We start from the raw sequence: 142,369 nt of genomic DNA, 5'->3' as shown, positions 1-142,369 counted from the left end.
TTAAAAAGCCTCCAAAAATGCCCCAAAGAAATTGAATGCCTAATGCTTTTGTTCTCACTAGTAGCCTTATCTGAGTACCCACAGCCTTTGGGATTCTGTGATCAACTGGTGGGAAGCACTTGTGGGCTGAGCGCTGCTATTCTTTTTGGATAGACGTGAATGTTATATAGGAAGAGCAGTGTTGATTATGTGAGCATCAGTGAAGCATTTAGTCCTGTAGTAGCTTGAATGAGCAAATAGTCCATTTATTCCACATGAAAGGCAACTCATCTTTAACTCTGCTTCCTGCTTGAAGGGCAATGTGTACAGGATTCCATGGCTGAAAGTACTGTCAGGCAACTGGTACAGGAAGGTTTTCATGTCCCTGGGTTTTGCATACTCTTCCCTGGTAATGGCATGTTTCTCAATGGGAAGGTTTAAGTCTTGTTAACTTTGGGCTCTGTTTTACTTTTCTGCAGAGGTCATAAGGACACGGCTGCGAGAAGAAGGCACTAAATACAAGACTTTGATTCAGACAGCACGTCTGGTAGCACGTGAAGAAGGCTATCTCGCCTTCTATAGAGGACTCTTTGCCCAACTCATCCGGCAGATACCAAACACAGCCATTGTGTTGTCTACCTATGAGTTAATTGTGTATCTGTTAGAAGACCGTGCAAAGTAGCAGAGCCGAGACTCCTGTTACAGACTGTAGACCAATTTCTTCGTTGAACAAATAGTCCTTTAAGAGACTGATGCAGGTGGCAGCGCTGGTGGAAAAACTACAAGTCTGTGACCACCTGCTGGATATTTCCTTTTGGATTCATGCTTTCTGAAAGGTCTCAAGTCATTAACGTTAATAGTTAATTACAACTTGTTTTTTAACTTAATGATAATTAAACTGCTACTAAATTAATTTACACTATTTAATTTAAGTATATGTTTGTCCTTTTCCTTAAGCACAGCCATATGTGGTCAAGGAATGTACCTCATACTATCAAGTGATCTCTTGGACTCATGTTCATTAAAACTGTATTCAAACAGAAGAACTGGTTTGGAAATTTGAAACTCTGTCTTCTTACCGCTGGAGTCTTGTCACCTTTTAGTACTGTAATAGCCTAATGCCCAAATAACTTTGAGAGATCTTCTGGTTTCTTCAAGGTGCATCATTCATTGCTGTGTGAACATCCTGGAGTGCTCAAGTAGGACAATCTTGTAGTAGATTTGTCTGTTCTGATGGTATGAAACATGCACACCAGTATCTCTTAGAAAAGCCACTTACACTGGCAATATTGCTGGAGTATGCTTGTAGGAGGCTTTCAGTAACAAAATAATTACAATACTTTGTGTACGTGTGCATTTGGGATACATACTTATGCTAGTGTGTGTAACCAGTTCTGTTATGACTTGGCTTTTAGACCTTGCTTTTGTGAAGGACTGAGAGCATAAAGACAGTTGGTGATTGTGGCCTGGCTGCCCTGTGGAAATTCCAGGAGGTGCAGTAACTTGGTCATGTGTTCTGGCCTCAGCCTTTTACTACTATGGGGCTTGTTTTTGTTACATTTTCCTTATATTTCAAAGCTAGGGGTCTGGAGAGTGGAAGAGAGGGTAAGATAGGGTCCAAACACTATAGACTATAAATTCAGTTCTGGATTCTGCTTTATAGTATGATACTCAGGAATATGTCTCTCTTGATTTGATGTTCTTGTAGAGCAGTGCTTCTGATGGAAATGAGATACTATGTTGTCTCATGGACACATCACTGGAGTTAACACCAAAAAAATCCACAGCCTATGTAAATAGGGTTTTTTATGTCATTACTTGATTTCTTACTGAAGGAAATAGGGATTCGCCAGCTTAGTGCAGCCTGTCGAACGGGCTCATGTTTCATGTAGGTATCTGCCTTCCCTGTCAAAGACAAAATATCAAAGGGGTATTCTCCAACAGTAGTCATGATACAGTTCTTACCATTCAGTTAAAAAACAAATATCCTGCATACTTGAGATTAATCCTTTCATAAATATTAGAACATAATTTTAGTAGTCTCTTTACCACTTGTATTAGAGGAGTACCTTGAGATTAAAGTACTGTAAATGAATAATTACTGATAGTGCAGGATAAAACATTTTAGAACTCAAATGAGTAGATTTGTGTTTTGCTTTGGCCATACTGTGTTCTCCTATTCATTAGTGTCATTTGCTTTGGCAGCTGAGACAAACACTACAGCATTTGAGCCAAGCTTCAGTCTTCCCTACTGTTGAGCTGAACAATGAGCTTCTCATGATTTGAGCAGGTGTCGAGTTCTTGAGCGTAACAAGTGTTTGCGGACATCTTTGACTTCAAGGACCATATACTGCTGAGGTGGCGTTTGGACTTAGAAGGATGATGTAAAGCATTAAAAATCAGCCTAGTAGTGAGTAGGGCTGTCTTTTATAAGATAAAGTTTTCAGGCTAGTATTTTGTTGCAGAAATATAACGGGTCAATAACTGGATTCAAACCTTCATGTTTGTTCTCATTAGAACCTAGCCGATGAGTGGTACTTGAGGTTATGTTTGACATCAGTGTGATGGAGGAGCATAGTGCAAAGAGAGTAGAATGTGTATATACCTCATTATGAGGCAAAACTGCAAAAATAACTGATTTCTATTACAGTATACTGAAAATAATATATCATGTTACCTCTAAGCTAAAATAGGAAACAGTTGAGTAACTGAAAACTGGCATGTTTTTTTTTGTGGAGACGATGAGCAGCAAAAGCTTTAGTCTTACAGGAGTCAAAACTGTCATACAGTGCTGTTTCTATTTTTGAGAACTAGGACACTTGTGCTGCTACTTTGAAAGATTTCCTGAGATTTGCTTTCTTAAATTAGTATTCCTCTGTACTAACAGTATACTGGCTCACTTCTAAAAAGTTAGTCAAATGTGTAGACTGCTGGTATCTTGAGAATGAGGGGAGGGAACTCAAACCCATTTGAGGAGTTTGGGACTTGGTAAGAGAGAAAGCAAGAGAAAGTGAACAAATTTTTATTCTGCCTAAATCTGATGGAAAATTGGAAATTCTGCTGGATTTCTGGTTTTGTTCTTTAAGTTTTGCAAACAACCCTCACAGAATTAATTAGTCATAATTTGATAGAGAGTTAATAAGCTATATTGGGAGCTAACAGAATTTCTGAATTAGTATAATTTACTCCTTTTTCCTTCCTCTCTCCTAGAATTTTAAAATTCACTAACCCTTGATTCCTTAACCCTGTAAAGAATTGACATTTTTAGGTGATGCTCTGTGAGCAATCCCATTGATGTCACTTAGTATGGAATAAGCCTATTACCAGAGGGAAGAATTTGAAGTAGTTTTTTTGCAAAGGGATGTCTGAATTTAAAAATAACCAACCTTGCTCTGGTTGTGAAAGAAAAACTAAAAGCATTTTTCACGGTTCATTCCACTTCCACAGTCATTTTCGTGGAAGGTAGGTAAATGTTACTGGTTATAATTTCCTGGGCAGTTTCCCTCCAGGTTTAGGCTTCATTACTAGACCCTTTGTGGCTTAATTATCAGGAGGGTGATGAAACTATGGTCGTATCTGACGTGACCAGAAAGTTTCCTTTAACTTTACCAAGACCAAGTCTGTTCCCATTCTTAAATTAACAGTTAAATTGAAACTATAAACACACTGTGTGTGTTATTTGCTACAACAGCATGAGCTACTCATGTTGGTTAAGTTAGCTTTGAAGCATTCCTTAGGTATATGTAGATGCCTCAAGTCCTTATGCTATAAGACTTACTGCCTCCCTTTAGGTATCCGTGGTTGCCTTGGTATCCCTCAAAATTATCTGTGTTTACTGATGGTTGTGATACCTGCTTTACTGTGATTGTGTCCCTCACTGTGATTTATAGTCGTTTTGCACAAGTTCCTCATGAGCTCCTGTCAGGAGGAAACTTGGTAAACAATGCATCTGTGGTTGGACTGATACTACAGATACAGTTGATAAGAAGGAATGGACTTAGGTATAAAAATAGACAAGCTCTCAAGAACAGAAGTCCTGGAGGACTTGCAGAAGGGCTCAATGTGCCAAGACTGGGTTTTTCTTCCTCCTTTCCCTATCATTTTGGTCTCATAAAACAAACCCTAAGTAATTGCACTAAACAAGGGAGATGAAAAAATCATGCCCCCCTCATTTATCAAGAGGAACAGGTCACTTATTCCATAGAATGGATTTCCATGGTTAAATCTGTGAATATTGAATCAGAATAGTTAAGACCCCAACCACAGTTAAGCTTCAAAGTACAGCTTACTTCCAGTACAAATATTTGCCTATGAAAACCTTTTCCATTTGTGACTTTCAAAAAACATGATGTTGACACAACTTGGTTCTCTTGAATTTTAAGCAGTTCTGTCATTGTGCTGAGAGGTTTTTTTGCTTTAACCAGGAGCACAGGTATGCAATTTGAGGCAGGGTTGGTCTCGTATTTTGGAGAGGTCTTGCCTCTTACCTACATGTAAAAGCAGGGCATGACTGACAAACCACCAGCTGCTTCCCATTCTGTATCAACAGTACATCCCACCCGTGTGTCCTGAGAGGGGCAGAGTGTAAACGGGTGTTACTTTGCTTTCTAGGGTTTCTGATCAAGTCTGACCCAGGAACTGCTCCCATCGGAGTACCTGAGGGCTGTCTGCAAAATTGTGTTGTTTATCAATCTATCCAGAGGGAGGGAAAGTCTAGAGCAGCAGCCTTCAGCTTCTGGCTCACAGGTAACAAACTGCTCACAGAGCTCTGTATGTACTTTAATACCTGCTCCCCTTGCCAAACTATCCCTTGAGTGAAGTGAGGTGTAAGCAGCACCTGGCTTACTGGGTAAAGTCGATCAGGGACTGCAAAAGGGGGATAACCTGTGCTCTAAAGTCACTGGGGAGGAGGGTATGGTAGTGTAATTGGAGGGGTCTTCCATTTTGCTCAGGCAACTAGGTGGTTTGATAGGAAAGTGCATCCTGAGAGAAAGTCTATTCTCTGGGAACTGTCTCTTCTTCCTCTGCCCCTGTCTCATTTATGTAATTCTACAAACAGCTCTCCCTTTTCCTCAAAAATGCACATTAAATTTAACTGCATGTTCTCTGCCCAGTGGTAGACCCTGCTGTTCCCAGTTCCAGTTGTGCCAGCGGGCCTGGGGGAGATGTTTTTAAAAGCCTTTTCCTCAGGCTTGGGCCTGCTACAGTCACCCTTCACCGGGGACGGAGCTGCTTTTGTAATGAAGTCCCGCGTCTAAATTTAGGGGGGCGGGGGGGGGGGGGAATAAAAAATCTGGTTGAACAGGGCGGCAGGCCAGGCAGGCCGGGCCTCCCTCCCTCCCCCCGCTCCCCGTAAGGGCAGGGAGCCCGGCGGGCCGCCCCCGCGGCCACGATCTCGGCCTTTGCGGCGCTGACTCACGGCCCCGCCGCACGACTCCGGCCTTTCACGCCGCGCTCCCCGCGCCGTGACTCAACGGCGGCCGCCCCCGCCGCGGCTGAGGGGCGGAGCGGTGGGGGGGGGAGGGGCGGTGCCCGCGCGGCGTACAAAGCGCCGCCGCCGCCGATTACCCGCCAACGGCCCCGCTCTGGGGGAACGGTATGGAGGGAGCCGGCGCGCTGCTGGCCCGCTGCCCCGCCGGCGGGCTGGGAGTCACCGTCTGCGCCGCCGCCGTCGGGCTGCTGCTCTACCGCATGGCGCGGAGGTAGGGGCCGGGCGGGGCCGGGCTGGGCCGGGGCGGCGGGTAATGGCCGGGCGGGCGCGGGCCGCGGCGGCGGGAAGGCTCCGCTCGGGGATCGCCCTCCTGGCGCCACCTTCGGCGGGGTGTGGGGGATCCCGGGCAGGGCCGCGGGCAAGCGTGGGGCTCCCGAAGCTCGGGTTTGTCTCTGCGGCGGTGAGGCGGGCGTTGGGGAAAGGGTGTTTCCCCCCCCTCCCCCCCGAATTGTCAGCGGCGGCAAACACGCGTCGGTTAAAACGGCTGGTTGCGTTTTCTCCGCTTCGCCTGGAATTGCTTCGTGTCTTTGTGTGGCAGCGCTGCGCAGCCAGGGCTCGTTTGCTGTGGGAGCTGCGCTTGGGGAAGGTAAAACCTTCCCCTTCCTCCGGTCCGTAGTCGAGAGGCTGCGGTTGTTGCTAGCGGTACTGCAGAGGCTGCTGGAGACTCGGGGATTTTCTCTTTTGTTTACTGGCCTGGTAGAGGCCGGGAAAGACAGTGTTTTGCTGTTTGTGTTGGTTTGGAGGTGAAAGCATGATTGCAGGGGGAATAGGGAGAGTGCCGCAGAGATAACAGCCCTGTTAGGGCCGTGCTGAAACTTGGGACATAGAAGTCCAAGTTACTAGTGATCGAAATTCATTGATCGAAATTCATTGGTCATTTGTTTCTTAATTGCACGAAATGTCTCTGACCTTAGGACAAATTTAAACAGACCAATTGAAAACAAGGTTTGAAAAGCGTCAGGAGCAAAGTCAGGATACAGATTTCATAAAAAGAGTAGAGCTTAATTTGACCAATTTTAATCTAGCGCAGCTTGAAATGAATGCAGGAATATATGCAATAAAAGGCACTCTTGACTATGATGGAACAGACTTGAGCAGCCTGCTCATCTATTGACTGCTGCTCTTGGAGGGAAAGGCGGTCCCAAGGGCTCATTGTGTTGCAGTTCACTTCAGGTTTGCACTTTGAAATAGAAGCGTATTTCTACATCCATAATAAACTACTTAAGGTTTGCTCTGAAGTATTTTCCGTTTACATCACCCTACAAATGGTAGGTGCTATATTAACCTGTATACAAAGAGTAGGCATTTCTGTGGCATATTTAGGGCAGCTAAGGAATACTAGTGGCCTGAAGCAATCCCCAGTGAAGAAGGCAGCATTTCTTTGACCCAGTTGAGGCTAACATATCTTTTCAGTGAAGAGATTGGATTTGTTCTGCTTAAGTTCATCAGAAGTTCTCTGGAATGGAAAGCATTTCTTCCCAAGTCATTGAAAACTGCTGGTGAGCTGTAAGTATTTTCAGGAGGTGACCTCAATGATTCTTTGGGGCTACGTATTTGCGTTTCTCAATAGTATTTTGTTACTACCTAATTTCTTACTTTGCCTTAGTTAAATGAACCTTCCAAAGTTATCAAGGAGGACAGCTTTATAAGTGACTGATCCTGACACAGACGTGATGCTGCCTTTGCCTTTGGTGTTAATGTTACGATACAGCCCTGTTTTGCTTCATTTCCAGCATGAGTGCACTTACATATCTAGCAAGATGCCTTTACCACCCACTGTAAAAAGGGAAATAAAATCCATCAGAACAACCTATTGGAAAGTAGTTCTGGAATAACTGTCAGTATATGGAGTTGCACTACTGGAACTGTGCCTTTTGTATTGGAGAGAAAAAAGATTTGATGTCCAGATATGCACAGGAACTCCTTAAACCTTATGAGTTTGGGACGGATAGGAAAGCTCTGATATGTTTTGTGGTCCTGCTTTGAGATCACAGTAATGCAACTCCATATACTGACATAGTAATGGCTACTTGTTTGTTTCATATTGTTGGAAGTCGGGTTGCTGAGTTCCGACCAACAGCTGTAGCCACATTTCCTTCATCTGTACCCCTCCTGATTGTTGGCTACTGACTTTTTGTCAGTAATGATATAGGGTACCCCATGAGGATCTCTGTTTTTTGGGGACTCTCTGGGTCGATGATGGCATAGGCTGCTCCTTCTACAAGTCAAGATAATCTGTCACTCACTCCAAAAGACACCAGTAGCAACTCAGGAACTGCTGTGCAGCTAGTGCATTTAGTTGAGAAGCCTGTTATAGATACTGAGATGGCAAAAAGAGGCGCCTTTTCTGAAGGATCCTGTCCTGATGGCAGGTATTCTCCAGAGCACTAAAAGTTGGTGAAGCTGCAGTTTCATGGGGGACAGCACAGGAGGTGGTTATGGTTGTGCATCTGTGTCCCTGCCTATCCGCTGGACACCTTTTTCTTTGTTAAGGGGACACTATGTCTGGCTCTTGGGAAAGGATAGACTGAATTGTAACCTGTGACACTGTACTAGAAAACTGGTCTTGTTGCTAAATCTTCAGCCCTGTCTATAACTGCTAGTACCGAGCAAATGAATCTATGATGTAGTTTGCCTGCTGGACTCTAGACAGCTGTGATGTGTTTTTCTCACCTTAGAAAATGGGGTTTAGCATTGGGTCTGCACTGGCAGATCCCTTTCTTGACTGGTGATGGATGTGGTCGCAATTTGGAATTACAGCAGCTCAGTGAGCTGCCACCCAGGAGCTTCACTGACTGAGCGCTGAACATGCTCTCGGGTTCAATGAGCTCCTGAGCTCCTCTTCACTCGGCCATGCTGACAATACTGTGCCACGGGCTTGGTCTATACCTTGGAGCTTTGGCAGCTTGGCTATGTCAAGCTGCCATCAGATGTTCTGATCAAAACTGATCTGTGCAAAAGAGCTCCTCTTTCTAGTGTGTTTTTTCCTTCAGATCTGCTGACATAGTCGTTTGTATAATTGCTTTGTAATCCAGTTGTGCCAGAATGAAGTGTTGCTTTAAACACTTTTAGTGGAGAATTGTTTTTTTTTCCTTTTAATCCTTGGCAGAGGATGAGGGTAACCCAGTGAAGAGCTGCACATCCATCTGTGGCCTGTCTTAAGAATATGGACAATCAGACATCTTAATGTCCTAACTTAGTAGTAAAGGAGGAGGGAATAGATGTAAATAAAAATAGTTACAAATCCAGTTTATTATTATCAGGTAACTGATTTGACTCGTGCTTATCAGGGAGACTGTTATTCTGGCAATCCATTCAAAGTGGGGGCTTAAAGCATGACCTTAAGTCTTTGTGTATATGAGGAATAGTGGATAGTGGTGGGAGTTTGAAAGAATGCAACTTCCTTCTTACATGACATGAGAGAGACAAACTCACTGCTAAACAGTGTTTGTCAATGGGTATACCCACAGTCTGATTTTTGTTAGCAAAATAAGGGAGTCTGATAGCCTCTCAAAAAAGAACATTTTGTCATATTGTCTGAGTGGTATCAGACATTTAGGTGTTGATCTCATAACTGAGTTTGTTCCAGGTATGTCCCCCCAGTGTTATGTTAAGTGAAGATCTTCTATTTGCAAAACAATTTGTCCAAACCTGGGAATTTTTTCTAGCTTGTTTGGGTGTGCAGGCTACATATTGAGTTAGCTCAGCAAATCAGCTGTTAATGGAGTCTCTTGATGCAGTAATTCAATCACTTCTTGTTGCTCAGGTTTTATTTTGCAAGGTGTTCAGTGAAGCCAGTTCAAGTTAATCCAGTGTTAGATTATAAACTCCTTAGGAGTGATTTGCTTAGTGTTTTGCAAGGGATTGAACACAGGGTAAATGCTTCGTTTTGCATTGTCTGTCTCCTCATAACAGAATGTCTGACTTCAGAAGCAATGTGTGCTCTAGTTTATTACTTTCACCTGCTGCCTGAATTCAATCAAGATATATATAGTTCCAAAGCCATTAAATCCCTATTTGAGAGTCTTTCCAAATGCAGTACTTGTTTTTTGGTTTTAAAGTCCTGGCCAATTACTAGAAAATTAGCACCCTACCTACATGTTCTTGCCTGAAATGACCTTTTTTCTTTTCCTTCTTTTTGCATCCGGCAGGTTGGGAACATCTGATATTTTTGCACCTATTTCTATGGCAACAGATTATAGGTTCACAAAAGGAAGGATTATTGCTTTTTAGCCTAAATAATTCAGAATTTAACAATTTCTGTTGCATACATTGTGAGAATGAAGGGCTGCTATTCAACCCTTGGTAGCACTTCCTCAGCCTGAAGAGTGAGCAATGGAATCCTGTTTGTAAAAGGTCTCAAGTATACTCAGGATTTGGTCTCTGATAGCAAGGTCTCAAATACGGCTTGGCATTGGTTCTTTTTTTGCTTTATAGCATGTGTACTTTACTAATTTTTTGGCCTGTGCTTGTGTTATTCTTGAAATTAGTGCTTCTACCTACTCTGTCATGTCATGGAAGTTGGAGGCTGGTGGTAGGTAGAGCCTGAAGTGTGGCACATTTTATTTCTGTGGGTGCCAGAGGATGGTGCCACAGCAGCACGAAGGTGGGATTATAGCACTTTCTACAGTCCCAGGGACCTGTGCAATAGCCTACATCAGAGCATGGAGTTTAAGTCGTGCTTGCTATCAAAGTCTATGCTCAAGGTGCAGTAGGATTTGTATTTTGGTGGCTAACATGCTGAAGCCTATGGGTTATATTTTCATAGCTTTTACACCTATGACGATGAGATGAAACTAGTACCAGCAAGTGTTTCTATCCTTCCTGTGGCTGTTTTGATGTGTGGTTTGCTTGGCTTTTGGACAGTGGTAGCTCATGGATAACTTGGACTAGATTTCTGTCTGGTTTAAGCTTTTTTTTGCCTGTCGGTTTCAATGGTGGTATTTTTAACTCGGATCGCTTACTGTATTGAGCCCCTTTGGCAGTGAAGAAAGTTGAGCAGTGAATATTCATATTAGGAGGGGTGTGGGTGTATTCATCTATTTTGAGATGAGAATCTGTCACCCTAGTAGCTCCAGCCATGTTCTTTCAGCGTCTGGCAGGGAATCCTTTGTGCACTCTGGCTTTTTAGGCTGCTTTCTGGTGCTTCATTTCAGGCTTATCTTTGTCATTAGTACTTAAACAGGATGCCCAAGCACCACTTGAGGGTTTGATATTTTATGAGCCCAGTTCCAAGACATGATCTATGGAAATGGGAGTGGGGAAGAATCTTAATTGTAGGCATCCTGTTACAAAGGTGATGGCTGAGAAGGAAACCAGCTTAAGTAAACTAGAGGGAGAGCCACCTGCCTGTTTGGTTGCAGGGTGCCAGACATTTCTGCAGCATTCAGATGATGTTTTGCTACAGAATACTGTAGCAGCAGAGAACATCTAGAATGGGAAGAAGAGAAGTTGCTTTCAACTGGTGAGCGCTTTGGCTCCCGTTACTTGCTTTCCAGCCCTTCTGTGAGCCTCTCTGCTCAGTTGCCTTCACTGCTGCCGCAGAAGCTGCCCCGGGGGAGGCATGCTGACTCCTTGGTGGAGTCCAGCAGCAAACAGGGTTGATGCAGCTGGGTCCATCTGCCTGCATAGCTGCCATAGCAAGTCCCTGCCTGGGCTTTGCCTGAAGTGCTGCCCTCCCTTGGACTTGTGACTGGGACAGGTCACGGTAAACCCAGACAGCTGGGCTGTGTTCCCTTGACCTGCCAGGACGCTTCTTCTTGGGTATTGCACTGAGTTGCAAGACAAATGCAGACCTTCTTTAGTAGGCAGGCTCAAAGGCCAGGCTGCTGAAGTTCTTTGCTCAAACATCTGTTGAAATGGGCCTGTGTCACAGCTGTTTCTCTTGTAGTGACTGTTGTTTTAACAGGACTGTTTTAAAAAACAAGGGGCTCATGGATCCAGGTCATTAGTCTGTCTCTTCAGTCCCAGTGCACAAAAACGGGGCAAGACGTGATGATTCCTCAGTTCCTTCTGTATCTAAAGCTGTGAAGGAACAGCTATTTAGAGTGCCTGAATCTTGGGGTAATTTGATGTGCCCTTGTCCTTGAAAAATTTTCTAATGAGCAGAGCAGATAAAACCCTAACCACGAGCCCATTTCCTCGGTTTCCGAGTACCGACACATGCAGTTCTTGCGGATTGTAACTTCTGTTTCCCAGAATCTTGTGTATTAAGTAGTGACTTTACTGCACCCTTTGCATATATGAACACTGCTGATTATGCAGAGTACTTGCACCCCCCAAATGTGCCTCTGAAAAACAATGAAGTGGGTTATTCACAAGGTTGTTACTAAAGTTCTGGTGTGTCCTTGATACTAGCACAAAGAGATAGGAGCATCAGGCAGAATTTATTTCTATTTTAATAGTCCACCTTTTCATTGTGAAAATGACCACTCTGAGTCATATCATTGAACATACCAAGTGAGAAGATTGATTGTAATTCCAGCCTCTCTTGCATTTCCTTGAGAGCCATTGCTTTCCTCTACATCAGCTGAATTCCGTGCTCTTGCCTGACACGTTACCTTTCTTAACAGGAAGAAGCCCACACACGTGACAGTGAACTGCTGGTTCTGCAATCAGGACACGGTAGTGCCATATGGGAATCGCAACTGCTGGGACTGCCCCAACTGTGAGCAGTACAATGGGTTCCAAGAGGTACTGTGACAAATTGCTTGACGGGTGGCTGGGAAGGTACGTGCCCTGGGGAACAGTGCTTGCGGGAAAACCCTGCTCCTCATTTGAGATGATACAGGCCCAGTGCAGGTGAATATCCAGCAGTTTGACAGCTGGCAGCTCTGTGCTGAGCACTTACAAAGACAAATTTACACCAGTATCTCTTAAGAATCTTTTTAAAAATATATGGAAGAATTCTTCTCTGGTTTTGTATTTTGGAACAGCTGAATTGCTGTATTTAGGGCATTTAAGTAACAAAGCCTGGCTTAAGCCAAAATCCACCACCACCAGCTGCTTGCAATAGGTTAACAGAACAGTGGAGGGGATTTGAAGCATTTCATCTTTTTTTTTTAACTTATTTCTTTTGTTACATAGGTGAATGCATGGAGTGTAGAGCTCCTGACAGAGCTTAGGGAATCTTGTTATCAACCAGAGGTACCTAGCTTTGATTTTATAATCTCATGTTTGCTTTCCCTCCTGCCTCCCTTTTTTGCTTCTTGTCAGAACGGAGACTACAATAAGCCTATCCCTGCGCAGTACATGGAACACCTGAACCATGTCGTGTCGGGTGGTACGACTTTTTGTGATCCTACCAAACCACAACAGTGGGTGAACAGCCAAATTCTGCTTTGCAAGAAATGCAACAACCATCAAACTACAAAGATCAAACAGCTGGCTTCATTCTCACCAAGGGAGGAGGTAAGTGTTTGTTAGGGACTGGCATCACAAGAGAATGACCAAGGCATTCCCATGCATGTATCTGCTATTCCTGCTCTGTTTAGTTCCATGCTGCAGCCTAGTAAGAAGGAGAGAGGATTTTTTCAGTGTGCTATGGAGCGATGTTCCAATAGTCTTCAGAAACAGTGTGGCACTCCAGTGCAAAGAAGGTTACTGATTAGTGTTGCAAATTTAGCTAATCCTACTCCAAGGCCAGAATGTAATGACCAGTTCTAGATGGACACTGATAGTTGAAGCTTGAGCCCAAAACCAGACATGCACATTGCTGAGATCAGGTTACAACTCCAGTACTTACCATTGACCCAGGTGAGGTTACAGGATCTGGTAGATATAACAGACCACTAGTTACCTTGAAGCCTTAACAGATTTTGTTTTTCCTGAGGCCTTGGCTGTCTTGCTCTGCTTTTACTAGTGGAGTGGGAGAGAAATCTTGAGCAGCCACGTCATCTCCCTGGTTAGGTGTTTGTGCCTAGGAAGACAAAGGGATTTTACAGTTACAGCAGCAGAATTTCCTGCTGAGCAGCTTCTTGGCCTTCCCATTACTTAATATCCATGGAGGGTAGGATACAGAGTTTCTCCTTCACAGTTATATGGCTCCCCAAAGTTTCATGTGGAGAATTTAGTCCCTGGTCAAGCCTTGGGGTTTTAAGACTGCGCTGTAGTGGGATACATTCATCCTCTGTGTTGCCTAATCCAGTCCGTTTTGTGTAATTTTAATGAGTTAAATCTGGAAGATTCCTAGGGAACGGGTTTAAATTTGATCATGCTTAATGAGAACATCTTCGGCTGATTCCCTTTTCTCAGCTTTATTTCTAGTCCCTGCCTCTTGCCAGACCTATCCACTTGCTCAAGTCACACCAGCCTTTGGCCCCTTTTTAGGCATTCAGTGAACTGCAGCGTTGGTGCCAGTTGAGAAACATGGGACTCTGTTATCTCACATAGTTAGATATGTGTGTTAGTGACCGCAGTGGCCTCTCTCAGCATTGCTGACCTGCCCAGTGAGGTATGAGCCTGCTGCTGCTGGTCTCTCCCATGTCATTCCTTCTCGATTCCGGCAGATGGAGCCTATGGAACTGCGGCAGCAAGCCCTCAGACAGCTACAGTACATCTTCCTACTTCCCTCTCCCAAAGAAGCTGCGTGCTTTCAGCTGTATGCTTTGGTACGAGAATCCTGATAGAGGCAGGGAGTGGAGATGGAAGGGCCCTAGAAGCCTCTGTGATAAGTGATGTCCCCACTGTAGTGGCGTTGAAAAACATGCCTTTGGCCGTACCCCACTGTCTATTTTTACAAGTGCTGATTTATGGAGCTCATCTCACCAGGCCCTTCAAACAGTGACAGCCTTCGAGGCTGGGGCTGAGTTTTGGGAGAAGTTTGTCTCTTTCTCCAGCATAGTTGTATTGAAGGGACAACAGGTCTTTTGTGTCCCTTCATTTGAGGAGGGGAAGAGCAATTCTAGTTTTTGTGTCTCATCATCTGTGTTGAGTTCATAAGGTCTCGACCAAAACAGAAAAATTGGGCCACAGAAATTCAGCATTCTGAAACTGGGCCACAGCAGCCTTCTCCAAGGGCTGTTTTGTCACTTCTGGGATGTGGAGGCTGGGTCAGCTGTATGTGTGGTTGGTTGTATGGCTGACCTCCAGCTTGGTCACTATTCAGGCCTGGTTTCAGGGGGCTGATCCATGGAGACTGGGAGCATGCCTTGCTCGCATGTCCATAGCAAGCATGATAACTGGCGAGGGACCTGCAGTTCTCACCTGCTTTTCCTCTCCTTTTCTCTCACCAGGGCAAATATGATGAGGAGATTGAGGTGTATAAGCACCATCTGGAGCAGACCTACAAGCTGTGCCGTCCGTGCCAGGCTGCGGTGGAGTATTACATAAAACATCAGAATCGGCAGCTCCGGGCGCTGCTGCTCAGCCACCATTTCAAACGCCGTGAGACAGACAAGACCTATTCTCAGGTACATGGGGGCAGAGATGAGGGAATTTAGGGGGAAGCGCAGTGAACTAGGTACCTCTACACCTGGGTTTGCTGCTGGGAAGAGGGGAGGCAGTGGCTTTGGGGGTCTCTAATCCTGGGAGCTTGGGCGCATGGCAGAAGTTTAGAATAGCATAGGATAGTTGCCACAGGTGCTTCTGATGTTAGTTTGAGATTTTCCTCTTGCTGGTGTCACTCAATGCAATTGCCAGAAGTCTAATGTAATAATAAGAACAGAGTGGAAGGAAAGTAGTGGGACAGGCAGAAAAGGGGAGGTAGGAAAGCCAGTTTATGAGTACAGTACAGGAAACTACAGAGTACAGGGGGAAAAAAGAAGTAAGAACAATGGGAAGTGAATTATGACCTTCTCCTTGCCTCACTGCATTGCCTGGCCTTGGCTTTGGCTCATAGCTCTGCTTCTGCTCTTTGCTAGTCTACAACATCCCACGTGGTGTCAGCCCAATACAGAAACTTTCAGGAACTTAAGCAAAGCTGTCCAGTAAACTGTACGGTCTGGAAGTGTTTCATAAAGCACCATTTCAAAACCTTACTACAGTTTGTTCAGCTTCTGACAAGGTGCTTTTCCCTTCCTCTGCAGAATTTATGTTCAACTTCCTCTTCTGCTTCCATAACCGCACCAGCTCAGGTGATACTTCTGCGGTTCTTGGCCTTCCTCAGCTGTGTGTTCCTGGTTCTCATGGCCTTGTATGGGTCAGGCAACCCCTTCTCACTCAGTGCAGCAGTCCCTGCTCCTGTCTCCTCTGGTCCAGCATCCATTTGGAACAGGACTGGCACAAGCTCACACACAGACTTGGAAAATGACACTTCTGTGACGGTGGCGGGCTGGCGGGAGCTGCTCCGCCTGCTCCCGGAGCAGATGGTGGAGAACCTGCGTGCTGCATGGGCTTACGGGAAGAATCACCAGATGGCAGTTGCTGTCCTTGGGCTGTTCACCTGCCTGTTGGCCATGTTCTTAGCTGGGCGGATCAGGTGGGTATGCTCTTTTCTTCTGTTTCACTTGAAGGAAAACTGCATTATGTTGGAGGTCTTTTGCCCTGTCTTAACTCAGTGAGCCGGGGGTAAACATTTGCTGGCATGGCACAGGTAGTACTGGGTGGCACAGTTCTTGTTGTTCTTTGCGTTGCAAGCTGGCTGGCTGGAGACAGCAGAGCTTACTCCATCTGAGCCTCGGTTGGATCTGTGCCTTGGTTCATTCAATTTAAGCTTGAGTTACTGTGAATGAAAAGCTCCCTGTGCAGTTCTGTAATGTGGTAGAAAATGGAACTGATCTATTCAGGTACTTACCGCAGCAGTGGGAAGAGCTGCAGATGATATAACTGTAGTAAGAGATAGTACATAACTTGCTCAGTCTTTGTATCCTCTCCACCTTCCCTCTTCTTCCTCAGGTCCATTGGCATTTAAAATCTTACCTTGTGTCTTTCTTGGTTTCTTTCTGGCATTGCAGGCTCCGGAGAATTGATGCGTTTGCTTCAGTCTTGTGGTTCATAGTGATGAGTCTGCATTTAGCTGAGACGTACCTGAAGACAGAAACACCCAACTGGCTGGACACAACCAAATTTGGCACCACGTCCTTGTGCTGCTTGGTGTGCTTCACCGCAGCAGTGGCCACGCGGAAATCAATGGGCCATCGGAGATTCCGGCCCCGAAGGTCAGAGCCAGAGCAGTGACGCTGGGGGAAGGAGGAAAAAAAAAACCTTGTGAACTCTTTGTGACTGGTGCTTCTCTCCTCTCTTTTTATTTTACCTTTCTCTGTTCCTTCTTTTTTTTTTTTTTTTTTTTTTTTTAATTTTAAATTAGACAAGCAGTGAAGATCTTTTCTTCTTTTATATATATATACACACATATATATACACACATATATATATATATATATAAATAAATTATTTTTTCCCATCCTTGCTTTCCACTGCTAGCTGCTTGGAGCATTTCCACTGCTGGTGCTGGCCATGGAAGCTACTCCTGCTGCCTCCATTCTTCCTTCCTCCTGAATCCTGCGTCAGCAGTGCAAATACCCAACTTCCCCAAAGTCAATTCTTCCAGCAGCTGCTTCACAAACTGCTCCATAAATGCAGCCTCCTCCCCATTCTGCTCCTCCAGCCAAAGAGATTCTGGCTTCTTCTGTCCTGGTTCTTCTCGCTGCCTGTCCATCCTTAGCCAGTCACAGAGGAATCCTCTGCCTTGATCCTCCATGGGACCCAGGCCACCTTCAGTTTTCTAATGGTGCTGTTCATTTTAATTTTGAACTGATGGGAACTTGCCTCTGGATTCTGAGCTCTTGTAACGCGTGCTGTAGTAACACTGCATGGTGTACAGGCATGCAAGGAGGGGACTATGCGTAGTCCATAACCTGGTTCTTGCCTTCCACTGTGTAACATCACTTAACTGCGTGCTCTCTCACTCTGCCATTCTCCTGAATCCTCTTTAAACGGAGAGGCGTCCTTAAGTGCTTTTGACTGAAACTTCAGTAGTTTATTTAAAAGGGTGCTTTAAAAGCTTATGTAGCTCAGGGTGTCTTGATTGAATATCTCAAGATTTTAGGCTAAATTCTCAAATCTACCAGAGGCTGTTGTTTTCAGTGCTGGTTTTCCATGGGTTTTTTACCCACCCACACCTACCACCCCCTGAGGAGCATCTGTGTAAAAGTACATCTGGATAAAAATGTGTGTGTTCCTCCACTCCTGTAGCCTTAGGAGGAGAAGGAATATGGGACTAACAACTTCGTGCTGTGGTATATGGTCAGCTTTAATTGTACATCACTACTTACTCAGTCAATGTTTTGTTAAAAACACAGATTAGGAGAAGGTGCTGTCGGAAGGAGTGGGAGCTTCTGCTGTGGGACTGCACAGCAACAGAGATGGATTTTTCTTGTTACTTGGATGGGTTCTTTTTTGAGGTCTGGCATTGGTGCTAATGCTACTGAAGAAAGGGGTCTGGAAATTGTGACTTCGAATTGAGTGCCTGGCAGTCCTCTGCTGAAAGCTGGGATGACTGGATGTTACTGTGTGGGGATGAAGGAGCTTTCAGCTGCTGGGGTTTTTCTAGGGTTAACTTGTTGGGGCCTCTTAGGATAAGCAGTATGATTACCCTCCAGTGTTTTTTGCAAGGCACTCCACTGAGTTTCTCATCCAGATTTGGGTCTTTCAAGAGGAAATAGCATTGTTACAGAAGATCTACTATTTTCTTCTGTTCAGAATAGCACAGTGGAATTTGCCACACTAACAGTCTGATATAAGTTAATCAAGTGTCTTGATCTTCCTATGTATAAACTGTAAAATAACCAGAATGGAGCTCTCACTATCAAGTATCTGCATCATCTGCTGAAAGATTCAGACACTACTGGATGCTGCAGATGCCGTTGAAATTATAGAAGCTTTTTTAAAGGAATCAAAAGGTATTTCATAGCTTTTCATAGTTACTGTTCTTCAAACCAATATTCATTGTGAAAGCAGAAAGGTAGCACTAACAAGAGCCCTGTAGGGATTTGTCAACAATGAGCCCAGTTGAATGTGTCATGGGAAGGTCCAGCTCCTGGCTGAAGGACCGTGTGGCTGTCACTTACCTGGTGTGGGAAGGGACACACAAACCTGCTTTCCATATGTGTCCTCCTTTGGAAAGTTTTTCCGTTGCCTTCAGATAAACTCAATATCCACCTCCAAGCAAACTCAACACCTTTCTCCGTTCTGGTGCTTGTGAATGATGCTGCTTTTAGGGTTATTTACTTATTTGTCCATGGAAGGAATCCAGCATCTGCAAAGTCTGGTTCCACTCTTCCATGTTCCAATTGTTTATCAGTTCTGACCCAAAAAGTTTGTCTTCCAGCTCACAGTCCCAGACCGTTTCTGGTTCCAGTCTCGGACTCTCAGAATGCTAAATAATAACCATTATGTCTCATTTTCCACTAGGACACTGTATTGAATTTAGAGAATTGTTTCAAAGTAAATACTACAATAAGCCATGTGACTTCATCAAAACAGGAAAAAAAGCCAGCAGAAGTGTGCCGGGTCCTCAGTGCTGGGTTAGACTTTCACAATCACTCTGGTGCCTCTTTCCTACTCTCCATTAGGAGATTTAGTAGGAAACATTCCTTAAAGATCCAGTCTTCTTTCTGTACCTGTCAGCCTGTTGGAGCAGGGAGCGGTGTTAGGGCAGAGCGGAGTGAGCTGGTGAAAGGAGAGGAAGTGGCAGGGGAAAAAAAAAAAAGAGGGGCAATTTTTTCTATGGAGATGCTGTCACTGTCACTCAGCTTTCCTTTCAGTGCAGGGACCACTATAATGTTTTCACCCCTGGAGAACTCCCAACTTCAGCGGCCCATCCAAAACCATTTTTCTGCAGCCCATCTGCTGTTAAAAGTGAGGTGGACAAAGCTGCCTGATGAAATGGATGCTGGAACCAAATCCAGTGTCAGCTCTGCCATTCTCTAAACAAGCTGCACAGAAGACCCAGAAAGCCTTAAGCTATTACATCCATTAAGTGAAATAAGATGTCTAGACTTCTTTTTTTTTCCCTTCCTACCTTCTTTCTACTTCAGTACTTTCAAGTTTTCCCCATAAATCCTAGAATCATAGAATACCAGGTTGGAAGGGATCTCAAGGATCATCTGGTGCATCCTTTCTTGGCAAAAGCATGGTCTAGACAAGATGGCCCAGCACCCTGTCCAGCTGAATCTTAAAAGTGTCCAAAGTTGTTAATAAGTTAAATGTAGAAAAACATTAAATGTAGGAAAAAAATTGATGTTTCTATTTAGCTGTGATTGTCTTCAGCACTTACCTATAGAAGTTGGATTGAAAATTCCTCCTAGCTTTCTAGCACATGAACTTGCAACCTCCTGGTGTGGCAGAGGTGGGCAGTTCCTCATGCTGCTCTGCTGTCAGGTATGTCCAACTCATGGGAGGAATCTCATCTTTAGAAGGATATATTGAGATTGCTACAAGGAGGAGGGGTGTGAGCAGCTGATAAACTGTTAAACTGTGTGGGGATGGTCACGGTAATGTCATGCCTGGTTTCTAATGGCAATATCCTTTCTTTTTGTAATAAGACTGAAATTAACCTGTCCAAATTTTCTTGCCCAGTAGCAAGGAAGCTCTCAGTGGTAGCCTCTAAAGGTGCTTGTCAGCCTCTTCAGATGTTTTGCTTTCAGGAGCTGAAAGTCAAGGCTGTATTAAGTTTTACTTTGTCCTATGCCATGTGGCCTCTTAACTCTTCTGAGCAGCTGTTTTCCTCCTTTCTTTTTAGCTACACTTTTATTTTTTCCTTTCAATTTAAACATGCCCCATTTTAGAGCTCCCTTGCATCTGGCGCCTTTTACAATGCTTTGCTGATAAATGTTATGTTGTTTTCCTGTGCCTGATCTTTTCTTTTGTTCTTTAATCTTTTTTCCTGTGCAGTACTGTGATGGGACGGGGAGGGTACACACTAGATATAAGGAACAGGCAGTTGGTAGAACTGTGGGAAGGAGTGGGGTTTACACTGTGAAGCCTGAATAACACTGTTAGGAAATATTTTAGCTCTGTTTGCATGTCAAGTGCAAATCTATACAAAAGAGTTTAAAAATCTTTCCATCTGGGAGATGCAATTGCCAATTGCAATTGACTTGCAAGCAAGAAATGCATTTGTCTTCATTTTATGCAGATTAATACAAACTAAGTCTATTTACAAGTTGCACTACTGTAATATCAGGAAGCTACTTCATTTTATGACCAAGCTGTACAACTGAAGTGTTGGTCTCTCTGATGCTTTGTCCACAACTTATAATTGAAGAACTTTTGGACTCATCATTGGAAAAATTCCAAAGGCAAAACAAAATAATGAATCATATATTGAAAGGTGGTTCAATTTTAATGCCAAAGAAGCTTTTGTCTTTGCTCAGGTATCAGCTTATTTTCCTACTTCTTGGTGCCTCAGCATGTCTGTGATTCTGCTTCTAGAAACAACAAAAACACCTCAGAGCCTCAAAACCAAACTTGCAGCAGTTGAATTTTTTGTCCTTTAGAGACTCTGATGCTGAGTCTCCTCTCTTTCTGCTGTTCGTACATGCTTTTGCTGATGGTAGAAGATGATTGATCTTTTGGAGAAGAGGGAAGAAAGGAGGAGAAAGGTGTTTTTTTCCAGAGGTGTTCTGATTTATAAACTGCTAGCATTCAGTCTGTACCAGTTGTGTCTTCTCACACGATTAGTCCTGAAGAAGATCAGTTATCAGTATTTTACTGTTGATTGTTCATGGAAAAAAGAAACAGATAAACCACCACTGCCTTTACTGTCACTGTTCCTGCAATAGCCAGTTTTGGTGCCAAATAGACTATTCTAAACACTATGCCATGCTGTAGGCTTGGTATGGAAGGTGCTTTGCTAACTTTGCATTTTTCACTTGAGGTTCATAACTGAACTGAAATAGCTTATCAGTTAGATATGCCATCTAACTCTGCTTCCCCCACAGTGAAGCCAGCAGAAGGGAAAGTATGCTTCCAGCTCAGGTATTTTGGTACAGGTCCAACACCTGAGCACAGTGCCACCATCCTTGTGAAGCTGAGGTGATATTTTGTATGACACATGGGTACAGATTTCCTTCTGCTGAGGGGAACGATAGCTAACAAAGGGCTGGGAACTTATTAACATGGCTGACAAAAATAATCCAGAACCACTTGATCAGTGCTTTGGGCTTCTTGTTCTTACTTAGCTGGACTCTTATTTCAGGCCACAGAGGAACACGTGGTAATCTGTGGTTACCAGATGCAGCTTTGTTGCCTGAGGATTCTCCCAGCCATGCAGGCCAGATCATGCAAACATTTTAATTTAACAGTATTAGAGGATTTTAGCCCAAAAGCCTCTAATTTCAGGTGCTGCTTTGTTACACTGGCCACATGCTGGTGTGTGGACCAGAGGATGGTACTACAGGATGGAGCTGAGGTGGTGAGGGACTGTTAGTGGGTTTGTGTGTCACTCAAAAGCAAGTCTGCTCCAGCCCAAAGTGGCTGACTCTGGCTCTCACAGTGGCCACAACTGACCTGCCAACTCAAAAGCATCCCGTACCTGGCCCAGCAGAGTTGGGTGTGTAAAGGGGCCGATGTGGGTTCATTAAGTGCCTTTCCCTGGACAAGATTTTTGACAACACTATGTTGCTCTGCTCCAGCGGAACAGACGCAGCTGGGACTTGGGACAGCAGTGCCTGTATGTCTGCCAGGCCAGTGCTTTTGTCCTTCATTTGCTACCAGTGAGTGTGGCTGGGCATAAGAAGATACTTGGGCTACACTTAAATTTCTGAGCAACTCTGCAGACTATAGGGAGGTTGAGGGAGAACCCAGAGCTAGCAAGCAAGCATCTCTGCTGCTTCTGGTCTTCCTGAAGCCCTCACTGACATCAGTGCATGCAAACTGACGCCTCTGTGGCCCTTTACAATCCTAAATATGCTGTATTTATATCCCATTATTTCCTTCCTATTAACTCCTCCTTTCCTACATCTATGCTTTGCATGCCCTAGTGACCTGAGCTTGGGTGTGTCCAAAGGTGAGGACATGAGGGGAATATAATAAATGGTGTAGTGGTGTTTTATTTTACTTTTATGAGTATTTTTCAAGTACGCTGAAATTATGTGAAGCTAATAATCATACTTAGATACTATAGAAAGTATGTATTGATGTATTGTGGACAAATTATTTACAGTCTTATAAAAATTAATATAATTAATAGCCAGATGATCGCTCCAGACTAACTCCACTCATGAAAGCAAGGAGCTGTGATACATGGCTTTGCTTTGGTTTTTGAAGAGATGCTGTTGAAACTGTGTGCTGTCACATAGAACCTGCCAGCTGATTCCATGTGTGCCGTCCCCTGCAAGTACCTGTGGGGCCTCTCAGAGCCACGACCCACACTCTCATGTGAAAGGGGCAGTACTCAGTCCTGACGTGTCCTTGAGTCATCCCCTGGAAAGCCTCGTGTGGGACCAAAGCTGTCCAGTACGCAGGCAGGGAAGAGGTCCTCTGAACATTTTTGTCATGCCAGTGAGTCTGAATTTTTTTAGGTATGAGGTGTGTGTATACACCCCCCCCACACACACCTTAGTGCCACCAGCTAGGAGGGGAGGCAAGGCTGATGCCAAACATCTGTCTGTACTCTAGAAGGTATTAGTGCAGGACCTGGCAGCTGGAGCACTTCGTGCTCTAACTTAACCCTTCTTTTTCATCCAAAGCAGGGCAACATGTAGGAGAAAACACAGTCTTGGCAGCTAAAGTTTCTAGCTCTCTAAGTCACATATCAATCTGTCTGAGACCTGTGCCCTTTTTAAGTATTATTCTCCCCTCTCCCCATGCCTGGTTTTTATTCACTGTACTGCTTGTTACTCCTGATTCTGTCAACTTGACTGGAGGCACAGATTCTGGCACTGACTGAGGTGGTGCAGCAGATCAGACAAGTGACTGCGTGTCAGCTCACAGAGACTCACCTCGCAGCCAGCAGTAAGGCAATGGTGAGCTCATTCTGCAGTCTTGGGCAGCAGCACCCATGCTGCCAGGAGAAAATAGTGCAGTTTTGCATGGATAACTCATAGCTGAATTATGATGGGACCTTAAGTCCAGAGGAAACATTTTACCCCATGACATGTGGTTCCCTGGCTGCCTCCAGGCAGATGAACCTGGGCACGTACAGCAAGCTGCCTATGACTGCATCTTACCTTCTTCCTGCAGGTACTGAATTATCTGATAGTAGGAGTGGGCCCATCTGCAGCCCTGTAGTCTGACCTGAGCCATGCTCTTCCATGTCTCCCTCTATCCCTGGGGTGATGTAGCATCTCTGGTTAAAATGTGAATTAAAAAGGCACCTACATACTGTGTTGTCTTTGGATAAAGAGGGAGGTGTTGGGATAGAGGAGGGGAAGCTCTGCTGGCAGGAGATGTTTCTTCAGGACAGTGTACAGTCTCATACCATGTAATACTCTTCTTTAAGCTTCTATTTATTTATTTTTAAAGTACCTTTGTAGCAGAGTTGTGCCAAACTGTCTAGTAATGCTGTGATCATTGTAAACACTAAGATACCCAGTTTTTGATGTTCACAATACCAGGTTCTGAAATAAACGGCTTCTGGGCCCTGACTGTTTCCACAAACTGACTCCAGAGCCTTTTTTTTTTTCCCCCCTCTTTATTTTTTTTTTTCCCCTCCTCCTTCCTTTTTTAGTTACTTTTTTCACTGTTACCAGACCCACTGTTATCACGTGCACAAATGGCTTGGAGCAGTGCAGTAGTCTTGAGAGCAAAGGCACAGCTGCACTGCTCCATTCCAAGGCTGTGATGTGGTTGCTTCCCGCCTTATGATCCTCTTGATCTCCACCTTTTTTGTGATCTGCTTCTAAAAGAAGTTGTAGTTCAACTGACCGTTCTCAGACTTAAAGCGCATTCCCATGGCACCACCCCTGCTTTTTAGCAGCAGGTAGCCCTCTTGTCATGATAGTGGCAAACACTGCAGAGAAGAGCGCATAGAAAAGAAGCAGGATTTTGCACATGTTTCAGGAATTTACTTTGTTCAGAGCAAATCAATATATAAGCTGTTCTTTGGTCAGCACTCATTCCTAAGGCATTGATAGGCTGTGCTTAAAACTCTTCAGCTCTTTTTTGCTACCCAGAAGAATTCCCTTTCTGCGTAGTGCAAGACAAATGGTTCATCAGCTGCCCAGGAGACCTGACTGCACTAATTTGCTGAGGTTGAGAAGTAGGGTTGTTGAGCAGCAGAGCCCATGGAAGTCCGATCCAAAAAAGTTACAATCTCAGGAAGGAGAGTGTGGTTATGAGTGATAAATGGTTGTGATATCTTCCAGCCCTCTGAGTGAAAAACTGCCAAAAGCCAGTAAGCCCAGATAAGCTGTTCTCTGCTGCGTCAAGGAGCTGTGTAAAGTTGGATCCTTTAACCCAAAGACAGAGAAGGTGCAAAGTTAGGAAAAAAGCTGTGTTGTTCACAGGTGATGCCCTGATTTGGCCCTTCACAGACATGGCACAGTGAGTGGTAGGTATCACTCTTTCTGATATGATTCATATCGTAGTCCTGAGCTGCACTTCTAATTTCCTTTCCCGTTCATTTTCTCTTACAAAGCTGAGATGGACATGTACATCTGTATGTGTGGTGGGGCAAATGTGTGTGTGTATGTGCACTAAAGGACTCTGCACGTTTGCGAAGCATGACACCCTTCCCAGGTCCTCTGGAACCTGAAGAGGTTGGGCAGTTTCTGCTGCAAGACTGACGAGTTCCTTGCCGCTGTTAAAGGCATGTCCTGCTTGCAAGCACCAGGAAGCTGGTTGGCTCAGATGTTGTTCAGCCTGATTGAGCTGGTCGGGATTGTTGATGTCTGCCTCGTACTAGCAGATAAGTAGTTTTATAAGATATTTTAAATTGTAATCTTAACTCTAGACTGCTTCTTCTGGACATGCTAGCACTGCATAATATTGCTGCGTCACCTCTTTAATCTCCAAGAGAGAATGGCACGTGCATAAATCACCTCACAAAATTGAGATACGTATATTCCTTCATGCTCTGATTTACTCCTGGCTTTCCTCTGACAGAAGAAAAGCCGTGTTGCTGCTCTCATCTGTCTGTTTTCATCAGAAGTGAGATTAAACCTCCAAATGTTGCAGCTTGGTTATACGCTGCCAAGTCTGATATCTTCATTTTAAAATATATGTACTCAATACTTGGTACTTCATTATGACTTATTTAACAAGAGTATTACCTGTTTCTAATGAAACAAAAATCTTACAGGAGATCCTTGAGAGATCTTGTACATATTGTAGACTTTCTTTCATGTATTTTATTTAAGTGTTAAAAAGAATACAAAACTCCTATACTTTCAACTTTGCAACCCTCTTAGGATGCTCATTTTGATGGTACGAGGATGCAAGTGAGACTCCAAAGCTAACTCCTCATTTCTGATGCAATGCAGTCAATTAAACTGTACACATAGACTAAGATCAGTATGTGATTGCAAGGAGGAATAGAAAGAAGGTAAAAATAGGAGTAAATTTTTGACAGATTGTTCAGCTTCGGTTGGTTTTTAAATTTTAAATGACTGCAAAATTAGGTGATAAAATGGGGGTATCAGAAATTAATTGCATAGTTTATTTGCATGTAATAATTGAATGTGAAATACTGTGGCAGTGCTAGCTGCAAAAACTGCTTAAAATACAAAGTTCTCTTATACAGTTAATTTACTACTGGAATAGAAGTTAGTTTACATCTGTCGTACTTAAAAATCAAGCTAACTGGTTCAGGTACCCTTAGTATGTTTTGTCAGTTACCTCTCATCTTGTGTTCTCAAGCTGGACACACTGTTCTCAACTCCCCTCTTTCACTTGGAAAAGAACCCACTGAAAACAACTTGCAGGCCTAGAAATACAATTGCCATTTTTATTGCCAATTTAAATTTTTTCCAGGCACTGTAATAGAGATTGTTTTTTATGCACTAGAAGCAAGACACTTCCTGGAGTCTGTGCTACAGGAGCACAGTTCCCTCTGAATAACTATGCTAGTACATATTTGTGGCTAATGATGATATGCAGAAAAAGGAAAATGTAATGGTTTTGGCCTCAAATTAGGATTGGAAAACCCAGGTTTGTGTCTTTGTTCTATCATAGGATTTTTACGTGGCCCTCGACAAGTCACTAAGTTTCTTTTTGTTTCTCTTTCCCATCTGTAAAATGAGAGTAGTGAGTCTTCATTACCTCACAGAAGTATAATAACGGCAAATGTCTTAAAGAGATTGGAATGTTAGTTTTAAAACAGAGCTCGTGTGCCTAAATATTTATCAAGGTACCCATAAAAATACTTTTCTCTATATTGGCGTTAGAGGTGAGATGTTGATTCTGGTTTCCGAAGGCAAAAAGACTCGTAGATAACTACTTGCTTCCCACAGTCATGACATTTCTAAGCATGTTGTTTGCATGTGCACATAATGAACGTAAATTGTACTGTACTGTTGACCCTATGTGTATCTGAACTTTGTAAAGCATCTGGTGGTCTCTTGGTAATTTTCTCATCCAGGGAGAGAACTGAGGCACTATGCCTATTTGCACCTAAGTTCCTAAGCTGTTCCACCATTTTTTCCGCACCGTATTGTGGGACAGGTTGGTGCACAGTAATTTAAATATGGTTGAGCAGTTCTTCCTCCCCCAGTTTCAAAGTTGTAGGAGCATTCTTGTAAACTCTTACTCATTCTGCATCTTGCACTCCTGAACTGAAAAATTAGTATAAACCTGATAGCAAAGAAAATAGAGTTACTGGAATGTACTCATTGCTAAATGTCTGCGTGTCATTTGCAGGTACCTTTCTGGGGATTTGATTACTCTCTTTCCCAGTGGCACTGGGACCGGCTTCCCTTCCTCTGCTACATCTCTCTTTGTCCCGACACCACCCAGTATTCTCCAGCTGACAAACCAACAGCTCTTCAGATCCCCACGCAGAACTTCTTCTTCCTCTCTTCCTGGTCGTCTCAACAGGGCACTCTCACTGGGTACCATCCCCTCCTTGGCCAGAGCAGGTAAGTGCGCAAGAAACTTTCTGCCCCAGTGGCAATGACAATGGAACGTTACAGTGCTGCAGAAGGGGATGGGCTGTGAGTTATCCATGTGTTACAGTTGTCTTTAGGGACTGCTGCTCTTGTGGCACAGAGGAGTATCCAGCATTAGTCAGTTGTTTTTTGGCATTAAGAAAGTACACAGCATACCATTGCCATCTTGGTGAAACAGATAGTCTCACCAAGTGCTTGCCTGCTATGGATTTACTGAAATCCAGAGGCTTCTCCAGGCATTTGTGGCAGTATGGCACAAGCTACCAGGCTGTGTGTGGGAGAGAGACAGAAGGAGCAGTGAGACATGGGAATGGAGAAGAGCAGCTTTTGGAAGTGATTGGAAACATGAGGATAACTGATCTGGGAAGAGCGATCACTCCCTTCCTTCTAGCTGCTTTTTGTACTTTGTTTTTCTCACTACAGCTGAAGGGAGCAGAGCTGAAGGCAAGCTCTTCCCTAAGTCTGGATTTGATCTGCATTAGCACAGTTGGTTAAGTTGCTGTAAAGACCCCGTGTCCTCTTGTTTTTAAGGGCTCTGTGTGATCTAGGGAAGATTTATAGGGCTAAAGAAAGACTCTCCCAGTAACTCAATAAGCCCTCAGTTTTCCTGTGCTTGAATCTAACAGATGGGAAATAGCATTCAAATGCTATTTTCCATCCAAAGAAAGCTAAGCTTTCCGTATCACTAACTGATGACCAGAAGGTCAGAGGCCAAAATGTGGCAGTTCCTAGGATAACATCCCAGCAGAGAGAGCAGTCTTGCAGGGATTTTTCAGTTTATTCAACACTTTTCTAGCTCACGCTGCAGCAGTTTTGCCAGCTCCCCGAAGAGCAAAGGAAAGACCAACCATGCAAACCTTCCAGCAGCATGGCAGCTTTTGGCACAGCCTTCACCTTTCTGGTTACCAGACTGCCACTGGAAGGGCAAGGGCAGAGGCAGCTGGCGGCTGGGATTGCCCCGGCATGCTAAACCACCCTTGTGAGGTCTGTGCTTTGTTTCAGTAAGGTGCAAAGCTAGACAGACTGGAGAGAGCATGCTGTCAGGGCTGAATGTTTTTTGCCATCAGGAAGGTTTTCAGCTTTCAAAGCTGTTTGCCTGTAATTATGTAAATCAAGTGCCTAAGAAAAAGAATTGATTTAAACTCTGAGGTTTCATTTCTAGCACTTCTTTTTTCTGACTTCAGTACTTTTCATTGATTTTTTTTTTAATTGCTTTTTTTCCCCTGCTGCATTATTATGGCTACCATGCCTGACAGCTAGATAGCAATTCATCTTGCCCTATTATCTACCCTTAAGGCTATTTTCATGAGAAAATGATACAACCATACCTTCACTTTCTTCCTCTTAAAGTAGAGGCAAGCCAGTCTGTGATGCTGTCACAAGGTAGATAATTTGAACTTGATGCTGTATTTAGAAATTGTCTTGCAGCTTTGCTGGGAGCAGGTGAAGAAGTTACCACCTTTGGAAGCTGCTCCATCCTTCTGTTGCTACCTTCACAGCAACTAAGTCACGTCATACTCATCATCTACTCTCGTGCATCATTAGATAAATTAATATAATCCAGTTCTACAGTGACAGAGTCCACTGGCACAGAGGCATAAGGCAGTGCTAGATATACAGTAGCCAGCCTGGCTATGGCCTCCAGGTCTTGGTTTCTGCTGGCAGTTAGACAATTTGCAAATCTCCTGCTTGTAAACATTTGTCTTTTAGCCTGGCACTGGAGAGGAGCAGTTGCACACATTAGTGAACCAGCAGGGTAGTTTTGTGTGCACTTGTTTTAAAAGCTAGAGGTAATCTGCTATTATTTGAAATCAGAGGAAAGGGTTTCTTAAGAATAGGTGTGGTTTTGAAGCTGAAGTCTCCCAGAGTGGTGCCCAGTGAACACAACTGTGTCTGCACTATTGGACAGAATAATTTCAAGTGTCAGTTGACCTGTAAGTCTTCCTGCAAGCTTAGTTCTTTTTTTTTCCTTTTGCTTTTTCATAGCTTCTCCTTAAGTCTTTATTGGAACAGCAGCTTTCACTGTCCTTTGAAGGCAAAGAGCAGCTCAGAGCAGGATGAAGGTCCTGGTGGGCTGTGTCAGATATCCTGAGCTCCTAAGGCTTAACAGCAGATCAGAGCAGCAGTGGTGTTCTGAACCTGCAGAGCCTTCTGGACCCAGATAGAGTAGGGAAAGAAAGGGCCACTAAAGAAATTCAGACTTTGTTTCAGATATTTTGGGAGAGGGTTTCTTACTCTGTTTTTGAAGCCTGCTGGACAGATCTATTCTGATGCATCTGGGAAAAGTGGATTTTTTTTATGCTGGCCTATAGCCTGTCCAGGAAAACAGGGACATTTTTCCTGCTGCATTTACCACCTGTCCCCTTCTGAGATTGATTACTGGATGATGCAGTTACATTTCTGAAGGATAGACCTCCAGTAGCTGAGCCAGCTGGGTTCAAACTGTTTGATTTTTGCTTTTTAGATTCTGGCTACTTGTTCAGTGGAAGTCGACCAGCCTCGCAGTCATCTCAGTCCAAGGAATCTCCTACATCAGGTAATGCACCAGGTCTTCCGGAGCAACTGTCTGCAGGATTTGCAGTGAGTGGGTTGAAACACATGATCCAAGTTTAATTCTTTCTTCCCTGCTCACATCTCAGTGAAAATGTCAGTTTTGCTGTTAGAAATGCTGCAGAGAGAGTTCCAGTGAAGAGTGGGATTGCATTAAAATAACATGCTGTATGCGTTGGGTGTCCTTTTCCTAGGGAGAGCTCACAGTGAAATCGGTGAGACAAAGCAAGGAGCCCTTCCCTGCTCTTACAGCTGAGTTGAGATTGCTTTGATAGGAGATTTTAAACTGTTCCTCGGGCAGCTCTTTTGTTTCACTTTCCCAGCCCAAGGAGCTGCTGATTTGGCTACCCTGTCTGCTCTGCCCTTTTGCTCCCGTGTCCTTCAGTGACCTGTCTGTTGCCATCCTGACCCCAAATGGATGATTTGGCTGTTTGTGCTGTGTAAGTGTTTGCTGCTGGAAATGCAGTCACAGCCTGGGCTGGTGCCATTGTGCAAACCTCCTTACATCCCCATACACTTCCCCAACAGCCTTTAAAGCACATGCCAGAACAGTTAATTTACCTGCAGAATCGCATGTGTAACACAGGCTGTCCTGAATGGACACAACTGAGCAGAGAGAAAGCTCACCCAGCTCCTGATAAACCCATCTCTAGTCCAAGTCCTTCTTGAGTGTACCAAAGTGCATGTGGAATTTCTGCACGTTTTGCAGTGTGGGAACTGGAATGAATAAAGAATTGTAGTATGAGATATGTTGGACGTTTGCAACTCCCATTCCCTTTTCTTGTAGAATTGTTAAAGTAAACCGTGCCTGTTGTTTTGGGATTATAATCTCATTATTTTCTCTTTGGGCATGTTTCCATTTCAGAGCACTTCTCCCTGCTGTCAGGCAGCTGTGCTCCCTCCCGCATCCCCTCTCCAGCACCATCGGTGGCTGGCTCTGTGACTTCCAGCTCCAGTTCCTTGCGGTACCGCCGGCCACTCATCAGCCCTGCCCGTCTGAACCTGAAAGGACAGAAGCTGCTGCTTTTCCCATCGCAGAATGAGGCTCTGCTCACCCCGACTAGCTCAGAGGAGCACACCCACTCAGACAGCAACATCTTTGCCACCGAGTTGTCCTTGCCAAAAAAGAACCTCAGCGAGCGGGGAGTGCATGGTATGCTGGCAGCCTGCTGCACTCGGAAGTGCCTTTGTAGGAAAGTTGGCTTGCAAGCAAAGCCATGCATCATCTAGGCCACGCAATAGATGGGAAACCTTCAGGAAAAGCCCAGATGGTGATTACTGGTGGGCTACCAAAGCTCCCTTAAGAATCCACTGGCCTGGAGAGCTTCTTGCCAGCCAAAACAATGTCTTTTTTGCACTTACTGGTGTTCTGGGGATACTACTGCCACTGCCTTCACCCTTGTTTGGGTAACTCCTTTAACCATGGATGTGGTGACGCTGATAACGGACAGTGTATGAGACAAACATGCAGGCAACTTCTTCTGCACAGCAGTGAAATTTGCCTTTTGTTTCCAGCTCCTGTCCTCAATCCTTTCATGATTTACCAGGCAACCATGCATTGCTCATGTCTAGCTTTAGTCTGGTAACTTCTACTTCTGGCTTGTACTACTGGTGCCTTCTGAATTTTCATGTCTTTTTCTCCTTGCAGATAGGAGATCTGCTATGGAAGGAGGGAGTCTTTGCAGTAGTAATTCCATCAAAAAGGAGAATCACTCATCACATTCATCTACCTGTGTGGTAGACACAACTACCAAAGGGGAGGATTTGGCAGGCTGGAGAGGTAAGTGCAAGTCATGTGAATGCTTTGTATGTATATGTGAGCATTTCTGTGAGGGTAACTGAGATCTTTCCTGTGCTGTAGTAGTGATCTGGACTTGAGATAAATAAATAAGTAGTAGCAAAATGGATCTTCTCCTTGCTATTCTAAGCCCTTAATAAGGTCATTCCCATTCATTGGGCTGTCTGAGGAACACTGGACAGTATGCTAAACTGAGACAGAAGGAAAGGGGTGGGGATGTGAGCGTTAAGAAGGGCAATGAGGTGAAAATGGAACCAAAGAGGGCAGTGGAATCTTTCCTGAGAGGAGAAGTGCTTCAGCAATTTCTGCTCCTGGTGAAAACGTTGGGCAAAGAGAGAGAAAGAGAGCACAACATATGTTCACTGTTTTTTATCTCATCAATTCTTTAATATCTCTTACTACTATTCCCTTTTTTTCCTTTGTGTTGTCCTCTTCTACTAAGGTCATTTTGGTAACTCCGTTCTCCGAGGCCTGCTAGCTGTGAGTCTGACTCTCAATGCTATCTTCACATCAGCCTATGTCTACCGGAGCCTGCGTTGATTTGTGCCAACACTCCTTTCTTTCTGGTTCCACCTGCATCTGAGGAGATAAGAAGAATTCAACCATGGCTTCGTGTCTAATGGCCGTGCCACTGGTGCATGCTGTTTTCTAAAAAACTACCATATGCTCAACTGTCATGACAAGGAACCCAGGTAGCTGCTGCCATCACTTCCAGGTAGAACATATTGCAGGATTGTCACTGGAGGTGGCAGGCAGAATTCCTGGAAAGCTCCAGTTTGAAGCAAGAGGGCAGTCAAATGTCCCACGCACTTTCTTTCAAAGGAACTGACCTGAGACACAAGCCTGAAGATGTGTAAGCTACGTTTTTGGGAACCTATCCCCAGCTCTTCTTTCTGACATACTAACCTCATGCTGATGGTGCTGATAAAATGAGGAGAATTAGAACAAAAGAGCAGGGAAGAGGGATGGCTTAGTAGCTGGTGCTGGGCTTTGGCTACTGTAACAGCATTCCCAGCCTCTTTGCCCTGTGATTCCTCTTCTCTCTTCCCTTTGGCACCCTCCTCTAAATTATCAGTGAATTTTCTTTAGTTGCCTTAAGCTTGCCTAAGCACTTGGGTGACCTTGGCTGCTCTGTCATTCTTACATCTTTTATGTCCACATGCTTCCACCTGGGATGTGCCCTGAGGCCACTTTCACCAGTTGTCATTCTGGTCTTGCTGGTTCCCAGAAACTGTCTGTACTTACCTCCAACCAGCACTGTTGCTGTAGGTATGCACAAACCCCAGACAGACTTGCTTTTGTGATTTGCATTAGAAAGAGGAAGCCTGCACTTTGCTTTACCCAGGAGGCATTAATTCTGTTACAATTAATTCTGCAACAAGAAAGGATCCCTATGTCTTTTGAACCATAGTCAAAAGACTTCAGCTCACAACTCTGACTGCTGGTGTTTTCACTGAGTTCTTGCTGCAAATCGCACAAATCTGTTCTATTAGGAGATGTGTGAGGAGCTGTCTTGATTGTATACATTTCTTCAGAAACCTGATGCCTCAGTGTGATATCAGGATTTACTAAGTAACCATTTAAGGTATTTCTTAGTTAAATGCCAAGGTGTTAGCGGTCACAATCAAGAATAGAACTTATCTACACAAAGCAGATAAGCAGGCACTTCTTTATTCCAGCGCTGGGGAACACGGGGGATAACTCCGCCAAAGACATGTTCGTCGATAGGTACAAAGCACAACATATTTATACACTTTTTCAACAGAGTCATAGTTACATAAGATCAATAATTCCATAACGTTTAAGCTGACCTTTATAATGATTGGCTTTTAGTTACCTCTCCCTACCTATATTCCTATTCTGCAGAAATCATTGGTCATCCTCACTAATTGATTTAAATAGAATGGGGGGAGGGCAATGATTAGCATATTCATGTTATTTCTTGGAGATTATTATCATATGCAAATGTCTCCAACGCATGCATGGTTATGCTGGATGGGGGTCTCTGTTGGTCGTTGATAGTCTTCATCACTGTGTCTGCTGATTGAACTCCATCCTTGCGCATGCTCATTCCACCTTTGGTTAATGTTCACCTCTCCCTTGCCCAATCTTTCCAACCAAACCAGTTTTCCTCAGGTACCTATTGTTTCAAGTCAAGATCCATAACCAGTACCCATTACGTTAATTCAGAGTCCATGACGATTCTTATAATGTTCAAAGTACACAGCATACTAGTTGCTTAATCCTAAGGGCCTTAGTGTACTTTATGTTCTCAGAGCTACTGTAGCTTCATGTTAAAACAAAATCATATTTTTAAACTAAAATCAAAATAATATTCTAGGATTCAAACTATTTTATTAAGGTAACTGCAACAAAGGTATTCTCAGTGAGAAATGCCAAACCTGCTTCTGGACAATTCAGCCTTTTGGATAGATTTTTCTTTTCTAACCCAATGGAAGTAGCCCTGGGTTTTCAAAAGCAGTAGATAATTTGGGTACTTCTGCTTTTGGGTGTGTCTTCAGCATTACTTAGAATTCAGGTGCCAGTTAAGAGTCTTGTACTGAATACTCAATATCATTTAGTACATCTTAGGGGAAAAAAAAAATCCTTGGTCTTTATATTTTGATTCTTAAATCCCAAGTGCAGAGACAAGATTTACCAATATGTCAAGGATACCTGCTGAAAAGAGAGCCAACTGACATTAGCTGTGTATTTCCTGAAGCAGGACTGACTCTGTTCGAGTTTTCCTATTGTTTCTTTCTTTGGACTCCATTACCTCAAACTTAATTTCTCTTTCCTCTTCCCTCACCCCATTGTCTTGTGTTTGCATCTTGAATTAGTGTTACGCTTACTGTGTCTTTTCCTCCCTTTCAGTTCTGCTGATGTTCCCTCTACTGTACTCTTGCATGTGCACCGAAACGAAGTGTGTCTCCTCTGATAATTCCCTGCTTTGAACCTAAAATTCCCACCTCGGAGTGACCATCACCCTTCCTTTTTTTTTTTTTCGTTGCATGTTTTAATTGAGTTCCACTCACAGCCTCATCATGTGAGGAATAGTCAGACTCTAATCAGAATGCTATCTGACAGATTAAATGGGGCTTTATTGCAGGTGATGTAAGCATGGGAAATTAAGTCTCCCTTTGCATCTTCCATTTCTTCCTGCGTTGTTTTAGCAGCCCGCTCCCAGCCGCTGCTCCCCATCCTCCCTTGTAGTGAGGCCTGCTCATTGCCTACTCTGCATCTTACCGGCAGGGGACAGAGCTCTGCCCACATGTGCTGATGTGAAAGGCTGTGGAGATGTCACTCCTGAGGCTGCATCTTTGTCTCAGCCTTTCTAGAGCATTGGCAAGGCACCTCCTGTACAAAGGCCTAGGTCCGGGATAGAGACCTGCAGCAGAAAGATGGGCTGCAGGTTGAGGATTAATTCTTTTGTAACTTGCACGAATTGTTACTTGCAGCTGAATCGGACCCATAACCTTGCTGTTAAGAGATTTTTGTCCCTTTTATAGATTTCTTCAGGCTCACTTAAGCATGTGCGTAGGCGAGATGTTAGTAGACCAACTTGCAAGCTTCTATTTAGACCTCTGCTGTTTGAATTTGACGATGTCCTGGTACAGTGTGTGACATCCCATTTGTGGATCCTTGTCCTGACTTCCAGCATACCCAGGAGCCTCCTATGCAGAGACAAGCCTGCCAGAGAATACTGGGGGTTTGCTTGTCTTTATTATGCCAACAGATGTGCACTGTGACTTCACGTATGCAAACTTTCCACTTTCACCTCCCAGTCTGCACTGAGTTTTACCATCACACTCACCTGGAGTCCAAGTTGGTCTCTGTCTCTACCAGATTGCAATACAAGTTTCCTCCTCCTTTCCAGCAACCAAGGAGCTGCAGCCTCTCAACACACTTCTTCTTGCCCGTATTCCAGAACAGGAACACTTTAACATGTCACTGCACTTCTGAATCTACTCCCTGAAACTGTTCTTGGAAGGGTGTTTGGTGACCTTGTCCAAAGCAATTTAAAGACTCTGGATTTTATTGCTGAAGAGGGAAGACAACCAACTTTTTCATTCTGGTGCTAGAACACTCTCCAGTGGTGCTGTCATGGTTGTGAAGCCTTCGCTTGAATAGTACACACGAGTACACGGGGGTGTGGATGTGGGTGTGCATGCATATATATAAAAACATTTGGAGGGTTTCTTCATTTTAAAAGATCTGAGCCCATGTTTGTCTTTATATTGTTGGCCTTAATCTAGCTCTTAGATACTGTGTCTATCTTGCTGACGTTTTCTATATGAGGCTGGTTTGGAGGAAACAAAAGAGTATCTGGTCCCCCTGTGAAAATCTTTGTGACTGATGATGTTGATCTTCATACAGTGTTATTCAGGGGTGAAATTTTATTTTTTTAATGTTTTTCCTACTGTAAAAACTGTTGGAGTGTATGGAATGGAAAAGATCATTACAAAATGGTCTGATAAAGACTTGAGCATTACCTAATAATACCAACAATTAATGATCAGATGGGATATAAATGAACTTAATTTCCAGACCTTTTCCATTACCTACCTTCCCTTGAAATGCCCAGGTACTTTTTCTTCAGATATGGGCTTGTTAAGCATATTCTGAGACCTTGTAGAGACTTTTGATTATTTTGCTGTTCCGAATTAGGAAGAATTTGGATTCTAGAGTCTGGTTCCAGTTCTGCAGTCTGGGTAGTGTGGCAGAGGTGACAAAGATTATGTACATATCTGTTTGATGGGATAGAGAGAATTGGTAGAACGAATTGCTGATTTCAGAAGGTCGTATCTTTTTACATAAAATTTTAAGACATGAAATTGGTCACTGTGTCAATGTGAAAAAAACCTCATTGCTGGCATATGTAGGCCAGATTCACTGAATTTTAGGCTGTCTGCTCAAGCAAAAAATTTGGCCTGTGAATGTTTTATTCCCACTCCTTTTTGGGTGATGGGAACATCTGTAGAACACTGATGAACTGACTGGGTTCCTTAAAATGGAGCAGCTGGAATCAACGGCTTGCACTGCCTGTGGATGCTGCTATATTTTCTCTTCCATGCACCATTCCTGGAAATAACTATGGTCTTAACCTCCCTGAGAGACATTTGTTAGAAGACTAGAAAGGGCCAATTTGGCCAATACTTTTTTTTTTTTTCTATTAAATACATGTTGCATCCAGAAATGATCATCACTGTGTCCTGTGGTGGGAGTAAGGGACAGAGTACTTTTGGATGAAGTGGGTATCTGGAGAGGGTGAGGAGGGCAATTTTGAGTCCTAAACCTTATTTCCTGTGAAATACTGTATGTCATATATGTATACTTGTCTGGGGAGCTCTAACACTGTACAGTTTGGTTAAATGTTCTCCAAGGGAGGAGAAGTTGTTCTTCAGAGGTTTTTAGTTCATGCTTTGTGTTTAAAGAAGAATATTTTTCTTTAAAAAAATTAAAACGGCTAAGTTTTCACCCTAGTGTGATTCTGTTTCTTGGGGAACTGAGTATTTTGGGGGGAAAGGGAGACAGTATTTGTGCTCGTGTGTGTGTCTGGTCAGATTTGATCTCTTCACTCTTTTAAAGCTAACAAGAATGAAGAGAAAGCACAAAGTTCTTTGAGCTTCCCCAAAGCAAGGAGAAGCTGATGACCATGATCTGGAGATAGAGGTGGAAGCGGAAAAGTACACTGTTAATGCTTTGAAGGCTTTCCATCAGTTAAAAGGGAAGTCACCTCCTGCCATTAACTGATGTTCTGAACTTCTCCCTGGGTGCCGCCGCACCCCTGTGGGGACCCTGCTGTCTTCAGCTCCTGTAGGATAGGGACTGTCATTTAAGTACCTGTTTCCTCAGAACCCTGACCTCAGCTGACACCGTAGGGTCACATGGTAATGCCCACACTATTTTGTTTTGTCTGGATTTTCAGTACTTTGGTAGGCGAGGAGGAGGGGTGTAAGGGAGGTACTGAATGCAGGTGCTTTGGTCCTGATCCAGTCATCTTCCAGACGTGCATCTGTCAGCTGGAAAGCCAGGAGGATGATTTATGTGGGTAAGGATGGGCCACATGTAAGGGGATTTTCAGTGAAGCCCCAGAATTCGTCCCAAAATACGCCCAGTCACAGAGCGTCAGCGCCGTTCAGTTGTATGCGCACCTTAAAATTTGTGCTCATTTCACACTTAAGGGATTTTTTTCGTCTGAGATGGGTGCCGAGAGTCTTCCCAAGATTTTGCTTTTATGTATTATAGTCTTTATGTTTTTATTTTGTAGTGTAAATGAAGAGACAAGTAGCATAAGCTTTTAGACATAGGCTTTATGAGCACAAGCTTCAGAGGCTGAAGTTTTCCTCCATTTATACTTTCATGACTCGTGTTTCGTTAAAATGTGCTGCTAATTTTTTTAAGACCTGGCAATGTATTCTGTCTTGCCTTGTATTGCTGTGAAGGAGGGGATGCACTTCTCAGACACCCTTCCTCTCTCTTCTTTTTCTTTCACTGTTTGGTTCTGCAGTCTGTTTTTATTTTCAGCAGTGGTGTTATGTTTACTTTCTTTTCCATTACACAGGGCTAGCAGAAAAAGAACTAACCTGTGGTCATACAGGTGAGTCTTCCTGTGCCCCATCAAAGAACTTCTTTCTCTGCTGTTGGCAGATTTGTTATAACCAGTAGGGATGTTTCATTCTCAATAATTTAAATATTTCCATCTGGCGCTGTGAAAGTTTTCTAGTCAAAGACCTGTACGGCATTTTTCAAATACGAGACACGACAGAACTGTTTGACCCACCACTATTAAGCTACTTTTGGTAGTTTTTGTGAAGTGAGAACAACAGCCTGATAGTCATCAATGTTTTCCTTCTGTTTCTTAGCTCTATACAACTTTTGGAAACGAGGAACTGATTCCTTCCAGACTAGTGAGTCATGATTTTTTTTAAATTAAGGATTGTTGGTGGGGTTTTTTTGTTTTGTTTTGTTTTTTAAATAATTAAGGGTGATCAAAGAAACACTTTTCAAAGAAGGACATGTGTTTCAATTAAATTACTGACATGATCCCACTATTAATTCTTTACAAACAGATGTATTTGGAAGCATTTAGTGGGTTGTAGTGCTTGCATGAATGCGATGGGGATAAAATGAAGCTTGCTGTGGCCCAGGGCTCTACTCCTCTGCCATTCCCACCCCTGGTACCTGCACAGTTGGGCTGAGCCCACGGCTGCCCTTGGCCCCTCAGGGCTGGGGCACCAGCTGGGACAGTGGAGAGGGGGTGCGGGGGTGGCTGTTTTTGCATCTCGAAGTGATAGATAGGCGCGCAGCTGAGCACCTCATCTCACCCAAATGGTAAGAGTCCGTCTATCCATCCATCCATCCATCCATCCATCCATCCATCCATCCATCCATCCATCCATCCATCCAGTTTTACTGCTGGTGCTGCCCCTCGCCGACAGCACCGAGCTTTGCCGGCGCTGGCCCCTCAGCTCCGCTCCCCCCAGCCCCCGCCACCCCCCGCTGGGCCGGGCGCCCCTTTGCTTTTGCCCTCGCTCCCCTCGGTGTATTTGGGTTGGCGAAGTCAAAGCGCCGTCCTGACCCGCCCGCGACCCCAAACCGCCCGACCCGGGGCGAGTGGGGGGGGAGAGGGTTTAGAGGGGCGGAGGGAGGGACAGGGCTTAGAGGGGCCGGGAGCGGAGCGGGGAGCGCGGGGCCATGGGGGAGCCGGACCCCGTCGAGCGCCCGGCGGGGGCGGCGGAGGGGGAGAGCCCGGGGGCGGCCGAGGCGCCGCAGAAGCCGCCTTACTCCTACGTGGCTCTGATCGCCATGGCCATCCGGGCCAGCCCGGAGCAGCGGCTGCCCCTGAGCGGCATCTACGCCTACATCGCGGGGCGCTTCCCCTACTACCGCGGCGGCCCCAAGGGTTGGCAGAACAGCATCCGCCACAACCTCAGCCTCAACCCCTGCTTCCGCCTGCTGCCCCGCCGCCCCGGCACCGCCGCCCCCCGCCGCGGCGGCGACTGGGCGCTGGATCCCGCCTTCCACGACATGTTCCCGGGGGGGGATTACCGACGACGACGACAACGACCTCGCCGCCCGCCGCCGCCGCCTCCTCCTCCTTCTCCTCCTCCTCCTCCTCCCGCCGCCGCCGCCCGGCCCTGGCCGCTGCCCCCGCCGCCGCTCCCCGCCGCCTGCCCGCACCGTCCCTGCGTGGCCCTGCCGCTGCCCCCGAACTGGACCCCCCCCGCTTTGCAGGGGTTGCCCCACTGGCCGTTTGCCGGGGCGAGGGGGGTTCTGTGCCCGGCCGGCTTGGATCTTGGGGGAACCTGCGAGCTGGGGACCCCGCTGTCCCCCACCTTTCAGGGAAGTCCCCGGCCATGAGATTGCGCTGCCGTGGGGCGGGCGCTTTTCTGCTGGGGGGTGGGGGGGGTGGAGGGCTTTTGCACCTGGACGGAATTGCTGAGAAAGCGACTTAAAAACGCGCGGCTGGTGGAAGATCGGTCTGAGAAGCTCCTGTTGCAGTGACTGAGGTTTGCCACCTTGTTCCCCTCCTGCGGTGAGGGGTGTTTCTGTTCTGCGCCCTCTGGATTTGGGGGGTTCGGGTTAGTTGTTTGAGCCTTCGGACAAGGCAGAGGGGTGGCTGCAGAACCTGAGCAAGAGGATGGGTATCTTCTGTTTTGAAAGTACACCACGAGTCCTGTAGATGCTAGTCCTTGGAAAAGCAAAATTTGGTTCGTGCAGGGGAATTACGTTTTCAAGTGTCCTTAAACTCATTTTGGAGCTTGTCTTTCAAGGTTTGTGAAAAAGCAATATATGTATTTTTTGGGTTGGGGGGGGATGGGGTGGAAAAGAACCTAAGCAACAACACAAACAACAGCAAAACACAGAATCCACAGATCTTTGGAGTAATGCTGGGAATCTTGTGGTTTTGTATTTAAAGTGAATCTATGGGATTTTTCATACAGTAGAGTTATTTTATGTTGTTTATTATATATGTTTACGTATGTTCACTGTTAACATGGTTTTTATAAACGTTTTTTATAATTACTATGTAAGGGTCTTTTCCTCTTGATTCCAGAGGGAGTAGTTTCTATGCTTTTCCCTGAAATTAAGGGTTCAGAGACAAAATATGCTTCTAGTAAGAACAGTGGTTTAAGTTGAAGGGAGAGAAGAGTTCAAATACTGTTAAGTCAAGAGCAGCACTTGTATGTTATATTTTATGACTTGTTTAATTAATAGTACTTCCTAAGAATTGAGGCTTCAGAAAGTAAAACTATCTTGACGCTTTCTTGATCTTTGAAAGAAGGTGCAACTTAGTAGTTGTTATTTTATACTTTCTCATACTCACAAAGTGATTCTGAATGTCATCTTTAAATTTTAGCAATATGGTATAAACAGTGCTGGAAATACGGTTACATTTAGCCAGGGTGACAACTTTATGGTTGTTTTTACAGGATGCCAACGTATTAGAAGATATAGTACGTTTTAGATTCTTCAGGTTGCTTGTTGCTTTCTTTTGGTCTCATTTTTCATATAACTCCTAGTAATGTTGAACACTAAACCACTTGCTATACTTTGAAAAACTGTATTTTAACTTCGGTTATAAAATCAGTGCCTGAAGTGGAATGCAAGTACATCAGAATTGTCGCATTTTGAAGCAGGTGGTAAGTCTGTATGTAATTGAAAAAAAAAACCACTGCTAGGGGTTTTATTTTAAATAATAGATGGTTCTGTTCTGTTTTGGCAAAGTTTTTATGCCCCTGCTGTGGTTTAGAGCACACGTGAACAATACATGTGTGTGAAACTACAGCTGCTGAATTTTGACCTCTGCACTGCCATTAATTCCACTGCACACAAAATTATTAAAATAGGAGGAGTTTCTGCAAGTCTGACTTTCTTTGTGATTCTCACAGGTTGTTTTATCAGCTCAGCACCATATGCACGTTATTGACCCTGATGATGTTTCAGCTGATAATTGTCTTTTCTGTAAAGCAGACCTTACTCTTTAGAGCTTAAAAGAGTAAAAACTGTTTTCTTCTAAAGTACTTCCGTTTTAATCTAGAACAATGAATGGAGGCATGCATACAAAGAACAAATCAATCTGTTTTCTTGGATAATCATTTTGGTTCTAATAAAATTGCCTTCAGGGCATGGTATACCTGGTGTTAATACAAATAAACCCAGTATTTCTTCTTTGTTATTTCTTCTTCCTATTCCATTGTAGGTAATGTGTAAAGAATGAAAATGTCCAGAGTCACATGTGAAATTTATTGTGCGCTCGTACATTATTAACTAATTGTTTGCTCAGGTATTAAATAATTGTTTACTCAGGTATTAAATAATTGTTTGCTCATGCATAAACTAACTTTGCCCTCATGCATGAACCTGTTGTGTGCTTATGCATGAACTTTTAGCTCATACATGGATTCATCATACCTTCACGCATAAACTAGTTGCTTGTGTGTAAACTAATTGTGCCATCCTGCTTTCAGAGCATGATGTAGCCAGCATTAGTAAGATGGACCTGGACCCTAATACTATCTTCTTTCTACTCTATTGCATACATAACTTGTGAAGGGTGAAAGTGTCTGCTTTCTTTTGTGTGTGTATGTGTGTGTGTGCATGCACTTTCATACACGGATCTTGTAATGGTTTGAGCTCTGAGGGCAACTGAGCACCATGCAGCTGCTCACTCCTCCCTTGCCCCTAAGCAGTGAGAAGGAGAAAATAAGTAAAGGCTTGGGATTCAAGATAGGACAGGGAGGAATGAATCATCCACTATGGTCACAGGCAAAAGACAGACTTGTTAGAGAAAGAAAAGAACATAAATTTAATATAGACACTAACAACAACAACAACACTTAACAGACAGAGTAGGACAGTGAGAAGCATTACCACATCTTGAAAACACCTTCCCCTCACCCCTCCCTCTTCCTGGGCTCAGCTTTGCTCCCAGTTTCTTCTACCTCCTCCACCCAGCAGCACAGGAGTAGAGAATGGAGGTGCAGTTAGTGCTGCTGCTTCTTCCATCTCGGGGAGGGGGAAACTTCTGGAATTTCTTTCCCCTGCTCCAGCATGGTCTCCCTCTCACAGGAAACAGTCCTCCACAGCTTTTTTCCAATTTGAGTCCCTTCCATGGGCAGCAGTGTTTCCCTAGCTGCTCCCGTATGGGCCCACCCCCACATGCTGCTGTCCTCCCAGCACCAAACTACAACAGTGGGGGCTGCTTTTTTTTTTTTACAGGGTCGTGGCCTCCTTTGAGTGTTGTCACCTGAGAAGGTGTGGGGGCTCCCATGGACTGTATGTCAGCATCTGCTCCACCGATGTCCTCTATGGGTGGTGGGGGAGGGCAGCCCTGCCATCTCACCACAGGATACGGGGGGGGTCTCTGCTCCAGCACACCTTCCGCCCCTTCTTTCTTTCTCCATTCTTCCACTGACCTTGGTGTTCACGTAGATGTTGCAGCTCTACCTGTTAGGTCCCCTTCTTAAATATGTTATCACAGAGGTGCAGTAAATTGGTTCGGCCTTGGTGCAGAGATGGGTCCCACTTGCAGCCAGGGAAGCTTTGAGAAGCTTCTCACAGGGGTCCACCGCTGTATCCCTCTCCCCTGCTACCAAAAACCCCATAGTCAAACCCAGGACAGATCTCCAGAACTAGCAGTAGAAAGAAAGAAAGTCTTGGAGAAGATTTGCTCAGGGTTTTCTCTGTGGCCTTAGCTGTAGTGCCACTGGGACAGGCACCCTCACTCTCTGGCTCCATCACACCCTGACCCCATGAAGAACGGAATTTTCAGATTTTCTCTTTCCCAGGTGAAGGTCCAGTGCATGGATCTCCTTAGAAATCCTGGGGTGGGCTGTGGCCCTGAGTGCTAGGTGGCCCTGTTGCAAGCAAAACAGTCTTGACTCGGGGAATTTTTGCATAATTGAATTTATTGCCAGTTTGTATAACTGGTCACTGATTCAGATACTGGGAAAAAAACCCCACGTAAATAAGCATACACTTAGGGGAATGCCTTTCCTCCCCCTTCCCCAGGCTCAGTTTAAATCAAACACCTATACTTCTTCCTAATCTCAATTTTCCTCGTTTTTGCCAAGAGTTGTGCTCAATCCATCCAAATTCATTTGGGGAGGTAACAAGTGGTGCAAGAGGTTGATGATGTGCATAAGGATTTCTGGTTGTTGCTCTTGGTGCTTTTTACTGTTTTTCTGTCACATGCGGGCTGCAGGCTCTCAGTGGGGTGTCTCCATCCCAGTCTGGGGGTCATCCTAATTGTGCCCTCCTGTGTGAATGCAGTAAAGGCTGCAATTTATGCCCAGTATAAACTGCAAAACTAGGGCCCATGAGGGGAATTTTTGAGGAGGTTTATCTTGCCTTTTTTTATGTGGAATACCTGCTCTTGGTGAGGAGAAAGTTTCTGAAGGGCCAGTTAATAATTTTCCCTAGGTAACCTCATGTTACCCAAAGGTCTGGGCTCAGCAGGGGGGTGCAGTGCCCTCCCCTCAGCACCTGGCAGCACATGCAGCTGCAGCTCGTCTGTGCTAATGAGACCCAGAAGCTTCTTTGCAGGCACTGCTGGGCCCCGGGAGGGGGCTGAGGGGGTGCCTGAGGGGCCGAGTTGGGGCCTGGGGGGCCCTCGCTGGGCTGAGGGCCCTCACTCGTCTGCACCCGTGGGTCCCTGCTAGCTCTTGGTTTCACCAAGGTGTCTGTGCAGTGGAAACCAGACCTGAACTGGGGGTTGCTTTTGGAGCACGTTGCCTGTGACCCCAGCAGTTTCCTGGCAGGGAGTAGATGCAGGTAAGTGGTGGCAACTTCTTACTTTCATAATGGCCTGCTTTACGACTTGGCTCTCTCACACAGGGTTGCGTGAGGGGAGTTTTCTGCCTTCCACGCTGTGGGTGCTGTCTTCTGTGTGCTCCCACCAAATGCACAGATAAAGTTATTTTTATGTGTCCTTTAGTAAAGATAATTTCTGCCCCTGTTGTTCTTCTTGAAAATAAGAGATTATGAGGAGCGTATTAAGCGTATTTTGTAGGCTGAACAAAACAGTCCAAGTGGTTTGCTAGGAGGTGTGCCCATGGCTCACAAGGCACTCAGCAGCATTGGCTCTACATGGGTATAGAGGAATTTGTTCCAATTTCTACTTAGTGTATGTTGTGGTGGCAGCCACTGGCTTCATTCCTCAGCCAGGAGCCAGCTGAGGTAGGCAGAAGAAAAAAATAGTTTCTATTTACAGCTATTTACAGCAGCTTACAACTAAGCAAGCATTTTACATCATGAGTTATCCAGCTTGTGTAATCCTGCATGTAGGAAGAAATGGATGTGTCATACTCAAAGTGGGCTTTGTTGTTTTTTTGTGGCTTTCTTTGGGTTGTTATTTCCTGTTTTAACTTTCAGACGACTCTGTAACTCTAGTGCGCAGGCAGCACAGGATTGGACCTGACAACCTCAGGTATCTAGCAATGGAGTGTCTGAGGTATCCCTTCTCACATGAGATGATGAGCACAGTAGAAATTACTAGTTACATCTGGTCCAAGGTTTTCAAAACTAATTAGTGGATTTGGGTCCTGGATACACGATACTCTCGAGGTGTTTGAATATCAAGCATTTAAAAGTGTTTCAATTGGTACAGTTGCACTTAAATTTGGGAACAGCTAACATTATTAATCCACTGACTTTGCTGATTTAGTAGCTGGAAGTTCTTCTGTATGTCTGAAATCCTTCAAAGACTGTTTTATCCTTTATGTGTGATTCAGTAAGTACATGATCTTCCCAATCAACTTTGGCTTTTAAAGGAGTTGGGGAAGGGAGGTGTTTGTGATATTTGGGGGTGGGGTATTTTGGTTGTAAAGGGTTTTTTTTTTTTTTTGTTAAGTTTTCAGAATTTTCTGAAGCAGCTCTAGTTTTTAACTCTTCTGGATGTGTTTAATTATAACTATAGTTTACCAGCAGACTTCTGTGTCATAGTCTTGACAGCTACAGTACTCAGATCATTGGTAATTTTATCCAAAAAATGTTTACTGTCTAGAAAGGGAAATTGTGGTTAGTATATTAGCCTGTGCTTTTTGTTATTACAAATATGTAGCAAGAGCTTTGTTTGTATGTTTGGTTTCTGAAGAACAGGAAATAGAGGTGGATGGGGCTAAATCCTGAAAGATCATACTGTGTATTAGAAACTGGATTTCTGAGTGCTAAGATAAATTTTCTTTCCTGATCTTTGAGCACCACTTCTGGTTGAAAAGACAGATTTCTCAGTATTAAGTGGCAAAGGTCTGAAGGGATAGTGGCAGTGGTGTAGTAAAGAAAAGACTATCCTTGTCTAATGCCTGGTGTATATATTTCCCCACCACTTGTGTGAATATACGTGGCTACATACATGTACTAGTAGTTCCTGCAACTTTGCAGAGAAACAAATGATGTTAGTTAAACTATCCCTTTCATCAGGGTAGAGCTACTATAAGCTTCACTGTATCTTGTGAGGTTCTGGTTGCACAGTACCTGTGGAATCATAAGGCAGACAAAACCAAATTCAGTGTTGTGCTAGTGCCTTTGAGCAATGGATGAAAAGTTGTGATGCATGAAATGCTGAATGTCTTCTAGGCAGTAGAGGCTGTGAAACAGAACAGTAATGCATCTGGAAAAGCATAAAAATGTAGCCTCAAGTTTCCAGTTATATCCTGGTTTAGGATGAACATTGTGAATAAATGGGCACAGGAATTCTGTGCATGAATAAATACTAATAATGTTGTAAAATTATTCAAGATAATTATAGATGCAGGAATTTTACATTGGTTCAGCTCTTGATTTTCATTTCTCTTAAAAAATATACAGGTCTCAAGCTTTTGAGGTCACATGGGAGGGTAAAGAGCTTTGTCTTCTCTCTCTCCAGTGGGTTCATGTGTCATGTTGGTCCTTCATTACTTTGAGCACCCTGTTTAAATTGGTGAGTGGTTTATTTGCCAGCACTTCACTGCTTCCCCAGCCATTTGTGAGTGCCACTAGATGGTGTGTTTGTGCCAGCATCCAGCCTTGGGCATCCTCATTAGTGGGGCTGAAAAGGGGTCTTTGGTGAAACACCTCTGCCTTTCCACTCCCTCTGGAAAATGAAACAATAAATACATGTTGGAACAATGTCAAAGAGAGAGTCTAAAAGTCTGCAAACGGAGATGGGAATATGAGTTTAACTGCTATTTTCACCTGCTGTGGTTTCTCCTGCTCGCCCTTGCCCAGCAGCATCCCCAATCACACCAGGCTTGATGAATTTTTCTCAAGGTTATGGGGCCTATGGGCAGGTACAGTCAGATGTAGGTGGAATTTATTTTATTTCTTATAGTAGGTATGCACATGGCTGAACTATCTGTGGTCCAAGTATTTGGGTTGCAGACCACATTTTAAGGGTCTTGTTCCTCCTCTCTTGCTGCTTACTGCACCTGCTTTGTGCTTTTTTTGAGCACGTTTGGATTGGCCACATTGCCAACAGCAAATAGGTGTCTTACAGGGATGCTTTGATGTGAATGTGACAAAAGAGTTAATCATCTCTTCTAGCTGTCTGCCTTCTCCAGAGGCTACTTCAATTGTCAGCAGACTGGTCTTTTCCAAAGCATGATTCAGAGCATTGAGATGAAGGCCCAGCTCTGAATCACTGCTTGTAGGAGTATCTCTCTTCATCAGTTACTTAAAAAGACAAAAAAACAAAGAGCCTAGGAAGACAAGCTGGCTAGCTCTGCCAACACAGGGAGGTGCTAGGAATCCCCCTCATCTCATTCAGGCACTCTCACACCCCCACACTCCTGCCTCACTTCTGTGGCTGGAACAAAACTGCAGTGTTGGCTGCATTTAAACCAGGAGGATTGTTCGTGGTTTGCATGGCTTTTTTAGGCAGCTCAGAAGTACTGGAGCCTCTCCTTTGTTTTGCATCCAACAGCAGAGGGTCTTATTGGTAAGCCTCTTTCTTTTGGGTTTGTGATTGTGTTTATAAACTTGACCTCTGCTTCTTTTTCTTCAAGCTATAGCCTTCAGTCAACATTCCTATAGGTTTTATAAATAAAGCACAGGATGGTATATCCCTTTGCAAGCGGTACAGAGGCTTTGAAAATGACTAAAGAAACTGCATTCCCCTTTCCCACCAGCAGATATCAGACTGTTTAATTCTTTTCCATTGTGTTGCCTCACATCTATCTTCCTTCCTTCACCTTTTGGTTTTAGCCATTAAAAAAAATGGGTTTATGTGTTATTAACGGTAAAAAAGATGGACAATTTACCTGTGCACAGTGCTGAATTAGTACAGATGTAAAAGACTTTCGGTTGACAAAATCCAAGCTAAGTACAGTGTAGGGCGATGCTGTGCTGGTATCTTAACACGTTAAGGCTTGTAACTGATCCTGAGCAGTCACTCACTATGGGATGTGCTAGATCATTCTGTGGCTTCGTATTGTGACCTGTTACCCACTATGGCTCAGTATGTGCATGATTATCCCACCTGCATTTGCCTTAAATTTTGAGCACTGGTCTCCAGAAGCACTAACCAGGCTGTGTTTTGTGTTTGGCTTTTTCCCTGGTGCTTTCAACACCACCAGGATTCCTGTGACATTGCTTCTTTTCCTTTCGTTCTATCTAATTAGTTGGTTGACATAAACATGGATGGCTACATACAGAGATCAAGTTGGAAATACTTTATATGAAATGGATGCCAGAGCATTTTCTTGTCAGTAGTTTGCTTAGTCTTTCTGTCCCCCATTAGTGTTTTTGCCCCTGATTGTTGTTTCTTCATCTCCACCCTTTTAATCTATCAGCCTTATGTAGAAGACTGAGAAGATATGGGTGTGAACTCCTGCCAAATAGAAACTTTTCTGTCAGAAGTTGCCAACAGAGGGTGAGTTGGGAGAGCTGTGAATGCTGAGAGCTGTAGACAAGCTGATCCACTGTCCCTCTTCAATAGATGGATGCAACTCAGAGTCCTTATTCCTTAAATAGGTTATATATGTAGGCATAAAAATGGTACTAAAAGGTGTTTGAATGCAGCAGGCCATAGATAAAGCTCAAATAGTCTGTAGAACGGTCCTCAGTAGATATTTGAAGCTGCAGGTCTGAAGCCTTGGGAATAAGGGGGTTACATACCTTTCCTCGAAGTTTAGAACATAAAATGGATGCAGAGCTGCCTGTGGAGTAGTCTTTGTTTTGACCTGTTCCTTTTACTCTGTAGCCCTGGGATCTTCAGAGCGGGAATTAGTCTTGTGTTACCTCCCAAACCTAGTCTAGCTTTAGGACTTTTCCTGTGCGTGAGGGACCAAGAATATCCTATCCATGCTACAAAGAGAGCAGTGCTTTAAAAAGCAAGCCGACAGCTGTGAGTGACCTACTGCAGAGGCTGCAAAAGGGCAATGGTTAAATCCCACATCTCCATTCAAAATCCCTCTTTAGCCTAAAAGAATTGCAGCGATATTTGTTGAACCTTTGAGCCTAATGTGCTCAAAGTGGTGGCTGGCAGTGGTGGTGGAAGGGCTAAATGCCTTAGCAAGGGTAAGTAACACAGGAGAAGAGAAGGGGAGGCAAGAAGCTATCCCAGTCCCCAGTGAGAGTAACACGGGAGCTCTGAGAGGGGGCTGTATGGGAAAGGATGCTTCATGCGTTGTCTGAAGGGAGGTGAGATACAGCTCCTGTTCCCCCAGATGCTTTCGTTGTGCTGCACCCCCTCCAGTCTCTTCTCCCGCTTCTGAGGTCCCTTGGCCGTTATTCTCTGTATTGCTTGCAGTCAGTTTGGCATGGATCTGGAAGAGGCCCTCTGCCTGCCTTGCTCCTGCAGCATTCCCAGAACCTGGCTGCAAGACACAGGGCTGCTGCGTGGCCAGAGGTCAGACCCAGCCATCCCATCAACACGGCCTCCTAAAGAAAAGAGTGCGTTCACAGAAGCTCTTTGCTCTCAGTCCTGGCTTTTCCATCGCACAGTGCGTGCTAAGACTCAGCGTTGATCGTGAAGTGTAACAGGCACCCCAGGAACCTCCAATACCTGTGGGTTTAGTCTGGCTCTCTTAATATCAACTGCCCTCCCACCTCTCCCCCCTGCCCACCCCCAAGACCCAGCAGCGTGTAGCAAGATGCATTTGCCTTTATGCTGTTGGATTTCCCCTCGCTCAGTGGCTCTCTGGCCGTGCAACTCCGTAACCAGTTTCCCGTCAAGAGCAAGTACAGCGTTTCTCAGCCGGAACGTGGCCTGTGGTGAGGGGGTGGGGTGCGTTGGGGGAGCTGTTGCTGCTGCAGTTTCACGCCTCAATCTGTATTCTCTGTCTTCTCTGCATGGCTTCCTGTTTTTTCACACCACTGCTCTTTGAAACAACAAGCTGCAAGCAGTAAGGAGGACAGGGGGTGGAGGTTAGTCGGCTGGAAGGAGCCTCTGGCGACACTTGCAGACAGTCTGGGTGCAGGCTCTGGAAAAGGCATCACAGGCTGATGTATTTCTCTGGGTGTGATCCTGTCATTGTGGACCACAGAAGTGGCTCTCTGAGGAGGTGGTGCTGTGATATGTGTATGCTCCTCAGGAATGCCTCACTCGGTGCTGCACAATGGCAGCAGAACTGTCCATTAATTTTGTCAGTTGTCTTCCTTGGCTGCTCTTGAATGGGCAAAATTAGAATTTGTCCTATACTTAGGCATCTTGCAATAATAAGTCAGATGTAGTCAGCATCAGAATAATGCTGAAAGATGAACCACCAGTGCCAATTACTGCAGAATTTGGGACTTTATGCTTTAAAAAATAGGCGCAGTCCAGGTTTGACTAGAGTACAAGGAGCAAGCTTCTAGTTTGAAGTGCAGCAGTTAGGAGCTGCCTGCCTTTCCATGACCTTGGGCAGCTGGCAGCTTATGCAAAGGCTGGACCATAGTGAACTGCTCAGAGAAGCAGTTCCCAAACTATAAGCCAAACAGCAGTTGCTAACGGTTTGCAAAAAAACTGAAGAGTCTTGAGAGCTGTGACTTCTGTTTTTCAGATGCCTGGCAGCATTCATAGAAAACAAAGAAGTTACACCGAGATCAGAGTTCCTATTGCAATTCCTGTATTTAATACTATGTTTTCTCCCCTCTATTTTGAGAGGGGGAAATGGTCTGCTTGATCATCAGTAAAAGGCAAAATGTAAAGAAAGGTATTTCTAGGGTATCATTGGGATGAGGGAGCTGCACCATGAAGTGTCCTGCTTGAATCAAACCTATAGCAATGTCCTCTCCTGAACAGGACTTGTTAATGAAGTTGTTTGAAAACACTTTTTTCCAGTGTCCCACAGGTTTAACATGTCTACTCACTCTAGTTAAATCTGTAATTCATCATTGGTAGATTAATGATTTGTAGGGTTGAGGGAGCTGCTTCACCATATAGGACCAGTCTCACATTCACTTCGGTATCTGATCTGTGCTCTTGTTAAATTCGCACTTTAGAGAGAGGCACAAGGAGTCCAGTGCTTTAGTCAGCACAATTGTTGCAGAATGGGAGATTATTTTTAATCTCAAATCACTTTGTTGCTGCCTTGTCTGCCAGTGAGTCAAAGATAAATTCTCTAGAAGCAAAAACTTTTGAGGAATGGAGCTAGATGACTACAGATAACTTTGGTTCAAGGAATGAGACAAATGGGTGTTTCTGAGATGCTATTTTTATTGGTGACATCGGACCCTTGATTATCTAACATGTTGCTAGGTGACTTCAAAAACTGCTCCTCAGGGTAATAGTTGTGGACTCCAGAGAAAGGTAAATAGAGGATTAGGTTGCAAAGTCTTATTCTGGCAGTGGTTCCTCTCCGCAGGAGGTGGCTGGGCAGCCAGCTGAGCACAGCTGCTTGTGGAGTTCCTTGCTTGCCAGACAGTGCTGTAGGAAGGAGATGAAAAATGGGAAAGATTGCATCAATTATTGAGTCTTGTAAAAAATAATTAGCAAGACAACAGCAGGCAAATGGGCAGAGAGGAGGAGAAAAACAGCTGCCAAGGCATGGAAAAGATAGGGAGGGGAATTGGTTAAGGCACCGCTTTAATCAGTGGCTGGGAAGAGAGAGATAAAAAATTAATGTATGAGCTTTGCATGCACATTAGAGCAGGGCAAGGAGGGAGGGGACATCTCCTCATTTAAGTTGCCCACTCTTGGTTTCTACCAAAAGCTCCTGCAGATAAATGCCATTTTCATGGCTTTTCAACAGATGTTACTAGCGGTACCAGATATGACCAGTGATACAAGAGAGTCAAGAACAGCTTGTGTAAATGTTTGTCAAGAAGAATTGCCTGGCTTTTCTGTATCTGAATTGGTACCAGGGCTGTAAAGGACCTTGCCAGAATGCTGGTTAGTCCAGATTCCCAAATGACAGTAACATGGTTCCATTAGGATTCAGTTTTCTCCTTCATTTTACAGTTCCCTCCAGTGCCACCAGCAAGCACATGAATGGTTTTTGCACTGTAATGCTGTGGTCTCTGATTTGTGGGCAGAGCTATCTACTGTGATACAACAATGTAGTTAATAAGATTTAACAGTGAGTCTCTACTGTGTGCTAAATGTAACTTTGTCACTGGTGATTTCATGCTGATGCCTGTTCATATCTTCCAGATTAATTCCTAGGGTCATTATCCTCCTGGATTTGTTTCCCATGAGAAGTCTTCCAGGCACCTCTGTCTAGAATTTAGCAGATGCTCTCTCCTCCTGGAGAGCTGCATCTGACTGTTGTCTCATCTGACTCTATGCAATCTCTTGCAGAGATCTTTTTCTATATTACCAAAGCAGATTATTTTTTTTTTTTTTTTACAAACTTGTGCGATGCACGCAGGTAGCGTAAAAACTACAGCTGTCTTGTATCTTAAAGGAAACAGCCTGTCACTCGGCTGTTCCCAGTCCTCCCATCAGACCACTGTTCTTTACTTAAGGTAACCAGCTAAAAAGAGGAGTAAAGCACTGCAGGGAGAAGCCCCATTTTACAGCCAGATGACTTTTGACCACTTACAATCTGTAAAACTAATGATGTGCTCCTTTCCTTTGGGGAGAGTCAACTACACATATGTAGTAGAGAGTGATTCACTCACCCATGATAAGATCTAACAGATATCTTAATTGAAGTAAATAAACAAGTATCTTAATGGCTGTCTTTACTAGAGCTCACTTGTCTCTCTGTAATGGAAAGTTTCAGGGAAACTTTGGGGGAATTTGCACACATGCAATCAGAGCTGCTGACTCCTCACTCAGAGCAGAGAAAAACATTGTTTTCAGAATCAGTTATACTGCAGCTTTTTTTTTTTTTTTTTTTTGTTGGCCTCTATTTTTTTTGTGACATAAGAGAAGCAATGTAACTGGTTTTAATTTTCTGCTATAAGACTGATCCCAAGGGAGTAAGTGGGGAGTGCTGCTGGACAACTCACATTCAGTGTCTTCTCCTGATGCTGCCAGCATAGAGGAAGACCACTTTCCTCTGGTCCCAGACGATGGGAGCACTGTTTGTTCTGGGCTCATTCCAGCTTTTGCTAATTCACATGTGGTCAGAACTACCAGGACATCATGCTAGCTTGTAGCTACAAGGTCTCCACACAACTACCAGGACATCATGCTAGCTTGTAGCTACAAGTACAGCCAGGGTAGCATGCACAACCATCTGTCAATGAGCTGGAAACACTGATCATCAAGAAGATGATAAAAAATGAATCAAGGTTTGATTGTCCCATGGCTGGTATTTTTGCTATCTAAAATGCCTAAAAGGGAAGACTTTCGTCTGTGAGCTGTCTTTTCTGTGCAAGTTTGTCAGGTGTCCTCATCTTTACTTTTTTTTTGCAACAGAGCAGGGTTTCACTTGCTATTTTTTGTCATTTTTAAATTGAGTAGATGTTCAACTGCCTTCCCTCCTTTGGTCAGCTGGATCCCACAAAAAATGTTCAGGGGGAGGAGTATGGAAAAATACTGTGATGCTCTGGATTGAGCAATTCCCAGTGCCAAGTAATCTGTTATCACCAAACATTCTGGGGTGTCCCTTATCGGAGACAAGGTAAGACAAAGGTTCAGTAATGACAGGAGGCATGGGGGGACAAAAGCTCAGCCACTCTGGTAAATGAGATCAAATGTGTGTACCTGTGCATCTGTCTTCTTGGCAAAGTAAATTTCAAATCTCTGTGGGCTTTTGGTGGTTCTAATTCTGTAGTGAAAAAAAGATCAGCCATGGGTTTTGAGGGGCTGATTGGTTTAGTTTTTTGTCATTTGATAATCTGAGGGAGCTACTTCAATCTTAAAGTTTACAATGTTGATATTTAGGTGACTCCAGGGAAAAGTCTGTCTAGTGTTTCAGGAACAGATACCAGTGCTATCCTCCATTCCCCAACTGCTGCTGCATATGACCTCCCAACACAGGGAATGCACAAGCAGAGTGCACGGGAGTGAGCAGCAGCAATCAATAAAGCATTGAAGGAAGAGAAGAATGGTAAATAAATAACGTGCATGGAGGAATAGTCAGGGCATGACCTGTTAGCACTGAAGCGTCTGAAGTGGATGCTGTGGCTTGGGCTGTAATGGCGTGACATTAAAGCCCATATGGCATCAGCAGCAGCTCTGAGAGGACATTAGTTTTTTGGGTGTTTTTTTTTTTTTGAGGACTCCAGGGTGGGAGCTAGTAAGAGACAAGTATGACAGGCTGGGAAATGGCACAGAAAGAGAAATGCTTCTGTAAAAGGAGAAGTCTGAGGAGGAGGAAGGATATATTTTTAGTGTCAAAGGGCTTGTGAATTTATTTTGCTTTTGCCACAGAAGGAATCACATGTGTAGTAGCTAGGTATATTTTTGTTGGGGGCTTTTGACGGTGGGGAGGAAATGTCTTTAAAGGCCCCTTTTCTTTGTGAACTTTTCTTTAGAGAGTTGAGTGAGCACGTTGGCTCCCCAAAGCATCCCAGAGGAACCTGACAGATGAGCAGGTGGGTGATAGCCACTGAAGCAGGCAGGAAACGCTGCTGTTAAGGGTCATTGGGGTGCTGTGCCATGTCTGCTGGAGGCCTGGTAACCTGTTGGGTGTCTGACTGGTGAGCCACACATCTAGCAAGTAGATAACCACAAGAGGCATTGCCGGTCTTGTCTGTCTTTTGCCCACCACTTCTCCAGCCTGCAGAGCCCGAGACAGTTGCTGATACGGTTTGCAGTTCTGCAAGCCATGTGCATCTGCACCGTGTGACAATGCTGGGACTGCCCAGCTTGCAAAGCATGGCAGTCTTCATGTTACAGGCAGCTGAGTGCCTGTAAGCCCTTTGGCCAGTGTGGAAGCCAGTGCTTCCCAGCAGAACATCTACCTCAAGACCTGGCATCTCTGACTTCTCAAAGCAAAGCAAGCAGTTTCCTGCTGTCCCCCATCATGAGTGAGCTGCGTTTTGGCTGAGAATATAGCAGTTTGAAATGGGATGGTAAAGAGAGACTCTTTGCTGACACTAACATAAATGGAATAGTTCCCTTTTCTGGTGCCTTGCTTCTTGTTGCTAATTCTTTCAACACTTTCCTTTCTAGAAGTAGGGTTTTATGGTCAGGTCATTGGAAACAAGCTGCATCCTCTTCTGTGGCACTCTAGCTAATGGCTGTATCTGGTCTATGTTTTCAAGTGGTTTCCATGTTTCTTGGTATCTCCAGTGGGAACTCCAGATCATTTCATTCTCCAAGTCACGCAAAGCAGTGTGGCTTGGCAATATGCTTTGGCCATATTACCGTGCTGTACACAATAGCACATACCTGTGAAACTGATGCTTATTTATGGAAAGAGGTTGCACAGATTTCACTAAATTTTTCCATTAACTTTCCAAGCCTAATTCTGAAAGCATTGCTTTGCCGAAGGTGTGCATGAACCCAGTGGCACAATCCATGTCCTTTTTGACAGTGATGCGCTCCTGGTTTCCTGTAGGCATCCGAGCATCATGCGTCTTGCTGCCTGGGGCCTCTGCTAACTCTGTGTTACTGTCCTCTCCTCACCCCTGTCATTTTCTCATTTTATCCAGGGGACTTTGCTCTGTGTCTTTCTACCCATAGCTTTTACAAAAAGAGCAAATTGAAAAATCTGGCTCTTGACTGTAGCTAATTTACACCAATTGCTCAGAACACTAAACAGAAAGTGGGTATGAGGAAGGAAATGAGAGGTTAAGTTTTTTTCCTGTTGCAGATAACAAGGAAATAAAATAGGAAATTCAATGCAAAGTTGTCATCTTGCTGAGCCCCCACCAGCACCACAGGCTGCAGGTGCCTTACAACTGCTTTTGTTTGATGATTTATTGCTCTTAGCATCAGGGTAAAGCTGGACTTAAGGTCTTTGTGATGGTGCACAACAGGCTTACAGCAGAATCAATCTAGAAAAGGAACTTCCAGGCAGCCCAGATAAGACCAACATTTTTCCTGTTTAAAAGAGTTGGGGGGGTGAGTTGCTGTGTGCTTGTCATACTAATACAGAAGCTGACTATTGAGGACCTAGCAGAAATAAAATTGTATCAAATTTAGTCTAAGATCTTTATGATTCTCCAACCACGTGTCTGAGCAGTTGTATATGAAAAGCGTGTAAGCTGGGGTAATTTGTGTTACATTGCTGTCCTGTTAAAATGGAAAAATCACTTAGGTGAAGCCTCATTACTCAGGTCTGTGAAAGGTACAAGTATGAAAACAGACTGCAAACTCTTCTAATAAGCAATGAAGACTGCACATGGAAACTGCCATCATTCAATTGATTCAATAACTGAATTTGAATATTCAGTGTTGTTTACCAATATGGATGGTTTCATTATCTGTTTAGGAGTAGGTGACTTATTTAATGTGCTAGACATGGCTAAGGCACCAGTTAAATGAGTGGGGCTTCCCTCCCACCCCTAATTTTCAAATATTCAAGTAGTTTCCTTGAAATAAGCCCTGACAAAAGAGCAGCATGGTCTTACTGGAAACTTGAAGGAAAAAGATTTTTAAATGAATAAATAAATAAATCTGCTTCACTTTTTCATGGGTGTTGAGCAGCCATTGGGATGAGGATCTGGACAACATATGCTCAGCAAGAAGTCTTGTGTCTTGTATGTGCAAAACCCTGTCCACAAATCGTACTGACATAAAATTTTCGCAGAAGGTACCTTTTTTTTTTTTTTTTCTGAAGTCCCAGAGAAAAAAAGCAAACACTGCAACTATTGATGATAAAAATTCCAGATGACCCAAAAGGATGTGGTACAAGATACATGTGTGGGAGTGCATTGGGGGTTTTTTCCAAACGATTTACAATGCCGATCTTAAATGCACGTTCTGTGTGTCTTGTTTTGCTGCTTCGCATGTAGTTCACCTCTTATTTTGTATGTGCCTGTAATGTGACGTGTGTGTGCCTGCAGGCAGCCCCTCTCCACCCAGCATGGCCATGGAAGGCAGGTTGCTGTCTGCTGCAGGAATTCTCTCACTGAGCTGGGTAGGAGGGGGATGTCAGTCCGAAGCATTCCCAGAGAAAGAAGACTTACTCCTAGGGCTGTTACGGAAGGAGCGTATCCACACTCAGCTGGATTAGCAAAACACCTAGGCTTTGCTGCAGATGTCCCTTCCTACCCTTGTATTAAAACGTTTCGGGCTGGTGATGCCAGCCTGCACTGAGCAGCTCTTTGTGACCAAACCGTGTGCCAGGGGACCCATCCCAAGGACTGGCTGAAATGATCCCTCGGGCTGTGACTTACTGCTGATCTCTGTGCAGGGGCGATCGTTTTGGTTTTGGGCTGGTGGAAAACTTTCCTGCAGGTCCTTCCCCATCAGAATCTCCTATCTCTTTTTTTAGGTGACTGATTTTAAAAACTTTGCCACTTTGTGATACTCTCTGTTTTTCCCCTTTTTGTGGGGGTAGCAGAAAAGCCAGAGGGAAAAAGAAAGCTTATACTATGAAAATAATGGGAATAAATATTCCTTCCTTTTTTTTTTTTTTTTTTTTTCCCTCTGTTGGGCTATCCCAAAAAGTTGCTTCTAAGAATAAGGATGATAGAGATTTTTAGACCCCCTTTTTAGGGCCTGAGAGCCACAAGGCTCTGGGACATCCATTGTGAGGAAGGTCAGCACAGTGGTTTGCATGCCAGCACAGTAGATTTGCTGCTCTAGTCCAGATCCTGCATACCTGTGTGTTGGAGAGTCACTTGGTCCTTCCAGGCCTCAATTCCGCAGTCAAGGAGGAAAAAACCAGCACTGTACTATGAGTTAAAAATGCAGAAGAGAATGAAATTCCATTGTAACAAGCTGCCCAGGTTGCTTAGAGAAAGAAAATGTTACCATGACTCTGTTTTTCACCAACTGGAGTTAGTAATATTAGCCTCTGCGTCGCTGAGAAAATCTGCAAGTATCCTACAGAAGAGTTTTGGTATGGTTATCAGTTGTTCTGATTTGCAAATCATATTGCAAACATGAATCTCATAAGTGATCCAATACTAAATGTTGCTGTTCCCACTGTCCTGAAAGGAAAACTAAGGCAGTGAGTTTGTAGCGTGGCCCGTGTCATGGAAGGAGCTGGGTGAGACCTGCAAAAATCCTCTGAGGCAGCAAATTTAGCTGCTTAGCTGCATTCTACTGCTGTGAGGGGAGACCCAGCCTCACTCAAATCCTGGCTGCTGCCGCATTTTAAATGATGATACTGAAGTAATAAGCAGTGAAGTTTTTTGTTTTATTTTGAGAGGCAGACTCCCTCGTAGCATGTAGTAGAAGTGCTTACCGTAGTTAATACTTGTCCGGTACAGTTTCCCAGTCCTAGTTCTGTTTAGGCTGGCTGGAATGTTTGCTTCTGTGAAATACATCTTCTCTTCTTTGCAAGTATTTTTAAAGACTTAATGAAAACAAACATTATCTATTTCTGGACCAAAATTTGAGGACAAAAATTTTGCACTTTCCTGCTACAGAAGAGAGTTTGTTTTTCCTTCAACACTGTTCCCAGGGTAAAAGTTGTAGTTTTATCTGAAGCTATGTAAATGATTCTTCATCAGTATGTCTCAGGTGGAAATTCCCCTCTTCACAAATGGAAATTTTACTCCGGTAACAGTAAAAAAAATAATTTTCTTTCAGCCAAAACTGTCTCTCATTTTAGAGAAAAAGAAGAAAAAAAATTCCCTTCACATTCCTTTTCTCCTTGTTGTCACTGATGACTCATGAAATGGCCTTTACTACTTCTGATTCTTAAGTGATTTTTCAGGTGGCTGCTAAAAAATTCTTAAAGCATTTGTCACTGGCATCTGCCTCTTTTTGTAACATGATAAATATATTCTGTTGGTTTTTTTTGTTTGGTTTTTTTTTTGTTTTTTTTAAAGTGAGTGTATTTGTTTGGGTTCTGAATGTTGCTTAGTTTGGAATACACAGTTTAAACATCAAATAAAACTAAACAAACAAAACCCACCCAAATGTAACAAACTCATGAGTTTGTGCAAAATATTTAGTGCAGGCAGGCACCTGCATCTGCTTGTCTTCAGTGTGCAGACAGCCACCCACACAAAAGTTTTCAAGATCCGGTCTTACTGGAAACAATTAATAAGGACCCCCAAAATTCCCAAACTGGATAAAGGACTCTTTTTCGGGCTCTGGCTTTATTACTGAGGTCTAGTTTTATATTTTTCAAGAATGCAGCACTCATGTGAACTTCAACTGTATTTCTGAGTGTGGGAAGACTGGTTGCTGCTTTTCTTCTGGTAGCAAAGAAAAGGATCCAGAATCCCCTAACAGTAATTTCAAGATTAAATAGTGTGGTTTAGTTAAACAGGCAGATACAACTCATAATGGAAATTTGTGGTTTTATAGATCACTCACTTTCTGCAAAAAGAAGTACTCCCAAGAAATGGTATTGCAAAAAAAATGAGAGGAAAGTTGTTTGTCCCTCCCCTGGAGAACCGACAGAAGAGGGATGTAGCTTCTGGCCATTTGTGTTTGACATTCTTTGGGTTTGTGTCAAAAATACATCTTCAACAGAAGTGAGTTTTTGAGAGGCATTCCTTGTGTGTGTGGGAAAATGCTGTGTGTATGTAGGTAATTATAGTTTGAAGTGATAAAGAAGTAAACGATATTTTGTGTTGAGGCACTGATGCTTTGAACTTCTGTAGCACCACCAGTTAAAGACCTCAGATGACTTGTACAAACAGCAAAGCTTCACAAAATGCCCTGTGAAACACGGAAGTAATATTATCTGTGTTCTGCACACAAACAGGTGAAACAACTTATACCAGTAGCACTGATGCTGTGCCCTTTAATGAGGAGTAGACTGAGTATCTTACTCCAGGTCCTGTCCTTGAAAGCATTAAGTCTTGGATTTTCAGAGCAGCATGTGTAATTTTGGCAGGGTTTTGTGTTGGTTTGGTTTTGTATTTTTTTTTCTCCAAACCACTTTGTCTTGTGTTTTTTGCAGTCAATAACTCACTGTATCCCTGACATAGCTGTAGCTTCATGTATCTTGCAGAACTGGGTCAGTAGCATCTCCTCCCATCTAACATTTGACTAATACCTTCCACTCTGTTCTCTGGGATGTTGTGCTGCTTGCAACACCAACAATTAAGAGAACTTACATTTTCCTTAACGCAATACTTTGGCATGGGCAGAGGTTGTAACTTCGAAATTCTGATGAAGAAATAACTGAGGAGGTATCAAACGAAGCCTCCTGGTTCATTTTGATAACCTCCTAAGGAGAACTGCCTCCAGGGACTTTTCTCCTTTAGAAGTGCTGTGGCCAAGATAGGAATCTCTGCTGCTTGCTGCAGCTAACTCAGGTCAGTTCTTGTTGCTTATTTTTCCTCTTCAAACAGTTATGGGGAAATCACGGAGGAATGCATTGTTCTCAAATCTGCAATATCCTTCATTTAAATGCATAGTCACCCAAATAAAACAGTATTTTTGTTTGGGCAAGGACACCGAAGTACGCTCTCCTGGCCTTCAGCAAGAGAACTGAGTATCTTTGTTGTCATTCTCCCTTCTCTCTGTCTTTCAGGGGTCCCCGGCTTGACACTATTTCAGAGGGTCTTTGAACAAACAAGCTGCTCACATCCTTGAATCCCACGTCCTAATAATTCACCATCAGTTCCAATACAGTTCATGGCAAGGTTTCGCTTAGTGAGTTTTTTGTTTGAATGCATGTCCATCAGATGAAGAGAAAAAGGTGCTGAGGCTTTGTCACGGTTTTTTCTTCTGAAATCTCTTTTGTGGCAATATCAACAAGCAAACTGTGGCCTTGTTCTTGAAAGAAAAACAATTCATGTGTACTCTCCTGTCCCAAAGCCCAAGCTATGAACTAACTGCCACGTTTTTCTTCAGAGAAATATCCTCCTCCTGGGAAGGTTGCTTGAGCATAGATGAATAGGAGAAAAACAGCATCTGTTTCAGGGTCGGTTATGGATGTGTGCTTCAGGGTGTGACAAGCCAGCCAGGCGTGGAGGTGGGCAGCCCAGAGCTGTGTGCTTGGTGAGGCCCTTGTCCCTGTAGCTGTGGTCCCCCCAGGTGAATGCAACCTGTACTGGGTAAAGCTGGTAAATGTGCTTGTCATCCTTTGGGTTTTGTTCCCCTAAATATCCTCGCCTGGCGTTTGTCCCCTGCCTTGTCCTTAGCAGGGGACATGCTAATTTTGTGGGACTTGAACGGGGGAAAAGTGGAACCTGAGATGTGAGATAGTGACCTCTTGAGAGAGGTGGTAGTTTTAATCTTCATTTTAAGAAGGTGTTGTGGTGAATCTCCCCTCTCGGTTTTATTTAACACAGCCTTTTGCTGGTTTCTGTTCTCTGAGACCCATGTCAGGGGCTACTTCCCTGCCATCCTTGCACTGCTGGCTGCAGCAAATCTGTGTTTCCTGAGTTTGCAGCTCTGCCCAGGGAAATTCTCTTTGTGCCCTCACAGCCTCCTCTCTCCCCTTCCTCAGCCCTGGCAGGAGCCAGAATCATCATAGGAACTGTGGGACTGTCCTCTCTGCAGCTCCTTCCTAGGTGGCCATTGTCCATTGTCTCTTTACATTTTCACCCGTCTCAATGGGTGCTAATGCATTTGCCATCCTTTGCCCAGTCACCTCCCAACTGACTAGAATTATTCTGGACATAATTGGTTTTTTAAGTCATAATTTCCTCCACCTTTCTTATTCTTACTTCTTCTTCTCCTCACTGACTATATAGATATTCTACAAGTAAATTTACATGATCATAATAAAACAAGTCCTTTAGTGAGGACACCAGAGATTTTTCCACCATCGCCCTATGTAACTTTTGACCAACTGATTTCTGTGCTTCGTTTTTTTTTGCATGTCTGGGACGAAGAAGGAAAAGCATGGGCATGGAGACTTTACAGTACATACTATTTAAGGTTTTTTTAAGCAGTACAAACGAAAGTGTATGCATTCTGAATATATTAACAACATGTACTATTTATTAGTAGTAGTGCTATATTCTTATAAAACAGCAATTTATGTCAAATTAGGCTGGTGCTGTTGCACTGCCAGTGCTGGATCGGAGTTTGGTTTCCCTGGGATTCGTGTTTGCTTTGATAATGCTTCTGTCTGGTTGAGCAGTTTGTGCATGTTATCTCTAATGTCCTACCATGCTGCTGACTGCTATATGAATAATCATAAGGGGCTTGACATTAAAATTGTGAATTCATATCTGAATTTCCCCAACAAAGTATAGGAGGTTTTGGATCTGCACTTGGTTTAGATTAGTCAACACTTTCCTCAGAGGACTAGCACTGATTTTCACAGCGATGAATATCTAATCTTCTACTCATCTTTTACATTGTATCCTACTTGAATAAAGATCTGTACAATACAGCAGTATTAAGCTGTTTATGAAGTTCGCTGTAATTGGTAAGGCTGTGGCAGCTCTGGCTACTTGAAGATGGAGAATTGGAAAGTTCAAAATATGAAAACGAACGTGTATAGCAGTTGGAGGCTGCAAGATGCAGTTAAAATACTTAGTACCGTTTATCCTAATATCCTACCTTCCCTTCAGCATGCAAGAGAACCTCGATGCCCCAAATATACAAGTGTTTAAAGAAACCCCAACAAAGCATGAAAAGCCTGTAGCAGAGTAGCATTATGCTATAGCACAGAAGCTCTTCGTGTAATATGATAGAAGAAAAGGCCATCTTCACATCTTGAAGTACTGTTTGGCTTGGCCACAGGCGTTTCTCAGCGCAGGGTGTATCCTGCAGCCGTACTCATACAGGTGAGCTCTGCTGCTCACCTCTGAGATAGCCGCTGCACATCAGTGTTGCATGCTCTGTGTGGCTGTGATCCTATTTCAGATCTTGTTGCCAAAAAAAGCTCTCCTGACTTTTAAATAAGCAAGTTACCAGCCGTATTTGCAGACCAACTGCATCACTGAAGCAAAAACGCGGTTTCCCGCCTGTTGGGTAGTGTTAACCACATGGAGCAAATAGTTTCAACTCTCCTAAAACTGCTCGGGCTTCCTGTTTGCTTTGTGGTGCAATTAAATGTGGCAAGTTTGGTGGGTTGTTTCTTCTGTTTGTTTGTTCATTTGCCCCATAGCCCAGTAAGTGGAAGGTAAGAGAGGCTGCTTTTAGCCTTCTCTGTAGAAGTGGTGAATAAAGCTTCATAAATATTGCTGTTTACTAAAATTGCCAACATCTGTGTGGCTCAGGACCCAGGAGGGGCAGGTGTGGTTGTTTTCTCTCCAGGTGTCCCACTGGCAGTTGAAAGTGTTCTTGCCAGGCATTCCTTTAAATACCAAAGCACAGTGGTTACCTTGCTTGTTATCATCCTCCTCCTTTTTCTCCCACTGTTCCTTCCTCCAAAAGCTGACCAGCTGTCTCATCTAGGCTATGAACATTGGTTAAATTGCTCATGCAGCAAATTAATGTAGAGAAGGGATCTTGAAGGGAGATGGTTAGGAGCTGCATGGCCAGTGTTCCCAACCATGTCTGTTGTGTAAAGGGATGCCAAGCAAGATGTGCAAGAATGGTGTACCTGGATCAGTGAAGAGAGGAAACAACCTGAAAAAATATGGGAGGAGGAATGCAAAGGAGTGCATCTATGAAATAGTGATAATTAAGGACTCGAAAAAGTCTTTGTTGAAGAAAAGGGATGTAAAAAGAAGGTACTCATGTGAGTAGTCATTGTAACTGGGGTACAGCCAAAAGGTGAAAAGAAAATCACGCTTTAGATTTGGCTTTGGTAAATACATAACAGACTGAAGCACTTAACCCTAGCCAAGCACTGCAGGATTTTTATCCCCATCTGTAGGGAGTCTATTCTCCCTCCTGTGAGCTCTGGGCACTCCTTATGCTGCAAAGACTTGTACACTGAGCCAGCAGTTGTATGACGCAGAACGTCTGAAAGTCTGTAAACCCTTTTCTCCTGTCCATTTGTCTTTCTACTGTCTACAGTTTTATGTTAACCCTGGCTAGTCCCAGTCTGAGAGATTATCCCTTTCTGTTTCCCAATGCACTGGTTTATGCATGGCAAATACTAATTTTTTTATTTGAAAGTCAGTTTGTGTTATCCAACAACTGTGTCAACATCAGCTTTAGATACCAATTTTTCTTCTTTGCCTGATGCTTAGCTTGGAGTCAAGTTGTAGGTGCAGCACTGTACCCTATTTATTGTTATTGCAGGGCTCTTAACAGGGGACAGAGCTGCCCCCCTGGTAGAGATCAGCCCCTGCAATTATACAAAAAGTGACCATTCTTCTCTCTTCTGCACTCTCCTAATGAGTCCTGCATAAAACTTGGACCACGGTGTGACAGTTGTGTAGTAGGCTGGGGGCTGCATCATTTGCCGAGCCGGACGAGCCTGACCCTTGACAGCAGGAGCGTGGAATTGTGGTCTTGGCAAATTGACCAAAACAAGCGGCACGCAGCACGCGTGCTGCGCGGTAAGGGAGCTCAAGAGCTGCGAATTCAAAATTAACCTTTCAGAGTTTTAGGAACAACTTCTGGTTAAATTTATAGCAGATTGGTGTGGAGATGGTCTTTTTGAACCGGCGTGCCTAGTATTGGAGGCATTTGAAATAATGCCACGTGGAGGCCGCTCGCCCTTCTTACCAGTGTTTTCTTCAAACCCATTAGCACTGTTTTGTTCTCAATAACACAGCAGAAAACCAACTAACTGACTTTTCCCTTCTGTTCTCCCTGGAGGTCTCGGATCTTTAATCTAGCAGGTTCCAACTATTTTTCCTCTTTCCCTTCCCCATGGTTTCTGTTGTCCAATTTCTCACAGGCCGTGTGGGCAAATGTCCTGTAAGTGTTCAGTACAGTCCTATCTGTGAAACTTGGAGATGATGAATAGAAAAGCTGTTGAAAAGGAAAAAAATAGCAGAACAGAAACCAGAATTCCTGTAAACAGTCTGTTAAAAATATCTTCAACACATGTCAGGGCCGATGATTTAAAATAGACAGTTTCTGAGCTTTAAAAGGTCACATTAAGATGTGATAGTAGATTCAAATGGAGTTGAAGAACGAATGTCACATTTTGTACTGATGGTAAGATATCTGTGTTGCCAACTAGTAATGTTCAGGGGGAAAAAAAAAGAGGCAGATTGCAAGAATAATGAGCTTCTCTTGGATTATAACATGGAAAAAAAAAATATGCTTTAATCACATGCCTCCAGCAGTAGAAGCTTTAGGAAAAATTCTGAGAGTTGGAAAATTGCGGGAGCAGTTGGGGCAATGCATTGATGTGAACAGTGACCGATACTGAGACTGTTCGTTTCCATGTGTGGGAGCAAAATAATTACAAGCACAAATCCATGTTCACAACCTCTTCTTATTTGTGACCCAAACCATGGTGGGTACTTCTCAAGTGCAAGAGATGTGTGGCAAGAGAGATTTTTTTCCAAAGGAGTGGTCTTTGGGTATCTAGTTGCTGCTGAAAATTTAATGAGACAGAGGAGGGTGATGGTCTTGGAACACTGGAAGTGTTTCTTGTCCCCATCTGCTGCTGGTTTTGGAACCACTGATTTCCAAGCGACAGGTCAGTGGGATGCTCTGTGAAAAGGGGGATAGACACCCCGGGGTGTGTGAGGAGGGGCCGGCCCTCGTGGGCCCTTCTGCAATGGTTTGGTGCTGGGGTGGGTTTCCCCTGCACCCAGCAGTTGGGTGAGTTAAAAATGGGGTAGGTATGCTGTGTCCTTGGTATCCAGCATGTAACCGGGGTACTTGGTTCCCCTCTCCCCCATGGTGAGCAGGCACTAGTGAAACACCAGGTGTGTTGCAACCCCCCTTCCCTAGGCACCTTGCCTGCCTTGGAGGCATTTCTTCTTGTCCCCCAAATCACCCGACTCTCCTTTGGGATTTGGGGTCCTCCTCACCCTCATGGCACAAAAGTTTTTTCCAGATGAGGGAAGCACAGTTGCCCCACTGACTCTGGCAAAGGAGCCCTTTCCAGGGAAGGTGTGAATCCCAAACCATGGTGAGTTTTCCACATCCATGGGGGTGTAGGCCCGACCGTCAACACCGAGCCCTCCAACTCGGGTGGGACTGGCACTACTGTCCAGTGTCACCAGCCGCGTGGCCCTGGCACCTGCACGGGATGGTGACAGCCGTGGAATGCTCTGGACATTTTCAGTGCTTGGCTGCCAGGACGGGTGTCTGCTTGGGGGGGGTGGTGCTGCACTAACCCACGCGTACCCCCATTACCGGCGTGCAGCGCACGGCGAGGCTGACCCGCGTGGGGCTGGCTGACTGTGGTGCGGTGGCACACCCCTCCCCCCACCCCCCCACGCTTGCAGGGGTTGTTGCTGCGTGCGCGGCACCGGCTTGCTGCAGGTGCGCGGTCACCGCCGGTGCAGCCTTGCTGATGGGCCTTCCCCCGCCCCGCTCCGCGCGCGCGCGCGCTCCCCGGTGCGTGGCCGCGGGTCACGGGTGGGCGGTGCGCGCTCGCCGGCGGGCGGCCCCTTTGCAGACGGTGCCCGACGCCGGGGGCGCGGGAGGCCCCTTTGCAGACGGTGCCTGGGCGCGCCGGGCCGAGGCGGTGCCGCCCGCCCAGAGGGGCCGGGAACTGGGAGCCGGGAGCCCGGCCGCTGCAGGTGAGCGCCGGGCCGGGGGCGGAGGGAGGGGGAGCGTGGGCCTGGGAGCGGGGGCCCGGCGGGAGCGGCCGCCCGTCCCCGCGCCGCGGCCCCGGGAGGCTCGGCCCGGGGTCCCTGCGGCTGGTGGGGATCGCTCCGTGCCGTTTGCGGCAAATCCCAGTTAGTCCTCGGGCTCCGTTAACAGGCTGTCTTCTCCTTGAGGAAAAGCGGCGCTGCTTTAGGAAAATGGGGTGGTTGAAGGCGCGGTAATCTGCGAGCTGGACCGGGATTTTGGCAGTTTTGGGGGATCATCCCTTAAAGCCGTATTCCACCCCCCCCCCCCCCGCTAGAAGCAGATGTGCTGCAGCCGTGCTCCCTGCGGTGCCCGAGGCGGGTGGATGGCCGCTGCCCATCTTCTGTGGCCAGGAATTGCACGGTAGCCACTCGTGTCACCTGCTGACCCACTCCACGGTGTGCTGGAGGGGTCTTTTCCTGCCAGCCTGGCCTTTACCCAGAGGATTTGGCTCTTGGCACCTTGTTGCTTGCAATTGAGAGTCACCCAGAGATTTGTGTGCGCTTGGCAACATCTGCCCCCTACCCCGTTCCCTCCTTCAACATCGGCGTCGTGCTGCCGAGGCTGGTGGCTGATAGTGGAGTGTGTTTCTCCCGTGGGTTAGTGTTGGATTGTGTGTTTTGGCAAGAAATTCGGCAAGAGTGTCTTAACACCTGAGTGTGGTATGCTGTACGTGCTGGAGATGGGAACCTGAAAGTAAAGGAAGTTGAATATAGTGGTTGGAATCTCATTAGAAACGTATTTTTTGTTTTCATCTACAAGATGCGCTTGGGTTTCTGCTATTGTCCGCTCATGGAAGTGATTGGAAAAGACTAATTTCATCAACCTCTTCAGCTAGAAGCTTTCATTTATCACAGCTTCCTCCAACTCCCAGACTATGCCCGTGTTAGCAGTAATAGCGAGGGTGCAGTGATCCCAAATCACTTCGCCAGGATTTAAAAATTGCAACATCCTTCATGAGATATACATGTGTGCATGAGAAAACTAAAACACGGAGGAGTTAGTTGTTTGAAGTCACACATCAAACAATTGTCAGGGCTGGGAATGGAACTTTGTACGTTGTCAGTTTTTAAGCTCTTGCTTTAACCACTAAATACACTGTTTCCCGCTAGATGCTTCCTCAGACAGTACTGAAAGCGTAGTTGATTGACTGTGAACTTGCCTAAAAGGTTGCTTGAAAGTTTCCACCAGAACAAGGTTCTCAAGTCCTCCCATCAGATGCCTTTCTTACTCCCTGATGTTCCTCTGCCTCTGTGGTGATACTGTTTTACTTCCAGAATGAGGTATGGCTTTACATTTCTATTTCTCTTCAGTTGTTCTACCTAATCTCCTCTTTCCCTCTCTCTGGCCCTTACTTGTGGTTGGATCTAAGGTTCTACTGAGCTTGAATTGATGGTACATCCCTCTGATGCTCTTTCTTTAGTTGCTCTGGAGCTGGGAGCCACAGAACTGCAGCCTGTTCTTACCGCCACGTGTACGTTCTGCTTTCCTATCTCTTTACTTGCTGACAACCCCTTTCATCATCAGCCCTGCACGCAAACAAGGTTAGCTCCAGTTCAGATTACATTAGTGTAGTTCTGCTTCCCATTACTTTTCTCTGTGAGCCTGTTTTATGGGAGTGTGCGCGTGTAAGGAGGGCATTGAGCAATATAAATGCTCAAAGTAAAGGAGCCTTTATTTCATAAAGGGAAGGGCATAAGCTGAAGGATTCTTTGGACCCAGTGGTTGTTTGAAGCCTGATCCTTGTAGTCTCCACACAGACAGAATGCTTCCTTGGAAGGTGGAAAAGTCCGTGGTTTTCTGCTGACATCTTGATGCACGATAGATGCTGATTTTGATACGTAAATGCTGGTTCGTATCAGCCCCTCTGGTAGGGAAGGGGAGGCTCTGTAGTGTTTGAGAGGCCTGACGAGTGAGGTGCTTGCAATTTTGTCCCTTGCCCAGTTATCCTGGGCAGATTCCATTGTAGGTCTGCCTCAGTCTAATGGTTTGTGTAAGCAAAGTAGGGAGTAAAGGTGATTAGTAGAGGCTTGGAAATCGCTAATAAAAGGCGTTATTGAACCAATGTGTCTACTATGCAAAGTTGAATGAACAACAAACTACTGTTGAAAGAATGAATGAATTGGTGCAGGGAGTTGTGTGGCAGGATATAACAGATCAAGGTACATACTGATGTGTACAGAAGCTGATAATATGCGAAAACCTTTATTTGATTTTTATATTTGGTAGAGGTAGAAGTATTACTACGGTACACCAAATAAAGGAGATTCAAATATTCCAAACTAGAGTTTGAAGAAGTAAACCCTGGAGATATAAAAGCATTGATTTTAGAGGTTGTTCAGTACTTGAATGCTTATCCACACCTTTTCAAAGGATCCTAGTTTTTTCCTACCTAGTTCATGTGCCAAGTCTTACACCTGTGTGTATGTGTTGAAGGAGGAACCAGAGACACTTAGAGCTCTAGTGCAACTCAGGTCTTTACTGAAGGTGCAACACAGGAACTGAAAGAGAGCAACAATGGCCTAACAGCACAGTTGGGACACTGCTCCATGTTTTACAGAAAGCTTAATGCAAGTTGTAAGGCAGCACTTTTGTTAACGAGAGCAAAATCTATCCTATTAATGCCACCTCCAAAATGATGTTAGGAGGTACTCAAGAAGGCAGAAAGCCATTCTTCTAGCATAAAGGCTAGCTGATTATCCAGACTTAGAGTCTTTCCTGGTGACAGTCTGCAGGGGATGGCGGTGAGTTCTCAGCCCAGCTTGCTGTGGATGCTGCAGGCGGGCTGGAGCATCGAGCGTGACCTGCTGTGCTGAAGGTCTCTGCTTGGTTGGAATGAACGGGGCAGCGCAGCAGACGCTCGCACCTCTGCAGGCCAGCAGTCCCCGAGGCTGTGTATCCAGCATGTCTCACCCACACGTGTGCATTTTGAGGTTTATAAAGAGCCAGGTTGTTAATAGTTGTCAGCAGGTAGAGCTGCAAAGGCCAGTCTTGCTATGAGCATCCACATCATGGGGTTGGAGCCTGAATCAACATCTTTTACATTATGCCACCAGAGAGGCCGATGCAGGGTGTTTTTCTGTGTGATGAAGCAAAGTGGCTGGCACCTGGGTGTGAATATCCAGCTAGTCTTGCAAGGGGGGAGTCCCCCCCCAAAACTCCCACATATGGTCACAGTTTGACACACTTACCTGATACAGGAGTTTTCCCATTCTGTTCTTGGAGAGGAATTTGTGGGTCAATTTTACAATCTGTTGATGCTCAGATGACTTGCCCGTGCTCTACAGCAGGCCTGTTTTACCCCATGACCCTCACCTAAAAAGCAAGCCCAAGCTTAAAACCCTTTCAGAACACTCACTAAAATGGGTCTGTGCTCGTGAAAGCTCAGGGTTGGCTTGAATCTGCCAAGTGTATTGACTGTGTGGTAAAGACATGCCAAGCATGTGTGTACACAAAAATTCCCGTGGTCTCCTCCCCCAGCTAAACTGATGCCTGCGATGAAAGTGGCTTCCTGCTGTCTCCCACGCAGCGCATCACCTGTGAGCTCTGTGCCACTCATTTCTTATAAACTTGAAAGGTATTTTTGTAGTCCTGGGGTTTAGTAATTTTGTAATCTGTTTGTGGGCGTTAGAGCTTCCGTATCTAACGCTGGAGCCTCACAGAAGTTTGTGGAACGCTACTCCACGAGTGATCTTGCTAGCTTGCTGCTTTTTTTTTTTTTTTTTTTCTTAATAGCAGTTGTATCTTGTAAACACCAGAGCTGTGGTTGATAAAATTCGTAAGAGGAGATTTGTGTTAGTGTGTTTTATGTTAACTTCTGGCTTGTTAAATACTGACTGGATAATTTCAAGTGTGTCTGTTACACTCTGCATAATTCTGCCTTTATGTACAACTATGTATTCCTCAAGGTGTGTGATCTTAAAATGTACGCTAGCTCCTATTAATGATGTTGTGGCTATATTTGTTATATGGCATCCAGTAACATCGGGGTTTTATGTTCTGTCCTGTCAGGCTAGTGCATGGACTAGTCCCATGTGCATATCCATAGCTCTGCCTTGATCTCTCCGGCAAAGATACACATTTATTACCTTCACACTACTTAGTGCAAGGGGAAACCTTAAGGAGGGCAAAGCAGTCTGTAGATTTCCTGCAGAATCATGAACTGAGGCAAAGGGGGGAGAGGAATTGAGGATTCACCTTCATCTGAAGCCTGGAATTTTGTCTCATGATGATTTTTCTCTGCCTCTTTTTCTGCCCAGTGATGAAGACGCCTGGGCACTGTAGGACGGGTTCATTGCCCATATGACTCTCAGTAAGGAAGTAATTAGTACCAATGGACACATCTTTCCTGATTGCTCCCTTTGGAAATGATTCCACATCTCAAAATTACTGACATATTATGGAGCAATTGTCCACTACTATGAGTTTTTGCTGCTTGTTGGGCTGGTCTGAACCAGAGGCAGGGGTGAGTGTGGTATGGGTTTATGTGTATTTCATTCCTAGTTTTCTGAGAAAGTGTCTTGCACAGATTTTTACTTTCACCTTGCAAAAGTATTCCACAGAGAAGAAATACATGTGGAAAGGGGAGTATGTTTGAATCCTCTGAGAGCTGTGAGGACTGGCTTCATGTTTGGACCCATGGGAATCTATTGTTGGGTGCATGCTTGATGCTTTGGGACCTGTGTTGTGTGACAGCATGCATTTCTCTTCCTCTTACATTCTCTGAGAAGTCCAAAGCAATACTCTGCTCTACCATTTGAGAGCTCATTTATCTGCAGACCGAAAGAAGCAGCTGTGATGGCCCCCACAGACGGCAGTCACAGCCCATGCTGTGCATCACCTAGTTCAGACGCTGCTTGTGCCACTGCAGGGCTCCCACATCGGGTTGTGGCTGGTCACTCCTCACATTTTCTTAGCAAGATCGGAGGTTCCCATAAACTGTGCTTGCTTCTTTTGGGAAAAGAGCTTCCATTACTGCCTCCCTTTGGGATAGGATGAGTGGCTCATGCTTTAGGGCATCTGGGGCCCTGCTCATCTCAGGGAAACAACAGAATAACGTTTTGAGCAAACTGCATCTTGTTTTCATGTGCTCAGCTGTTCAGCAGCACTGCCAGTGAGACACTGTCCCTGTAGCTCCTGCCTGTGCAATACCCTTGCCTGGAGTCGGTGCAATTGCGTGGCTTGTAGAAAGCCCTTAAAGCCCTTGATCTTGGGTGTCCTGCGGTTTTTAGGTCAGGCTTGTGTACAAGCAGGCCCAGAGGAAAATTGCTGCCAGAGATGAATGAGGAGGTATTTGAGGCCCTGTGGCTTCTTCAAATGCTCCGTGCTTACCTCCAGTTTGGGGGGCTACATGAAGTTCACAAAGTGATACCCTTGGCCTTCACGGGGGCCTGGTCTTTAGCTTGAGTGTACACATTGATATGAGTTGTCTGGCCAGCCAAGCAGATCAGCTGGCCGGCTGGTCTTGAGGTTTATCTCGCTTGGACGGGGTGGACATACGCGCCAGCTGTAGACCCAGAGCTTTGTGCGTACTGGTGGTTCTGCTGCTTTGCCCCAGGGTGCCAAGCGCCGCGTGTGTCCTGTCCTGCTAAACTCTCTGGCGTTCTCGGAGTCGGAAGGCAGCAGTGTACCTGCCTTGCACTCAAAACAAGTATTTGAGGGTTGTGGGAGATGCAGCTGGTGGGGGAGGAAGAAGTATCATAGGAAGGTGTAGGTGGGGGAATGTGGAAGTATTCTAGCAAGAAGATGTTTTGGGGTATGTTGAAGTAGGAAGAGTGAGGACTGTGAGGGTGTCTTATGGTAGAAAGTGGATGGCTACAGCTTGGTGTTGATAAGTGGGGGTCTTTTGATAGCCAGTGTACCTGCTCGGGGTTGGTTCTGTGGGTTTGCATCCCACTAAAACACAAACTTCTCTCTCACCCTTGCTTGTCGTAGCTTTGAGTGAGATGCAAGTTGTGTAGGAAACTAATTTCTGTCAAGTGTGGGTTGATTGACTTGAACCTCAGGCTACCAGACTTTCAGGTCAGAACCCTGCCACAATAGGGGTTTTTTAACAATAATCTGTCTGTCCACCTGGATGAAAGTCTGAGATGATGCTGGGGCTTTCAAAAATTTGCAGCTGCCATGGGGTATCTTTTTTTTTTTAAAGACTGCTGCAGTGAAAGACAGTTTATTTCAGACAACCCCGGTAGTGTAGACCCTGACTAAAAGAAGTGATGCTGCATTTGGCTATTCACAAATGGCAAAATGACCCAGAGGAAAGGGAATTGTCATTACTTTTACTCAGAAGGTTGAGATAGTGCAAGCAAGGTTATAGCCTCGAGAACTCTGTTCCAATTTCCCAAGGCAAAAGGGAAGATGAAAGTGGTGTGGTGCAAGACTATTAATCTATGCAGAGTTTGATTCATGTAAAAACTGTCACACTGCATCAGAACTAAGGTCCAACTGTAAAGCATTCTGAATTTAGCAATGGGAAGGAGAGAGGCTTGGTCAACAAAGTAACTGAGACAGTGCAAGTCCAGAGTTATTCTTCCTTTGGCCTATCCACTCCATGTTCTGTTGGAAAAATCCCTCTACGCTGGGACATAATCAGTGAACTTGGAAAGACAAGGTACTGAGCAACTTGAACTTGACATTGTAGTGCTGATAGCTTAGATAGGTGCTTCATATCTGATGGGATGTGGCATCAGGTAGAAATCCTCAGCAGATGGAATCAGTATAGCCACTGTCGTGCCTTCCGTCTCTGCTGGTCAGTAGAGTTGTGGTAGTTTGGTGCTTTTGTTGCCATTGGGAAAGGCTGAGGTAGCAGATATTCTAGAAACTTGCTGGTTTTGTTGTTAATGAGCAGAAGAGGAGCCAAGCTTGTTTTGCTTTATTCAGACTTGTAAGCCTTGCCTCCTCCTCCTTGTACTTCCCTCCCTCTTAAGGCACATGGGTGGGTTTGTGGTCTCTGTATCCGGTCTCTGTGATACAGCATGTGCACTGAGGAAGCAGGACAGATAAAACATAGCTCATATTTCTGGGAATCCTTACCTCACTGCTGATGGGGAAGTGTTGTGTTCCCAGGCATGGGCAGATAAGATGCTGGGCTTCTTGTCGTACTGAAGCATAGGGCTGGCTCACGAGAAGCTGCCGGCAGGACTTCATGATTTGGGAGACCGAAATCTTCAGCAGGATGTTGCTCAGTTTCTTTCTAAGTTTGCACACTGTCTGACAGCTGCAAAGCCATATTTTAAGTTGTGAATGAGCAGATATGGTATTGGTTTCATGGGCTGAGGGTAAGTGACACTTAGAATTGCTCAGGGCACGTGCAGGTCTGAATTTTGAACCAACAGAGTCAGGCTGGCAGGAGGCTAAAGCCTTGGTTTCACAGCAGCTGTGAGCCATGGCTGTGTGAGCACCCTCTGGGCTGTACTGCTGGCATGTTTCTCTGCTGACCTGGTGGAAACATTCCGGTAAATGAAAGGGAATTTAGGTGAGCTTATTCCTCTCCTGAGGTGGTTGAAGAGAGAATTAGAGGCACTTCCCTGTCTCTTTCTAGGAGCTAATGCTAACAGTTCCAAGCTCCTCCTGTACCTGGGGACACTATGCTCTGCTGCCTGTTATCTCTGGAGGAAACTGGAGTTTTATACTGCTGTAGTATTTTGCCTGTGGGCAAATGGATGGTCCATGAGGGTTCCTCTGATTTTGCTGTTGTATGTCTTTAAGAAAGAAAATGTTTGGTGATATTCTGGTGAATGCCTTTTGTTTTATCTGTTCATGTGTACCCTTATCCTGTGTTTGAAAATGGCTGTTTGTACCTGATAGTGTTCATATTCTTCTTCTCTTCTTTACGTTCTTTGAATGTACTGACAATAAGTTGTAGAGCCCTGCCAAATGAAAGGATGCAGATGGAATTAACAAACTTATTTTGATTGCCTCAGCCTTAGATTTCATTTTCTCCTGTATTTGTAGAGAGGGGATATACAGTGGAATATTATTTGTTTGTGTGTATAAAAATGCATGCATACTTAGAACCAGCAACACCTCTTTCTCCTTCTTGCAGACTGGAACTGATCTCTGGAAAAACAAAGTAGAACTTGGAGCATGTGGCCTGAGGATTGGCTTACAAAGCCAGAGGTAGGGACTCATTGTTTGTGTTGGCTGCTTGGTCGTAGATGAGCTATCGGGACAAGTGCCTTTATTCTCAAGTGGAGACAATTCTTTAATTTCTTTGTCAAATGTAGATGTAAATGTTAATCCTAGTCTAGAAGAGATTAAGGAAGGGTTGCATTAAGGTAGAAGCAAATGCTATAGCAAGAATACCTCTGTGGCTTAAAGGCACTAGACTGGAAATTTGACTAAGGTGCATATTTTCCTGAGCTGTGAGGATATGCTAACCTTCTTTTCTTTGGGTTCTTTTGCACATTGATTTTCTACAGAGCCCAGCACAGATCTAAGGAGATACTATGTAGTCAACAGCAACAGACTTTTTTTCCTTTTCTTGCAGGTGGTAGCTAAGAAGTGAGCAGGATGCCCCCAGGCATTTACTGCCCTATGGAATTCTGGTCCAAGGGGGAAAACCAAAACATCCAGGTGGACTTTCTGCTGCCCACAGGCATATACTTAAACCTCTCTGTGTCCTGCAATGCCAGCTTGGGCACCATCAAGCAGGTAACAGCCTTGTTCCACACTCTCATCTGCAGCGTCCTGGAACAAGGAGTCTGTTCTTGGGGAAGTGTGGTGGGTCTTAACTCAGTGCAAGTTGAGTTTCTTCTGCCTTGTTCCTTGTGACTCACTGTGAGACATCCTCCTTTGTGACAGCCTCTGCAATCCACCAAACCCATGTTTAGCTGCTGAGACTACCAGCAGCAGGGTGCTGGTGATGGTGCCAGGGGTGCCAGGCTCCATTCTTTGGGTACTCGTCCAACCTTGGGATGAGAACTAGAGTAACTATGGAGTGAGGGCAGATTTGAGTTGGCCACGTAGGGCTTGTGGATTGTGTGTTCAGTTACTCCTCACCTGAGCCAACCAGTCCCCACACTGGATTTTTCATTATGAAAGCTCTTGTGTATGTGTATGCAAGTAAGAGAAGCCAAATAGTCAAATAAAATGCTGGACTGACTCAAAGTATTCAGGATGCCGGCCCAGCCTTCTCTTGCCTCACAGAAATTTGATACTGGAAATTGGTAATGGTAATGATAGAGAGGATTTTTCTTAGTGCTTCATTTGAGGAATAAAATGCTGTAGTGAAACCGTGTGTAAACAAAATATAGCTGCTTCCTTGTTTTCCTGGGCAGGAAGCAGGGTTAGGAGGAGTGAAGGAAAACAGTGGAAAAGGTTTTCTCTGCAGCAGCAACCTGGCCTAGATGAGTCACAGATCACAAGGGACAGAAGCACAGTGCCAGATTATTCCAAGTTTTCTCATACTGCAGTTTCCAGGTTAAAAAAAACAAAAAAACAAAAAAAACCCAAAACAAAACCCCAAACAAACAACAACAACAAAACAAACAAACAAACAAACAAAAACCAGAAACCCAAGACCAACCAAAAAATCTGTAAGTAGAGCTGAGTGGTTCAAGCTGTTAAATTATAGGTCTGTATTTTACAGGCAGTAGATATGCTGGGTCAGACCAGGGACCCATCTACTCCTGAGTTAAGTCTAAGCAGGTGCTTAGGATGAGAGTGAAGAAATGGAATATGAACAGTCATATGGAAGTGCCATCCACTGGGAGCAGAGGATCTTTGGGAATTGGATAGTGTTGAGAAAACTTGAGAAAAGTTCTTGGCTCCTGTCACAGATTTCATGTTTCTGGGAGCAAGTTACTTAACCCAGTTTTGCTTCCAGTGGGAGTAATGCCTCTATTGCACAAGGCTGGCAGTCAGCAGGTAGTTACTGTGAGGTATTCAGGTGGGTGTTACTTAAATACTCAGGTTGAGGGATCTACTTTGCTTGAAACAAATGGCAAGCATGAAAAAAGGAAGTCACAGGCACTTGCAAATAGATCTACCCAGCAGTTCAGACTTGGCTGAAAAGCAGCCTGTGCTTGCAGCCCCAGGAATGCTGTGAGGAGGTTTGGCTGTGCATTGCCTTCACTAAATGCTGTATCTTGGGAGAGTGAGGTGGTGAGAGGAAGAGGAGGTCCTGGCAGTGCAGCAGCAGATTCACCCTGGTGTTGGTCTGGCCCAGGTGGTGTGGAAGCATGCACAGTATGAGCCGCTGTACCATATGCTCAGCGATCCCGAGGCCTATGTATTTACGTGCATCAACCAGACAGCAGAACAGCAAGAGCTGGAGGACGAGCAACGGCGGCTTTGTGACATCCAGCCCTTCCTGCCGGTGCTGCGGCTCGTGGCTCGAGAGGGAGACAGAGTCAAGAAGGTTATTAACTCCCAGATCAGCCTGCTCATTGGAAAAGGTCAGTTCCCCATCAGTGGTCTCGCGGAGTGTGGCAGCAGTGTTGGGTGTAGGTGAAGCATGCTTCTGTCTCAGCCTTGCTACGTGTGGAGGAGTGATGGAGCCCTGCCTACGCAGGCAAGGAAATGAGCAAGTTTGGCCTTTGATGGAGCTGGCAAGGGAACAGGGTGTGTGCAGACCATCTTTTCTGCTGGTAGAGGGCAACAGTAATTGAGTTGGTGCAATTGTACGTAGTAAATAAGCGATTGCTAGTAGCTTGGCTGACTCTTCTCCTTTTGGCCAAATATTAAGCATGTGTTTAGGAAGACTGTTTCACAGACACACGATCGTCAAAGGCTCATTTCCTTCATTGGGAGCAGATGCTTATTTTGCCTTTCTGTCTTACTCTCCACTTAGGTTTGCATGAGTTTGACTCTGTGCAGGATCCAGAGGTGAATGATTTCCGCACCAAAATGTGCCAGTTCTGTGAGGAGAGAGCAGCAAAGCGGCAGCAGCTCAGCTGGGCAGCTTGGATGGAGTACAACTTCCCCTTGCAGCTGGAGCCCATGGCCAAAGTCCTTGGGACTGGCCCTCTACATAACCCCACCAAGAACATTTTTGTCAACGTCAAGTTTCAGTCTGGCGGGGTAAAGCACAAACTTTTCTGTGACAATGTTTAACTGGTTTGTGCTTTCCCTTTGGGAACCTTTGGGCATTTGGAGACAGAATAATGTGTGTGTGGACAGTGTTTCCATGTGTTTGGTGTTCATCTTCATTCTCCAGATTCCTTTGCCTGTGGAGATGGTTGGGAGGGAGACTCTGAGCCTCCAACCAAGGGAGCTGTTCCCCTTCCTGAACATGCGCTGGGTGTACTGGTTAGCTGGTAGCTGAGGTTGCTGCATGTACATGTGGTGGAAAGCTTTTTGGGTAGGGGAGGAGCACAGAATTCAATACCTGCCTTTCCTTTTGAAGCCCAAGAGTCTGCTCAGCTCATGCTCAGCATACACTGCTTGCAGGCATCGGTCTGTGTTGCCCATGGGCCCCTATTCTTGCCTGCTACCCTTGGATAATGTTCTTTTTGCATGTTGTGCCTGGGCATGAAGCAGGAACCACCCCCATGGGAGAAGGGCCTTCCAGAGCCCTGTGAGCATGGTGACCCTAGCCACCCTCTGCCTTGCTGGTGGAATGATAGTGGGAACATTTTTAATGACTAGCAGCCACATGAAGTAGTGATTCTGCCTAAAGTGGACTTGAAGTTCCTGATTTCCAGCCTTGCGCTTGCGCTACTGAAACATGCTCCTGCCCAGTTTGGCAAACATCCCTACTTTTTTTGCTAATGTGTGTGTGGGGGTAATTCTGCCTTCCTATCCTTCTCTTTATTGTCAGAAACAGGAATGTTGTTACGTATGTATCCCCTGAGCTACTGCTGCTCCTTGTGCTGATTTCAGCCCTTTGCTGGCATTTGACAGTGTATGCTGTGTTGTTGGGATTGCAGGAGAGCTTCACTTTCCAGATCTCTCCAGAGGAGTTCCCCATCACATTAATGAGCTACGCTATCAAGAAGCAGGCTACTGTCTTCCGCCATGAGACAGTGGAGAACCCAGAGGACTACACCCTGCAGGTGAATGGGAAATGGGAATATCTCTACGGGAACTACCCCCTGTACCAGTTCCAGGTGAGCTTTGTGTCTTGCTTTATCAATGAGTCTGTTCCCGTATGGATGCCTCTTGCTGGGAGGGTGGATTGAGATGTGTTATCCTCCATCAAGGAGGTAATCCTGATGCAAGAGTGCAACACATCAGTGGCAGGACCTGGACACTGCTTAGCGCAAGGGATACTTCTAGCAACATAACAGATCCTTACATTTTTGTCCAGCCTGCCCCTGGGTACCAAGTGCTGTGTAAATGCATTTATAGCCTATGGTTCTGGAAATGTCTGTTTGCTTGCATGGTGGCCTGGGGGTTCTCTTTCTGAAAGTTAGGCAAATAGTCCTGTATTCTGTGTTCCCCTGGCAGGGCAAACTGCTGTCGGGAGTGCTGAATCCTTCTCAGTGTCTCCCCTTAATGCAGCCACTTGAGTCAGTTGATAAAATGCCAGCTATAAAAGGTACTTCATATTCTCAGTTCTGGCAACAAGAGTCCAGTGTGTTGTGGGTTTATAAAGCAAGCAGAGATGAATTAAAACTGAATTCTGATTGTTGCTGTGTCCTTTCCTTACTCGTTCCACCTGTTTCTGTTTCAGCCAGTTCTGATTTTCTTGGCTGCTCTTGCATGCCTGGCTCCCTTTCATCCATGCTGACTCTATCCTCTCTTTGCAGTATATTTGCAGCTGCCTGCACCGAGGCCTGACGCCCCACCTGACCATGGTGCACTCCTCCACCATCATTGCTATGAGAGACGAGCAAACCAACTGTATTGCCAGCCCCCCCAAGATGTCTGCCAAGCCTCCCCCGCTCCCTAAGAAAAAGGTAAAAGGGGACAGTGAGCCAGAGAGGGGTCACACTCAACTCACCCAGTGATGGAAATGCTGATCTTGTCTGGGAGCAGCAGCAACTGATTCTCCCTGCCTCGCTCAGGACAGGTTCCTAGCTGGGGTCAAAGAGCTGGGAATTTCCAGTCAGCCTTCAAGCTCCCTCCACAACTTCCCTGGTTGTCCCAGGCTTCATGCTGCCCACCTGCAATACAGTGCTCTTTTCAGTTGGAGCAAAAAGCACGTGATGAGAGATGAGGTCTGGTGCTGGCTTTGAGAAGTCTTTGTTGCATCCATTTCTGATCAGAACTTTTTTCTCTTTCTAGCCAAACTACGGTTCTCTCTGGTCCTTAGAGCAGTCTTTCTACATTGAGCTGGTGCAAGGCAGCAAGGTCAATGCAGATGAGAGAATGAAGGTAGGTACTGACTCACTTTGAGGTTTTGGTTTTGTGTTTTGGCTTTCCCGGTTGCATGTGTCTTGTTTGTGTGGTGAGGAAAGCAGGAGCCAACAGCTTGATCTCACGTGATCCTCCATCATGCTTCATTCAGCCTTTGGGCAGTTTCTAAACTGCAGCGTGACAGGAAGGAGAAAATAACTTACTAGCCAGCAGCCCAGCAATGCGTTCTTAGAAACACCTCCTCTGCAAAAGTTTCTGAGTAGCAAACAGAGCTGCTGTCCTGTGGTAATACCACTTGACAGCAGTGTGGAGGGGGCAGGGCAGCCTGCAAAAAGCAGAGGGGAGATTCAGCTCCGAGGAGAGAGAATGGTGGGAGAGGTGGTGGCTGATAAAGTTAAGGCAGAAAGCATGATGCAGCAAAGCCCTGGGTTTTGCAGAGTGTTTGCAGTGAAAGGGGAGCAGGTGAATGAGAAGGGGAAGGGCTGCCCTTTGGGAAAGGAAGGAAACAGGGCTAGAATATATCATGTATACAGGTGTTCTGCAGGGCAAGGCTTTATTAAAGAAACAGGGAATGAAATAGTTATTTTTTCTGCCCAGTGCCCTGTCATTTGCAGGGAGCTCCTCCTGGGGAGGACTCCTGTGATTCAGACTAGCCAGCAATGCTGTACCAAGAGGTAAAGTTGGAGGTGAGCTTGGTCTATCAGCTGTACAGCGATCTGACAGGCTGTAAGAGGCGTACAGATTTGCAAGCAATTGTGTGCCTGGAGACAGCTCCCCACTGGCACTGCGCTGCAGGCCTGATGTGCGGCTCTGCTGTCTGCCTGTACCCTTCTCCTGTGATGTTGCTTTGCCTCCTCTTTGGCATAAGCACTTGCCCAGCTCTTGGTGTCTGCCCTGCTCTTTCAGCATGACAGGTTCCTGAGCTTTTGCAGCATCTCAGGGACAAGGTTTGGGGAATATTTATATTGCCTGGCTTTACAGGATGAAACCTGTAATACTCTTGCCAATGGATTACCCAAGCATTTTGCAATGATGAAGCAGCTCTTGCGAGTCTGCATGAAGTAAAAAGATTACGATGCCCCTGCTGAAGTTGAGTAAAGAGGAAAACTAAGGAACTTTAATGACTTGGGAAAGACACATGAGTAGGGTATCCTGTTCAGGGGAGTGGATGTCCTGTCCCATTCCTCTTCTAATTGTGTGTCTTCAGCAAACAGGTCAAGTCTCTGTGGATTCATGGTGTTCTCTTATTTCTTTCCCTCAGCTGGTGGTGCAAGCAGGTCTCTTTCATGGCAATGAGATGCTGTGCAAGACAGTGTCAAGCTCTGAAGTGAATGTATGCTCAGAGCCAGTGTGGAAGCAGAGGCTGGACTTTGATATTAACATCTGTGATCTTCCCCGTATGGCACGGCTGTGCTTCGCCCTCTATGCTGTCATTGAGAAGGCAAAGAAAGCACGTTCCACCAAGAAGAAGTCCAAGAAAGCTGTAAGTAAAGCCAGTATGGGACTGAGCCAGGCTTGCCAGTGCTGGGGAGCACTTTGCTTTCAGAAGAAGGTGTTACTAATAAAAGAGCTTATGAAACGATGGCCAGTAACTTTTTAAACAGGAACAGGAAACTGAGGAGTGTCTGCCCGTAGAAAAGGTGGTTTAAATGTAATTTCTTGTCCAGAAAGACCATTAAGAAACATACCCAGCATCTGAATGCGCATAAAAGGGAATAATTTGTGTTAGTGTCTCCATTTTGCTGTTCCACAACTTCCTTGTTTTGTAGTTGAGGTTAAACCATCTTCTGTGTTGCATCTTCTTTCTAGTAAGGTCTTTCATGCAATCCCCCAGGGAGCAAATGAACAGCTAAGAAGGGGGAAGAAAATGAGGAATGTAAACATTGGTTGCAGCAAAGCTTTAGGTGAGGTAAAATGAAAGTACAGAATCTTCAAGGTTACTGTTCAGATGCTGCAAACTGACAGAAAGTGTTAAATCACTTTGGAAGCTCTTGTTTTGAGCTTCTGAATCAGAGATATAGTGATGTATCTCATTTTCCTCACCTCTATTTCAAAACTTCTAGCCCACTAATAATTCAGTAACTAAAAGTAGAATTAAGTGCAGCCTGTGATTGAATTGCTGGTTTCCCATTGCTGTAACTTAAGCATGATGCCTCTAACTCTTCTTATGTGAAGTTTTCTTTATGAGCAAAAAATGCATTTGTTCCTCTGCAAATTATAGTTTCTGCAGCTACTACAACACTGTTGCCATGCTTTAAAGAGAGGATTACTCATGCCACCTGTACTAAGGTGCAGAGAAATGACGGACTGATAAATGTGATCGCAGAAGACGTTAGTCTCGGTTCTGCTAGCTCCTTTTTACTGCTCAGAGGCTCACTGAGCTTTGTTGTGTTGACATAAATAGGGGTCTCGGGGTTACAGTGCCTTAATGTCTGGGGAGCAACAGGCAACCCATGAGTCTTGCTTTGTGTGGACCAATTTCTGGGTCGGAGACTTCAGACTGGAAGCATTTTGAGGCCAGGACTAGGATCAACCTTTTTATTGTAGGTGGTTGTTTGTTTGTTGTTGTTGGTTTGTTGTTTTTTTTTGTTTTTTTTTTTTTTTGTCTTGTTTGTTTGTTGTTTTTTTTTTTTTAATTGTTTGTTTGGGTTTGTTCATTGTTTGGGGTTTTGTTTGTTTGTGGGTTTTTTTTTTGTTTTTTTTTTTTTTAATTTAAGAATAGCAGAACTCCAACTCCTGCTGGAGGCTTTTGTTCAACAGAATATGTGATTCATCCACTGGCTGCATTTTTGTGGTCACAGTGGAGTAATTTTCAGTTTTGAAGCAGTCAGAAGGAAATCTTGCTATTCTGATTGGCAAAACAAAACCAGCCTGGTTAAGTTGAGTTGTTAAGAGGATCTTGCTCATGTGTGTTCTGCATTCTGGTGGAGAGTCCTTAATATAAAATCACAATATTTGCTGCAGCTGAACTCTGTGGAAATGGGTTTTTCCACATGGTCAACTGCTGCTCTGAGTGAGGTGCCCAGGTGTCATTCAAAATGATTTGTAAGAGGAGGTTACAGTTGGAGTGGATGCTGATTTGTCTTTTTGATGACTAATCTTTTTGATTGCTTTGCTTACAGTACTCGGAGGTTAATTACATGCATGTTGTTTGTCTGTGCAGACTGTCCAGAGCAGATAGGTGGGACTAAGTCATTTGCTGCCACAAAAACAGGCATGCTTGCAGACTGACTGAGATGAGTCAGAGGGTTAATGTCACCCAGAGGGTTGGCTTTCAGTGTTTCTGTAAGTCATGCAGAAGATGTTTCTGTCCTTACAGTGCTGAATGGTTGCTTTGCTGGACCTTATCCACCAGAAATCTTGCCTTGTGTTTTGGCAGGCTCTGTGCTGTGGTTTGATGTCATTTACTGTGTTAGAAAAGGTTATTGCTGTTGGTGGTGTTTTGTTTGGCTTTTCCCTATGATCTGGAAGCTGATCTCAAATGGGATTTTACTGAAGATACTTAGTCTAATCAAATCAACTCAAAGGTTTCTGAGATGACACTTGGAAGTGATTATGTGAAAATGCTGACTTTGCTACCTCCAACTCCTTTGGCATACCTTCAGGGTAAGCCTGATACATTCTTGAGAATGTCTCAGTGGAACAAGAAGATGTCTTGCTGTGGTTCCCTTCAGATACTACACCGTTTGTGGGTGCGTCTCACTAGAATTTTGCCTCACAACCTCTTTGCAAATCAGTTTCTGTGCTAGCGTATGCTTAAGCCTCGGTGTTTTCTGAGCAGCTGACTGAAATGCTGGTGTTGCTGAAACTGTTATATGAAGTAAACTGTTCCATTCAGGGAACCTGACTGCAGGAAATCTTAGGTCACTTGTGGAATTTGTCTGTCTGCTCCGTTGGCGGGGAACTGAGTTAGAGCAGGGAGACGGGTTCTCTTTCTTGGCCATGTCCCAGCCGCTTTGCTTGCTGGGGTCTCCTACCTCCAAAATGAGACTGGCTTGTGTGATTGGCTTGGACTTTTGGGTTTTATTTTGTGGAGTGTGAGGGATTGGCAGCGTAAAGTTTTATTTCTATAGACAGTGTTTATTACTGTATGAAGGAGCCAAGCCTTTTCTTCCTGTTATCAGATATATGTAGCATTCTTTGCCTAGTTTTCTGAAGTTGTGGTAACTGTTCCCCGTTTCAAAATTAAGGTTTCTCTCCCTCCCCCTCAAACTGTGAAATATATGAAGTAAATATGTCATAGCTCCTTCAAATATTATTGGTGTAGAGTTGCAAGGCCTCACCCAGAAACTTAGAGATTCTTCAGCTATGCAAAATATTGGGTGATGAAGTTTTAGACGTATTTGTGGGGAGTGTTTGGTGCCATTCAGCACTACACAAAAGACCCCAGGTTTGGCAAATGTCTGAATTTGATGCCATGTTGTACTCTGTTAGGAGAACTCAGAAGGTGGACAGACAGGCCGGCACAGCTACTTGCGATGGTATATTCTTTACAACCGTTCTTTGGTGATGGGGTGCCTGTGTACTCCTGAATGGGAGGTTACCTGTCTGTAGCGTTCTGTGTAGCAATTTGCACACTTGGAAATTATCAAGATTAAATAACTTACTATTCCTAGCTATTGTGAGGGCTTTGCTTTGCATGGGGATGTCTCACTTGTTAGTTCTTCTCTTCCCTTCATCCAGCTTTTGCAGTTACACCACCCAAATGAGCTGCTTTCTTTGCTCTGCAGGACTGCCCAATTGCCTGGGTGAATGTCATGCTCTTTGACTATAAGGACCAGCTGAAAACAGGGGAATGCTGCTTGCACATGTGGTCCTCCTTTCCAGGTAACTTCAGGAGACAGAGCTACTGTATTCTTTTGTGTCTTTTAGTCTCTACCACAAAGGCAGGAGACACCCTACATTCTGCATTGCTGCCCTGTAGTTGTAAGAGGGGCTGTAATAGTTCAGACTAGCGGACCCAGTGGGGTTCCTGCTCTATATTGTGATGGCATCTAGAGCCCTGCCAAGATGAAGGCCTTATTTTGCTTGGCACTGCACGTGTGACATAAGAGGTTGCTGCTGTCCTACAGGTGTCATGTACACTTTGCTTGTGAGAGGTCAGGAAAATGAATTGAGCTGCTCAGGGCCAGGCAGTGCCCAGTGACAGAGCTGGAAGCAGGCTGTGCTCTGCTTTCTGGACCGAAGCAGAAGATTCAGAAAATTTGTGTTAATGGGTTTATGTACTTTGCTTTTCAGATGAGAAAGGGGAACTTCTGAACCCCATGGGCACGGTACAGTGCAACCCCAACACAGAAAGTGCAGCAGCCTTGGTCATCTGCTTCCCCAGCGTTGCATCGCATCCTGTGTATTACCCATCGTTTGAGCAGGTAGGGGACATGGACAATTTTTTTTGACACAGAAATTCCCTAGCTTTTCTGGTGCAGGAGCATTCAGTGTCATTGTCTCTTGGGCAGCTGTCGACAGGGACTGGGTACAAGCAAAGCTGCTTAATAGATATTGTTAATCAAAAATTTGACTTTTTAACTAATGGACCTTTGAGTGAGTACTTTTCCAACCTGTGAATTACTGAGGTAAAGCTGCCCTTATAGATGGGCATTTGTTTAAAAAATGGGTTTAACTGAGCTGCCTTTAAACTGCAGATAGCATAAGGCTCTATAGGAAAGAAGAATAAAAAGGGAAATGAGTGGAAGTAGACAGCTCCCTCCCTTTCAGCACAGACTGATAACATGCTGTGTGGTATGGGGATTTTCCATCTGTCACTGCAACGGGCCAGACAAAGTAGAAGAAGCAATGTGCTCGTTACCGGAAAGAAAGGAGATCTGCTCTGCCAGGGACATACATGCATGCTCCCCCATGACGCATGTTCTGGCTCAGAAGCTTTAGCGGGTTGTGCTGGGGAGCGAGGTGGCTCGGGCAGAGCGCTTTGCTTGGCAAACTCATGCCAGCTCTAAGAATCTGGAATGGCTCGTGTTAGCCTGGAGCTTGGTGACCCAGAGCCCCTGCTCACGAACTGTATGGGTGTGCAGATGTGCCCTTTTTGGGAAAAGGACTCACCCCTTCGTTCTTGTCACTACCAGGGAAGGGGCTTGAGGGGGCGGTCAGGTTACACCTCTGAGCAGAGGGGTCCTGCTGAGTACAGTACTTACACGTGGGCTGTGTGAGTGGTGTGATTCCTTTCTCCAGAGGTGGCAAGTGACTGATCTCTAAATGCAGCACAAATGCCTGAAGTGCTGGTGAGCTAGAAGTACAGAGGAAATGAGGAGCCTTTCTCAGACTCTTTATTTTGTATGTCAGCTGCTGGAGTTGGGGAGGAATGGAGAGCAACCCCGTACTGCACCAGAAGATCCTGAGGAGGTGAGTCTTCTGGAGTCAGTTTTTCAGCTGTGTGCAAGCCTGGTCTCATAGATAAAGTTACACATTTCTACCTTACCCCCAACCAGCTCTTTTCACCAAACTGGGTCATGCCCCAGCCCTACAGGGTTTCTCTGGGCTGAGCAAGTCCTCTGGGTTGAGACTGAGCGCTGTGTATGCTCTTTCCTGTGATTGCCATGAGCAGAAGCTGCAACTGAAGGAGATACTGGAGCGGAGGAGCCACACTGAACTATATGAGCATGAGAAAGACCTGGTATGGAAGATGAGATACGATATCCGTGACCAGTACCCGCAAGCTTTAGCAAAGCTGCTTATCATCACCAAATGGAACAAGCATGAAGACGTTGCCCAGGTGAGGATGCTGGGGTTGGCAGCCAGGGCTCCTTTTTTGATCCATCTTTCAGCATCTACGTTCCTGTGTTGTGTTTGGGAGGCCAGCTTAGCAGGGGATGTTCGGCAGTGCCCATGTGCTGGTAGGTTTGGCATCACTGAGGCTGAGGAAGATTTTCTGTTCTCAGCCGGTCACTGCGCATGTATGCTGAGTGGTTTCCAGCTGAGTTGAGGTTTGGCCCTTCTGGGCTCTGCTTGGCTCTGTGCACTGTCCCAGACTCATTTGTGGCCAACAAGGTCTTGCTTCGTCCCTCTAGAAACTGGAGGCAAGAAAAAATCTGTTCAGTTCCTAGCAGAAATAATACTTGGATTGAATATTCTTAACTGATAATGAGAGACTAGTATAAGTGACCTTGGGGAGTCAGGGAATCTCTTCCATTGAGAATGTCAGACATCAGTTAGGAAGGGTGTCTGTGCTGCTCATCCTTCCTTGCTTCAGGAGCTTTGACAGGACCTTCTAAAGGTCCCTTTCTAGTCTACATTATTACGCTGCAGAAAAGTGTTTTTCCCAAAGAGCTTATTCCACTAATAGTGGCACAGCAAATGTAACCCTGCCGTGGACTTGGGTGGCTCCCCCCTGTCAGCTTGCTAGAAAGTTTGGACTGATGGGTTTTAACCTGGTGTCTGCAAACTTGCTCTGAAGTATCTATAGTGACCTGCCACAGAGGAGCTCCTCTTCCATCAGGAGATTCATATCCATTGTCATAAAAGCCTTGTTCTTTTTTTTTTTTTTCTTTTTTCCCCTTACAGATGATTTCACTGCTTCAGACCTGGCCAGAGTTGCCTGTCCTGAATGCCTTGGAGCTACTGGATTTTAGCTTCCCTGACCGTTATGTTGGTTCCTTTGCTATCAACTCATTAAAGAAGCTGACGTAAGTGTCATCCACAAGGGATATGCAGAGCCCCTTTCTATTTATGTTAGGGCTGCTGAGGGGGACTGTGAACAAGCCTGACAGTCTTGTGTCTACAGTTTTTGCAAGTACACGTGTTGCAGTAAAGATACGGTTGTCTTTTATTTTTCCTTTCTATCCACAGAGATCACGAATTGTTCCAATACCTGCTACAGCTTGTCCAGGTGCTTAAGTATGAATCCTATTTAGACTGTGAATTAACCAAGTTCCTGCTGGACAGGGCATTATCCAACCGCAAGATCGGCCACTTCCTCTTCTGGCATCTGAGGTAAACAGCAAATGTGTTGCGCTCTTTCTCAGTAATCAAGTGAAAGCAGCATTTACTGGTTTCCTCACTGCTCTGGAGTAAGACAGCGAGCATATCTGTGTGTATAGGTGCCAGGGTACTTATTTAAAGGCTATTGACTGTGTTTAGCTAGTGCCTTTCATCAAAGCATTGGTGGGATTTCCTTGCTGTGATTACCAAAACCCAGGAACTGCTGCTTTTAACTCTGGGAGGCTGAATTAGGGTTACGCTAGGAGGATGCAAAATCCTTGTTTGTTAGTTCTTCCTTTTGTTGTTGTGGGTGTGGTGGTGTTAGGGTTAGGTTCTCTTTTCAGAATTTATATATGTATACTCATGCCTGTGAGTTGAAATCTACTTTAGACATCCATGGCCACCTGCCAGTTCTGAGCCATGGGCTCTGCACTGTCCTTGCTCCTTAAGTCATGTTCTCAGAGGAGTGGTTAGCAATGTAGTCATCCAGAGGGATGTCTCATCACTTCAAGCAATGGCGTTTCTACATCACTTTCTGGGGTGGGTGAGTTTTTTGTCCCTCCCCAGTATATAGAAAGAATCTAAACAGCAGCTATTATTCTGCATCCTCCTCTCCTCCCCATCCTTGTGCTGGCCTGAATGGGAGAATTAGTCACTTGCTGCAGTGAGTCAGAATTGCTTTAACATCCGTTCTTCCCCTAGGTCAGAAATGCACGTTCCTGCAGTTGCCTTGAGGTTTGGCCTGATCCTGGAAGCATACTGCAGAGGCAGCACCCACCATATGAAAGTTTTAATGAAACAGGTAGAAATTGCTTTTAGCCATAAGGTTGATTTCCCTCTTGCTTGGAGCTGGTTCTCAGCTGTTAGCTTTTCCAACTTAATGTTATCAGTAATGCAGAAAAAGGCTTTTAACTGCTGTATTGGTTTTGGCCTATCCTATTAAGAGCCTGGAGTTCCCCATCACATGTGACTTTGCTCATATCTTACTCACCCGCATGTGTCCCAAACTACACTGTGTATCTAGGATGGTTTGAAATGTTCAAAGAGCACTGCTGTTACTAGATGAGTTGAATGAGTTACTGTTTAGTAGGAGCTGATCACAACTGGCTGGCTGATTCAGAGCAGCGTACTCTTCAGTTGCTGGGTGGAGGTAATCCTGCTGTTTGCCCACTCTCTAAAACTTCTGTATTATCTTTCAAGGCTCACTGTACCTAATTCAGAGGTGAGGGACTCATATCATATCTAAGATGTACCCACAAACCAGTGCTCCTTCTAATTTCAAGACGGAGTGGCACTTCTGCATAACCAGAACACCCCAAAAGCATTTTAGGGCAGGGGCTGTAGGTCTCATCCTCACTTTCCTAGCCACTGCACCTCACTTCTTCCTTTGGTGCTTGATCATGTGCAGTATTCCTGGTGCAGCCATTACCTTGCAATGCATTTGTGCCCAGCAGAATATCCATATTTGATTACAGATCTTCCTCAGGCCAATACTACTATATTTGTTTTGTTGCAATCTCTGAAATTTTCACAAGTTGAAGAGAAGGTAAGCGATACAACCAAGGTTTAAATTTCACAGTAGATTTTAATAGTTTTTAAGCTTTCTCTAGCAATTTCGTATTTGGTAACCGTGTTCTATCCCTCCCTTTTTTCAGGGAGAAGCACTCAACAAGATGAAAGCTCTGAATGACTTTGTTAAAGTGAGTTCTCAGAAGGCTGCCAAGCCTCAAACCAAGGAGCTGATGCATGTGTGCATGAAGCAGGAAACTTACCTTGAAGCACTTTCCCACCTCCAGTCCCCCCTGAACCCCAACATTATCCTCGCTGAAGTTTGGTAAGGAAGATAACTGCATCTCTTAATTTGTGCCCCAGGCTATGTTCAGCAGTAGAGCCAGACTTCTGGTTACCCCAAGGTCCTCTCCTGGAAGTCACCAATCTGTTAGCATTTCTAGATGTTGTTGAATTATGCAGCTTTGGCTGCTTTTTCAATAGATGGAAACTCTGATGGTAATATTGTTTCCTCTAGTGTGGATCAGTGCACCTTTATGGACTCCAAAATGAAGCCTTTATGGATTGTGTTTAATAATGAAGAGACAGGTGGAGGTGGAGTGGGTATTATTTTTAAAAATGGAGATGGTAAGTCAGTCTTTAAAGGATATGTTTTTCACATGCATAAGTCTTAAATATTTATTGTGGTGAGGGGGCCTACATCTGGACGATTAAGAGGTTGTATAAATGAGGACCATCAACATGTTGAGTGTTTTGACAGTAATTTGGAGTCAGAATAAACTCGCCTTTATATTTCATTGCCGCCCTCTTTGTTAAGACTTTAGCACAGTAGTAGCTGGATACCCTTACGCAGTAAAAAGAAACCTGACGTGAGGTCTGAAAGAGCTACAGCAGTCTGGGCTGTGGAGGGATGGAGTGGCTGCTGCTCCCTGTTCTGTGCAGACAGGTGTTCTCTAAAGTCCTACATTGACTACGCTGGGAAGAGCTTTGGCAAAGTGAAGTAGTGTATCTCTCCATTAGTGTGATCGTGTCTGAGTTAAGGTATCCAGTATAGTGGTTTTGCTGCAGTGTTGATGGGTGCTGATGTTCTTTATGAGCTAGACCCAGCAGGTGCCAAAGATGGCAGAGGCCCCTCTAGCAGCCTGCTTCAGGGGCAGAACAAGTGCCACTTACAGGAGCCCAAGAGGATGGGAGGCACTTAGGACCCTTTTTTTCCTTTGTAATGCTGCACAGATCTTCGCCAGGACATGCTGACTCTGCAGATGATCCAGTTGATGGACGTCCTGTGGAAGCAGGAGGGCCTGGACCTGAGGTGAGGAATGTGCACAGAGTTGTCCTACCGCGATGGTAAATCACCTGTGGTGAGGCCATTTTATCTGCAAGCTTATTTTGTCCCTGCCAGGTCTGTCTAGTATTCCATGCGCAGCTGGTCAGGTTGTGTGGTACTGAGGCGTAGAAATGCAGAGTAGCTGTTGAGCAGACATGGCAGACAAGGGAAAACTTACAAGTCAACACAACCCCATTCTGGGCAAGATTTCAGTGGAAGGGTTTCTTTCATCTCTGCAGGATGACCCCTTATGGCTGCCTCTCCACAGGAGACAAGACTGGGCTGATAGAAGTCGTCATGCATTCAGACACCATTGCCAACATCCAGCTGAAAAAGAGCAACATGGCAGCCACTGCAGCCTTCAACAAGGATGCGCTGCTGAACTGGCTAAAATCCAAGAACCCAGGGTAAGTGGACTCACCTTTTACTCGGTGCTGCTTTGCTGCTTCCCTCCATCTAGCAACATTTCTTCTGCTTTGTTCAATTTTTTCCTTCAGTTACACATATTTCCAAGCTGTCCCACAATATCTAGGGCCGCTTCACGGCCTGGCACACTGGAAGGCATCATATGGGTCTGTGTGGGTCTCGAGCAGAAGTGGAGGCATCTGGGTTACCGTGTGCAAGCTTTTTTGATCTTTGACAGCTTAAGGTAGCCCCGTCCGCAAGCTGGATCCTAAACCTTGATCTTCTTGTTGTCCCAGTACTTTCTCCAGAGATAGGGAGTCAGCATGGTGGCAGCTGGAAAAGGGGCAGGAGGAGTAATGCCAAAACTGGGAGGTAAAGTGGCACAAAAGCCACGTAGCTTGGTGTTTTACTAGATACAGAAATGGACAGCAGCAATGCATCAGTGCTACTGTGATGTAGCAGGGCACCAATGGGAATTATTGTAGGAGCCTACTTTATCTTTCGGATCTGTGGAGATCTTGAACTGAGTTAATTTAGTTGAGACTAAACCATTTGTGTTGAGATTGTGGGCTCAACCTTATCCAGACCTCTTCCCATTACAGACAGTTGTTACTGCAGCTAGTTTTTTGTAAAGCATGACTGGGAGTAGTGTCTCTGGAAAACACTACACAAAATCAAACACGATTCCCTTACCTTCTCCTGCAGGTTTGCATGGGGGAAGCTATAAAAACAACTCTTCCAGTGATGAAATACCGGTGTTCACAGTAAAATTTCCTTTTGATCTTTTTCTTACCCTCTTTAGTGATGCATTAGAACAAGCTATTGAAGAGTTCACTCTTTCCTGTGCTGGGTACTGCGTGGCAACATATGTGCTGGGGATAGGTGACCGGCACAGTGATAACATCATGATCCGGGAAACGGGACAGGTATGGGGATTCACTGCTGCTGCTGAAGTACTGGAAGAGGGGAGTGAATGCTATTTAGCAATGGACGGATACATCCCTGTGCAATCCTACTGCTAAGGAATGTACCTCACCTTCCAGCCCTGAGGCAGAAAGGACAAGTATTCTCAGTAGCTTCTATCAGTAAGAGGGTAAATACAGTTTCTAATTTGAATTACACTTCTGTAAGCATCACTGCCAGCAGCTGGTGCTGTTATAATACCCACTTGGAAATTACAGTGGAGTGATTCATACCTCTCAGACCTAAAATTGTCTGCAGATGCAAACTCAAGCACTGTGCTTATCAGTCTGAAGACTCACTAGGCTTCAACAGTCACAAACTGCTTGTAGTTGCTAGGTAAGATCCTCACTTACTTACCCAAGCTGTTATATTTATAGCCTTCACCCTAGAAAAAAATGTTGTAGTTTGTTTGTTTTAAATGAATGCAAGTGATCAGTACAGTTTTAATTTCACATCAGTACCTGTACCAATTTGGAAGACAAAAGGCAAAACTAGGAAAAAGAAAATGCCTTTGTTAACAGGGTATGTACTAAACTACATCAGTAATATTTTGGTAAAGGAGGAAGTCTAAGCTATCTATCTATAAAGCCTAAAACAAGCCTGTGCTAGATGGTGCAAGGTAAGTCTCCTGCAGGTCCACTGAAGTCAGCTAGTTAGACAGGAGTCTCAAAACATCAGCTATTTCTTAAAAATATTATCTCTCAGGTATGCGCAACTGTCTGCCTGCTTTCTGTGTAGCATCCCACTCCTCTACATCTTATTCCTGTAAATCAAGGAGTGGTGGTCAGAGGACCCTGGTAGTGCCTTTGTTTCAGGGTCGCAGCAGGGACAGAGACACTGTGGCACTTGACAACATGACACTCGCGTCCCTGCCGGGGCAGTGACCAGCAGCAGCCCTCACCTAGGACTGCCTCTCCCTGTTCCCAAGCGCGGGGCAGGGAGCTCACAAGCTGCTTCTGCAGAGCAGAGGCCACTCAGGTCTTTGCCCACAGCGGGGAGCTGATGCCCTGTGGTGTTACAGCCCCGGGGTTTGTCCTCCTGGGCTCTGTGACACTGCCATCGTGTGCAAGGCTCTGCACAGAGTCCGCCTCCCCTCCTTCCACTAGTGGTGCAACCGCTTCACCATGCTTGGTATTCAAAAAAACCCAAACAAACAAGCAAAAAAAACCCAAAACAACAAAAAAAAGGCCTTACTTGAGCAAGTAATATTTTGTAGCAACTTCAAAACAGGACATCATCTTTCCACATACTACCCGGGACTGCAGACCGCACTGGCAGGGTGTCCGGTTTAGGTCTCTCTCTGCTTCTACTTAGTGACACACTAAGGCTTTATAAAAACCAGAAATTTCTTTAGATATATCAAGTATTGAAGAGGTAAGTGCCTCTCCTATCCAACATCTAATTACACTAGAGAATATCTTGGCAAGTAAATACTGCCTCTTCTGCCAAAGGAGGAGTGCTGTGGGAGAAGCCATTTTTCTCCCTCCCAAAATCCTATGGTCAGTATCTTTTGAATAGAGGAAGTGTGAAGAGAACTCAACACTGATCAGCTAAAATGGATACTGTTCTGAAAACACCTTTTTTGTCCTTATTTTCAGCTGTTCCATATTGATTTTGGTCACTTTTTGGGGAACTTCAAGACTAAATTTGGTATTAATAGAGAACGAGTTCCTTTCATCTTAACCTATGACTTTGTGCATGTCATCCAGCAAGGAAAAACTAACAACAATGAGAAGTTTGAAAGGTAAGTTGCAGCAGTAAACTTGACTTAAGCTTTCTAAGCTTTGAATTTTCAGACTTTATTTCCACTAATCATGTGTAGCTAGCCTATAGCTGTCTATACAAGTAACTATATTACTATCTACCTGTTAAAGAAGGTAAAAGAGCTTGGTAGTCATCCATATGGACAGCCCGCTTCAGACTAATACACAGTCTTGCTTTATAAAATTACATAGCTTGAGGTCTTGACTCCTTTGCCTCATCTTCCTTTCTGAACAGGTTCAGGGGGTATTGTGAAAAAGCCTATATGATTCTGAGGCGCCATGGTCTTCTCTTCCTGCACTTGTTTGCACTGATGAAAGCTGCTGGCCTGCCAGAACTCAGCTGCTCTAAAGACATTCAGTATCTAAAGGTAAGAAAAGCAGAGCCAAGGTATGGTTAGAACTGAATACCTGATCTTGTAGCTCAGTGAGGAGGAGGAGTTCAGTGTGGAAGGGTGTATTCTTAGAATTAAATGAGCTCAAAAATTCATGAGTAGATGTCCCAGTGTTCACGTGCAAGACATCAGAAATGCCAGATCCTGGTGCTCAGGAAATAATTTCAGCTTCTTCAGCACAAAGGCAGCAGGTACCTTGGAGAACCAGCTTGCAGGGGAGGAGATAGCTCTTTGGTTGCAGGCTTGCCTCCTAACTGATAACAACGTAGTCCTGGCCAACTGAAAGACAGTAGCTTTGTACAAGAGCACAGAAAAGCCCACTGTTTGCCTACACCCAACATAAAGGTAGGATGCATGCATTTAGCAGAATGAAAAAGCCTCCTGCAACTACAGTTACTATTAAAAACAGTTAATGGCTACTCATTTCCTACTCGTTTCTCCTTTCACTGGAGTAATTTCTTAGTGAGTAAACCTTAGTAGTTGAGCAATTAATTGTAGAGTTGCATTGTGAGTGAGGCTACAGTAGTTTCTGCCTCTTACCCTTCAGGATTCCCTAGCTCTTGGGAAAACAGATGAGGAGGCACTGAAGCACTTCAGACTGAAATTTAACGAAGCCCTGCGAGAAAGCTGGAAAACCAAAGTGAACTGGCTGGCACACAATGTATCCAAAGATAACAGACAGTAGAGGAACATCAGCCTGCACACTTGCTCCAAGAGAATGTAATACCTGCACTGAGTCCAGCAATTGTAGACAGGTTTTTAAAGACTGATGAATGCTGCCATGTTGAAGATCCCCCACCTGCATTCCCAGAGATCAGACATTTCTGCATGACTGAACAATTGGACTGTCATCAGCTGCATAATCATGTCTGCTGTAGAACTTTGGGGGACAAGGGAGAGGCGCGAGGCAATAAAAATACTGCATACAGTGAAAGGTAGGTAGATGTACTGGACCCTTAAGAACTTGTTAAGCTTCAACTACATCTTCTAATGGAAGAGTTCAGGCAGTTGTAACATCCTCCCAGTGTGTTAATGTGTATATTATTTCGATTTTCTTGAAAATTTAGGTGAACACTGAGAACCTACTATGTCTGTAGCTTTTATACTATAGCCCATCTTCTAGGTCCCCACCATTACAGCTCAGAGGCATTAACTTCACCACATGATTGTTCTGCCTGCCCTGTTTCAGTGTACACCAAGGTAGGTCAGCTCAAATCACCACTGAAGCTGATTTGGACAAATTGTTTTACGCTGCATTGTGACTGGGTAAAAATATCCATGCTGTCATCTTACTTTCTCTCTGCTAGAGAGGCCAAAGTGTTCTGAAACTGAACTGGAACGCAGCTCTTGCTGTCAAAAAACTGATGCCACGGGAACAGGCTTGGATCAGCCAGCAGGTTAGGTAATTTTGTTTGCTTTCCCAAGTCTGACCTTAGCTGAGCCTCAAGCAGTTCCCAGGTTGCTGCGTTTATTCTGGTTTTAAGCCTGAAAACGTAAGATTGCATTTTCAAAACTGGCAAGTAATGTTGGTTGCTACGTGCACCTCCCGCTGGGGTACATTAGAGCCGGTTTGCACTCGGCTTCCCTGCAGGATGGGGAGGCAGGGCCCTGGCCTACACCTGCGTGAGCGCTGGGATCCTGCCCTGTGCTGCCAGAGTCAGCTGGGACAGATGGTGCCATTCTGTGCCTAAATTATGTGGCCAGTCTGCTGCCTTGTGTAAGGGCAGAGGAGTGCCACATGAGGAGGTTTGACTCCAAAACACTTACTGTAAGTTGCATCTGAGTTCTCATCTTACAAATTTCTTTCTTTCCACACTCTTCTTCCTTTCAACCACAGTGCACGAGTCCTTGTCTGTTATTAGAGCTGGTGTGCAAAGACTGTGTCTGCACAGGGGTTCAGCGGGAGAGGGAGCTGTGGTCATCTGAGCTGGTACCTAAACCAGGACAAACTCTCTACTCCAGCCTCCTCCTGTTCTCACCACTGCCTGCCTCCTTCCCAGCTCCCACGAGGTGCTGTCATCAATCACCAATTCCTACGCTTGTCTCATTTTTGTCTCCTGCTCATGTCCCCACCTGGTGAGCAGTTCTGAGCAGGGGTGTTGCGCAGGGACAGATGAGCAGGAGCGGCTGCTGCTCCTCGGAGCCTCTCAGGAGCAGGCTCCAGCCTGCGGGTCCTGCTGGAAGATGGGTGCAGTGGTGTGGTTCGTACCTGCTTCCTTTAGCAGTTCCCCAGGCTGCTTCCTTCCATTTCCCCAGGTTCTCCACAACATCAGGCTCCTATGGAGGTGCTACCATTCCTGCCTTTTAAGGAATAGTCTAATTTTCAAGACACCCCTGAAGCTGAATCCTGTATTTGATATGCCCTTAACTAGGTTGAGTGATTTTCTTTTACTCACAGAACTATTTTTTAAACTCTCTTACTTATTCCTACTTAGGTAAAAGAAACAACAGGCATTTCAGATCCTCTTTCTCAAGCGACAAGAGATGCAAGTATCATCGAATGATGGACTGCGCTCTCATGTAAATTTAGCTTTCATGTCTGGTTTAAAATTCCCACAAACCCAGCAAGTCTAGGATAGAGACTGAACTGGCCTGTAATAAATTATTCTTAATGAAACTTCCCTGTCAGAGGGTAAATTTGATTTGATAGCATTTTTGCATCCAGCACATAGGTACAAGTCATTCCTGACTTTCAGTTCTTTTTAATACTGCAAAATGCCCTGTACTTTAAAAATTAAAAGTCGGCTGCCCCATACTGGCTGTTTAAGTCCACCTTCTTTATTTTTTCAAGAGGACAAGTTCAAATACATTTTTCTTCATCACTGCCTTAAAGTAACTTCTACCCTAAGTAGAAATGAATAGTAGTAATAAATAATACTAGGTGTGGTCAGTGAATGGAGTATGAAACACCTTTAATAAACCCTTCTCTCATTACCTTTACATACGAACAGATACTAGCAGATTGTAGTTCAGCATTATTCTGTTAATTTAAATTCTGATTTAAAGTACTTACTATTTCTTTTCATAAAAGATGTTATGCTATGAAGTCTGTTCTATACTATTTTCTAAATATTAATATAAACAGGTTGCCTCTCATAGAAGAAGCAGTTATACAGAAGACAACTCATTGTAACTTTACATAACCCTCCGAGATCCCCTTTTTCTACACCTTTCAAATGATACTGTATGGGACTGAGAAATGGCCAGAACATTTCAAGATAGAATGTCATGTACCCTTCCAAGTGATCCAAATTACTTATGGACAGATTTTTCTGTAACAGTTCTCCAGCATACTGTTTAATAATTAGTACTGAAGGTATGTTTGCAGCAGGCAATTGTTTTTGCTGTACTTGCTCTGTTACAGACCCTACTTAGCCAGAACCAAATGCTAGCTCCAGGTCTTCCTGTAGCTATGCATTTGACAGTAACACTAGGAAAACAACAGTGGGTAAATGTGTACAGACTGACCTGCAGGAAACAAAACACCATCTGGACTGGAGACAGCACTCTAGACCTGCTCCTGCTTCTAGAAATTAGACTAAAAGAAACGTCCTGTAGTCTTTGGGTATTGTCCTGTGTGAAAGATGAGCTCTCTGCAATGTGCTTTCACTGATACAGTTTTCCTGAGTCTAGAATATTACTCACCATTTTCCTGAACGGAACAGCAAGTAGTGGTCTCGGGTTTCAAATAAAATCTTAGAACCATGAATCCGTATTTTTAATTAGAAATATAGTAGTATAAAACTGGCCAAAAAATTCTGAGTGTAAACCATCAGACATGTTTGGGGTTTTTTAGCTGTTTTAAAGCACCATAAGGATAACTTTCCTTTCCTGTGCCAGATCCTATAGCCTCAAGCTTCACAGGCTAGGAGGGTGCTGGCCATCACAATTTAAATCAGGAGTAGGAAGATGCCTGTATCTCTTACAGCCAATTAAAACAAAAAAAATCTATTACTTGGACAAATGCTGAAGTTTCCATGGGGTAGCAGGTTACCACATGCTGGCTGCTCTGCACCTGCCAGTGAGTCTGTGCTTGCACAGCGCGATGCTGTTCTACGCCAGGGGTGCTCACCTTATTTTTAGGCCCCCCCAGGAAAACAGGTCCTGTGATGCTACTTCCCAGTTATTATGCAGGAATAATGCACGTAACGAGTGTCTGGTAAACACCCTGTTTGTGCATCGACCCTCTGGGTCACCTACCCTCTAGGATGATGCCTTCACAAGGTTTCACCATTGTCCCCTAACAATTTGAGGCCAGCTTTTGTAATTCTTTGAGGTTTTCTTAAGAGCCAGATGTGTGGAGACCAAGCATTCTGCATCCAAGATTAATGGAATATATAGAAAATTGGCCACAATCATGGAATAAAGGTTGGCAGGGATTCTGCTGAAATACTAAATAGGAAATGCAAAAAGGGGGAACAGGAACCCAACACTCAAGCTCCAACAGTTGTTTTTATAGCAGAAGAAAATACTGCAGGATTTAGAGCTCTCTGCATGCTGATCAGTGAAAAAGCAATACTGCACCCGTCTGAGTCACTGCTCCTGCAGCAGGGAGAGGCAGGCATTTGTGACCATTTTGTGTTCCCTCCCTTGGGGTGGTATGTCCAGATTGTGTTGGCTTTCTCAGAGTTCCTAGAGGATAAAGGTTGCTAGTTCCTTCCTCCCTGAACTGATTAATGGAACAAAAAGTATGCAAAAATATCAGGCCCCCTGGAAGCTGAGATGCACTGAAACCACACCAACCTCATCAGTGGTTTGTACATTTGTGTGGAAAGAACATGTGAATGTAAAAGCAGCTCTCTTATATTGCCCCAAAGCAGCAGTCCAGGATCCTGCCCATCACACTGCAGCCAGGCAGCCTTACCTGGCAGTCTCCTCAGTCCCTCTCGGGTCCCTGGATCGCAGACGCTCAGCAGGTCGTACCTGCAGCTGGTGTTTCAGGTAGTGCTTCCAGAAAGCGCAGCCCTACTACAGTTTTACAGAAGTACAAAGCAGCAGTGGCTCGTGTCATCTGTCCTTCAATTTTAGAAGTGCAATAAAACAAAGCTGTAAGAGTGTAAACTCGAACTGAGCAATTCTAAAGGTGTTTCTTAATTCAGCACAGTTTTACAGAGAAAATTGACTTACCTGCAAGAAGTAAAAATATCAATGAATCAAGTAGACCTTCTTCCTTGTACACCACAGGAATAGCATCTTGCACAAAGCTGATGGCTGCATGGGGTCACAGAGCTCCAAATGTACAAAGCAGCAGCTCACCTGATAGTTATCAGCAAGTTCAGTTGTACTGAAGATTGAAAATTAAATCACTTTCAAAAACATTACATTTCACTATAAATAAGTAGTTTCTGATTTTATAAATATAATCAAAATGATACCCCTTTCTATTTATTTAGAGATGTTTCTGTGATTATTTTTTTTTAACTCTGTACAAACTGATTGTGCTTATTCTGTTGCCTTTGAAAAAAAAAAAAGTATTTTTTTAAGCCAAACCATGGTTCTGTAAGGAGAGAGTGTTTACATGTCTAACTTGTCAGTTGCTTTAGGTACGTGTTTTGTAAGTCAGAAAATAAAATTATTGATAAATTGTAAATACATGCTGCCAAAGTCCTTTTGTGCTTGAGAACTGAAACCAAACCAAAACTCTTCTACTGCCACCAGCAGAGGCAAATTAACACACAGTTTATATAGCTTGATTCAACTTTGTTCCATTGAGTAAGAAATAAATGCAAACAACCTTTAGAACCAGAAATTTATTGTAGCTTATAGACTTTCCAAACTGACCTGTTACCAATATACACATCTGAAAAGTTATACCCACAGTGGCTACAAACTGCATCAGGACGTTTACAACCTTTCAGTATTACCATTAAGTCATGATCAGTTTTGGTCTAAAATACAGCAGCTACAGCAACAGTATATGGAAGGGTAAGTCTTCTACACATTAACACAGGACAACTGTCAGACATAAGTTAAAAGTTTCCCAGTTTACTTAAAACTAGCAGTTATATTACCACGTAAGTAGTCAAAACCATTTCCCCATTGTAGAAATCTAAAATTTTACATAAAAAAAACAACCCCCCAAAACAGTAAGCTAGTTGTGTGGGTTCTCTTCCCTGCTTCCAGGTCCATCTACTATTGTTAAAAGGCACTCCGCAGTTACGCGTTACCCCAGATAAAACCCACCATCAGATCCCATTACACACATCTCTAGGTGAGAATAGGTCTGCTCTGAAAAATCAAAACTATAGAAACATTTGAACCAATCCTTATCTTTTATATCTCTTTGAATTATGACCCTTTGGCTTGCTTGTTTCTCCTCTAGCATGCTTACCCTGTGCAACACGTCCCTGCTGTGTCCTCTCAGCCACGCACTAGCCTGCGACGAGATGTGTGGTCTGTGCACCCGGAACAAAGGCACACTACATACAAGATCAAAAACTGGAACTTTGCTTACCGTGCTGAGGAGTGAATGGAGTCCTACTCTCCTGTTACAAGCAAAACAAGTTTCTCTCTTTAATCCACCTCCAAATGTAAAAAGTAAGCAGATACTCATTATTCAAGGCTCTGCATTAAGACCAAATAAAGTTAAATAAACAAGACCTGCCTTACAAAAAAAACAGCACTCTCCACCATGGGGTCATAACTTACTTTTCGTACCTTTCAGCTATTTCTTTAGAAAAGTCCTTTTCAATTCCAAGCTAGAACTTTGATCAGAAACAACCAAAAATCATCTGGACTTGAAATAATATTAATGTGATTCCCAAGGTTTTCTGGTTGGAAGGTTTATGCTATAGTTTTTCACCAGCAGGAAAACACAATTACTAAGTGTAAACAAAGGCTTAATACACCAACAGTCCAAGTTACTGTACAAGGGGCTACAGGGAATGAGCAGGAGTGTGTTTAATAGAAATGGTATCAGCTATGCCCCAAACCCTCCCGCTACCAAATTAGAGAAACTGAACAGGCCAAAAAAAAAAAAAAAAAAAACCACCACCAAAATACCTCTCTATGGAGACTGGTAGCCAAGGTGCACAGGTCTCAGGCTTTCCAGCTTCAGTTACCCATGTAGCAATCAACTAAATAAATGAATAATCCACCCTGTCAGCAGTATGAACAGACCATCACTGTACTACAGGCAGCCTCACTGTAATTAATAGGAACTGTGGCAACACACCACAGCAACAGCACACTAATTTGCCCACAATCCAAGTAGTGTTTTTTCCCAATAATTTAAAAGCCCTCATGCCAAGACTTAATTGGAAAAAAATAAAAAAGAAAAAAACAGAAAACAAATAACTGTATTGCACAGGGCAGTTGAACCTCTGCAGAGGTTCCTAAAGCCTCTATAATTTCTCACCAGCTTCTCTGTTCCCTCTGCAAAAATAAAGGAGATTAAACAAAAGGAAGAAAAAAATTAAAGAGAGCGGGGCATGAGCGAACATGGCAGTCAAGGCCAATGACACTGTATTACTGAAACATCTACACTAGATAACTGTGCCCGTGCTCCTGCTTGCAGTAGTATGAGACTCGTAATATTTATTTCATGCTGCATGATTTTTTACTTTAGCATGTTTTAAACCCCAATCCCTGTTTTCACTACCACAAATGACATAATTACATAATTCCAATATATTTACAAAATATTAAAAAGTCTGTTAATCTTCTACATATTAACCTCATTCTGCCACTTTACACATGCACTAATTTGGGGAAAAAAATTAAAAGAAATCAACAGGCTGAAAGGAGCAGCTATACCCTTTGTCAACAAGCAATCTTTGCATCTTTTAGAAAGAGAAAAAGGAACAAAGCCAACTTTGTTTCACTGAGCAAAAAAAGACAGTTCAGAAATTCATGTGCAATGGCTACAGATCTGTAGAGTCACTTAGCTGAGATGACATGAAGAAAAAGTGCAAGGTGGTTCCTCACATAGCGTAAAAAAAAAATCCAGTCACCGAGGCATGGCTGAAGGAAAATAGGTGCTAACTACAATTCTAGAAACAGCATCGGGAACTAGCTGACATAACACAAACACAGGGATGTGTGTGGGTTGAATCTACTGGCCAGAATGATTTTTTTTTTTTGTTTTTAAACACCATGAATCCTTGGTAACAATGGAGTGTATTACAGTGGAGTCTTCTAGAGCAGAAACATAAAGACAAAGGGAACAGCTAGAATCAATAACTGAGGGTAGAGTCATCCCATTCCAGCTGTTGCTGTCTATTAACATTCTGTTGGTCCTCCTCCTGCTCTCCCTCCTCCTCCTCACTGCTTTCAGACTCTGCACTAGTGATGTCATCTTCTTCTCCATCTTCACTTTCTTCTTCCTCTTCTTCCTCTTCCTCTTCACTGCTGTGTTGATCCTCGTAAGTCTGTTAAGACAGAAATTAGCTGTCAATATACTGGCTGCAACTTTTTTTATTCTTTTGAATTCAGGCACAAGGCACTGTATTGAGAAAGAGCTGTTACGGATTCCTTACTGGTTTCGGAAGTTCAGCGCTAATTAGGCAACCAGAAAACAAAACAAAACAACAACAAAAACAACCCCACAACCCCCACCCCCTAAAAAAACGGGAAGTAGCGCTCCTTATAATATCTTTGTTACATTGGTACCAATCCTGTCACTCAAACTAATTCTGAAGTATGATCCAGTACTTCAAATTCTACTGGAAAAGAATCTTTCCATAGGGTCACACAAAGACCACTAACATTGCTTGTCTGTCTTGTTCCTGATTTTTCTAAAAATTCCGATGTCAGCCACAGGAGAAGGAAACATCATAAACAGATGTTTTGACAATAAATTCTTGCAACTCTGAAAACAGCTGGTTAAGGTAGCATGCAGCATGACAAACACTCCTGACCTGTAAAATCCAATTACATATCATGAAGCTATAACCCATGCAAGATCCCAAACATAACTGCTCTTGGCATTTGTCACTTCAGAGCACTTGTTAAAAATTGACAGTTAATGTCTACTCTGTGTTCAGTGGTTGGTTTTGTTCCTCAACTGTCTGTGTACAATCATACCCATTACAGCTGGAAAAAGGCATTGTTTTGTTACATGCTGAGACACCAGTTTTACCTCCATGGGGTTCACAGTGATGGTCAGAGCAGAGTCATCCCAGTCCATCTCATTTTCCTTTCCAGTGTCCTGGTCACGCATCGTTCGCTGATGCGCAGCACGGATCCGGAACACTCCCAGAATAATCATAAAAACCAGGAAACTAACACAGACTACAATCACAACAGTGGCTGTACTTGGAACAACTGCAACAAGAAAATACAAGGAGGTTTTAGATGATATCAATAACTAACTCTTATACAGTGCTAACTACTAGTCCTCTGTTCCCATCCCCTGCAAGAGGGAAATGGCATTATACAAATATTATATGTAGCTACAGAGAGGCAGTTTGTCTAAGGCCACTTAAAAAGTCAGTTGGAGAGTGAGAACTAAAACTTAATTCCTTAAGTATAATTATATCAACCTGAAGGATTGACAACACACGGTAAACAGATTCCACCACACACACAGACTCCTCTTTAAAATGCCTGTTTTTCTTCCTCTCTTGCACCCATGCCAAATTAATATAATTAAAACAGAAAGGTCAGATACCATGACTCATCAAGGGAATAACGCTGCCGTTCTTTCTTCATGCCATTCAGAAGAAATATTGTTCCAGTTCCTCACAGGCCTTTATCTAGGCCTCACAGTCCCCTCAAGACTAGCACACCTCCCATTCTCCAATGTACACACACCAACAGAAAGCTCTCCTGCTGGCAGGAGAAGGTACTTCACAGTAATTTCCACTAATCCACTACTCCCTGCCTGGGCAACAGCAGAACAGGACCGAGTAGCTGCTTAGATTACTAGTCCAACACACTGGTTTAAAATCTGGAAGAAAACCTCTCTGCAGCAAGAAGTCTCTGTGACATTTTAACAGCAGCTGATATTGTAATAGCTGAACTTCGGTGACTGAGAAGTTTTACCTGAAAATGGATGTGGGTTAGCTAAGTTGTGACCAGAGAGATCAACAAATGTATGATGCACTGGATGAACAAACTGTGGTTGCGCAGCTATGTGATTAGCATGTTCTACTGGGTTAGCTGTGTGGATAACATTCACCTGGGAACAAAAAGAAAATGTTAAACTCCAGAAATGCAACAGTTTACTTTTGAAGAGATAGAAAGGAAGAAAAAGAAAAAACTGTAACTATTTCCCAGAGCAGGCATCCAATTCTCCTTCAACACAGCAATGGCTTGTCTGAGGGAACAATCATCCCAATCACTAGTGGCTCGTATGTTACAGCTTCTTGTCACAAACCCCTTCCATTTCACAGCTCTCAAATTTGTTTTAGTTAGTCAGGCAAAGTTGTGTACAGACACCGGTTTTTCAGAATACAACAGATAAAGCCAGTTTATTATCAACTTTGGTAGCCAGCGATCCTAATCCTGAAATTAAAAGTATATACAAAGATATGGAACACATTAATTACATTTTCTTCGTTCCCATCTTCCTTACTCTGCTGTATATCTTCAGCTAACAGCAAAGAAAAAAATCCGTATTACAGTCAAAGGGTTAAAAAAAGCCCCGTGTTCTTTAAAGTTGAACCCACAGTTGGCATAGCTAGCTTTTAGGTACAACCGCAAGCTCATCATTTGCACAGCGTATTTCACACTTCCTTGCCAAACAAGCAGAGCTAAATATACCACTCCTGTGGTAGAACACTGATATAGGGTACCTGACCAGCTGCACAACAGGAAGGGAGCACATTTACTACAGGAAGAGGAAAGCATTTGCACTTCAACAGTTTGGTAAGATCCCAGTTCAAGCTCACAGAATTTCCTCAGGAAACAAAACCACATTACTTAACATAAAAATTTCTATTCTGCAACACAGGAGGCTCCCCAGCCCACCGTAACCACCTAACTAGTGGTTAATACAATTAACTTTACTATCATCCCCTTGGTCAGCTTTAAAAATGCAGAAATTCAAGCTCGTAGCTGAAAGATGCAGAAATACATGACAGTTCCTCTCAGTGTAACTTCACACTCCAGCACCTGAAACTTCAGTGCCCTTTGTTATTGCCTGCTGTACCTCCATATATTTGATATAAGCACACCAAGTAATAACTAACCTGTGCTCCACTGCAGAGGAAATGCAATTTTAGCCTGTCTGTGCTCTTACATAAGCCCTTAGTATCAGTGATTTAAGCATCACACAAGCAAAACAGTAAAGGGCCCAGCAGAATCCTAGAAGTTATACATGAAGGCCACTCAAGTCTCTCTGGTAGCACTACTCTTACTTTATTTGCTAGTTTTTTGCTAAATTAATACACTGTCTTTCCAATTCAAACTTTTCGACCTCACACTTCCATTAGCCATACTATTTCTTCTACAACACAAGTTTCACCTCTGTTTAGGCAGCCTTATTTAAAGCTGAAACATAGGATTAAGAACACATTTATATATAAAATACAGCCTCAAATGCACACATCTACTAATATTTATTTACAAGACAAAAATCTAAATCAATAATTGATCAATTATCTATCAGTTGAGGTAACAACTTCCATCCTCCTAGCCATCCATGCTCTAAAACTTCTGAGTGAGCAAATTAGGTTACATACCTCCACTTTAAACTCATTGCTGACATAGCGGCCATTAAGCTCAGAACAGACTAATTTGAACTTTCTGTCAAAGAGAGAAACAGTGTGCCAATTTCTGTAGTGTATCAAATGCAAAACTTCCTCATAACTAGCCATAGTATCAACCCCTGTGGAGAGAAATAAACAAGTAAAACAATTGCTCTGCAAAAGACTAGTCCAACATCGTATACTCAACAAATACTGATCCTTCTCTGCAAGTTTTCTTGGCTGACAAATTTTGTTAGCAGAAAATAAGGTAACATCATAGGCACACACACATGTGGTGCCACTGAAATTCTGTGGATTGATTTGGTGGTAAAATCCTAGATCCAGTTAGTCTTTAAAGGGATTTTGGGAGGCTTCCTTTCAAATACATTAACATATTCTGAATACAAAATAGAAAGGAATGATGCATGCTCCTAGGCACTGGATTATCTGTGCAAGGAACAAGCCTTTTCTGGGGCAAAGTGTACTTCACTTCCACAGTGAAGAAGTAACCTGCAATTTGGGACATGAGAGAACAGAAAGGAGGTTCTAGAATTACTTATTTTCTAGAATCACAGCTTTCCACAAAATAGTTGTAACACCTCTGAGCTTGAAATTCTGGTCAAAAAAAGAAGTATTTGGAGTAAGGTGTTACAAACCATCTCTCTAGCACACTGTTCCTGTTACCACTGTCTTCAGACCCTTGCTACAGACAGACCAGAAGTAGTAACCCCTACCTGTGATTATCATGCCCAGGTTGGAACTACTCATCTCAATACCCTTCTGCTGTAATCGTGTCATGTCAATCTCCAGGCTTTCTTGCTCCTGATTTAGTTCCTCTCCTAGCACTGTCACCTCACACGTATCCAGGTTATGCATGATCTCTTCAGACACCAAAGACTCTTGTACTAAAAAGCAGAGAAAAAGCCAAATGGTAAGCAGAAACAAAGGTGAAGTAGACAAGCCCAGAAGCTATAAAATGTCACATGCGAACTCAACTCTTCCTCCAGAACAACTATTAAAATCTGGGCTTGAAGTAAAGAGAGCAAGTATTCATGAAATAATGACTACAAAAAAGCCAACACAAAATACAAACAAGGGATATTTACATGAAGATAATGGCCTGGGCTTACTACCATTTCCAGGTAAATTTTGTTAGCCCAGAGCAGAGTATCTACACCTTCTCACAAGATATATACACCTTCTTTTCCCCTACTAGAATCTGGAGAAATCCACACCTCTTTGCAAGAGGAAGATCATCCAACATGATCACTGAATGGGGTGGGGTTAAGCAACAGTCCTAGGCAGAAAAGGATGTTACCTGTAGGATCTTCATCTCCGTCTCCCTCTGGCTCCACCTCCCGTGTAATGGTGCTTATTATGCGAAGCTCAGGAAAGAGGGAAACACCTTCAGAACTCTCAAATTCTGAAGCAGAGCGGGCAAAATGGTTGATGCCACTAAGGCTGATTTTTGGTTCCTCGGGTTGCAAGACCATTACATATCCCTCCACAGAAGGAATGGAGACACAGGCATCTTCGTGGAAACACCTATGAGATACAGAAGCAATTTTGCACAGTCAAGGAGGCTATTTGAAAGGGAGGCACAATTATGCAGAGTAATTGCTTTATACATTTTTGAAAAGCTCTGTCTCAGACCCAAGAGTCTTAGATAAATTCAACCACCACGTTGGAAAGTAAGAATTCCACACCAAGGGAACAATCTTCCAATTAATTTTTACTTACAGTTAAAATTTGGCCCCATTTCCTATGCTATGACTAACAGCCACAGATAACACCTTTCATGAAGGCTGGGATATTGGAGGAATACACTCACAGCACACTCTTACAGTAAGTTTCTCTCTCTCTTACACACTCCTTACTACATTATTCTCAGGAAGAAAACAGAGCACTAGTGTAGGACGCATTTGCCTTATTCAAACATGCGATGATTACACACAGCATTTTATCCTTTGTTTATCACAACTCAGATACATGATCACTGTTCTAGGCTTCGGTATCACCGTACAGTGATGCAGTATTTGAGCACTAGGACATACTTGACAACACTGGTTATTTTAAGCCTCCGAATCCCAGGTGTTGGGAACTGGCGGGAATTCAGGTAGGAAATGTGTTGCATGGCCTTATCAACTCTGTCTATATCATCCCCTTCTAAGGTCAGTGTTGACTGACTTGGGTTCATGTGGATCTGAAACAACAGAAAAAAAAAAAAAAAAAAAAAAAAAAAAAAAAAGAGATTAACCAAACAGTAACATGATCTGGTAATTAAATCTGGAAGTTCAGCACTGCTTAGCCTAGTAAATGCTAAGATAATTACATTTGTATTCAAAGCAACAAGGCCATTATTTACTGACCTTGTAGTACAATACCTTCCCTATTCACTTCCTTATTCACGTGGAATATATTTAGCGTTTTGTTCTTTAAGAAAAAACCTAGGCACTTATCACAGTTTTGATGTGAATATTCTAGTAATATGAAAGAGATAGCTAATATAAAAGAGAAATTTAGCCCTCTTCACACAACCTTGCTACTAAAAAAAGGCATGCAAGTTAGTCTCATTCTACTAAGCTGCTTGTTAAGAATATCTACCTCTTATTAGATAATGTGCTATAGCTGGTAAAACAATGAGGCTTACAAATATGGAATTTCTCTTCAGGAATTAAAGAGAACACAGTAACTTTCATTCTTAGACTCCACTAAGATCATGACTATACAAGAAATATTTCCTGGTTTTCATGTAATTTCAGTGCAAAATGTCACAATAGATTAGCTTGTTTTCTTTGGGACTGACCTACTAACTCTGCCAGCAAAACTTGTAACTGTTATCAGCAAAGCAATATACATGCTTCCCTTTATTCATATGCAACTTTACCTTCACGCCTTTGCCAACACCATCAGCCATCTGCAAATCCAGTCCCTCTTTGCAAGTGTATAGGCAATCTATCACTTTCTTGTTTTCAAGTTTACCAGAACGAATTATCAAACCTGCCAGATTGCCTCGGAAAAACTGAGCCATGTGGAGTTCACCACCTTCATAAAGGGAGGAAGAAAAAAATCTTTATATGTTTTGATACTTTCCTCTTTTCTTCTTCTGTAAAACAACTACTATGCCTTCCAGTACCACAACATATTGTATACATGCAGGTTAGTTTTTATCCATTCTGGGTGTTAACCTTGTGATTACATTCAAGCGTAAAGAATTAAACAGTTCACCATGCACATGGCCTTCAAAACAGGTGTGGCCATCTTGAACTGTGAAACTAAGGCTATTATTTCCATAACAAACATTTCAAAATAAATTGCCCATACAGCGAGGTGGTGTTCATCAGAAATGAAAGACAGAACCAATGAGATGAACTATGAAACCTGAACCTTCATGGTGAGGTAACGCCTCCTACTAGTCTGTTCTCTACAAAACATGCAATGCCCATCAGGATAGAAGACAACAGCATCTTTCCTTTAAGTGTTCGTTATCTACATCTAAACCGATCATTAGAGGCTCTTTTTACACTAAAAGGACAAAAACGTCACAAAGTGATTCAGCTCATCAAGAAAAAGGTGTCTAAGAGTTAACTGCTCCCCTCCAAAGGTATCTTCTTCTCTGTATGGACTTACAGGAGCTCGTTTTTAGATATCTGAGTTAAGACTGATAAATTGCAACCCAATAAACCCCTTGTTGCTTAGATTTTTTTGAAGATGACGTCAAGATGACCACCTAAGTCTATCTTGCTAAATCATGGGGGCCACAGACCACCACCCTGACATTTGTACTTCAAGGTCATCACTTACTAAGATATCAGATTTTTAGAAAGATATCTAAGCTTGTTTTAAATATTCTAAGTGGTAAACAATCCGTAACATAACCTGGTAAGATTTTCAGTAGTGAATTGTCCTGTTACAAGTTATTTAATTTCCAGTTTAGATTCGTACAGCTCCAGCTTCTAGCCCCTGGATACTGTTACCTCCTTGCCAAATTAAAATGTGATGCACAGCTAGAAACCTCTTATCAATTATATCTAGACCATTCCAGGAATTCTTAAACTTTACAGAAAGAGCACAGATCTTGAATACAATTTTAGAAATATACCCTAAATTTTAAGTGTCTCAACTCAAGACACAAAGCCACTAAAAATTTCTAAGAAAATAAAACCCTATAACCAACCTGAAATACCTCGTAGCCAAAGATTTTATGCCCATTCACTGTAATTAGAAGTTTATATCAATTTCTAATTGAGTATCCACTGTAAGATACAAGTCTGTCTGAGTTATACATGACCAACCTGATCTAAATATGAAATAGGTCTTGCTTTGAGTGGGGACCAGAGCTACCTGACTTTCAGAGGTCCTTCCCCACCTACTGAACAGTTCTGTGATACACACACATACCTACATACATATATATATATGTATATTTATATAGGATGAGGTGCATTTGTGTTTTAACAAAACTGGATGAAAGAAATTATAGCTAATATTTTGATATTTTACATCAGCAACTTATTGTACACCACTTCACTGCAATCACATTGGTTGCAGACTTGTACATGGATGTGCATTTGGGTGCAACAAAAAAAAAAAAAAAAAAAAAAAAAATCAGCTGATGAAGCTCTGGAAATAGAAGCACAATGAAGAAACAAGCCTAGGAGAGGATTATGTGAAGGTCAATGGCCCGAATGCGATGCCTGCATTTCATGCTGCGTGTGAGATGAAGCAATGTCTTGGCATAAAAATGAAATAAAACAGTAGGGAAAAAACTCCAGCAACCTGCAGAGGTCTCAGGCACAGTTTCATTGTCATTTTCATTTCCTGTATATTCTGTAGAAAAGCAAGACAAAGAATAGGACAACAGGGAAAGGACTAAGTAGTTATAATTTTGCAAACTCTCTGATCACAGAAAATTCACAGCAGCACTTCCCCCAAAACGTCTGCTTATACTCGACCCAGCTTCTCAAGGATTATGTGTTCTTTCAAACACTAATAGCTGCAATGCAGGGAAGAAGCATTACTGTGTCATTACAAGAACATAACATTCATGACAAGACAACCTGAAGAGCCCCACATACAAGCTGCAGTAAAAACAGTCACGCTGGAGAACACTTTAACCACAGATACCCAACCTCACACAAACCACTATTAGTAATGAGATACAGGTCTATCAACTGGCTCAATTTATTTTTCTCCTCTCCCAACTACTAAAGGGGAAAATAAGGTGAGAACCAGCCTATATCAGCAAATCACCAAAAGGTATTAAATGCTGGTCAAAAGCGGCCATTACCAACACAGATTTATCACAATTGTAATAGCGTAATACGTATTAAGCAGTCAATTTATCAGGTGGAAGAGTCCGGGGATGGAGGGGAAGCAGGAAAACTGAAAGGCAGCTTTTAATTTTTTAAAAGAAACGTTAAAAGAACTTTTTCACAAGCATGAAATCTCTCTCTCCTTAGAGGTGAGCTGTTTATGTAAATCAGAACAGCCTGATTCATTTTAAAATTTTGGTAAGACAAAGAGTATTAAGCACTAACTTCACTCCTTTGTTATACTTTTCTCCCTATGGTCTAGTACCCCTAAAAATCAGGCATTTGGTGGAAATTTTAAAAGGTAGCACCTCAAATTCTTGTATTCCATATTTTAATGCTCCTACTTCAGTCTGCTGTCATTAAAAATAAAATTAATGTCAGAAGAAATTAAACAGTCACATAGTGGTGCCAATATGAGAGCACAGAAGTTTTAAAACTAAATGTATATGCTTTTGTTAGGATGCAGAACATATATGGAAACCATTATACAATCCATACACTTAGCTGGAACAGTTACCAAGCTCTGGTTTCTTGAAAACTAGCCAATATAACTACCTTTTGAGCTAGAAGAGATATTGGGAAAGTCACAGAGTGAGATGAATTATGGAGAAAAATAATTATATGACTCAAAAGAAGGGACAACAGAATTAATTTAGCACTGAAATAACATTAATACTGAAAGACAGTGACCTTGTCACAAAATAGTACATTTGATGGAGAGGGTATCTTGATATTTTAACCTTCATTCACACTTCAAAGCCTTATAACTCAAAGAGAAAAGAGACACTGTAAGACAGAAGATTGCTAATTTGATTAAAATATCTCAAAGCTTTCCATTTGTCATTCATTCCCAAGCGACCTCTATGCATTACTGCAGACTGCAGCTGGAATCTATATTCTGAACTACAATAAAACATGAATTATTTAACACTGTTTTATCTCTGACCAAAACCATTGTCTTTATACCAGCTAGAGAGTAACTTAATCATCAAGCAAACATTGCAGTTCAGGACTATGAAACAAGAGTTTTGTTACAAAGAACTCTGGTGATCAGCCTCCGTGTTCAGATGCATTCTTCTTCTCAAGCTTTGAAGAGTACGTTTCACAAGTATTACAGCACATGAATCAGCATTTTACAGCTTGCAGAATATCATGTTTAAGCCATAGTCTGCATACAATAAAGCAGATGCTTTTATGTTTATTTTTATAAGCAGAAATGGTAACATATCCAAGAGCACCACTGTGTTGCTTAGCTTTATTGCCTGCTGGTCACGCTTCCATTTATGAGAACACTTTTTCTACAATATGCTTTTCAACCTACTTGAAATTTAAGTGTTCTGCTTAGTCATCTGAAGTATATGATGTATTCTTACAACTGTCATTAAAAATAAGCTCTCTATATTCCCATGGTTACCACAAAAATCACTTTGATGGAATGCTGCTTGGTGAGTAGCTTCGTATTTCATACACACCTGTGGCCTATGAGCAAAAACACTCTCGTGGAAAAAATGACTAAAAGAGGAAATATGTGATTCTAGTTAGGAGAAAACTCATCTGCAGAAGACAAAATAAGTTATCTTTCATGCACTAAAAGGATCAGTATGTACTTCTAGGCGAACCACAAAGATTTCATTAAAAAAAAGCTAACTAAAAGTATTAACAATTGTAAATAGTTACCTTGCCAACATGCTCCAACTACTAGCTGTGTCTCTATCTTTGAAGGATGAAGTGGATAATCTTCCGTCACTGGGAAAGGATCATACGAAACACCGTCTACATAAAGAGTTACTGCAGGAAATTCAACACTGAGGACATAATGATGCCACTCTTTGTCACACACCTGAGTAAAGAAAGTTTCAAAAATTCTAATTTTTTTTTTTAAATTACAGTTGAATAACTTATCTGATGCACATTTTGCAGATACATAAATGCAAACATACCGACAACCTATAAGCCTGTATAGACATACTTTATGTTTCACACACATGGCACGCATCTGAAAAAAGCAAACCAACTGTCAAACACTTATCAATAGTTTTTTTTCTTATATTGTCAACATAGGAAGCTGCATGTATTTCTGTTCCTTTCATTTTTATAATATCTAATTTCAAAATAGGTATCTTACATGCAAGCACATTCTGAAATACTCTTATAATACAACATAACCTGACAAAGGACCTGTGTTTGCCGAGAGGGACTGTTTAGAAAAAAACATGACCATTTTGAATTGAAAAAAGCCTTCCATGACAGAATTCTTTACAGTACAAGCTGATTAGTTTGTAAACAGTCTTTTAACAGTCTTCCCATAAGGACATACATGGGCATTTTGCCATTAAAACTGTATACATCAGCCTACACAGAAAACAGGATATAATTAGATATATTAGAAAGTAACTCATTATTAGGTAACTGGCAAAACAGACCTCTAATAGTAACCTAAAGAAAATAAAAGAACCTTTATAAATTTACAGATAATATAGGGTTACTTCATCACTCAGATCCAGGGGGCTAAAAAAGTACACAAAACATTTAGTCCCTTCTGTATCCCTTTTCACGATCATAAAAACATAATGAATTCATAGAAATAAATTCTGCAGATCTTAGTAGGACCAAAGTGAAGATTAGTTATTACAGCCTTCACTTTCAAATTTAAGATAATTAAGAATACATGACTGAAGGAATACAAACTGACACAACTCCTCTCTTTAAATAGGAAGCAGAAAGTACCTGCATCCCTCAAGAGACCTATTCACTTTATTTTTGTGGAGTAAAATCTGATTAAGAAAACTGACTTGTAGCTACTCCTTGCAATATGCAAGAAGTCACAAATTTTATTTCAGTGTGAAAAAGGATTAAGTTTTTCTGTTATCCTATTAACACTTTGATCTGCAAAAATGTCACACATTCACAAGTACATTAATGCTATAAGCAAACTGGAATTCTTCCTGTTTTCTCATGCACATTACCTTACAGTGAATTTGGTGAAGGTAACTGACATCACAGCTAAAAGACTGACATTGTATTGTCACACCTAAATCCATATTTTCCTACCTCTCAGGACAGGGACTTGTACTTTATTTCATGAGTATCCCACTGGGTTTAATAAAACCACTGAAGCAGTGTTTTATATTTGACATGAAAAGGTATAGTTGAATCTATCTCTTGACACCTGATCACAAACAAAATAAGTATTGTTGGGTTCTGTGAAACGTGACATCAGGAGTCTGGAGTTGCAAAAAGTACTTATTAATAAGAAGTATACTATCGGGGAGTTCAGTCTCTGATCGTTTTAACTGAATTCTAACATCCTACCAACTATCCTTCCAAACTTACTTGATTTAGTTTCCAGTGAAATTCAGCAGGTTTATATGTTTTTCCCTCTGAAGGATCTTGGCGGAAGAGGAAAACAAGTCGGCAGTTGTGCACATAGAGTGTGTAGTGGTGCCGATTCATATCTGCACAAGAGTTTGAATTAACATTATTATTTTCTGAAAACCTTAAGAACTCCACAAAATTCACCTGTTCTGTAATTTAATACATAAATCCCCAAGTAGCTGATAAGAAGAAACAAATGTAGAAGTAAATTAGGCACGTTAAGAAGAATGTAAAACATTTGTAATAGTAGTTAGGGCAAAGATACTTGAAGAACCCATGAGTAACACACTGTACAATAAATAGACATGTCTATCTCCAAATCCAATCTAAACCAAGGCACAGAACTGAATACTCACAGAGGTAAACCTGTCAGCAGGAGAAAGTTATATTTGCAAATAGAGAGCTTTTTGTCATAAATGAGTAGCTTCTACCACATCTAATTACTGTTTTGGAACATGTAGACGTGATGGCAGGTGGACGTGCCTTCCTAGGAGAAAACTATGTAGTTGTAACTCTAAAGGATTTATCATTTAAGATAAATACAAATGTGAGATGCTAGAGAAACAGTTAATAAGAAACATTTTAGCTACATCATCCATTCCATGGCATGGATGAGTCAGGAAAGCAGGGAATGAAAAAATACCAAAATCATATCAATCTTTCAGCCTCACAGCATTAAACCTGACTGTATTGTTCCAGGGGAATATATTCAAAATTGCCTCTCTCCAAGAAACCTAGTTCCAGTCTTTTAATACTGTATAATATACCACTGAAATGAAGGCAAATGATATTTATACCACCAGAAACTATCTATCTCAAAAATTATATGGTTAGGTCAAACCAAGGAATAAAAAAGGGAAACTTGTTTGGAAGGTCTGCTTCTCATGTACTTTAAACAAGGAAAAAAACGTATTTAAAATTTGTCTTTTTTCTCCAGTTCACTTCCATGAATCCAAAGTTTTGGGTTTTGATTAACAGGAATGGGTGAAGGTAGGGAAAAAGAGGTGAATATTTGTACCTCATTCTGAATGACAGTCACTTTTTTCCTGCACAAATAAATGCTTTTAGGATATTACAAATACTGTTAAATCTTTCTTATTTTCAAGTAAAATTTTAAAAAATTCAGTGCAGTTTCCTTTGAAAAAAAACCCAGCATTTTAAATAAATTATCTTTCCAATACACTGAACAAATCCACTGCTCCAGCTAAAAAGACAAGAACTTTTACTGCCATTAGACAGCAATTATGGAAACAGGGTTAGCAGATTTCCTTCTTATTAAATAGCATCTTCAAAATGATTGTATCTGTAGCATTCATAGAGAGGGGAATTATGTACAAGGTGAAAAAAAATTCATCACTGGAGAAAGAGAAGTTATCTCCTCCTAGGAAAAAAAGATACAGTAACAAACGCTGTCACTAAACCTGATATATGTATCTTCATGATTTTAGGCAGCATCAAGAATAAGGCTATCTTTGGAGATGCAAAACCGAGACTGCATTGCCAGAATAAGTCATCTACCGTGGCAAAAAAGAAATGCGTAATGTAAATTGAAATAGACTCAGAAAAACAAGTCTGCCTAATCTGAAGCTAGATAATCTAAAATCATGCCTATGGATAAACACAATAAAGAGTGACTTTTACAGTCCATTTCACTTCCAAGAGAAACATAACCTAGAGAAAAAACATTTATATTTGAAGTATTGACAAACCTGTCTTGTCTGAATTGCACAGAATTGTCTCTTTCTCTTTGGTTCCAGGCCCATGCCTCATCCATACTGAAATCGTGAAGGGCTCTTTTAGATTGACTGTGACAACGCCATCTGGAATCTTCACAGCTTGTGTGCCATTAAATTCAAAGACTTGGTCACTGTCATGACCATTGTCAGTAGGAAGTCCTATTGTCCAGTTAGCAACACTACTTGGAGGGGGAAGTAGCTCAGCTGTGCCAGAAGACGCACCTACAATAAAAATGCTCAAATGAAAAAAAGGTAGAAACTAAAAAGGTCACCGCTGGTTTCAAAGCAAACTCTTTTTCTAAGCATTAATTTTTCAGCACTGACTGTTAGGATTATGCACTATCACCACACATCAAGCAATTCTCCTTTTAAATAATGTGGCACTAATAATAGACACCTAATATCACAACTACTTACATATATTTAACTTCTAGGTAGACAGCTAATCTCATTGAAATTGTTCTGTTTACTTTCTCTACAACTGTAGGACCTTATTTTGCCTCTATCTCAGGAACCATTACATTAATACCACTTGTCCCTCAGGCCCATGAATGTGATGCTTTTCTCTTGACACTATACTAGTTTTAAGACTGATATCCACCCAGTTGAAGAAGGCAGCATAAGCATCCCCCCCCAGATTACTGTCTAATAACATCATAGTCAGGAGCCATGATACCAAGCAGGTACTAGGCTTGCTGTGTTTTTCCCCACTTCAAGCCTAAATCATTAATGTCACAGTGACCTCATCAGGGAATAACTTAGGAATTGCTTGGGTCTCTAGCATTACACCTTATTCACACTTTCAACTAACTTCAACTGAAGTTGAAAACATAAATCATCAGTGAGAATTTGTCCTGTAATCTCAATTCCTCTGTATTGATACAAAAGAGTCATAAACTTTCCATAAGACCCGTGATTGCAGCATACATGGATGCCAAGGTGCCCTTTATTCCTAGGGCAAGCACAGTATAAATTTAAACGATGCAAATAAACTGGTTTTTCCAAACCACACTTTCTTGGTTTTCTCATCTACTTTTTCACAACGTATTTCTTACTCTGCATTCTTCACATCCATCATGTCTCAGAAAAAGAGAGAGGTTTTAAAGGCTATACCGTTTTGTACATGCAACATTATTTCAGCTCTTAAATATGAATGTCATGTGAGGGAAATTACTAGTTTATATAAGCTAGTGGAGAGGCAGAAGAGATTCTTTACTGCAATTGAGAATTATTTTAAAAGTCACCTTCAGCCAATTTCATGCTTTTTATTGCCTGCTAGGGAAAAGGCTAGAGGAAACTACATGCAAATGAAGACTGTATCTACTCATTCATTTGTGGTCTAACACAAGATTCAAAGAAAAACTAATACGCAGGAGAGCACTTTATTTTAACAAAAGCATTCTTACCACAGAGTCTGTGAATGGATTTCTCAGAGTAGGTGTCTCTATCACAGCCTTTACCAATATGGTTGGTTTCTAGTTCAACCGTTGCTTGAACTGAGGTTATTGGCTCATCACATGTCTCCAAACGCATACCAGGGAAGAGAGCTAATGAACCAGTACCAGGCTCGTATTCTATTCTTTTGCTCCAACCTGCATATTTATCCAAAGAAACAATATTGAAAATCTCTCATGTTTAAGTGAAGGTACTGATAAATGCTAAAAGCAGATAGGAAGGAGATCAAACTAACCTTGCCAGCCAGGCTTGCATGTAGGCTTAATGCTAATTTTAACCAACACATCCTCAGCAGCTCTCTTCTTCCCACAGTCATACGCTGTTACTGTCAGTTTATACTGATGTTCTTTACCATAGTTTAACTTTTCTGTGTTTTTTATATAACCTGGCACCAAAAAAAAGCAATCATCAGACATCAATACCTACTCATTTCTCAGGGCCATTGCCACATTAAACACATCCAGGTACCCCCTATGTACTTCATACAGGTACCAAGACTTTAACAGACACACCTGCAAGTGAATTACCCCTCAGTATTTCACTTTTTAATGCCAAACATCAGGCCCAGATCCTTAAAAATTACTTAAAACCAGAGATGATCACATATACTCAAAATAGCAGGTATGTACTTACCAGGCTCTTAACAGTACATTGTATTACTCAAAATGCTCATGAAATGAAACTGATACAGAAATTGTTTGGCATGTGCCAGAATTCTAACTTTTTCTAAATTTGCACACCCATGAAAATTATCCATTAGCAATGTGGGTCCCTCAAAAACTCAAACTAAAGCCCACTGAAAACTGTTTTGCTTTGCTTAATCAGCTTGCTTGAGCCCCCAGAGGTGGTCTGTAGATTTTGAAGGGTCCACAGATCACTGGTGGAAAGGAAATGACCCAAACAAATCACTAGACTTCAAAACCAATAACCATGATACTGTAATCTCCAGAGCCATCTCAAATGTGAAAAGCACACACCCTATTAAGAGCTGGCTTAAAACGTAATACAGCTACCATATTTCCTTTATTTTGAGAAGCATTTTACAAGAAACAACAGACATGCAACACTTCATCTGCTCCCTACATCAGTAGATAGCACATGGTATTGGCATTGAAAGAGATCTCACTTTTCACTACCAACTCAAACTGCTGAAGAGAACACCTCTGTTTAATTATGCTGTAGGAAAAGGTTAAAACAGGGTTGCTGCAGTTTTATGATGACCAGTGTGAAGTCCTATTCTTAGGGTGGCAAACTCCAGTAATTCCCACTCCATCTCACATCATATTCTTACCATCTTTGTCAATAGCAAAAGGTACATCCGGAGTTACAATTTCATAACTGCAAATCTGGCTGAACTGAGGTGAACAGTCTGCATCCACTGCTTCCACTTTCAGGATGTTGTCATACCTCTTCCCTTCAATAACTGTTGCCTTGTATGATTTCTCTTTGAACACAGGAGCGTACTCGTTAACATCGTTCACCTGAATATGTACTGTTGCTCTGGAAGTAAAACAGAAAGGTCAGTTTTCTATATACTGCAAAACCCCTATACGTGCAAGGAATTTGATAAAACAGCTCCTTCTTTTACAGATGAAGCTATCCTTCAGAATTTAAGCTCCTGGAAAGAAGCGACCAATAAAACTAACAATCTCAACTACCCTAACTAAGAAAGCAGTGGATGTTTTTCCAGTGTGTTGCTATGTAATTTCATGTAGTTCTAGGTCATTGCTTACTAGTGCTATTCATTTGCAAATGTGATTCAAACGTTTGTATTGGAACTATTAAATTGCTGTCATTTTACAGAAATACAAAATACAGCTGTGACAAAATAGGCTTTTACTTCTGTTAAAACAGTACAATCCTCCTAGTTCTTTCTTGCTGTCAGTATATGATATAAACACCCAATTTTTACTTTGTGTGAACAAGAATGACAGCTAAGAGTGGTCTTAGAGACCAAGAGCTCAGTCAAGTGAATTTGATTAGCTTTCTTTTGCTAATAAAGTACTGAACTGTATAAGTCAGTGAAAACTAGCTTATTTCTTGGATGTAGGAATGAGAGATCAGACAATTTAAATGGAAGAATCACAGAAGTGGAAGACACACTTTATTGCATCATATAACGAGCTACATAATCCTAAACAGATTGCATCTTGAATTCCATCCTTTCATGCCGGTCACTTATGGCTGGTATATATAGAGTAAGAAAATAATGTAGTTTCTGTCAATAACCAAGGAGAAAAGGTGAATAACAAAGAGTATTTGGAATGTAGAGTATTTGGAATGTAAACTAATAAAGAATTCTATCACTACAGTCCTTCCATAACAGCAAAAGTTTTCTAATGCTTCTGCTAATAAAATCAAAAAAGTCTTTAAGGTTTTATTTTAGCCTATGTGCTAAATAAATGCCACAAAAAAACCCCAGCCTTCTGTACCAAACACACTTTATATTCTTGACTTTAAGAGCTAAACTCCAAGATGGTTAAAAGCCACAAAAAAATAAAACTGTCAAACATGGGCCAGGGAAATTTCAACAGTGGTTTGTAGGTGCAGATCTTGGAAACTCATCATTCTGCTGTGGGAGAAGGAGTTGTAGAGCATACTGCTAGATCTGCACTGGTTCATTACATAACCATGAATTTCGGTAACTGTAATTTTTACTAGAGCCATCACAAGAAATTTTGTATCTCAATTAACCAGCACAGGTAGAAAAATATAGGTCAGTTCTACAGTGCAGAGAAGGAACTGAACACTATCAAAAAATATAAATTCAGCCAACCCAATAAAACATTTGTTGTTACCCTACTCTTTGAAATCTTTCTTCAAAAGTTAAATTGAATATCAAGTAGAGTAAAAATACCTATTTTCCATAAGTGCAATCCTTAAGGAGCTAACTTCCTGCTGTCTGTTTGAAGCACACAGCTACAGAGTAACAAGGTTGTATCTGTCACCAAGATGACTGCTGCTAGTCTATTCCTCATCCTATTTATGCCCTCCTTTGCTTCACAGAAACAGTAATCTTCCACATGCTCTGCAGATGTTTGCACCAGGGTGTTAAACAGTTTTTCTCAAGTGGCTTTTCTAGAGAACATTTTACATTGTGGTTTTTTCCTTTAGATAAAGATTAGCTGAAAATTGCTTTGATCCCATTCTTTAATCTAGGCAGAGATGAACCTTATGTTATTGATCTTGCTTTTTTTGGTGAGGCTGTCTGGAAACGACAGCAAGATGTATTCTTCTCCATTTTGTCAAGTTTAGTATAGACTGACTTCTTGAACCAGTTTTTCAGTTTCAGAAACTGAATTCTGAAACAATGTTCAGGCCTGGTATCCCACACAAACTCTGTATCAACTCAAACCAGGTTTTAACTGTACCAACAGCTTTCCTGCTTCTAGCCTCACACTATTTTCTAATGTACATTCAGAGACATCAAGTGATAAAGCAGTATCATCTAGAATACAGCTAAAGAGATGTGAAAACAGATCATTTCCATTTTGCTGCTATTTATATTACCATTATATGAAAGTCTTCCAGTATTAATACTTGGTTTTCATTTACTCTAAATACACAGACCATAAATCACCATAAGCAGGAGACCACTTGAAACCAAACTTCCCCTCAGCCCACCACAGATTTACTTACTTGTGGGACTTCTTTGCATTTGCTCCATCTGGTCCCTTTCCACAGTCATAGGCCTGTATGGTGAATGTGTAGTCCTTCTGTAGTTCACAGTCAAGCTTTTCTTTAGAGCGTATTATTCCCTCACCAGTGGATTTATCCACTACCACTGCTTCAAAGGGAACATTTTGCCCGTGAATTTTAAATCCACAAATCTCACCTACAGATTCAAAGTAAAAGAGGTTAGAACTGGTCAAAATTATTACACATTTTTAAAATAAATGACCAAATATTTTGCAGCCAAGGGTTTGTGAGGGTCTGTGGACAAAGCAAGAGCACTGTGCTTTAAAATGGGTGATTTCTGGGAACTTTAGTAAAAAGAAGCATACGTCTGCCTTCCAAGCAACTTGTTTACTTTGCATCCATTCATGCAGGAATACAAAAGAGAAAAAGAGAAACGTAGACAGGCATTTCACAGGAGTACTTGAGATAGCTCTAGGGTAAGAGTAGATCTGATGAGAGCATACAGCCAAGGCCACTGGTAATATCTTCTATGCCAAGCTACTGGGAATAGCTGGGCAGCTTGTTTATTTTGACCAGAGCAAAAGGTTAAAATGCACAGTTACAAGTCAAGGGATGAAAAAGCTTCAAGTACAGGTTCAGCACCATAATTACAGAAATTCTGTCAACAGATCAAAGGACAAAGTCTTCCTGTGCAATGTACCTGGCTAAAATTAGGGAATCAAAATAAACTACTGAATGAGAAAGGTAGAAATACCAACTTCTCAGGCATCCATTTCAACAACTATCTACTAACACAGAGCAAATATGTTAGTGAAGGAAGCTCTCATGTGGAACGATCTAGTAGGCTTTCCTTTCTATTCAAACTCTACACCCTAACAAACTTGCAAGAGAAGTCCCTAATACATCATTTTAAAACACATCTAAACCTAAGATTACACTACAAGACCTCTTGCTGGCATAGCTAGGTCTCTCTATCAGCACGTTATGCAGAGTGAGCCTAGCACACCGAGCTGTGCTAACAAAAGCCACTCAACAAACACTTTGGTCACCTACACTGTAGTTGTACCTATATAACTTGTTGTGTTTTGAAGGTGATTTTCTTACACCAACATAAAACACTGTTTGCTATTATACTTGCAGCGGTATCATAATATCAAGAATGCGCTCCTACTGTAAACATGTCTAGAGGTATTTTTAGAATGTATTTGATTCTGATTTTAAACTACTGAATTATGTACTGAAGAAAGTGTACTGCAGGGAAGGTGTTACAATGCTTCAGCAGTTAAATATTACTTTACAAAGCATATGAAAAAACTCCACATGTCCCAAAGAAGTACGCCAGCAGTGAAAATACGAGAAAATGCTCATTTCCCCCAAACCAACTTCTTCAGTGTCCATACAGTGTAAAATAATCCCAGATGGTTCAAATGGATGTCTGATTTACAGATATTTCTAACCAAGGGTTTGGTTACATAACAGTTTTTATCAATATATTTTAAAATACAAAAAAACTGGGGAAATAAATAGGACAAAAGAGCATGACAGGATCTTCTGTTTAAGTGCTGATTCCCCATTTCATAACCAAAGTTAGTAGGTTAATATTCATAAAAGGGATAGAAAGAACCCTTTATCACCTTCTTTGGTGACTGTCACCTCAAAACTCTCTAAAGGGAGAAAAGATAAACCCAAGTCAGTAACAGGAAAAGTTGAAAGGGAGCAAATAAGGAAAAGGCAAAGATGTACACATTACACAGAAAAGCTTTGGAAAATTTGTATTTTAAAATTCCAGTGGCGTTTTGCTGTAACTGTCACATTTTTAGAGTTTTAGTTATGTTAAATATTATTTAATCTTTTCACTCCAGGTTGTCATTTGTAGAATTTTCAAGTATTTAATTCGTTGATCAAAAGTTTTTTTTTTTTTTCCTTTTTTTTTTAAAGTAATAAGAAGTACCAACTGCTAAACAAAAGATATTTTCAAAATTCCATGTCGATGAAGAACTATCCATAAAGTAGACTTTTCATGAGAATTTATTTATACTATTCTCTTTAAAGAAGACATGTTAAATAATTTAAATTAGCTTTTAGCTATTACACTGAAACCACCGTGTTTCTACAATTAAAAAACTTCATACTCCCCTTTCGAATTCCAGGAAGGAGAAAGAAAAAAAAAAAAAAAAGTAGTCATGTGATTTTTGTGTTTCCACATACATTTTTAATGATCTAAATTGCATAACACCTAGCATTGCAAAATTTAAATTCTGCATTAAACTCAACTTGATAGTATTGCCATAATTCATGGTTTAAAAATATACACATTTTAATTGTTATCTTAATGAACATAAATGCTTTAATATAAAAAAATGGAGGGGCGCCCTACATATTTTCCTAGCAGCATATTGCTTTTCCAGGCTAAACAAGCAATCAGTAGCTTCTATCACTTTGTTCTACTGCAAAATACTGTAATGCTGGACAGAAGAAATTCAGGTACTCAAATATATTAATCTAGTAGTAGCGAGGATGCCCTAGAGTAGGCTGCCTTGTCCCCTCCAGCCACTCCAGAGAAGCAGAGGCTTCCACAGTGTCCTGGATCTTCCACGCTTACGAAGAGATCTCAGATAAAACTGAGTTTTACAATGGTATTAGATGACTGTGGTAGACACCTGGAACGGTTTCACAGTTTTAATGAAAAGACAGTTAACCCTGTTCTTCACTCCCCTGGAAATCATAATTTGTTAAAACCCCTAACTACCAGCATACCAATTATTTCTTCCAGATTACCATCATCTTTGACCTGAATTCCAGTACAACAAAGAGGACCTGTACCCTTAAAATCACTTCTAGAAGCTCTCCTGTTAATTCTTATACATTTCAAACAACTTGCAATAACACCGTTACTCATGTCTCCATTCTAGAGCGGCCTTAAAAAGAGATGACGCACTATAGATTTAGAGAAGTATTTTTCTTAAAAAGTCAGATTTACAGTTTAATATTGAAGCAGAAACATAATTAAGGAAAAATTCCTTATAACACACCACGATTTGTAGTCCTTCACTTTAAAAGAAGCCAGTTTCTTAAACAGCTCTTATTAAGGTTCTCCCTGAAACTCACTTCAGGTAATCCCTAGATTTATAATCACCTCTACTCTAATGCACCAAAGTATGATGCCTCTTGTGGCACCCACATAATTCACTCTACTCTTACACAGGATATAAATATAATCCCAGATTTTGATGTGTTTTGGAATAGGATCATTCAAGAAAATTTTACACTACATAAATTTGTGGCTGACACCACTGATTAGCCAGAAGTGACATTCCAACTGCAAACTTTTAAACATTCCACGTCTCTTACTCCTGTACACCTAACTCCCTCATCCTTCCCAGTAACTCTAAACTTGAGAGTCAAGCACTGTCTGTGAAACATTAAGATTACAGGAAATAAAAAAATATATGGAAAGGAACATTAAAGCAGAAAACATATCAACGGAAAGAAGAGGAAGAAGTGTATTAACGCAGCGATTACCTATCTGGGAGAAGGGGAGGCTGTTTAAAAACAGGTCAGTTCTTTATATCTGAAGTGACCTTTAACTCTGGCACCGACACCAATTCGTCTGCTAGGAAGTTCAGGCTTTATATTTTTTGTTCCTGAGCGTAAGACACAAATAAACTCACTGGTAAATATCCAGGTGTCTCCAGATGCTTTTTAAGGTGCAAAGCTTCTGTTCAAGGCGTACTCTAGCTCAATTCCTGCCACAGGTTTCTCAGAACAATAACTGACCCCACACAACCATGTTTTCCACTTCACACTAGTAAGATTAACAAAGTCCTTTTATTACTACACAGATAAGGTTCTTGTGACTGAAAAAGTTATAATGCGTAACAACTATGGTGTTACTTCTAAGTGTTCTAAATAAGCAAATGCAGAGCTCCCAACCTAGCTGGCTTTTTAAGCTCCCTTCTTCAAAGTGTCTCTGCAATGAAAAGAAGCAAAAAGGAATCATTCTCTAAAGTACAAAATATTTCAAAAAATAAAGCTCCCCCTCCTTTCTCAAAAATATATTACAGACTATTACAGAGCCATTTCAAAATAAGACAATTTACAGATTAATATTCCCATACATGGATTAATTTCATCTCAGTTATGAAATGTATATATCTATATAGTATAGGTAAAGCTCTTCTGTGATTATCGAATTCTCGGCAGCAAATTTTTTTCATTGCCATTAAGTAACCTTAGTTCCATACCACACACCCTAATGTTTCATGCTATGTCATATGTGCTTAAGGCTTTTTCTCATTCCATTCTGAAGTAGAGGTACGTTACTGAAATAAATTTCTACCTCTCCTAATCTTGAAACAGAATTATGATCAATCTGTAAATTATTTAATATTTGATATATTGGAAGTTGTTCAGCTAAATAAACTGTAACTAGGATAGAACTTTACTGTGTTTCACTCAGCTGTAATCACAGTTGAAAAAATATTTAACAGATGACACAGCTTTGTGGAACTTGTTAGACAGAAAACATGCAGTAGACCAGTATCCTAAATGCATTCTGTATTTCTCTCTTCTAGTGTAGCACATTGAAATGACAGTGAGGATTTGATAGAATTTTAAGGTTTTCTTGCTTTTTACTGTTTTCTGTACTGTTAAGATATAACGACATAAAATAGTAAATTATCTTATATAGTTATAAAAATGATTGATAAGATAGTTAAAAGAATGGACATACAGTATTTGTCTAGACAGTCTTCAAACTTTGGAGTCAGCTATCCCTCTACGTTTTCATTCCACAGAAGGAGAGAAAGCATATTCTCTCATCTCTAACAAGCAGTAGTCTCTACGTGAGGATCATGGAAAGCCTTCGGGAAAGCCTCCCATTTCAATACATGTAGAATGTCTCCTAAACAAATATTTCTTTGTACCATACAAAACTGTTAAAAAGCAAACCAATTTTAAATTTCACAGTTAGTGATAACTCCATCTCAGTTTGTATCTGTGTGTACAATATGTACAAAACAAAATGTCACTTCATGCATGCCTTAATTTAATGCAAAAATGGCTGAAATACTATTGCAACAGTTTCCTCTTGGGTTTGCCAACCAGCTGTACAATTGAACCACTCATGGGATGTGACGAGATCAAAATCTTCATCTGTTTGATTACACAGTGTCATTCATCTTCCCGACACACCATTTCTTTATAGCCACCATCCAGCTGAGCGCCGCATTAGAGAAGCTGGCCGCAGACAGGCCGTCAGCACAGCTCCCTGCCCTGAACAAACACGGCTTGGCGGCACGGCGCGGAAACGTGGCATCAGCACTCACCCCTGGGACACGGGAGCCCCACACACCTCTGGGGAGAGACTGACAGAAAGGCTTGGTGGATTTGGGTTTGGCTTTTTTTTAAAAAAAGAACGAATGGAGATTCTGCATGATCACTTTCAAAGCTCTATGCATATTCATGCTCTAAGCCAAAGAATTCCTAGCCCCCACAAAAATACTTCTTGCATCCCAGATTAGTAAGGGGAAAATAAAGTATTGTAGCTGCGAAGTGGTTTTCTCTAAGGGTGGGGTGGGGGAAGAGATATTAAAACCCTATTACAGACATCAAAAAGCCAAGGAAACATTTCAAACATCTTGCTAGCAAGACCCTCCATTATATTCTCATAACAAAACACATTCAGCAATGTGAAAGCACCCTGATAAAATATTGTTTGTTTCAAATGCAATAAAAATTCCATTCCTTTTTCCATAGTAAAGAGGAAATCCATACTGAGAGCTTCTGATGTTAAAATGATTTTGGACATGAATTACTCTAACGTACAATACAAAATGTAGCTGTCCTTTATCTTATTTTTCTCAGCAAAGCCATTTTGGATCAAATTCCAACATGACTCAATTTGTTATGTAGAAAAGTTCCACTGAGGAAGGACAATGGTCATTGTCTTCCCGAGCAGATCTGTAACAATCACGGTACCAAAGATGGACTCCATACGGTCTCTACATATCAGGCAGTATGGCGAGGCAACTTGGAGTGACTATATTCAAACTCTGTTCCCAAAAGTGTGTCGTTTCAGATATAAAGCCATACAAATTACCCTATAAATAAATGTCTAGATAACCCGACTTATTTTTGCACACCTGAATTTCAGGATGCTATCCACAGCACAGAGTGAGCAAAGCAGTAAAACATTACTTTTACTTGTCCCACAGTTCATGTACTACAAGGCATTTAAATGAATTAGTTTCAAGATGTTTCAACATGCTCGAAGTTGAAATAAAGCAAAAAGCTCTGTTTAAAATATTTTAAACCTGCAGACAGTTCAAAAGTTTTACAGCTTAGCTAGATGGCACAGTTAATTAAAATATCCAACCTTCTGAAGCATGAATAAATTTGATTTTTAAGTAGGTATATACCAGTTAGGGCTGAAACAGCCCTTTAATCCTAAAAATGCTTTGTTTTGCTGTGAGAATGTGTCACTGATCTAATGGGCTTCTCACACTTAAAGACCCACATAGATGCTGCTGGACAACAACAATGCTATTCTCCATCCTAGGACATGACTACAACACCACCAACTAGAACTGGTAACGCTGATTCAACACATCTCCCACATTTGGCCTCCTCAAAGACAGATTCAAGTATTGTTCCATTTAATGGCAGACAAATACTTTTATAGATTCCCATAGCACAGTCATTCAAAATTTACACAATTCAAATCCAACAGAGTCAGATCGAGGAAAATTTCTTTACAACGTTAGTGTGTTATACTCAGAATTTAAGTTAACTATTTTAAATCCATTGTTCTGCTGCTGCTTAAGACCTGTTAGTTTTTGAAAGCCAAAATAGATAATGTTCATACAAATGTTTAATACAAACAACTTCCAGTTGGCAAAAATGTTTATTAAATTAAATTAGGTTTATACAATTCAGATCAACACAATGGAAAAGCAGTCTCTATTGAAGAGATGCCTTGATATTGGATTTTCCCCTGCAAATCTGACAATATATTTGAAGATATTCTGCCAGTGCTTTCTTAAAGCTTCATGATATCCAGCAATCAAGAAAACTTTACTATCCACCAAGAGGTATAAAATTGCCATTTTCAAAATCCGTTCAATGCTGTCAAACTACCAATGCCTATATTTAAAGCACTTAAGAACTGCAAGAGATGATTCATATTCTCCTAAACACCAAGTACAGAAGTCAGCCTTCATATACCTCTTTCTACGTAGCAGATTTTGTACATCCCAACACAAGCTTCTTCATTTGGAAATTAAAAGTTGTTTTGTTCATAGACAGCAGTTTTGTTTCCAGTTAAGATCACGTAAGAGCCTCTGCCAGGTATATCCAATGCATGAGAAAGTTTGAATTTTAGAGGTTTACCATTATCTCTGAACTTCCTGAATTTGTAAGGCAGCCTTGCAGATAATTACAGCCTTATGAGACTGCAACAAAACTGTTACTTTAAGTACCACTTTAGGCAATTGTCACCAAGTTGCCATAATACTGTAGCACTCAATGCAGTTAGCTTGCTGAACACTTCAAATAGCTGTTAATTTAATCACTCTTTTTCTATTGCTTCCTCCTTGAAGCCAGGCTAAGCAATGTTCCTAAAAATGGCTAATGTCACATCCCCTAGGTATTTTATTAGTATTCTTAACTCTAAAATTTTATTTAACCAAGTAAGCTTTTGCAATGATCTAATTTAAGCTTGTGTTATCCACTACCACTAATTTAAATACCTGCAGATGCTCAATGGTATTCTTCAAACACAATTACCTAATATTTCGTCAAACCAAAAAAGTATTTTCCATGCACCCAATTAATGAATACAGTATTCTTAAACAGTAGTTTCCAGAAAAAAGCTACTGTGGAAGTTTGTAAGAAATTTGATGGCTGTTAGTCCTATGCTGAAAGTGAGGAGTTAGCCTACGTTTTACAAATGGCTTGTGTAGAATCCTCTATATTCTTTGTCAGAGGAGAAAAAGCCTTTTCTTCAGGTTGAGGCGGCCTCCTATTTTTGAACTGACCCAAACTGCTAAACAAGCTTATCACAGAAAGTCTAGATTTTAATAGGAATTCTCAGTCCTGTCTCAGAAGAAATGCAATCTTAATTCTACTAATTATTGTTTTCAATCTATTAAGACACAAATCAGATACACTAAGAAAACCAAAAACTCTCTTCAGAATTATAAGAAAATGATTGCTTCAGAACTCCCAGACTGAATGCTGTGAAATATGGAATACAGAGGACAGAGGAAAAGGTTGGACACTACACAAAAAAAAAAAAAAAACAAAAAAAAAAAAACCCCAAACAATCAAACAAAAACACCAAAACAAAACAAACAAAAAAACAAAAACAAAAAATCACGAACATATACACATGAAACAGAAAGCAGCATGGAATATCTGCAATACAGAGTACTCTCTGGTCTGGATATTTAGGTAAATATGAAATAAAACTCTGGTCCATGAACAAACATTTCCTAGGGTCTAAAAGCTTCGAACCATTATGCTACTGTTACGTAAAACACACTAAGTAACACACAGCATTTGTCATCAAGAAAGCATTTCCACTTCTTAAAGAAGAAATGCAGATAAATTCTTTACCTGCAAAACGTAGAGGTGCATCTTTGTCCAGGGCTATTAAAGGGGGGTCCAAGAGTACCGTGTTGTCATTTTCTGTAACTATACCATGATAGGTTGTTTCAATCCATGGCTTATGCTTGTTAACTGAAAGGAAAACAAAGTACAGAGTTAAAATATTTGAAACCAACAGCTTTTTTAAAAAAAGTTTTATAATACTGATTTAAATATTTTCCTCTTTCATTTTTCTAAATCAGAACCAGCAGTTTACTAAATTAAAAAAATTGAGACAAAACCCTGACTAAGTATGTTCAGGAGTTCAGTGTCCCTGTAGGCTTTCCAAAAGTAACTCAGAGAATCTAAATTAGTCTCTCAACTATGCTGGGATTTAAGATGCCCCTGAAGTGCAACTCAAAAACCTTCAAACAGAGTGCCATCACTGCCAAGTGTGACAACAGAAAAACCTATATTCAGCACCAGATGAAAAAACTGTCCAACATGAAACACAGGGGTTTGTTAACACTCCTCTCCAACTTGGAAAACCTGGGATCCAGCTGGTGGACTATTCTTCAGAATAGGAAGGTTTTTTCTAGTTTCAGCATTTTGTCTTGTATGGGGTTTCTTATTATCATTAAGAGAACAGGTGGAAAAGAGATTAAATATCACTGATTTCTACACAAGGCCTAAAGACACTTGCCGAGGAAGCAAGCAGGGAGTGACAGACATTTCTGCCCCAGCATAAGATCTAGACCTAGAACCTTTCCTATCAGTTTTACCCATCATCAATATGACATCCCAAGTAAAGACAGACATGACTGCCAACGCTGAGGAACTACACAAAATGCAGGAAAGGCAGAGAGAGGAGAGGCAATCGAAAAGGGCTAGACACCAGCTTCACAGTCCCACACCTTGGCTGCAGAGACACAATGCAAGTGTTCCAGGCCCTTCTGGGTTTGGAGGACTCGTACTTTGTAGTCTTTAACCCAACATATGCCTAATGCAGATTCCAAACACTACTGGAAAAGGCACCAAAACCTCAGGCCTTTTTTATCATCTAACAGAATGCCTTGAAATCTGAGTAAAATACTGACTACTTCTTGTATCATTTATTTAGCAGCTGCTTTAAGAGACTGGGAAACTCCACTGAAAGATCACGCATAAAAGGATTCTTCAACTCTGCACAAAAAATCTGTAAACCCATCACATGAACATGTTTAAGATAACCGGTCTTCCTCCTCTGCTGCAATGAAATGTGGCATCTTTCCTTGTCATATTGCAAAAATAGTTTTTTCTAGTACATCACAAAAGATGCAAGACAAAATCATACATTATCTTCTAGGTTATCATCTACTATGTGACAATCCAACGTGAGAACACCGTGACTATTAAATATTTACCTTTATCTTATGCTGTCCAAAGATAAATATAGCTGGTAGTCCACAGAATCAGTATATGCGATGTAACAACTAATTCTTCTTGACTTGAATAATTTGTTTCTCTCAGTCTAGCTCTCTTTATGCTGAGGTTCTACATGCATTAGTTTCACCTAAATTATCTTGGGCAATGTATATCTGCTACTTATGTAAAGTATATCCTGCCTGAGATGAAGAAGGCAAAGGCGGGGAACTGGGAGAATGAAGAAGCGCCCACCATAGAAGAACATCAAGACCATCTAAGGAACCTGAAGGTGCACGAGGACCTGATGAGATGCATCCGCAGGCCCTGAGGGAACTGGCAGACAAAGTGGCTAAGCCACTATCCATTATATTTGAGCAGTCATGGCAATACAGTGAAGTTCCCACTGCCTAAAAAGGGGAAACATAACCCCCATTTTTAAAAAGGGAAAAAAGAAGACTCAGGGAACTACAGGCCAGCCAGTCTTGCCCCTGTGCCCAGCAAGATCATGGAGCGGATTCTCCTGGAAACTATGCGGGGCACATGGAAAATAAGGAAGTGATTGGTGACGGCCAACATGGCTTCACCAAGGGCAACTCATGCCTGACAAATTTGGTGGCCTTCTATGATGAGGTTATGGTGTTGGTTGATAAGAGCAGAGCAATCAAAGTCATCTACCTGGACTTGTACAAAGCTTCTGACACTGTCCCACGTAACATCCTTGTCTCCAAATTGGAGAGACATGGATCCGATGGATGGACCACTAGGACAAGGAATTGGCTGGATGGTTGACTCAAAGAGTTACAGTCAACAGCTCAATGTCCAAGTGGAGACCACTGACGAGTGGCGTTCCTCTGGGGTCTGTATCGGGACCAGCACTATTTAACATCTTTGGTGGCAACACGGACAGTGGGATCAAGTGCACCCTCAGCAAGTTCACTGACAACATCAAGCTGTGTGGTGCGCCCAACACACTGGGGGAAGGAATGCCAATGCAGAGGGACCAGTAGAGGTGGTCCTGTGAAAACCTCATGAACTTCAACAAGGTCAAGTTCAAGGTCCTGCATGTGGGTCAAGAGCAGCCCTGCAGAGAAGGACTTGGGGTATTGGTGGGGGGAAAACTGCCTGTGAGCCAGCACCGTGCGCTCGCAGCCCAGAACCCACCCGTGCCCTGGGCTGCAGCCAGAGCAGGGGGGGCAGCAGGGCCAGGGAGGGGATTCTCCCCCTCTGCTCCGCTCTGGGGAGACCCCCCTGCAGTGCTGGGGCCAGCTCAGGGCCCCCAACAGCAGAAGGACACGGAGCTGCTCGAGCGGGGCCAGAGGAGGCCACGAAGATGCTGGGGGGGCTGGAGCAGCTCCCCTGGGAGGCCGGGCTGAGAGAGTTGGGGGGGTTCAGCCTGGAGAAGGCTCCAGGGAAACCTTATAGCATACAACTTCTGAAATAAATGCATGTGCAATCACAGTACATTATATACCACAGCTAGAACAATATTACACAACTGAGCCCTGCTATTTCACCTTTCTAAGGAATTACGTAAGCAGATTGTCAAAAGAGGCAAAGAAGTAAGGCTAACCTTGACTTTTGAATCCTGCCTCTCCAACAAACTAAAATGGATTCTTGATGTCCATCATATGCTTACCCAGGGGAATTAAAAAAATGGTGATAAAAAGACACTTAAACAAACGATTAAACCTAGAGGTAGAGAACTCTTATAGGAAATCGTAACACTCTCCCAATATTCTTTCATCTGCAATCTTTTACTGGTTAGTAGCAAAGTAACTGCTAGACAGGATATAGTATCTTCATACATAATAATGCAGCAAGAGAGAACTCACAACAAACTATTTTAATGCAAACAGTGTTTAATTACCACCATGTGGTTTCACTCAATATGGCAACACTATCTTTATTGCCTCAATACACTCACACGGGCTTGCTTTCAATATTCAGCATACCAAATAGCCAGTTAAATGTCAGCCACATTGTTCTATTTACCCGGAGAAGTACACTGCTGCAGCACCCTCCAAGGAACTTGGCGTTTGAAAACAAATTTCATCAGGCTCAAAGGGACTAACACATCATTCCTCCCTCAGAGGGAAGGCGCCAATAACTGCTAAAGTGGGAGTCTCCAATTGAAACATGTCTCTCAATTCAAATATGGTCTAAAGTAAAGTGTTTCACTAATACAGCTATGGCTGTTAGGAGCACAAGAAGGACAGTTGTGTATTTTTCTGTCAGTGCACCTGGGGTAGTTACACTTCAGCTGAACAAACCAGAGTTCTTTCATCATAGTCTTTGCCAGGACCTAGCATAAAATACTAAAACAGCCCTCTGCTAGAAAAAAAACTCCATCTTCATTCTAATGTTTCTGAATGTAATTACAGATTTTTTTTTTTTTTTAAGCATTGAGGAAACTTTCTCCTAATTTAGCGACCTACAGTAAATCCCACTACTGTAGGGTAGGGAGTTCTATAAAAGCTTGAAGTCCTGTAACCCCATATGAACAGAATTATGAGCATGCTAAGCATCTGCAGAGTCAAGTGAACCTTCAAACAACAGGCCCAGTTAGAAGCAAAGTCATGTCCTTTTATTGTGCTGTAGACAATAAAATCATAAAGCTTAAGCCCCTTTGTGTTTAGGAACGCTAAAACATCACCAGATTTTAAAACATAAAGCTTAAATCCCTTTGTGTTTATTAAGGCTAAACATCACTGGATTTTAAAACACCAAACTTACTGCTGAATATCCAGGAAAGGCCTGTTATCCATATTTGTGATCTACTGACTCTAGCATAACCACATACTGTAAGAAATTCTCAAGCTAGCGCTTGAAATTTGAGGTACAGCTTATGAGTGATACGTTACTGCTTCCCTTGAACCAACTGAGAAATTGCACCAAGTATTATTCTGATCTCTGTTGGCTTAAATATTATTAAATGTTGGACTGAAAACTACCCTTCCACATTTTGTTCCTCTTTAATTGTCACAAAACTCTTGAAATCTAAGAAGTTGTTCAAAGCCAGACTCTTAATTTCAAGCCAAAGCAGGCAAGCTATTCCAAGCTTGACACTAACAAAGTGCCCTGAGCTGTTAATCTCTTGCCATTTAACTGGGATAAACTACGCTGGTTTCCTTGAAATACAATATTCACACTATTTGTAAGCGCCTCAACTGGAATCTGCTGTAAATCCCAACTAACATTTAATCTAGTCAAGTGGGGGAAGCTATCCTGACACAACACAGCAAGCTGACTTGCCTTAGTGGAAAAAAAAAAAAAAACAAAAAACAAAACAGACAGCTAAGCATACCTCTTTTTCCAGGTAGCAAATTGAGCTGTAAAGCTCATGCTAGAGCCTTTACTGCTGCCAAGCAATGACTGAACATGCATCTGCAAAGGGAGCACAAGTCACCTGTCTCACTTGGTTTATCTACAGGTAATTGCTGCTAAGCTATAGGAGGAAAGGAAATTGGTGCCTGATGTGACACGTGTGCTGAACACTGGTTTTTAAAATACCATTTGCTCTACGTAAATGTGCTCTGTTTCTCATGAAACCTAACAGACCAGCATTTACTACTAGACTGGCACTACCACTGACTGCTCTGCAGAAGAGAGATGTACTTTAAAGAACAGATGCTTCACCAAAGCAATGGCTGATGCTGCGGAATGCAATCCATCAGATCAACTAGCAGCAACTTTTTCCTGCTGTTTAAAAGAATTGATGAATGTAAATAAACGTGTAGGCAGGGAAATGGGATCTAGGGCTCATATGGAAAATTTAATCAAAAGCTATAATCTTAAGACAATCAGAATTAATTCAGTTCTAGTACTTGAATGCAAACATATTAAAATTAAATATACTTATCAAAGTCCTTTCTGATGACTTCAGTTATCTTCTTACAAGTGGTCAGAAGTTCATTTGACTTAAATGGGATCTGGTACCTACGTAACTGAAGATTCAGACACACCTCAACCAGAAAGAACTGTAGCTGAATATTTTTTTTTTCCCTTCTGAACAACTACGCCTATATCTACCCATCTATCTATTTCCGAAGATATATAGCCACGCTATAGATCAAGATAACTTATGTCAAAACAAATTCTTAAGAATTAACTGGTAAAACATGTTGAATAAACTCAGTAACAAGTACTAGAATTTGAAAGCTAGCTGTCCAATCTAGTGACAGTAGATACACATAAAGTATTCATTTTTAAAATCCACCTTTGAGACTTCATGAAAAATCCAGAGATAGCATAAAAAGAGAATTATATCCTCTGTCAATTCAAATGAGCTGCACTCAGTGAACTGAGTAGGCAATCCTTTACTCCTGTCCTGAAGATCTGACAAAAATTTTGATTACTGTAGATCTTTTGTTTAATTGTCTTCCTCTCTATGTAAAAGAATACAAAAGCATGCCTTTCCTTGAAGTCAGTAAAAACACTAAAGCCTGTCTTACCTTGATTATTCATAATTTAGTACTGCTCTGATGAAATTGAGCAGCTTCATTAAAAGAACAAGTTTGTGTAGTACATAGCCACAGAAAACTAGAGCTCAGCCAAGAAGATCTACACAATAAAATATGCCTTCTCCACCCTGAAAGTAAAGTTTAGTAAGAAAGGGTGTAGTATGGCCTGATAATAATGTGTATTCTGTTCCTGCCCTACACTCACCAGCCTGCAATTCAGAGCTGTGCCTCTATTGTCTATTAGAAAAGGGTGAGGATTAACTTTGTATATAAACAACTTGAAATTTATCAGTGGCAATGAAAAGACTTATTTTGTTTGTTTATTTGAGTCTTCTCATACCTAGAATTTTATCAAAAATCATTGTCCTATGAACAGGTACAAACAATGGGCTAAAACTAAACACAACTTTTGGTCAAATGCGGAGTTCCTTCGCAGCATGGAACTTTTCTTATCTACAGTATGGGTTTCCAAGACAAACTACAATTTCGATTACTGGGACATGAAAACTGTAGGCAGTAACAAAATATAGGGGGATGAATCTGCACTAGGAGCGCTATTAGGTAAGGGCATGGGCATTCACTAACATTAACCTCTACAGATCCCAGCTGAAGGAGATTCAGGTGGTTGAAATTCATCCCACAAATTCAGATCTCTATCTCGGATTCCTTGCCACAGTTAAGAAGCATTTGTAATCTGTGCTCTGGAATCTCAGCTGTCATACACTGGGAGCACAAGGTAATGTTTGTAAGTTGTCAGGTGCCTACAGTTTGAACCTGTACAATTAACACTAATTCTTGAAACACCATATTCAAACTAATGGCTGTAGGAATTCTACCAGTTTCATTAAATTATATTTTGCCTAGGGAAATATCTCTGGTTTATCACCACTTAAAGAGAGTTTCCTGTTCCACAATGAATCAGTTACCTAAATCTGATTTTATTTGTACAAAGATACATGGAAGTTTTGCTACTACCCTGAAACTAAGGTACATGCAAATGACTGATCAGAAACTAGTTGCAATTTTTATTCTCCACAACTGCAGCAGAAGAGACGTTCAGAGCACCAAAGTCTTTAGACAAAGGATATACTGACCAAATTTCAATTGGGATAAAAGCCTGGCACGGAAAACAGCAAAACAAAAATATCCCACCACAAAACAGTCTAAATAGGATTAAGGCAACAAAGCCTTAATTTTTGAAGTAAAATTTAAAATGTTTTAAAGTAAACAGAACACCAAAATAGAAAACATAAGCCTCTAACTGTAAATACACATTTAATAAATGTTCTCTTAAATGTTGCTATTTATAGCACAAGAGTGAAAACCGCTTACTTTTTAACTGTTGTCATATTTATAAACTTCACTCCTTGAAAGGGAATCCTATTTACAAATACAGCAAACATCATCTCAGTATAGCTGGCACTTCTGGCTCCACTTGTTGACTCCATTTAAAGTCAGGGAAACCAAGTGGGAGCAGTAGCTGCAACTTGTTTTCAATCTGAATACAAAGCAAGCGAGATAAAACCTGATACTATAAACAAAGGACAGGCAGGCAGTTCTTCAAAGGCACTGAGGTTTCTAATAATCCTTGCTAAAGGTTCCTAAGGAGGTTTAGTCCCTACCGAAGCCAATGTGAGTCAATCAGTATGAATCAAATAAATTAGAGAGCAAAATAAGATTTATATAAGACCTAGGCTTCTGACTTACTAAACTCTCCCATGTTTTGAGGTATCGCTTCTGTCTTTCACAATAACAATAATGCTACAAGATGTATGCCCCTTAATATCATAAACAAAATTTCAGAGAGACTTCTCTGAATACAACTACATAGAGCGGTAAGGCTCAGAAAAATGGTAGAAGTGCTTTTGTTCAGAAAACATCAATGACTACAGAAATTTCTCTTCCTCTGCAGAGCAGCTTCATAGCCATGCGCCACTAAGCTACCAGATACTTAGATCTTCATGGCAGAAAATACTGCTCTACCCAGAATACCAGAATTCTAATTTAATCTGTCTGAGATGAGATGTTCACATGATGCTGTCTTGTGGCCTGATCTGGGTTTAATTTCAAGCCTTCTATCTTCCATGAGACATGGAAGACTGTGAGCCCAGCTTCTGTCCTTCTCATTAAAAAAAAAAAAAAAAAACAAACAAAAACCCTCTCTGCAATATTCTGAAACTGGTGATTTCAAGTCTGCAGAAACATTAAGCCCTCAAACCAAAGAACCAAAGAGACATTTACAAATCTAGAAAAGTTTCTGTTGATAAACTTTCCTAATTACTTGGCAGACAGCATAATTTACAGTCTAATAACATGAGAGAAGACAACTGGCACAACAGTATTCCAAAACACAAATGAAACCATTCTTGCCCAGGCCATCTCTCCTCTATTATTATTACCACAGCAGTGTATTATTTTATATTATATATACAGAGAGATGAAAATTGTTTGCGTGAACAGATGGCTGTATATTATACTTTCCCAAGCATTATGCATCACAGAAAGGTCTAGCACTGGTTAATTATGTCTCTTCTTCATAAATCCTCAGAGGAAAAAAACGAGAGGAAAAAAAAACAAAACAAAACAAAAAAACCCCAGTCCCCATAAATAGACAAATTGTCCTTTCATAATGCTTTAGGGTAGTCTTAAATTTCATTGCCTCTACAAATGAGATAGAAACCTAACCACCAGACCTATATTATTAAGGCTGTTCCTGTGTCAAAGAAACATCTGCAGTAAGACTGTGGTAGTGAGAAAGTGGTTTGTGGATTGGATTTAAGACATTCATAGCACCATGTAACTTCCTGAAATCGTAACAGATCAGCAAAGCTTCCTCAGGATTGTATTATTTTGATCAATACTCTTCCTAAACGGCAATAAGCTGGAAGAGGCCCAAGGCAACAGAAGTGGATCACTCTACCTGGTCAGTACCTATAGAAGAAGCAGCCATTAGACACACTGCCTCCCCAGCTGAGAAGGCACTTCATTCCACTCCCCATCCAGCTCTGTTGACAAATATTCAATTGCTTCACTTTGACAAACACTATTTGAATGCACTGCTAACTACTGCTTTTCCACTGCAACATTAGTCCAACAAGTTCAGAAACATTTGGGTTAATTTGACCAATTACAAGATAAACTCAGTTAAATTAAGAATTCTGCATCATCTGGACAGGAATATGCCTCTTCAGAACCTGAAACTACTCTGCACCCCTTCAAATAACTACAGGGAAGATGGTAGGCCACCTAGCTCACACCTAACTTGTAAGATCATATCCCCCAAAATCTATTTCCATTTCTTTCCATCATCAAAAAATAAACCACTTTTCACTCCCCTGTTCCAACCACAAGACTGGAGAACGGAACTCACCACTCTGGTCTAGCCTTTCCAGTTCATTTCTGCACATTACTGAACCAAGCACAATTCAGTTTTCACCACTTACAATAAATCTCAGTGACCCTGGTAACAAGGACTTTTACAGTCACATATGAAAAAAATGAAGCTACATTTGGTTAAAAAAAAAAAAAAAAAAAAAAAAGGAATTGACAGTACAGCACAACACAAAGTCTACCATAAATGCTTCCAAACAAATGCTTCTCCTAAGAGGAAAATGAAAGCAAGTTGCCCCAGAAGCTTTCTAGGTGCTCTCCAGAGCTTACTTGTCATTAAACACATATTCTTGTAACATTACTAACAGGCCTACCCAGAGTAGCCAAAATGTCGTGAAGACTAAGGCAACTGCACATACTAAGCCAAAACCAGACCTCGTACTGTAACTCAGTTATATGTGATGAAGTTTAACAGATGAGGGCCTGCAGTCCAGCAGCTCTGCAGATTAGACTGAAAACAAGTACAGCCTCTAACAAACTGCAGAAGAGATGACTAACACAGCTGTCCTGTGTAATGCTATCTAAATTTGCCATGCCTTTCCAAATACCTACCAGCTTTCTTTGAAAACGGTTTTCTATCTTAAGTTTTATTGATAACTTTAAATTATGGAAAAGCCTAGAAATGCAATGAAATGATGCTTTTGTCTTGGTGTGGTAAGCATTAAATTTAACGGTTCCAGGAGTACTAGCAAATAGGTCATACTTAAGAGATCTTGTGCAGGTAAATTATGACCACTATCTGAACAGTTGGCAGATGACTTACTAGAGCAGCAGCTTCCCAACCTTACGTAGGAAAATTGCAGCAAGATGCATCCTTAATGATTTGTTTTTGTTTAAGACCAAGAACTTCCCTTCAACATATTTGCAAGCCGTTTTAAAGCCACGCTTCTAATCTACATTCAATTTAAATGCAAAACCTCAAATCTCATCATATGATCAACTACATCTTGCAGAAATGGCACGCTCAATTCAAGGGGTAACCTTCAGGTAAGGAAGCGTTTGCAAGCCTCTTACGGAAATCTGCTCAGGAGGAGACCTGCAATGCGTATACTTTTACTCCACAAGATCGATCAATAGCCACAAGGCCAGTGTTTTAAAATGCCGTACCGCTTAAGGTTGAGCGAATCTATCCGTGCTCGCTAGCAACCTAACGAGCATTCTTCGCGGCAGCCTGATGGCCGGGCTCCCCCGGGGCTCTCCGAGGTGTTTTATTTCCCCTTCCCAGCCCGCCGGCCATCAAGGCTCCCGCAGCAGCCCGAGCCCGGTCTCGGCTCTCCCCATCGCGCGCCGACGCCTTTCCAAGCCCGCGGCGTTTCCAGCGGCGGGACCGCTGACGGCCAGGGCAGGCGGCGAGGCTTGGCGAATTTCGCCAACGGAACCCTGCAACCCCCCGCAACAAGTGACCAACCCCTCGGAGCACCACGGGCCGGCGGCCGCAGCCCGGGCCGGCGCCTGAAGAAGCGGTTATATAACGGGCGGGCCCGCCGCGCATCCCGCCGAGGCCCGCCGGCACCGGGGCTGAAAAGAGGGGAGCAGCCCGGCCGCAGGTGAGCGCCGAGGAACAGTCGCCGCCGGCGCCGCCGCCCCCCGCCCCTTTCCTCCCCGCAGCGCCGCAGGTGCAACGGCCGCGGCGGGGTCACCCCCGCCCCCTGCGAGCCCCCGGCCAGCGCCCTCCTCCCCGCCCGCACCACCGAGATGTCCTCCTCTGCGCTCCCTCCCCGAAGAGAGCCAAGGACACCGTACCACCACCACCCCCCCCTCCCCGCCCAGCACCTCCGGCTGCCCGCGGCGCAGCCCCACAGGGCACCCGGGTGAAGGGGGGGGGGGGGCGCGGGGCCGAACACTCCGCCCTCCCCATCCCCCCGATGCCGGGCAGTCTCTCCCGCCTGCCCGGGCTCTGTTTACCTCGAGCGGCCGCTGCTCCCCCGCAGAGCAGCGCGGCCAGCAGCAAGCAGGAGGCGGGGGTCGGCAGCCAGCACGGCATGCCCGGGCGGCGCGGCGGCATGGCAGCGCGGAGCCCTGCAGGGCAGCGAGCAGCCCCGGCTGGCGGGGCGGCTGTGGCGCCCCCGGCGGTCCGGGCTCCGCTCTGCGGCGAGCGGAGGGCTCGGCTCGGCCCCGAGGAGGAGGAGGAGGAGGAAGAGGAGGAGGAAGAGGAGGAGGGAGAAGCGCTGCACTGCCCCGCTCCGCTCGCCTTTTCTCTCCTCCTCCCCTCCCTCCCCCGCCTGGCAGCGCGGCGACCCGCCAGCGGCACCTAAAATGGCGGCGGCGAGCGCGGCCGATTCCGCCCCCCCGCCTCCACACACCCTGCGCCGGTTCCCAGGCGGGGGAGGGAGCGAACCAAGGACGCGGGGGATGCGGGAGAGCCCATCTGCGCGGAGGGGCGGAGCGGAGCGCCGCGGAAAGAACCGCCTCCCCTCAGACCCTCCCGCCTTCCAACTCTCCCCACAGCCCGCGGAGGCTGCGCCGGGCACTGCGGTACTGCACCGCGGAGGCGAGTCCATTTCTTCCACCGCTGGGGTTGAGGGGATTTCGTTGTTGTTTTTTTTTGATTGGTTTTGGTTCTTGTGGGTTTTTTTGGGTTTTCTTTGCACGAGCTGAACGTACCTGCGTTGCTACAGCTGCGGTCGGGGTTGAGCTGATGGCCGCACAGCTGATGCAAACAACTGATTAAAACGCCAAGATTTTAGCAAGCGTTAAACCCCCTAGAAAGCTATTTTAATGTTTTCACCTTAACGTTCACGGATCATTTCGGCAAAACGCGGGTGGAAAAAAAAAAAAAATGTTTTTTACCTAACCCAACGCTGTTGCCAAAGAGTAGGAAGCTCGGCACAGTAAGGCACTGGGAGCAGGATGCACAAAACCTGGTCATCTGCTGGGCTGCGAACCACCCCAGGAAGGAGCAAACTGCCAACACCTGCCTGCAACAAGCACCGTGAAACAGATCCGGGCTTTTTTTTTTTTTTTTTTTTTTTTTTGCGGTGTTTTCACAGCTCTAAAACCGCAATCCTGCGGAAATGTGTCTGCTTTAGACATAAACACACCTCAGAGG

The 142,369-nt window shown here is 43.0% G+C and overlaps 5 protein-coding genes across 14 annotated transcripts in view; 4 read left to right on the top strand and 1 right to left on the bottom strand.

Annotated features, from left to right (window-relative positions):
* The window catches only part of SLC25A33 (solute carrier family 25 member 33), a 17,682-nt gene extending 16,660 nt beyond the window's left edge, over window positions 1-1,022 (top strand). The window contains exon 7 of the mRNA XM_033007825.2: window positions 459-1,022. Within this exon, the coding sequence (XP_032863716.2) occupies window positions 459-661 (203 nt within the window). The 3' untranslated portion in view covers window positions 662-1,022. The remainder of the gene's footprint in view (window positions 1-458) is intronic.
* A 4,455-nt stretch (window positions 1,023-5,477) lies between these two features.
* On the top strand, window positions 5,478-37,282 carry TMEM201 (transmembrane protein 201). Of its 2 annotated transcripts, none has more exons than XM_042794150.1 (12): window positions 5,478-5,681; window positions 12,043-12,163; window positions 12,686-12,880; window positions 14,704-14,880; window positions 15,496-15,887; window positions 16,363-16,566; window positions 27,209-27,426; window positions 29,921-29,992; window positions 30,872-31,159; window positions 31,655-31,786; window positions 32,247-32,657; window positions 35,314-37,282. In XM_042794150.1, the coding sequence occupies exons 1-11, from the start codon at window positions 5,578-5,580 to the stop codon at window positions 32,342-32,344; spliced, it is 2,001 nt and encodes a 666-aa protein (XP_042650084.1). In that variant the 5' UTR covers window positions 5,478-5,577; the 3' UTR covers window positions 32,345-32,657; window positions 35,314-37,282. The 2 variants fall into 2 exon arrangements, with proteins under 2 accessions (XP_042650084.1, XP_042650083.1); XM_042794149.1 differs by having other exon boundaries at window positions 32,247-33,412; window positions 34,182-37,282.
* Window positions 37,283-39,502: 2,220 nt separating this feature from the next.
* On the top strand, window positions 39,503-41,987 carry LOC122153623 (forkhead box protein E3-like). The gene has a single exon (XM_042794228.1). The coding sequence runs from the start codon at window positions 39,503-39,505 to the stop codon at window positions 40,166-40,168; it is 666 nt and encodes a 221-aa protein (XP_042650162.1). The 3' UTR covers window positions 40,169-41,987.
* A 24,558-nt stretch (window positions 41,988-66,545) lies between these two features.
* PIK3CD (phosphatidylinositol-4,5-bisphosphate 3-kinase catalytic subunit delta) lies at window positions 66,546-99,920 on the top strand. 6 transcript variants are annotated; one of them, XM_042794144.1, is made up of 27 exons: window positions 66,553-66,745; window positions 67,910-68,080; window positions 68,221-68,341; window positions 71,057-71,262; window positions 74,842-74,915; window positions 75,286-75,449; window positions 76,966-77,194; window positions 77,590-77,819; window positions 78,668-78,847; window positions 79,490-79,639; window positions 79,968-80,057; window positions 81,301-81,522; window positions 84,770-84,866; window positions 85,278-85,408; window positions 86,337-86,396; window positions 86,599-86,766; window positions 87,555-87,676; window positions 87,840-87,983; window positions 88,674-88,773; window positions 89,627-89,805; window positions 89,998-90,107; window positions 90,714-90,792; window positions 91,047-91,214; window positions 92,015-92,138; window positions 93,774-93,919; window positions 94,174-94,306; window positions 94,878-99,920. In XM_042794144.1, the coding sequence occupies exons 6-27, from the start codon at window positions 75,309-75,311 to the stop codon at window positions 95,013-95,015; spliced, it is 3,141 nt and encodes a 1,046-aa protein (XP_042650078.1). In that variant the 5' UTR covers window positions 66,553-66,745; window positions 67,910-68,080; window positions 68,221-68,341; window positions 71,057-71,262; window positions 74,842-74,915; window positions 75,286-75,308; the 3' UTR covers window positions 95,016-99,920. The 6 variants fall into 6 exon arrangements, with proteins under 6 accessions (XP_042650081.1, XP_042650078.1, XP_042650079.1 ...); XM_042794145.1 differs by lacking the exon at window positions 71,057-71,262 and having other exon boundaries at window positions 68,221-68,271; XM_042794142.1 differs by lacking the exon at window positions 71,057-71,262.
* A 145-nt stretch (window positions 99,921-100,065) lies between these two features.
* Window positions 100,066-141,615, bottom strand: CLSTN1 (calsyntenin 1). Of its 4 annotated transcripts, XM_033007801.2 has the most exons (19): window positions 141,226-141,615; window positions 130,097-130,219; window positions 123,115-123,144; window positions 121,481-121,676; window positions 119,133-119,341; window positions 118,077-118,226; window positions 117,793-117,978; window positions 116,360-116,608; window positions 114,609-114,730; window positions 112,953-113,115; window positions 110,740-110,790; window positions 108,848-109,005; window positions 108,015-108,163; window positions 107,279-107,505; window positions 106,695-106,865; window positions 105,955-106,100; window positions 104,315-104,450; window positions 103,410-103,594; window positions 100,066-102,699 (listed from the first exon to the last, which is right to left on the bottom strand). In XM_033007801.2, exons 1-19 carry the CDS (start codon window positions 141,323-141,325, stop codon window positions 102,505-102,507), a joined length of 2,946 nt encoding a protein of 981 aa, XP_032863692.2. In that variant the 5' UTR covers window positions 141,326-141,615; the 3' UTR covers window positions 100,066-102,504. The 4 variants fall into 4 exon arrangements, with proteins under 4 accessions (XP_032863692.2, XP_032863694.2, XP_032863693.2 ...); XM_033007803.2 differs by lacking the exon at window positions 110,740-110,790; XM_033007802.2 differs by lacking the exon at window positions 123,115-123,144 and having other exon boundaries at window positions 141,226-141,614.
* Between the last annotated feature and the right edge of the window lie 754 nt (window positions 141,616-142,369).

Source organism: Tyto alba, unplaced genomic scaffold (assembly GCF_018691265.1).
Source record: "Tyto alba isolate M040663 unplaced genomic scaffold, T.alba_DEE_v4.0 Super-Scaffold_20000042, whole genome shotgun sequence".
Lineage (NCBI taxonomy): Eukaryota > Metazoa > Chordata > Aves > Strigiformes > Tytonidae > Tyto > Tyto alba.
The sequence above is the reverse complement of the archived record's forward strand: the minus strand, read 5'-3'. Positions and strand labels throughout refer to the sequence as shown.

What these genes read in the sequence shown, in the direction of transcription:
- PIK3CD (XM_042794143.1), top strand. Translation starts at nt 75,309, where the DNA reads ATGCCCCCAGGCATTTACTGCCCTATGGAATTCTGGTCCAAGGGGGAA. An exon ending in AACAATGAGAAGTTTGAAAG is followed by an intron (nt 93,920 to 94,173) that starts GTAAGTTGCAGC and finishes CTTTCTGAACAG; the next exon opens with GTTCAGGGGGTATTGTGAAA. An exon ending in AAGACATTCAGTATCTAAAG is followed by an intron (nt 94,307 to 94,877) that starts GTAAGAAAAGCA and finishes CTTACCCTTCAG; the next exon opens with GATTCCCTAGCTCTTGGGAA.
- CLSTN1 (XM_033007801.2), bottom strand. Translation starts at nt 141,325, where the DNA reads ATGCCGCCGCGCCGCCCGGGCATGCCGTGCTGGCTGCCGACCCCCGCC. An exon ending in TGTGCCTGAGACCTCTGCAG is followed by an intron (nt 109,006 to 110,739) that starts GTTGCTGGAGTT and finishes CCCTTTATGAAG; the next exon opens with GTGGTGAACTCCACATGGCT. An exon ending in TAACCCACATCCATTTTCAG is followed by an intron (nt 103,595 to 104,314) that starts GTAAAACTTCTC and finishes TTCTTGTTGCAG; the next exon opens with TTGTTCCAAGTACAGCCACT.
- LOC122153623 (XM_042794228.1), top strand. Translation starts at nt 39,503, where the DNA reads ATGGGGGAGCCGGACCCCGTCGAGCGCCCGGCGGGGGCGGCGGAGGGG.
- TMEM201 (XM_042794150.1), top strand. Translation starts at nt 5,578, where the DNA reads ATGGAGGGAGCCGGCGCGCTGCTGGCCCGCTGCCCCGCCGGCGGGCTG. An exon ending in CAGCGAGCGGGGAGTGCATG is followed by an intron (nt 31,160 to 31,654) that starts GTATGCTGGCAG and finishes TTCTCCTTGCAG; the next exon opens with ATAGGAGATCTGCTATGGAA. An exon ending in GGATTTGGCAGGCTGGAGAG is followed by an intron (nt 31,787 to 32,246) that starts GTAAGTGCAAGT and finishes TCTTCTACTAAG; the next exon opens with GTCATTTTGGTAACTCCGTT.